The sequence below is a fragment of the Rhodnius prolixus genome, unplaced genomic scaffold (assembly GCF_049639745.1).
Source record: "Rhodnius prolixus isolate KJV_2025 unplaced genomic scaffold, Rpr scaffold_2, whole genome shotgun sequence".
NCBI lineage: Eukaryota > Metazoa > Arthropoda > Insecta > Hemiptera > Reduviidae > Rhodnius > Rhodnius prolixus.
This window is the reverse complement of record NW_027411592.1, coordinates 58,667,809-58,789,704: the sequence shown is the minus strand read 5'-3', so window position 1 is coordinate 58,789,704 and position 121,896 is coordinate 58,667,809. Positions and strand designations below refer to the sequence as shown.

At 34.3% G+C, this 121,896-nt stretch overlaps 1 protein-coding gene across 2 annotated transcripts; it reads right to left on the bottom strand.

Moving 5' to 3' along the window:
• Nucleotides 1-539: 539 nt before the first annotated feature.
• Nucleotides 540-82,079, bottom strand: LOC141450066 (LIM/homeobox protein Lhx9-like). 2 transcript variants are annotated; one of them, XM_074120103.1, is made up of 5 exons: nucleotides 81,627-82,079; nucleotides 62,916-63,169; nucleotides 41,092-41,411; nucleotides 9,392-9,618; nucleotides 540-921 (listed from the first exon to the last, which is right to left on the bottom strand). In XM_074120103.1, the coding sequence occupies exons 2-5, from the start codon at nucleotides 63,107-63,109 to the stop codon at nucleotides 886-888; spliced, it is 777 nt and encodes a 258-aa protein (XP_073976204.1). In that variant the 5' UTR covers nucleotides 63,110-63,169; nucleotides 81,627-82,079; the 3' UTR covers nucleotides 540-885. The 2 variants fall into 2 exon arrangements, with proteins under 2 accessions (XP_073976204.1, XP_073976203.1); XM_074120102.1 differs by lacking the exon at nucleotides 540-921 and adding an exon at nucleotides 4,970-5,701 and having other exon boundaries at nucleotides 81,627-82,066.
• Nucleotides 82,080-121,896: the final 39,817 nt, after the last annotated feature.

The window sequence follows — 121,896 nt, the reverse complement described above, 5'->3', positions numbered from 1 at the left end:
CACTCGACTTCCTCGATTCAAACGAATGCCAAACACAAAGAAAATGACCGATCTGGGTGAAACTTGGTGTGTGTTCTTCCAAGAGATGCTACTAACTAATCATAACCTCGATACGCGCCAGTGGTGCTCTCTCTGACTTTGCACGGACTTTTCAAACGACCCTCGTAGATACCTTTTTATTCACTTTCTCCAGGGTTTTTATTTTTGCTAGTTAACGCAGGATTGGCAGGGAGAATTTGACTGCCACAGAATGTCTCAGTGATTAGCAGGAAGTGGGTAAAAAAAAAAAAAAAAAAAAAAAGGCTTTAGGAAGTGATAACGCCAGCTCCGGCCCGTCACTCTACCTAGAATTAGGCTCTCTTCAGCGTGAGCCATAGTTTTTTAGGATATCTGGGAGGTGTAAAGGATTAGCTATGCGAATAGCGTACTGGACTCCCACGCGGAGGTCCTGGGTTTGAATACAGCTGGCTTACCCTTGAGATTTTTCTCTTTCTAGGAGCTCTGTCCGGTGATTGGACAGTGTTGTCTGTAACTAAAGTAAACACCTCTCCGGAGGCCGCCAGTGCACTGAAAAAAAAAAAAAAACTCCGGGCGCCAAAATAACCTTAGATGTTGACGCGCCTTAAATCATTAGAAAAAAAAAAAAAAAAAACAAATCAGGGAGGTGTTTTGGGGGACATAGCGTAGCGTATATTGAAAATATATCCAAAGTATTTCTAAAATTTCTATGGATAACTGCAGGAAAACTCCCAACACATCTTGATAAGTCACCTGAGGAGCTATCAATTCCTGGAGAAGGGTACACCTCTCTTCCATCTGTCTGTGACAAGATATCTTGAACTGTCAAGATGATGCAGGATTAAGCTTAGCACCATTAAAAGATGATCAATAGATTTTGTTGAAGGGCATCATTATACCCAGCTAAAAAGACAAAGAAAAATGATTTAACATGAAAATAGACCTCAATAATATTATAATTAATATTTAAATAATATCTATATAATTTATTTATAATATACACGTCTCAATAATATACAATATAATAATTAGAAACAAAAAAAAAATAATGGAAGGTAATATTTATTTATAAAGGTTATATTTTAAATTATAAAATACAACTAGCACATATAGGAACTAACACCTGTATCTATAAACAAATCATTGATTTTAAACAATAAATACAAAATTAAAAAAAAATCAACATTTAATTTCTTGTAATATGGCACATTTCTAATATTTTTATATTGGTATCATTTTTTCCCCTATATTATAAATTCGTATCGTTTCACACAAAAAAAAACTACAAAATATTGTTGGATCTTTCTTAATAATATTATTAATAATATTAATAAGTGAGTTCTGTTTAGGGAAGAAAAAAGATAAAATAGGTTTTACCAAAATTAAGTGTTTACTATTATTATTTAAAGAGGTGTCAATTCAGCTTACCTAAGAGGCGCATGCGCTCTTCCTAAAGATAGCGGCGATGTTTGAGGTTAGATTAAAATGTGGCATGTATAAATGTGGCCTCATTTATTTTGGGGGGAAAAAAAAACCAGGCAACGTTTATTGCCAAGGTAATAAGCCCTCTCCAAAGAAAAAGGGCATCAGATATGTGACCTCTTTCACCTGAAAAACCTGAAGGAGATAAATTACACAGGATGGAAATATCCTTGTGCATTGTAAGAAATAAGCTTTTTCCAACCAGGAATCAGTACAATTAGCTTAGTTTTTCTTCTTTTTTTTTAAAGACTTGCTTCATGCTTTAATCTAATCTTGTACGATAAACAGCAATGCTTATTTTTGTTCAACATCCCTGAAAGGTTTCCCATTTTTTTGCACAATCTTTAAGAGGTTAGAGCTAGTGCTGCACGAGAAACGAGACAAATCTCGGTCTCGGTCGAGACTTGAGCAACCGAGACCGAGACATGATATATATCTCGTCGAGAAATCTCGGTCTCGTCTCGGTTTTTCAAATATTAATTTTTAGCTACAAAATTATAAAATTGTGTTCTTTATTAATAAATAATCATTACGGGTATTGAATTAATTATTAAAAGATACGATTTTATTATATATGTTCAATATTACTACATCTATTTGACTTCGAATTACATAAGTAAAGTAAGCAAAGTAAAGTAATCGTCTACTTTTTCAGGCGGGGCTTTACGTCCAACTACCAATTAGGTGTCGCGGACGGAGGCGACTAGCAAACATATTTTACTATAAATTTCTCGTATTAAACATTAAATAAAATCCAAGGCCTAAGACCGAGAATCGAACCCAGTACCACAATACACATTAGCTTCGCAGGTCTCGCACCGCTCGGCTACAGTGGCGGCCCCCTTCGAATTACATAATTTTTACATAAATTCACTAAATTTCACTATTCATATCATTCATTCATTCAATTTCATAAATTTCACTATTAATAATCTAATACTTTGAACTTTGATATTATTTGAATTATATTTTAGAATTTTGGAATTAGTGAATTTGAAAAAAAAGACTATGCACCTAAAAAATATTGCCACAAATTTTCGTTTTTAAGATACACTTTGCCCAAGCATTGATACATAAAAGAGCTTTTACTGAATCAGAAGTTAGAGAAGATCTTCTATTGGTCATTATCATCGCAGCTTGCGAAAATAATCTTTCCGATGGCACTGAAGTTGCACAGATACTAAAAATATCTTTCGCCATTCTAGACAAATTTTTGTAGGAATTCTCAAGTGTTTTCCACCATTACTAAAATGGTCAACGTCTACTGGTGCTTGGTCTAATTTGGTGTAATTAATTATTTCTGTCTTCCATGCTTCGGTGATATTTGCTGATTTTTTGAGCAAATGGTGCAAAAATATTGATGCAGTCGTCGTCAAAAGGTGAATCATCAGATTCTTTATCTTCACCAACAGCCATAACTAATGGAGCGGGGAAGTTTGTTGGGAGGTGTATTTTTTATTTCACGAATCGACTTGTTATAGCAGGCAGATATGTTATTTGGGTCTTTCATTTGGCGCGTTTTTAACATCTTTTTGAGATTATATAAAGATATATAACAGTAATAGTAATATATGATGCATTGAAGTGTAAGTAGTTGTCTTCTTTTACACATATTTTCATTACCAATATATAAATTAAAATAATTACTAGTAAATAATAACATTTTTTGAAAAGATTATTAATAGCAAACCGCTTTTAATACTTAAACAAAAATTCAAAAAACCGAGACCGAGATATCTCGACCGAGACCGAGACCGAGACTGCATAAAGTCTCGCCTCGTCTCGGTCTCGTGCAGCACTAATTAGAGCATCAATTTTTATGTATTAATTATGAACTTGGGCAGTTTTTCGGTCAAAATGTCTCCTACGGCTATCTGCCTAAAAATATATATTTTGAATAATTTTTTAAGTTTTATTTCAATAGTGAGAGAAAGGAAAAGTAAATGGCCTATTTTTATTCAGGAGGGAGCTTAACGTCCAACTACCAATTAGGTGTCGCGGACGGAGAAGCACATACTTTACTATTGAACATTATTTCTAATAAATAAAAACTTCCTGCACGCAAGTACTTTAATAATATCCCTAGTTTGAATAGGATCAAAAAATAAATGCCAGTTTTCAGTCGTGATCGTACATTTATTCTGCCGAGCTTTCGACCTTTGGGACTAGGTCATCTTCAGGGCTGAGGAACAATATTTACAGATTGTTTAACAATAATTCTATTAAAATGAATATGCATAATGTAACGAAATTTACAAAAATTATTTACCTAGTTTACTAAAGTAATATTTCACATAGGGTTGGTGTGTCTTCTGTCTTGTCTGTTCATGTGACTGAGTGTGATCGGTCTGTGTGTGGTATGTGTGAGGTTGTTGAGGAAGTCAGTGTTGCCAATGAACATAATAGGGGGACCGAAAAGTAATCAAAATCTATTTTTTCTGGCGAAAAACATTTATTTATTAAAGAAATCTTAAGTGCTAATCAACAAAATAATTTCCTTCATTTTCTAACACTTTTTGCCAGCGAAAAGGCAATCGTTCGATTCCATTTTAAAAAAAGTCCTTCAGATTTTTCATTGAAGAACTTTTCCAAGTGCGTTTTCACTTTTCCAACATTGGTAAATTTTTAACAGCGCTCGATCAACGGCGTACCATCAGCGCGTCTCTTTTGTCTCGGTATGAAGCTGAACCATTTTTGCGACGAATTGTAACTGGAGATGAGAAATGGGTGCTATACAACAATCCTGCACGAAAAAGAAAATGGCTTTCTCCCGGAAAAGCACCTGTTCCGACACCTCGACCGTCACTAACGATAAAGAAGGTCCTTGTGTGTGTGTGTGTGTGGTGGGATTTTTCTGGAATCTTACACTATGAATTGCTGGAACCTGGTCAGACCGTTACAGCGACAGTGTATTGTGAACAATTCGAGCGAATGAAACAAGAGCTCATAAAAAAAATCGATCTGTTTTGGTTAATAAGAAAAAAAGGATTCTACAACAAAATAACGCGAGGCCTCACGCAGCAAAAAGGAACACAGGTAAAAATAAGGAAGCTTGAGTTAGAACTTTTACCCCCTCCACCCTATTCACCAGATCTCGCGGCGTCGGATTATCACCTTTTCAGATCGTTAGAGCATACATTAAGAGGTAAAACATTTACCAATGTTGGAAAAGTGAAAAAGCACTTGTGAAAAGTTCTTCAATGAAAAATCGAAGGACTTTTTTAAAAAGGGAATCGAACGATTGCCTTTTCGCTGGCAAAAAGTGTTAGAAAATGATAGAAATTATTTTGTTGATTAGCACTTAAGATTTATTTAATAAATAAATGTTTCTCGCCAGAAAAAATAAATTTTGATTACTTTTCGGTCCCCCTAATATTTACAGTGTGCTAACAATAATTCTATTAAAATGAATATGTATAATTTAACGAAATTTTTAACTATCTGTAAATATGTTCCACAGCCCTGAAGATATGACCTAGTCACCCTAGGTCGAAAGCTCGGCAGAATAAATGTATCACGACTGAAAACTGGCTTTTTTTTTTCACCCTATTTGAAAGTATGAATTAGTCAGCCGAAAATAATGAACAGCTATCCGTAGTTTGTTTGAGTTACTAATATATATATGCATATTTTTATTCTTATTATTATTTAAAGAGATAACGATCATTATAAATAATAGGCTATTGAAAATGTTTGGTGAAAATCAGACTTCCTAGGCCTCCCCCCCCAAAAAAAAACCTGAAGTCGCAATGAATTAGCGTACGAATTTCTGGGTAAATCCACTATCCCAGTTTGAGCTTATAAATATCCCAAAGTTATTAGATCAAGTTTAACCAAGATACTAGGATCAAACAGAAATGTTATTTTGGGGTTTTTTACTTTTTTTTTGGTTCTCTCAGTTTTTTTTTTTGTTTTTTTTTTTGAGCCACCCTCCCAAAAAATAAAATAAAATTAAATTAAACTATCTTTCAGTTAATTGTTCAATTTTGGTGGTGTTGATTGGAGCAACTGCAACAGTTGCGGCAGACGCCCGTCAATAGATGTCTGCGAACGACAGTCCCTGTTGATGGTGTAGATCCTCCAGAGAGGTGACCGTCTCCGTCACAATCAATGGAGGAGGTTGTGGACATGTTACAGTATTGCCGCCTTCTTGACGCATCAGATTTCGCCTCCATTTCGCTCGAGCATTCTGGAACCATACCTGTTTTTCAAGCAGGAAAAAATCATTTTGAAATATTTAATCTTTCCAAAAATAACACGAAACATTTATTTTTACACAGCTGATCTTACAAAAATTTAGATGAAAAGCAAATTATTAAAGAGAAGAGAGAATATTAACTTTTTATCAGAAGAGAAGAAACGGCCCCAGGGGCTTGCTTATTTTATATAACAAACAGCACTGTAAGAGTAGGTAGTACCTGTACAAGTAATAAGAGTGCAGTACAGTCTGGTATTGACGAAGAGAGAGAGAGAGAGAGAGAGGGGTTACATTCTGCCAGAGATTGTTATCTCCCACTGGCTTACATGTATGCCATAAAGCAGGAGCCATGTTCTACTCTTTTATTTATGTATGGAGCTCCTGTACTCAATATATCTATGCATCCTGTTCCTTTGTGTACCAGGATAGTTAGATTATAAGGGACGATTCATTGCTTTATTCTTAAGAGATGTGCAATGAAAAGATTTTTCACTATCATTTGTCTATTTATTTTTTGTTTTTTTTCTAATCAAATTCTCCAGCGAAAAAAATATCACAATATTACACAGGAAGTACAATTCACTTACAAGCCATTAATCGTAACCGGAACCCTCATAAATTATATTTTCATGAAAAAAAGAAAAAAAATATTTGAGCGTTTTGTATACTAAATTTGAAGTATTCATCAGGAATGATTGACAAGAAAATTGCCAAATAAACGAAGAAAAAAACTTTTACAATTTTTCTTTTTTCACCCAGATTTCTATTAATGAAGTAAATCTGCAGCAATTCCAAAGTTTCTCCTTTCGTTCACCCAAAAATTTTAGTGGTGCTATGAAGAGGTAGCAGATTGTATAGTTTTGTAATACGTACATGTGAAATCTTAAGGGCGCCACGGTTGCCGAGCGGTTAGAGGCGAGACCTGCGAAGCTAATATGTATTGTGGTACTGGGTTCGATTCCCCCGGTCTTAGGCCTTGGATTTTATTTAATGGTTAATAAGAGAAATTTATAGTAAAGTATGCTAGGCGGTTATGAGACTAGACCCGCAATGCTAAGATGTATTGTTGGTTTAGAGGGTTCGATTCCCCCGGTCTTAGGCCTTGGAATTTATTTAATGGTTAATAAGAGAAATTTATAGTAAAGTATGTTAGGCGGTTATAGGCTAGACCCGCAATGCTAAGCTGTATTGTTGGTTTAGTGGGTTCGATTCCCCCGGTCTTAGGCCTTGGATTTTATTTAATGGTTAATAAGAGAAATTTATAGTAAAGTATGCTAGGCGGTTATGAGACTAGACCCGCAATGCTAAGATGTATTGTTGGTTTAGTGGGTTCGATTCCCCCGGTCTTAGGCCTTGGAATTTATTTAATGGTTAATAAGAGAAATTTATAGTAAAGTATGCTAGGCGGTTATGAGACTAGACCCGCAATGCTAAGATGTATTGTTGGTTTAGTGGGTTCGATTCCCCCGGTCTTAGGCCTTGGAATTTATTTAATGGTTAATAAGAGAAATTTACAGTAAAGTATGTTAGGCGGTTATGAGACTAGACCCGCAATGCTAAGATGTATTGTTGGTTTAGTGGGTTCGATTCCCGCTGTCTAGGCCTTGGATTGTATTTAATGGTTAATAAAAGAAATTTACAGTAAAGTATGTTTGCTAGTCGCCTCCGTCCACGACACCTAATTGGTAGTTGGACGTTAAGCCCCGCCTGAAAAAATAGGCGAAAAAAAATGTGAACTCTATTTTAAGGAATTACTTTATTTTCTGTATTATAATATAGAAAAGTATTTTAGTTAAAATTATAGACTTTCCGTTGATTGGGCGATTGGGCAGAATGATGGAACCGTTTGTGGTTAATTCATCATGCTATTGTTGTTATGATAGGAATCAAATCTTGACAAATCAATGATACGATTTGGTGATACTAGTAAGTGTTAAGCCCATTGGTAGCAAGCGAATACAATGGCTTTAAGGGTTAATTTCAATTAACAGCTGATTCAAATGAACAGCTGATATTTCCAAAAAAAATTACACACGGTTTATTTACTGTATTAATTGTTACTCTTAATTAATGACTCCGAGTCAAGTAGGCGGTTCAAATCAAATTGAATTTGTTGATTTAACTTTTCTTCTTTTAATTCCCACTTTTCAGCGTCTTCATGATAATGATGGATTTCATTTAGGAGTAGTTAAAAATCAATTAACATTTTAAAAAACTGGGGGATGATAGGTATAATCGAATCAATAAGAGCCATTTTCGGTGAAAAGTGAGAGAGGAAAGATAATTGATAATTGTAAAGGCAGAAGGTTCTGACGGGTGTCGACGGAAGTGAAATAACAAAAGGGAAGTCCGAAAAAGTTTGAACGTACAATTATCGTAGTCACACATACACAGAGAGAGAAGGGTACATTTTCTTCAGTCACTGGTGCACCCTAAAAAAGGGCATCACCACCTGCGCCCTATATAAACACGCATCCCCTATTTAGAGGCTTAATTAGTAGCGTGCCAAGGAGCTTTGTTTTGAGGGCCCCAAAACTAACCTTCTCTTTTTTTTTTCTTTTTTAAGTGAAAAAAAATAACCTACCTTCAATCAGCTGATTGGAAAGGTAGCCATTTAAGAGAGAAACTGTTGCTGACGTAATAGAAGTAAATCAAACTTTAAAAAAATCTTACAAACAGGCATTGCATTCACTCGATGAGGATTCATTTTTACGACTCTCTTCACAACGTTACTCTACTCGTCATTCAGTTTAGGCCAATTCTTTTAGAAGGGTTAAAGCCCAGGAAGGCTTAGAACAACCACTTAAAGACGTCAGAATACCGCTCAGGACATTCAATCGCATCAGGCATTGCATACACTCGCTGAGGATTCATTCTTACACTCTCTTCACGACGTCACTCTATTCGTCATCCAGTTTAGGCCAATTCTTTTAGAAGGGTTAAAGCCCAGATAGGGCTCAGAGAACAGTAGAAGCTGCCCAAAGCCATCAGAGTATATAAGGACGCCAGAATACCGCTCGGGACACTCAACCGCATTCAGGGCATAGCATTCACTCGCTGAGGATTCATTCTTACACTCTCTTCACGACGTTTCAATTCTTTTAGAAGTGTTAAAGCCCAGGTAGAGCTCAGAGAACAGTAGAAACTGCCCAAAGCCATCAGAGTATATAAGGACGCCAGACCACCGCTCAGGACACTGAATCGCATTCAGGGCATTCACTCGCTGAGGATTCATTCTTACTTCACGACGTCACTCTACTACGTCATCCAGTTTAGACCAATTCTTTTAGAAATAGTTTACGCCTAGTTTGCCCCCCAGTTAGTTATTGCAATTTACGCTCGTTCCTAAGTTAGGGTTAATGCTAGCCATTAAACTCTTAGTCTGTGATATTACCTTTTATGCTATTTCAGCCTTTCAGCCTCCCTAATCAAATCACTAATATTCCGCTCGTGTCTATAAATTAATAGCTACTTAAATCTCCTTTTCGTGGCTGAACTCATCGACATCAACCTCATCTACGAGTACAGCTAACAACAAAAGTCGACTAGGATAGTTTCAAGTTTTTTAATATTAATTTTAGTACAAGATTTGAACGCATCTGTTAAAATCCCCCCCAATTCCTTGATTTTAGCATTAATACAAAATTCTTTTTTTTTTTTTTAATACTAATAATGATATTTATATTGTACTACCTGCAGCACCCTCTTTGACAGGCCAGTCTTCTGCGCTAATTGTTTGAGATCTTTGGCGTCCGGATTTTGATTGATGGCAAAATAGGACTTCATTGTCCTGAGCTGATGATGTTTGAAGGACGTTCTCATCCTCTTGGTCCTCTGTTGCGGCATACTGGGTGATGTAGCCGAACTGTCGTACGACAGGGATTCCATCGACGAGGTGACGTCGCCTCCGTGGATCATCTCTAGCAACAAGATTATCAGGTTATGCTCACCTTTAATTTTAAAAATCACTTAAATTAGGAATTATTCGAACTATAAAACGAAATGATTTAAAATTAAACGGTTGTTTATATTTTTCCCCCCTAAAGTTAAACTTTTCTCAGAGATTAACTTAACCTACTAATTATTGGCTTACTTAATTAATAGCTCACAAAAAGAAGGTATTTTCAAATTAAAGTGAATTGTTTTTAATTAATACTTTTTTCAATCATTAATTTTTAAGAAGGGCACTTAAAATCAATTAAAATTGATAATGGCAGACTATTTTCTCAACAGCACATTATCATTATTCCATTAATAATATGTAACTTTGTACTCACTATAGTTTAAAAGTAATTACAGTGTTGCCACCATTCAATTAAATGTAACTTTTTATGTTCGAATTATATTAAAATATTATTTTCAAAATTAATAACTGTTTGAACATGTTCAATTTCAATGAAAATTAAAACAATAAATTATTTTGTATCTTCCCACCCACCACCTTTATGGGATAGAGAATTCTTTCAAGCTACTCACAAAAACTATGTTAAAAATATAAACAAAAATCCAAGGCGCCACGATAGCCAAGCGGTTAAGAGACTAGACCCGCATTGCTAAGGCGTATTGTTGGTTTAGTGGGTTCGATTCCCCCGGTGTCTAGGCCTTGGATTTTATTTTATGGTTAATATGAGAAATTTATAGTAAAGTATGTTAGGCGGTTATGAGACTAGACCCGCAATGCTAAGATATATTGTTGGTTTAGTGGGCTCGATTCCCCAGTATCTAGGCCTTGGATTTTATTTTATGGTTAATATGAGAAATTTATAGTAAAGTATGTTAGGCGGTTATGAGACTAGACCCGCAATGATAAGATGTCTTGTTGGTTTAGTGGGTTCGATTCCCCAGTGTCTAGGCCTTGGATTTTATTTTATGGTTAATATGAGAAATTTATAGTAAAGTATGTTAGGCGGTTATGAGACTAGACCCGCAATGCTAAGATGTCTTGTTGGTTTAGTGGGTTCGATTCCCCAGTATCTAGGCCTTGGATATTATTTTATGGTTAATATGAGAAATTTATAGTAAAGTATGTTAGGCGGTTATGAGACTAGACCCGCAATGATAAGATGTATTGTTGGTTTAGTGGGTTCGATTCCCCAGTGTCTAGGCCTTGGATTTTATTTTATGGTTAATATGAGAAATTTATAGTAAAGTATGTTAGGCGGTTATGAGACTAGACCCGCAATGATAAGATGTATTGTTGGTTTAGTGGGTTCGATTCCCCAGTGTCTGGGCCTTGGATTTTATTTTATGGTTAATATGAGAAATTTGTATTAAAGTATGTTAGGCGGTTATGAGACTAGACCCGCAATGATAAGATGTATTGTTGGTTTAGTGGGTTCGATTCCCCCGGTGTCTAGCCCTTGGATTTTATTTAATAGTTAATATGAGAAATTTGTATTAAAGTATGTTAGGCGGTTATGAGACTAGACCCGCAATGATAAGATGTATTGTTGGTTTAGTGGGTTCGATTCCCCAGTGTCTAGGCCTTGGATTTTATTTTATGGTTAATATGAGAAATTTATAGTAAAGTATGTTAGGCGGTTATGAGACTAGACCCGCAATGCTAAGATGTATTGTTGGTTTAGTGGGCTCGATTCCCCAGTATCTAGACCTTGGATTTTATTTAATGGTTAATATGAGGAATTTATAGTAAAGTATGTTAAGGGGGTTAAGAGACTAGACCCGCAATGCTAAGATGTATTGTTGGTTTAGTGGGCTCGATTCCCGGTCTAGGCATGGGAGATTTTAAATAATGGTTTATATGTGAAATTCATGGTAAAGTAGCTGGTTGTTTTGCTATTCTGTGATTCTAACTTAGGAATTATCTTTAAAACGAATATATCTGGAAAAATGATAAATAAATGTATGCGCGCATCTGTGGAGTTTATGAACAATCCTAGGTACCATGAACAATTCATGGAGTAATGACGCGTCCTTGTAGTTAAGGAATTTTCATCAAACTTGGATATTTATGAACGCATTTAAGCTTCTTTTTGCTCCATAAGAGATTAACACTTAAGAGATAATCTTCTCAGAGATGGTGTCCACGTTAAATGTTTCAAATAAAAGTTATGGAGCGTCGATTACAATTTGTACTCTTACTAGAAGAAGCAAAAAAGTGAAAAGAATACTCAATAAATAGACAGACAGTCTTTCTCAAAATAAACAGAATCAAGTACACAGCTAAAACAGTGACTTAGTTTTTATAAAGGAAGTGCAGAAGTGTAATGGGTACTAACAGCTTTCTAATTGTTTGCATTTATTTATTTTTATTTTTTGCCTACAAAACACAACTAACTATGGAAGGGAAAATAGTATATACAACTAATTGATCTTTTATAAGCCTGCAAGTTCTATTATAGAACTTGTAACTAGTTCAATTAATTTAGGAGTCCAATAAAAAGGAAAGAGAAAGATAAATAATGAAAGAACCAGTGGTATTTTTACTATGAACGTTTTTAAATAGTAATGGGAGATATCTGTAACTTCCTGTTATGGTAAAAAGTAATAAAATTAATGAGAATTAGGGGTAAAAAGAAAAGTAATCGGGGAGAGTGGTTGGAAAAAAAGAAGGAAACAAAACGAGAAAAATACCAAGGAATCAAATTATTTAGAGAGAGCGGTGCGTTTTAGAAGAAGAGAATGGAGAGTGGTGAAGAAAAAAAGGTCAAAGAGTATGGACATACGGATAAAGAAGATGGAATGCGGGTGACAATAAGACAAAAGGAGAAGATTGTACAAGAAGTAGAAGAAGAGGTGGTAGCAGCAAAAACCTTTTGGAACTTCTTCGTGTAGATCTTGTTGGACTGTGACTACCTTTGGCAAACGGTAGAAACGGTGGCTGTCCGCGTCCATCCAAGAAGAAGGGAATCTCGTTCTCCTCTCCCCCCCCTGTGCAGCGTGTGTTTGTGTAAGAACCAGTTCTTGAGAGAAAAGAAGAGCTAGTTTTTCTCTCTCTTTCTCTCTCTCTCTTTGGCTCTCCTGCTCTGTGTCAGCTTTGTGAGAAATCATTTGTGAGAGAGAAAAAATGATCTTGAAAGGAGAAGAAGAAGAAGAAGAAGAAGAGAAATAAAATAGACGAAGAGAATTTAGCTTCTGGTTATGGCTGCCTGTTATCTAAAAACTTGTGAGCTCCTCTCTCTCATGAGTGAGAGAACCGTGTCTATGGGAGAGTTTAGACCAGGAGAGACAGAGAGAAAAAGAGTTATTTATATGTAATAGGAAACAAAAACTCTTAGCATGGACAGGAGCTATTTCTTTCTCTTCAAAATGCCTTCCTCTCTTTCTCTCTCGCTCTCTCTCTTTCTTCAGCTCCTTCTTGATACAAAACTCCGTTTTAAGTCAGAGCAAGACAGAGAGAGAGAGAGAGAGAGAGATAGTGAGTTTTAAAAGATAAATTACATCCAAGCATGATGTATTGACTGACAGGAAGTCCAGAGGACGAGTTTTGCTGCCTATCAAAGTGAGTCCTGTGTATGTGGTTAGCATGGTCCAAGACAAGGATATATACTGAACCTCGTAAAAGGGGAAAGAGACCAAAGAATTGACTCAAGATGGCAGTGACATATTTTTGGACACCCCAACACAGTTCATAATGGGGCTTTCTTTCATCCACACCGAGAATGGTTATGGTCAAATCTTTTTTTTTATTCCCGCAAACTTATAATTTGTTTTTTTTTTTCTAGTTTATTTATTTATTTCCAAACAAGTCAAAGCTTTAAAAATGTTTTATGCTTTGAAGTTTATCTAATTATTTGTACATTTATTTATTTTTATTACCTTTTATTTTACTTTTCACACACCTTTCAATATTATTAATGTGTTCTTATCGCAGCCAACTTTAGTAACAGCTGGTTTATTATTATTATTTGTAGTATTAGTATTTTCAACTTGTTTTATACCTACTTTGTAGGTGACTTAATTCTTTCATTTATCAAATTCAGCTTTAAAAAAAACAAAAAGATCGCAGAACTTGAGCATCAGAGTACTTATTACAGAAATAAGAGTGTATCTAAAGTGCTATTACGGTAAAGTGAACTGTATATTCCCTGTAACAATCATAAGTGGGACTTAAAAGAAAATGGGCCACTTTACTGAATGCCCGTCCTCAGTATTTTGGGATTTTTTCTCAAAAAACTACTCGTAAAATCTCGTTTTTTTGAAGTATTGAATACTTGGACATTGAATTTTTTTTTACTTATAAAAGTAAAAAATTTTTGCCAGAAAATTCGATTAAGAGTACCTTTGAGAAAAGAAAAGTGGGTAGATTTTTCTCTAAAGTATCATAAAGTTTCATAATATAATTTATGGTCTAACTCATAGGTAATATTAAGCAGAGTTTTTATTTTGAAAAAAACTTCAAGTTTAAGAAACTTTTTTTCAACCAAGAAGTAGATTGTTTAACTTTGTGGGGGTAGTTCACGTTTTTGTGATTTTTCTAAAGAAATTCGTTTTAAAAAATGTTCAGAATTTCTTGGAAAACAGCAGTAAGAGAAAAACATTTGGGAGTTCACACCAAATTTTAATGGGTAAATTAACTATTTTTTTCAGGCGAGCTTTACATCCAACTATCACAAATTAGGTGGTCGTGGACGGAGGCAAACTAGCAAACATACTTTACTATAAATTTCTCATAATTAACCATTAAACAAAATCCAAGGCCTAGACCAGGGGAATCGAACCCACTAAACCAGCAATACACCTTAGCATTGCGGGTCTAGTCTCGTAACCGCCTAACATACTTTACTATAAATTCCCCATATTAACCATTAAATAAAATCCAAGGCCTAGATCGGGGGAATCGAACCCACTAAACCAGCAATACACCTTAGCATTGCGGGTCTAGTCTCTTAACCGCCTAACATACTTTACTATAAATTTCCCATATTAACCATTAAATAAAATACAAGGCCTAGACACCGGGAATCGAACCCACTAAACGAACAATACATCTTAGCATTGAGGGTCCAGATCTCTTAACCGCTCGACTATCGTGGTGCCATTAATATGTGAATTTATTTTTGTTAAATAATTAAAATTTTTGAAATTTTATTTATTGATTTCTGATTTATTCAGGTGTGATTAAGTAAAAAAATCTATTAATCGCCATCATTTTTGAAAAATATGTTCGCCTTCAAGTCAATAGTAAAGAGACCAAAATCTGAAACACTCGTACGACCTAATTTTAAAAAACCGGATATGAATTACGCAGGCCTACGTGTTCCAAGAATGTAATACAGATATTAAAAGAAAGATTTGTTTTTTTGGCATTGAGTAAATTAAACAGAATTAACCTGTAATTTAAAGACTTTTTTTTTAATTTTACGCAAAAAGAAAGATGAAAATTCTAGAAGATAGAAAAAAAAAAAAAAAATATCTGGCCCCAGCAGCCCCGATTGATAAATCTGGGGCCGGATTGAATGGTGAGATCACGTGGTCTACTTTAGCCCCGCCTACAATGGCCACCACTCTAGTGAAGAGTACACCAACAGTGTGCGCTGTAAGAAGGAATCTACTCCCTCGCCAGGACTGGCGGAGAAAACGTCACACTAACTACTGAAGCGTTCGCATACTACTTAAACTCACAATACCTTCTTGCTTGTTCTCACTGTGTCTCTATGGTTACGGTATTTTATTTTTTTTTTTCTTCCACTGCTACTTTTTCTACTGAATAATTTTCTCATCTGATCGCATGGCCAGCCTTCTGGTCCAGTTTCTTTGCGTCCCAACACATTCCTAACTCATTTATCAACAACTTCCGCAAGTTTTTAGTTTTTTGCACCACCCTCTTTGCAGTTTACTGTTTCTCACGGTTCTTCTATTCAACTTTTCTTCCTTTTATTTATTTAATTTTAAATTAGTTTCTCTTATTGATTTTAATCTAAATTTAATAAAAAAAAAAAGAAAAGACACGTTTTGAATGCCTTACGTCAATTGCGAATCCAGAAGTCCATGTCTATCAGGAAGAAAAGATTACACTAAGTTAGTAGGTTATCTGAAAAAATGCTCTGGGCGCCAATGACTTCAGATGTTGACGCGCCAAAAATAAAACGTAATCGATATAACGTAATAAAACGAAAAAGTAATCGATAAGAGTCCAATACTCCTTATGTCTGATCAAGTACAATAGTTTCTCATCAACTCTCTTTAATAATAATACTATTTTCTCATCATCCTAAATATCATCCATCAATTAATTTTAAATCAGGCGGGACTTAACGTCCAACTACCAAATTGGGTGTCGTGGACGAAGGCGACTAGCAAACATACTTCACTGTAAATTCCTTTTATTAACCATTAAATAAAATACGAGGCCTAAACCGGGGGAATCGAACCCACTAAACCAACAATACATCTTAGCATTGCGGGTCTAGTCTCTTAACCGCTCGGCCACTGTGGAATTTTAAATCAACTCTCTTTAATAATACTATTTTCTCATTATCATCTTTAATATCATCCATCAATTAATTTTAAAAATAAATAATACAAAAAAAATAAAATAAAATAAACCAATTATAATAATTTAAATAAGTATTATTTAGAGCAAAAGAAACAAAAAGAATAAATAAACGTAATAAATAAAAATTAATGTCAGTTTATTCTATGTTTTGAGTTATTATTCTGGCTTCATTTTTACTTTATTATTTAATATTAATATTAATTTATATTTGTGTGAGGTCCTGTTACATATTCACACAGAAATGTTTATTCACATGCAACCCATGTACGAATATACTGAATTATTATTGGTTAGAATTACTTTTTATAAAATTCATTCATTTATTAATATAAAGATAAATTAAGGTAAAAAAAAAAATTATAACTGCTATTGGATTTAGACAGGTGAACTTTAAATTTGTGATTGGAAAATGTGCATGAATAAAATAAATTTGTTTAAAATTTGGTAGGCATTTTTATCTGATTATCTGCTCACAAAAAAGTCTTAAGATCAGAGATCTTTTGAAAAGACAGAGGAAGGAAACGGATATGGTAAGGGTTAGCCGACTTTTCCCGAACAAAATATAGTTTATTTTTTTCTCGATTCAAAGTACATTAGCGCTTATCTGTAGAGCAGTTTAATAAGTATGGAAAACTAGGGATGCTGCAAAAACACGAGCTTTACAAAGCTAGTTAAAAGAAAGCTGATTAGGGATTGGTTATATGTACTGTGCGATGGGTTTTTATTGGGAGCTTAATTATAAAAGCTTAGGTCAGAAATAAAAAAAACAACCTGCTTTGCCTACTCAAGCTGGAGAAGGCTCCTTGACAGCAACAACAACAACAGCCCTAAAAAGTCAGTATAAATAATGTACACAACACCAAAAAGTGCCAAACAAACTTCGGAAGTGTCCAACTTGTAACTAGATATACATGTATCACTTGATCGATACTAAGAGAATAATTACTTCCGCTAGTATCAGACGGAAGTTGAAAAGTCATGACTGCAGTTGAGAAATGCAAAATCTGCACGAACACAACTATTTACTACTACTAGAGCTAACCTAGTAGAAGAAAACAGATAAAAGATAAAAGAGGATAAAACCAATATACCTTGTAGCAAGTAGTAACAAACCCCCTACAAAACTATTAGATAAGATGTACCCATTTTAGGGTTGTGTTAGGGTTAAAACTTCTTTTTTGTGTGTTTAATATCTGAAGGGGATATGTACACAGAAGCGGGAGTCTAGCTCTTAATAGAACACCTGCTCAGAGTGGTGTTGACCCGGCTAGAACTTGTCTAGCGTGGAACACATATGTTTTAGTTGTTCTTTCCACTCGAGTATATATCGGTTGTGTATTCTTGAAGGGAATAAGAGTCACCGGGTTAATGATTGACATAGACGTCTACACCTTTACTAACCTTTCAATCGACACTAGAAAAATATTCAAGCTGCAGGCTCCTTAACAACAACAACAACAACAACAACAACATCCCTGAAGGGTCAGTATAAATAATGTGCACAACGCCAAGAAGTGCCAAGTAAACCTTTTGGAAGTACTGGCATCGTTAATGAAAGATGAACCTGATGATACCATAACCTTTTACACCATTTTAGCAAAAGACGCCTTCAGGATCCTACTCAGTATTCCCATTTATACTTCAGACATATCAACTGATCCTAATACTACTTCTTGAGAGTTAAAAAAAAAATGGGCTATTTAAAATTAAGGCTCAAAATATCCCCTTTACTTTTCGTCGCCTCACTCTTCCACCAGTCTTCTATAACCTCTACCAGTAGTGAACGTTGTCCGCTACTTTGGGCTTTACTTAGACCGAAGACTTGCTCGGAATCCCCACACTAGACTTAAAAGAAAAGAACTAAATAGGCGCTATCGACAACTTAGACTCTTAGATGATAGATCTAAACTGTATCTAGTCAACAAAAGACTAATTTACACTTCAATTCAAATAAACCCATCTGCGCGCACGGAATAGAGCTTTGGGGTTCAACCAAAAGCACAAATCTCCAAAGAATTCAATCTCTATAATCTAAAATACTTCGATCCACAGTAAACGCTCCATTTTACGTCTCTAACCGGGACTATATCGTACTGATCTTGAACACAACGTGCGTCAACATGGAATAGAGCTGTGGGGTTCAACCAAACGCACAAATCTCCAAAGAATTCAATCTCTACAATCTAAAATACTTCGATCCACAGTAAATGCTCTAATTTACGTCTCTAACCGGCCTATATCGTACTGATCTTGATTATAACGTGCGTCAACATGGAATAGAGCTGTGGGGGTTCAACCAAACGCACCAAAGAATTCAATATCTACAATCTAAAATACTTCGATCCACAGTAAATGCCCCACTTTACGTCTCTAACCCGGACTATATCACACTGATCCTGAACATAACCTGCGTCAACATGAAATAGAGCTGTGGGGGTTCAACCAAACGCACCAAAGAATTCAATATCTACAATCTAAAATACTTCGATCCACAGTAAACGCCCCACTTTACGTCTCTAACCCGGACTATATCACACTGATCCTGAACATAACCTGCGTCAACATGAAATAGAGCTGTGGGGGTTCAACCAAACGCACCAAAGAATTCAATATCTACAATCTAAAATACTTCGATCCACAGTAAACGCCCCACTTTACGTCTCTAACCCGGACTATATCACACTGATCCTGAACATAACCTGCGTCAACATGAAATAGAGCTGTGGGGGTTCAACCAAACGCACCAAAGAATTCAATCTCTACAATCTAAAATACTTCGATCCACAGTAAATGCTCTAATTTACGTCTCTAACCGGCCTATATCGTACTGATCTTGATTATAACGTGCGTCAACATGGAATAGAGCTGTGGGGGTTCAACCAAACGCACCAAAGAATTCAATATCTACAATCTAAAATACTTCGATCCACAGTAAACGCCCCACTTTACGTCTCTAACCCGGACTATATCACACTGATCTTGAACATAACCTGCGCCAACATGAAATAGAGCTGTGGGGGTTCAACCAAACGCACCAAAGAATTCAATCTCTACAATCTAAAATACTACGATCCACAGTAAACGCTTCATTTTACGTTTCAAACCGGACTATATCACACCGATCTTAACATTTCTTTTTTATCACCCAACCTGCAATCACATGCAAATCCTCGTAGCTCAAAATCTTTCTTCAAAAACCCTTCCTGATAACCCGAGGCAAGACGCCTTAAGAGATAGTGTGGCCTCGAGATCTTCTCTCTAGTGAAGAGAGTGATTAATAGTTCAGTGTTCTGGAGGGTTACCAGCGGGTAACTTGTTCACTCGTTTGTATCTAACTACTATGTTACTTATAACGCCAACACGCTGTGATTGTAGCACAAATAAACGAGAAAAAAAAATAGCTTTAAGCTGATGAAGGTACATTAAAATTATGAAACGTTCATATTTATAAACAAGGAAATATAAATACGACATTTTAACTAAAAGAGCAATTTGCAATAAAATTTGAGGGTAGATCACCTGTAATACAGAACCATAAAAAGTTAAGTCTACCAATATGAAAATAGTTTGCTTCTATTCCATTCCGATCGATATATCGAAGGCAATATATTCATGTATGTTGTGTCGTGTTAATATAGACTATTTTTATTTTTCAGGCGGAAGTTAATTAAGATATGATAAACGAGGGCTAAAGCCATAACATACGAGGGGGTACCCAAAAATAACCGGAATTGCGTTGCCGCGCATGGAGCTTATGTAGTACGCATTTCTGCCGCTAGACGTGTATAGCGCAATTCCTTGCCAGTTCAGTCCTGCCTGTGTTGTCTGCCTGGCTTGTTCTGTTCATCTGCAGTGATTGTTTTTACCAGCGCTGTTTTGTTCTTTTTTCGTTTTTTATGATGGCAAGTTTAAGTGAACAACGTGCAGCTCTGAAATTTTGTTTTCTACTCGGCAAAAATGCTGCTGAAAGTGTTTTAATGTTGAAAACAGCTTACAAAGATGACGCTATGGGAAAAACTCAAGTATACGAGTGGTTTATTCGGTTTAAAAATGGCGACATGTCGATTGATGACAAACCTCGTTCTGGACGTCCATCAACTGCCCGAATCGACGAAAATGTTGAAAAAATTCGAGAGCTGGTGTTCACAGACCGTCGACAGACAATTGATCAACTGTCAGAGAGTAGTGGGTTATCTTGGAGCTCGGTTCAGCGAATTTTAACGGAAGATTTGGGGATGAAAAGGGTTGCTGCCAAGTTTGTTCCTCGAGTTCTGACTGACAATCAAAAAGAACATCGAGTTGAAACATGTCGTGCTTTGAAACAACAGCTTGAAACTGATCCAGACTTTCTGTCAAAGGTCATTACTGGTGATGAGTCATGGTGCTATGGTTATGACCCAGAAACAAAGCAACAGTCGAGCCAATGGAAAACGTCATCTTCACCCTGACCAAAAAAATGTCGTCAAGTCAAGTCAAACATCAAAACAATGCTGATTTGCTTTTTTGATGCCAAAGGCGTAGTCCATTCAGAGTTTGTCCCCCCAGGTCAGACCGTCAATCAAACCTTGTATTTGGAAGTTTTGAAAAGATTGCGCAATAGTGTTCGCCAAAAAAGACCCGATTTGTGGCAAACAGGAGACTGGTTCTTCCACCACGACAATGCACCTGCACACACAGCCATCTCTGTTACACAGTTTTTGGCTAAAAATGGCATGGTTCCGCTGCCCCACGCACCTTACTCGCCTGACCTGGCTCCGTGCGACTTTTTCTTATTTCCACGCATGAAAAAGGGCATGAAAGTTCACCGATTTGACAACATTGAAGAGGTCAAGAAAAAAACGAAGAAGGAGCTGTCAGCCATTTCTAAAGATGACTACAAAAAATGTTTCGAACAGTGGAAGCACCGGTGGGACAAATGTATTAGTTGTAATGGAGAGTATTTTGAAGGGGATAAGGTTGTTCTGTAAAAAATTTGTAAATAAATAGCTTTTAAAAAATAATTCCGGTTTTTTTTTGGGTACCCCCTCGTACATTAAAAATAAATGACTATTAACATTTTTTTATAGCAAATAAAAAGTAGCTACGTCCGGGATTCGAACTGGTGATCTCCTGCTCACAAATTCACAATCATTTGTTCAATGTCAAATTCAAGTAGAATCGATATAGTGTTGTTTTCCAAAAATCCAACGGTAAAAGTTTACGGCATTTAACTAACGATAGAAACGTCACTAAAAAAAAGAACTACGAATTTTCAAAAAGGGACTTCTAAGATTTTCCACAGCTGATTTGATAATTTGTTTCTAAATTTCCCACAAAGCACAAGAGAAAACTCATTATATTCTGCAGCACTTTCAAGAGGAAAAAAAAAATTGCGTAGATGTTTTTCAAGATTTTTCTTCTTTTTTTTTATTTGTCTAAAGAACAATGGAAAAGAAAGAATAAAGATGAGAGCAACAACAAAAATGAAAAATACAAAAAAAAAGGTCTGCACCAAATGCACAACATAAGATCAAAAACAATAAATGAAACTAGAAGCATTACAAACTCAAGTACTTGGCTACAACTACAGAAAGCATTGTTTACTTTCGCACTCAGTATTGTTTGCTCAAATACAATGTAATGCTTACCCTAACTTTTTCACAATACAATGGAGAATTGGTTAAATATTGAATAGGAATAATGGAAACAGAACGACAAAGAAAAGAAGCACGCACGACAGTTATATAAGATGTATATTTGTTTAAGGACAAAACGCCATACCATTTGGATATAAAAGTGACATGTGGTATATGCACAAAGTTGTGTATTTCCCCTTCAAAGCAAATAAAGAGATTGTTGCAACACAACAAAGCTATGAATTAAAATTCAGAAGACGACTTTTTTTTTATGGTTGAGAATACAGGAAAAAGAATTTTATAGAAGAATGTAGTGAATTTCTTCAAGTAGGATATCTTAGTATCAGAATTGATAATAGAATCAAAACTGAAATCCAACATCGAGCAATAATCGGTTTTTAGTTAGTTTATCTTTTTCAATTCACTATCACCCACAGGGCACTTGCCATAACAGATTTGGTTTTTCTGTTTTTAAGGGACCACAATATCCGGTAATGACACAATATCAATACATCACCATGATTTGCAAGAATAAAGAAACAGCTGGATCGCCAACTACTAAATAGAATAAAATACTTAATTTGGTATTTTAGTAATGATTAAAAGAACTATTACTTTATTTAAGGTATTTTTCGTCCAAAAAAAACCATAGATTATTTGAAGAAAACCATACACAGGTATTTACAGCTACTATTCACTCCTAATACCTAAATTTACCAAACGAAAGAAGTGGAAGAGCAAGTAGTGCTACAATCACTTCCTTAAACATAGAGTCTCAGCATTTTACGAGGACTAATAAGACATATTTCTCTTTAAACTTCACTTAATTCAAATACTTCCTCAGCTACAGTACATCTTTATTTCATTCTGAACGGACATTGTTAATAAGAATTAACTTTCCTGAATTGAAATTGGATTACAATCTAACTGATTCAAAATAAAACTCACAAACACGAAATAAGAAACTAGTTTCATTAAAGAAAGATGGACGGACCTAAGCGTAAATTAGGATAAATCAAAATATCTAATAAAGTTTGCAGCCAGCTGAACTTTTAAATATATTGATGTACAATGGCTAACTAAAACCTAAAATACCTTGGAGTACAACTCGATACCACACTAGAACATGGACTTCACGAGTAAAAATTAAAAGAATCCTCACTTTAAAGCAGATCACAGACAGCTAGACCATTAAAGATTAACATTGACAAATAAGGGCTAACTGAAACCTAAAATACCTTGAAGTAAAACTCGATACCACACTAAAACATGGACTTCACAATTAAAAATTAAAAGAATCCTCACTTTAAAGCAGATCACAGACAGCTAGACAATTAAAGATTACCATTGACAAATAATGGCTAACTAAAACCTAAAATACCTTGAAGTAAAACTCGATACCACACTAAAACATGGACTTCACGAGTAAAAATTAAAAGAATCCTCACTTTAAAGCAGATCACAGACAGCTAGACCATTAAAGATTAACATTGACAAATAATGGCTAACTAAAACCTAAAATACCTTGAAGTAAAACTCGATACCACACTAGAACATGGACTTCACGAGTAAAAATTAAAAGAATCCTCACTTTAAAGCAGATCACAGACAGCTAGACCATTAAAGATTAACATTGACAAATAAGGGCTAACTGAAACCTAAAATACCTTGAAGTAAAACTCGATACCACACTAAAACATGGACTTCACGAGTAAAAATTAAAAGAATCCTCACTTTAAAGCAGATCACAGACAGCTAGACAATTAAAGATTAACATTGACAAATAAGGGCTAACTGAAACCTAAAATACCTTGAAGTAAAACTCGATACCACACTAAAACATGGACTTCACGAGTAAAAATTAAAAGAATCCTCACTTTAAAGCAGATCACAGACAGCTAGACAATTAAAGATTAACATTGACAAATAAGGGCTAACTGAAACCTAAAATACCTTGAAGTAAAACTCGATACCACACTAAAACATGGACTTCACGAGTAAAAATTAAAAGAATCCTCACTTTAAAGCAGATCACAGACAGCTAGACAATTAAAGATTAACATTGACAAATAAGGGCTAACTGAAACCTAAAATACCTTGAAGTAAAACTCGATACCACACTAGAACATGGACTTCACGAGTAAAAATTAAAAGAATCCTCACTTTAAAGCAGATCACAGACAGCTAGACCATTAAAGATTAACATTGACAAATAATGGCTAACTAAAACCTAAAATACCTTGAAGTAAAACTCGATACCACACTAGAACATGGACTTCACGAGTAAAAATTAAAAGAATCCTCACTTTAAAGCAGATCACAGACAGCTAGACCATTAAAGATTAACATTGACAAATAAGGGCTAACTGAAACCTAAAATACCTTGAAGTAAAACTCGATACCACACTAAAACATGGACTTCACGAGTAAAAATTAAAAGAATCCTCACTTTAAAGCAGATCACAGACAGCTAGACCATTAAAGATTAACATTGACAAATAATGGCTAACTAAAACCTAAAATACCTTGAAGTAAAACTCGATACCACACTAGAACATGGACTTCACGAGTAAAAATTAAAAGAATCCTCACTTTAAAGCAGATCACAGACAGCTAGACCATTAAAGATTAACATTGACAAATAATGGCTAACTAAAACCTAAAATACCTTGAAGTAAAACTCGATACCACACTAGAACATGGACTTCACGAGTAAAAATTAAAAGAATCCTCACTTTAAAGCAGATCACAGACAGCTAGACCATTAAAGATTAACATTGACAAATAATGGCTAACTAAAACCTAAAATACCTTGAAGTAAAACTCGATACCACACTAGAACATGGACTTCACGAGTAAAAATTAAAAGAATCCTCACTTTAAAGCAGATCACAGACAGCTAGACCATTAAAGATTAACATTGACAAATAAGGGCTAACTGAAACCTAAAATACCTTGAAGTAAAACTCGATACCACACTAGAACATGGACTTCACGAGTAAAAATTAAAAGAATCCTCACTTTAAAGCAGATCACAGACAGCTAGACCATTAAAGATTAACATTGACAAATAAGGGCTAACTGAAACCTAAAATACCTTGAAGTAAAACTCGATACCACACTAAAACATGGACTTCACGAGTAAAAATTAAAAGAATCCTCACTTTAAAGCAGATCACAGACAGCTAGACCATTAAAGATTAACATTGACAAATAATGGCTAACTAAAACCTAAAATACCTTGAAGTAAAACTCGATACCACACTAGAACATGGACTTCACGAGTAAAAATTAAAAGAATCCTCACTTTAAAGCAGATCACAGACAGCTAGACCATTAAAGATTAACATTGACAAATAAGGGCTAACTGAAACCTAAAATACCTTGAAGTAAAACTCGATACCACACTAAAACATGGACTTCACGAGTAAAAATTAAAAGAATCCTCACTTTAAAGCAGATCACAGACAGCTAGACAATTAAAGATTAACATTGACAAATAAGGGCTAACTGAAACCTAAAATACCTTGAAGTAAAACTCGATACCACACTAAAACATGGACTTCACGAGTAAAAATTAAAAGAATCCTCACTTTAAAGCAGATCACAGACAGCTAGACAATTAAAGATTAACATTGACAAATAAGGGCTAACTGAAACCTAAAATACCTTGAAGTAAAACTCGATACCACACTAAAACATGGACTTCACGAGTAAAAATTAAAAGAATCCTCACTTTAAAGCAGATCACAGACAGCTAGACAATTAAAGATTAACATTGACAAATAAGGGCTAACTGAAACCTAAAATACCTTGAAGTAAAACTCGATACCACACTAGAACATGGACTTCACGAGTAAAAATTAAAAGAATCCTCACTTTAAAGCAGATCACAGACAGCTAGACAATTAAAGATTAACATTGACAAATAAGGGCTAACTGAAACCTAAAATACCTTGAAGTAAAACTCGATACCACACTAGAACATGGACTTCACGAGTAAAAATTAAAAGAATCCTCACTTTAAAGCAGATCACAGACAGCTAGACAATTAAAGATTAACATTGACAAATAAGGGCTAACTGAAACCTAAAATACCTTGAAGTAAAACTCGATACCACACTAAAACATGGACTTCACAATTAAAAATTAAAAGAATCCTCACTTTAAAGCAGATCACAGACAGCTAGACAATTAAAGATTACCATTGACAAATAATGGCTAACTAAAACCTAAAATACCTTGAAGTAAAACTCGATACCACACTAAAACATGGACTTCACGAGTAAAAATTAAAAGAATCCTCACTTTAAAGCAGATCACAGACAGCTAGACCATTAAAGATTAACATTGACAAATAATGGCTAACTGAAACCTAAAATACCTTGAAGTAAAACTCGATACCACACTAAAACATGGACTTCACGAGTAAAAATTAAAAGAATCCTCACTTTAAAGCAGATCACAGACAGCTAGACCATTAAAGATTAACATTGACAAATAATGGCTAACTGAAACCTAAAATACCTTGAAGTAAAACTCGATACCACACTAAAACATGGACTTCACGAGTAAAAATTAAAAGAATCCTCACTTTAAAGCAGATCACAGACAGCTAGACCATTAAAGATTAACATTGACAAATAATGGCTAACTAAAACCTAAAATACCTTGAAGTAAAACTCGATACCACACTAGAACATGGACTTCACGAGTAAAAATTAAAAGAATCCTCACTTTAAAGCAGATCACAGACAGCTAGACAATTAAAGATTAACATTGACAAATAAGGGCTAACTGAAACCTAAAATACCTTGAAGTAAAACTCGATACCACACTAAAACATGGACTTCACGAGTAAAAATTAAAAGAATCCTCACTTTAAAGCAGATCACAGACAGCTAGACAATTAAAGATTAACATTGACAAATAAGGGCTAACTGAAACCTAAAATACCTTGAAGTAAAACTCGATACCACACTAGAACATGGACTTCACGAGTAAAAATTAAAAGAATCCTCACTTTAAAGCAGATCACAGACAGCTAGACAATTAAAGATTAACATTGACAAATAAGGGCTAACTGAAACCTAAAATACCTTGAAGTAAAACTCGATACCACACTAGAACATGGACTTCACGAGTAAAAATTAAAAGAATCCTCACTTTAAAGCAGATCACAGACAGCTAGACAATTAAAGATTAACATTGACAAATAAGGGCTAACTGAAACCTAAAATACCTTGAAGTAAAACTCGATACCACACTAAAACATGGACTTCACAATTAAAAATTAAAAGAATCCTCACTTTAAAGCAGATCACAGACAGCTAGACAATTAAAGATTACCATTGACAAATAATGGCTAACTAAAACCTAAAATACCTTGAAGTAAAACTCGATACCACACTAAAACATGGACTTCACGAGTAAAAATTAAAAGAATCCTCACTTTAAAGCAGATCACAGACAGCTAGACCATTAAAGATTAACATTGACAAATAATGGCTAACTGAAACCTAAAATACCTTGAAGTAAAACTCGATACCACACTAAAACATGGACTTCACAATTAAAAATTAAAAGAATCCTCACTTTAAAGCAGATCACAGACAGCTAGACCATTAAAGATTAACACTGACAAACAATGGCTAACTAAAACCTAAAATACCTTGGAGTACAACTCGATACCACACTAAAACATGGACTTCACAAGTAAAAATTAAAAGAATCCTCACTTTAAAGCAGATCACAGACAGCTAGACCATTAAAGATTAACACTGACAAATAATGGCTAACTAAAACCTAAAATACCTTGAAGTAAAACTCGATACCACACTAAAACATGGACTTCACAAGTAAAAATTAAAAGAATCCTCACTTTAAAGCAGATCACAGACAGCTAGACCATTAAAGATTAACATTGACAAATAATGGCTAACTGAAACCTAAAATACCTTGAAGTAAAACTCGATACCACACTAAAACATGGACTTCACAATTAAAAATTAAAAGAATCCTCACTTTAAAGCAGATCACAGACAGCTAGACCATTAAAGATTACCATTGACAAATAATGGCTAACTAAAACCTAAAATACCTTGAAGTAAAACTCGATACCACACTAAAACATGGACTTCACGAGTAAAAATTAAAAGAATCCTCACTTTAAAGCAGATCACAGACAGCTAGACCATTAAAGATTAACATTGACAAATAATGGCTAACTGAAACCTAAAATACCTTGAAGTAAAACTCGATACCACACTAAAACATGGACTTCACAATTAAAAATTAAAAGAATCCTCACTTTAAAGCAGATCACAGACAGCTAGACCATTAAAGATTACCATTGACAAATAATGGCTAACTAAAACCTAAAATACCTTGAAGTAAAACTCGATACCACACTAAAACATGGACTTCACAAGTAAAAATTAAAAGAATCCTCACTTTAAAGCAGATCACAGACAGCTAGACCATTAAAGATTAACATTGACAAATAATGGCTAACTGAAACCTAAAATACCTTGAAGTAAAACTCGATACCACACTAAAACATGGACTTCACAATTAAAAATTAAAAGAATCCTCACTTTAAAGCAGATCACAGACAGCTAGACCATTAAAGATTAACACTGACAAACAATGGCTAACTAAAACCTAAAATACCTTGGAGTACAACTCGATACCACACTAAAACATGGACTTCACAAGTAAAAATTAAAAGAATCCTCACTTTAAAGCAGATCACAGACAGCTAGACCATTAAAGATTAACATTGACAAACAATGGCTAACTAAAACCTAAAATACCTTGAAGTAAAACTCGATACCACACTAAAACATGGACTTCACGAGTAAAAATTAAAAGAATCCTCACTTTAAAGCAGATCACAGACAGCTAGACCATTAAAGATTAACATTGACAAACAATGGCTAACTAAAACCTAAAATACCTTGAAGTAAAACTCGATACCACACTAAAACATGGACTTCACGAGTAAAAATTAAAAGAATCCTCACTTTAAAGCAGATCACAGACATCTAGACCATTAAAGATTAACATTGACAAACAATGGCTAACTAAAACCTAAAATACCTTGGAGTAAAACTCGATACCACACTAAAACATGGACTTCACGAGTAAAAATTAAAAGAATCCTCACTTTAAAGCAGATCACAGACAGCTAGACCATTAAAGATTAACACTGACAAACAATGGCTAACTAAAACCTAAAATACCTTGGAGTACAACTCGATACCACACTAAAACATGGACTTCACAATTAAAAATTAAAAGAATCCTCACTTTAAAGCAGATCACAGACAGCTAGACAATTAAAGATTAACATTGACAAATAAGGGCTAACTGAAACCTAAAATACCTTGAAGTAAAACTCGATACCACACTAAAACATGGACTTCACAAGTAAAAATTAAAAGAATCCTCACTTTAAAGCAGATCACAGACAGCTAGACCATTAAAGATTAACATTGACAAATAATGGCTAACTGAAACCTAAAATACCTTGAAGTAAAACTCGATACCACACTAAAACATGGACTTCACAATTAAAAATTAAAAGAATCCTCACTTTAAAGCAGATCACAGACAGCTAGACCATTAAAGATTACCATTGACAAATAATGGCTAACTAAAACCTAAAATACCTTGAAGTAAAACTCGATACCACACTAAAACATGGACTTCACGAGTAAAAATTAAAAGAATCCTCACTTTAAAGCAGATCACAGACAGCTAGACCATTAAAGATTAACATTGACAAATAATGGCTAACTGAAACCTAAAATACCTTGAAGTAAAACTCGATACCACACTAAAACATGGACTTCACAATTAAAAATTAAAAGAATCCTCACTTTAAAGCAGATCACAGACAGCTAGACCATTAAAGATTACCATTGACAAATAATGGCTAACTAAAACCTAAAATACCTTGAAGTAAAACTCGATACCACACTAAAACATGGACTTCACAAGTAAAAATTAAAAGAATCCTCACTTTAAAGCAGATCACAGACAGCTAGACCATTAAAGATTAACATTGACAAATAATGGCTAACTGAAACCTAAAATACCTTGAAGTAAAACTCGATACCACACTAAAACATGGACTTCACAATTAAAAATTAAAAGAATCCTCACTTTAAAGCAGATCACAGACAGCTAGACCATTAAAGATTAACACTGACAAACAATGGCTAACTAAAACCTAAAATACCTTGGAGTACAACTCGATACCACACTAAAACATGGACTTCACAAGTAAAAATTAAAAGAATCCTCACTTTAAAGCAGATCACAGACAGCTAGACCATTAAAGATTAACATTGACAAACAATGGCTAACTAAAACCTAAAATACCTTGAAGTAAAACTCGATACCACACTAAAACATGGACTTCACGAGTAAAAATTAAAAGAATCCTCACTTTAAAGCAGATCACAGACAGCTAGACCATTAAAGATTAACATTGACAAACAATGGCTAACTAAAACCTAAAATACCTTGAAGTAAAACTCGATACCACACTAAAACATGGACTTCACGAGTAAAAATTAAAAGAATCCTCACTTTAAAGCAGATCACAGACATCTAGACCATTAAAGATTAACATTGACAAACAATGGCTAACTAAAACCTAAAATACCTTGGAGTAAAACTCGATACCACACTAAAACATGGACTTCACGAGTAAAAATTAAAAGAATCCTCACTTTAAAGCAGATCACAGACAGCTAGACCATTAAAGATTAACACTGACAAACAATGGCTAACTAAAACCTAAAATACCTTGGAGTACAACTCGATACCACACTAAAACATGGACTTCACAATTAAAAATTAAAAGAATCCTCACTTTAAAGCAGATCACAGACAGCTAGACAATTAAAGATTAACATTGACAAATAAGGGCTAACTGAAACCTAAAATACCTTGAAGTAAAACTCGATACCACACTAGAACATGGACTTCACGAGTAAAAATTAAAAGAATCCTCACTTTAAAGCAGATCACAGACAGCTAGACAATTAAAGATTAACATTGACAAATAAGGGCTAACTGAAACCTAAAATACCTTGAAGTAAAACTCGATACCACACTAAAACATGGACTTCACAATTAAAAATTAAAAGAATCCTCACTTTAAAGCAGATCACAGACAGCTAGACAATTAAAGATTACCATTGACAAATAATGGCTAACTAAAACCTAAAATACCTTGAAGTAAAACTCGATACCACACTAAAACATGGACTTCACGAGTAAAAATTAAAAGAATCCTCACTTTAAAGCAGATCACAGACAGCTAGACCATTAAAGATTAACATTGACAAATAATGGCTAACTGAAACCTAAAATACCTTGAAGTAAAACTCGATACCACACTAAAACATGGACTTCACAATTAAAAATTAAAAGAATCCTCACTTTAAAGCAGATCACAGACAGCTAGACCATTAAAGATTAACACTGACAAACAATGGCTAACTAAAACCTAAAATACCTTGGAGTACAACTCGATACCACACTAAAACATGGACTTCACAAGTAAAAATTAAAAGAATCCTCACTTTAAAGCAGATCACAGACAGCTAGACCATTAAAGATTAACACTGACAAATAATGGCTAACTAAAACCTAAAATACCTTGAAGTAAAACTCGATACCACACTAAAACATGGACTTCACAAGTAAAAATTAAAAGAATCCTCACTTTAAAGCAGATCACAGACAGCTAGACCATTAAAGATTAACATTGACAAATAATGGCTAACTGAAACCTAAAATACCTTGAAGTAAAACTCGATACCACACTAAAACATGGACTTCACAATTAAAAATTAAAAGAATCCTCACTTTAAAGCAGATCACAGACAGCTAGACCATTAAAGATTACCATTGACAAATAATGGCTAACTAAAACCTAAAATACCTTGAAGTAAAACTCGATACCACACTAAAACATGGACTTCACGAGTAAAAATTAAAAGAATCCTCACTTTAAAGCAGATCACAGACAGCTAGACCATTAAAGATTAACATTGACAAATAATGGCTAACTGAAACCTAAAATACCTTGAAGTAAAACTCGATACCACACTAAAACATGGACTTCACAAGTAAAAATTAAAAGAATCCTCACTTTAAAGCAGATCACAGACAGCTAGACCATTAAAGATTAACACTGACAAATAATGGCTAACTAAAACCTAAAATACCTTGAAGTAAAACTCGATACCACACTAAAACATGGACTTCACAAGTAAAAATTAAAAGAATCCTCACTTTAAAGCAGATCACAGACAGCTAGACCATTAAAGATTAACATTGACAAATAATGGCTAACTGAAACCTAAAATACCTTGAAGTAAAACTCGATACCACACTAAAACATGGACTTCACAATTAAAAATTAAAAGAATCCTCACTTTAAAGCAGATCACAGACAGCTAGACCATTAAAGATTACCATTGACAAATAATGGCTAACTAAAACCTAAAATACCTTGAAGTAAAACTCGATACCACACTAAAACATGGACTTCACGAGTAAAAATTAAAAGAATCCTCACTTTAAAGCAGATCACAGACAGCTAGACCATTAAAGATTAACATTGACAAATAATGGCTAACTGAAACCTAAAATACCTTGAAGTAAAACTCGATACCACACTAAAACATGGACTTCACAATTAAAAATTAAAAGAATCCTCACTTTAAAGCAGATCACAGACAGCTAGACCATTAAAGATTACCATTGACAAATAATGGCTAACTAAAACCTAAAATACCTTGAAGTAAAACTCGATACCACACTAAAACATGGACTTCACAAGTAAAAATTAAAAGAATCCTCACTTTAAAGCAGATCACAGACAGCTAGACCATTAAAGATTAACATTGACAAATAATGGCTAACTGAAACCTAAAATACCTTGAAGTAAAACTCGATACCACACTAAAACATGGACTTCACAATTAAAAATTAAAAGAATCCTCACTTTAAAGCAGATCACAGACAGCTAGACCATTAAAGATTAACACTGACAAACAATGGCTAACTAAAACCTAAAATACCTTGGAGTACAACTCGATACCACACTAAAACATGGACTTCACAAGTAAAAATTAAAAGAATCCTCACTTTAAAGCAGATCACAGACAGCTAGACCATTAAAGATTAACATTGACAAACAATGGCTAACTAAAACCTAAAATACCTTGAAGTAAAACTCGATACCACACTAAAACATGGACTTCACGAGTAAAAATTAAAAGAATCCTCACTTTAAAGCAGATCACAGACAGCTAGACCATTAAAGATTAACATTGACAAACAATGGCTAACTAAAACCTAAAATACCTTGAAGTAAAACTCGATACCACACTAAAACATGGACTTCACGAGTAAAAATTAAAAGAATCCTCACTTTAAAGCAGATCACAGACATCTAGACCATTAAAGATTAACATTGACAAACAATGGCTAACTAAAACCTAAAATACCTTGGAGTAAAACTCGATACCACACTAAAACATGGACTTCACGAGTAAAAATTAAAAGAATCCTCACTTTAAAGCAGATCACAGACAGCTAGACAATTAAAGATTAACATTGACAAATAAGGGCTAACTGAAACCTAAAATACCTTGAAGTAAAACTCGATACCACACTAAAACATGGACTTCACAAGTAAAAATTAAAAGAATCCTCACTTTAAAGCAGATCACAGACAGCTAGACAATTAAAGATTAACATTGACAAATAATGGCTAACTAAAACCTAAAATACCTTGAAGTAAAACTCGATACCACACTAAAACATGGACTTCACAATTAAAAATTAAAAGAATCCTCACTTTAAAGCAGATCACAGACAGCTAGACCATTAAAGATTAACATTGACAAACAATGGCTAACTAAAACCTAAAATACCTTGAAGTAAAACTCGATACCACACTAAAACATGGACTTCACGAGTAAAAATTAAAAGAATCCTCACTTTAAAGCAGATCACAGACAGCTAGACAATTAAAGATTAACATTGACAAACAATGGCTAACTAAAACCTAAAATACCTTGAAGTAAAACTCGATACCACACTAAAACATGGACTTCACGAGTAAAAATTAAAAGAATCCTCACTTTAAAGCAGATCACAGACAGCTAGACCATTAAAGATTAACATTGACAAACAATGGCTAACTAAAACCTAAAATACCTTGAAGTAAAACTCGATACCACACTAAAACATGGACTTCACAAGTAAAAATTAAAAGAATCCTCACTTTAAAGCAGATCACAGACAGCTAGACAATTAAAGATTAACATTGACAAATAATGGCTAACTAAAACCTAAAATACCTTGAAGTAAAACTCGATACCACACTAAAACATGGACTTCACGAGTAAAAATTAAAAGAATCCTCACTTTAAAGCAGATCACAGACAGCTAGACCATTAAAGATTAACATTGACAAACAATGGCTAACTAAAACCTAAAATACCTTGGAGTAAAACTCGATACCACACTAAAACATGGACTTCACGAGTAAAAATTAAAAGAATCCTCACTTTAAAGCAGATCACAGACAGCTAGACAATTAAAGATTAACATTGACAAATAAGGGCTAACTAAAACCTAAAATACCTTGAAGTAAAACTCGATACCACACTAAAACATGGACTTCACGAGTAAAAATTAAAAGAATCCTCACTTTAAAGCAGATCACAGACAGCTAGACCATTAAAGATTAACATTGACAAACAATGGCTAACTAAAACCTAAAATACCTTGAAGTAAAACTCGATACCACACTAAAACATGGACTTCACGAGTAAAAATTAAAAGAATCCTCACTTTAAAGCAGATCACAGACATCTAGACCATTAAAGATTAACATTGACAAACAATGGCTAACTAAAACCTAAAATACCTTGGAGTAAAACTCGATACCACACTAAAACATGGACTTCACGAGTAAAAATTAAAAGAATCCTCACTTTAAAGCAGATCACAGACAGCTAGACAATTAAAGATTAACATTGACAAATAAGGGCTAACTGAAACCTAAAATACCTTGAAGTAAAACTCGATACCACACTAAAACATGGACTTCACAAGTAAAAATTAAAAGAATCCTCACTTTAAAGCAGATCACAGACAGCTAGACCATTAAAGATTAACATTGACAAACAATGGCTAACTAAAACCTAAAATACCTTGGAGTACAACTCGATACCACACTAACATAAACCTCACAAATAAAATTAAAAAACATCTTTACTTACTAAACATTAATAATTTACAACACTGACGTACAATGGCAAACTAAAACCTAAAATACCTCGAAGTACAATTCGATATTTCACTAACATGGACCCATAGATTTCACAAATAAAATTAAAAAACATCTTTACTTACTACAGATCACAATCTGCTTGAACATTAATAATTTACAACACTGACCTACAATGGCTAACTAAAACCTAAAATACCTCGAAGTACAATTTGATACCACACTAACTTAAACCTTACAAGTAATATTAAAAACATTAACTTACAATAGCTAAGTGAAACCTTTAGTACTACTCTGACATGGAATTCACAGATAATATTGAAATCATCTTCATTTACTGTAGATTGTACTCTGCTTGAACATTAATAATTAAAAACATCGATATACAGTTGCTTGATGTCGGTGTAAATCTAGATAATACTTTAATAACAACTTAAATTACCACAGTGCAAACGTAAAATTGTCAACATGCATTTATTTTAAGAACATTAAATACTAAGTGAATTTTGTGTTTTATAAGGCAGAAATAATAGTTACCAGGATAATAGGGATCTTTTCCCCTTCTACAAAAAGTATATTAGTTAAAAGGAAGAAAAGATTTGGATAATTTCAGTCATAATTTTTTCACCAAGCTTTTGACCAATGTTCATCCTAAAGGCTTATACTTATTAGCTTATAATTGGTTTTAAATTGTTAACAATTAAGGTTTGGTGAATCTTCTGATTCTAAGATTCCTACAGTTTAGATACTGATCAGTAGAAGCTATACTGTTAGGACTGAAGTCACCACACCAACCTATTATGTTAACTTAGTAAAACAATACCTAAAACTGACAGAACATAAGATACACCAACCTTTTACGTCAAGAATGTACAAGTATCTAAATTGTTAGTACAGAGTCTAACTAACCTTATATGTTAAAATGTAAAAACAGTACCTGATACACACCAACTTTAAACCAATGTAAAAATCAAGAATAAAAGAGACACCTACATTTATGATAAGAATGTTAAACATTATCTAAACTGTCAGATACAGAAGATAAACCATCCTTTAATGTTAATAATATGAAACGAAAATAATAATGAATTGTTAATAAGTAAAGCCCCTAAGATAACCTAGAGGTTCCTTAAGTGATAAACTTGGCAAAAAAAGAAATACATAATTATTACTTAATTCAAATACTTCCTCAGCTACAGTACATTTTATGACATTGAACGGACATTGTTAATAAGAATTAACTTTCCTGAATTGAAATTGGATTACAATCTAACTGATTCAAAATAAAACTCACAAACACGAAATAAGAAACTAGTTTCATTAAAGAAAATCATCACTCATTTCTTCCTTTTAGATTAATGAAGCACTCACCAAAGAAGATAAAGAATACTCTCTAATATTTTAGTTAATTCAGATTAGAAATGAAAGATCATTCTGCCTTATGAAAACCTATGAATTCCATTTTGTATTTACCATTTTTAAACATATAAACAATTGTATGTTACTTACGTGATGATTTTTTTTTTTCATCTTAAATAGTTTTTTTTGTGCCCTCACCCAGTGATAATGTCATCAGAATATGAGAAGATACATCTTACACAGCACACTGCGTGTGGAATATGTAACCCACGTTGTACTTTGTTGTGGTTATAAACAGGTTAAGTACAGTGGTGGCTGGTACCAATGCCTTTTTGAATTAGTTTTTCACTATGTAGTTGTATACTTGGTTTAAGTGATTTCTTTTTTTTTTAGGTAATTAACTAAGTTAGGAGCTTAAACTTGCGCATTGTTTTTGTATGTATATTATGTCTGAGATAAATATATATATTTATATTTTAGGTTACTTTTCATTGATTGCAAGGAGTCAAGAACGAACCCAAACTCAGAGAATCACAGGAGACCGAATCCTACTAAGATGTGAATCCTTCTAAAAATCATTTTTAAACCAAAGTGAATTACAGAGTGGAATCAAAGATCAAAAATGATGATTCCCCTGATGGCTTCATAATAGCTGGCGATTTTGTGAGCTAGATATTTTTGTGGTGAAGTTCTTTTTTTGGAAGTTTATTTTTTTGTATTAGATAAATCTAAGGGTATTTCAATGAAAATATCAATATCTCTGATTTGAATGTAAAACATTAAAGAAAATATTGTTTATTTATTGTTTAATTGATTTGCAAAGATTTATTTTTTCCCTGGTGTAATCATTTATTTATGTTTTAATAAAGTGAAATAAATGAATATCAGTTCATTATGAAGTGTACATATTTCATTTATGGTAATATATTCAGGTATTATTTGAGGATAAAGAATATTTATTACTATATTAATCTGGGGAAGAGAAAAGGTAATATTTCAAAGCTGAATAAAAGAGAATAGAAATTAAATCTTGACAGAGTTAACAAAGAATTTAAGTGTTATAAAAAAAAGGGAAGAATTGAGATGGAAGAATTCACCACTTATTAACTTATACTTCATTATTTCTTGGATAGAGGGATCTGTGCAGGGAAAGCAGGGGAACAAAAAATTGGTCATCCCTCGATAATAGGATGGACAGCAAGGTTTAGGTAGGGCAGGATAGTAACCTGAACCCAATTATAAACCCAAGAATCAGGTGGATTAAAAGTTATGGTGAAACAAAAAAAAAAAAACAAAAAAAGAGGCAGAAATATACGAAACTAGAGGATAAGGGAGATAGAGTGGAGTGAAGCAGTAGGGTTGGTCAAAGGGAAGCTGGGGAAGTCAACCCCATACCGAAAATGATATTCACCCCTCAGGGTGTTTTTAGAATGGTCTACACGGCTTTTCATCATATGTTTGCAGTGAGTATGTGAAGTGGGTATAACAAATAGACAAACAAGCAAAAAAAAAAAAAAAGAATAAGGTTATAGAATATAGACGTAACGATGAGTGTATACGGAGGATTATGTCTCATACTAAACCCCCTCAACAACGTTTTACTCTTGGGTGGAGTGAAAGAGCAACAAAGCCCCCCCCCCCAAAAAAAAGGGGTAGGTACTTTGTAACAGAATCTGAATGTAAGTAAGGGCGATGCTGGAAAAGAAGCATTCTGACTCCAGTGGTAACAAAGTCATGGCAAGCTTGGGGGCGGGGGACGTTTTCTCCCCTTATTGTTTACTATCAAGGATTTTACCGGCTAAATCGTTACGCATTAGCTTATCTCCGTAGTTGGACCACCTGAGGCTGTGGATATAATTCTAGCCGAATGCAAAAAACCTAAATGGAAGGGGTTGTTAAAAGTTGTGCATGTAAAACTAGTAGCTTTATTTATATGCCTTACTTTGTTTTTGTTAGGCAAATTCATGGCACCTGGTAAAATTAAACCAGGAAAAAGAAATTAAAATCAGAAGATAGATTGTGCATACTTCATCAGGACAGGTGTAAAAAAAAAAAAAACGTTCTCAAACAGGGAGTTTTATAAACACCTGCCATAAAACAAAAAAATTCAGGTGTGAATATTCGTACAATCGCAATTTATTATTCTATCACAAATACAATTCATTTTTTATGCCATAAATGGCCGGGGTAGGAATAGCTCAGTGGGTAGCGAATACTGGTTTCCAACACGGAGATCACAGGTTCGAATCCAGCTTGGTGGCACTTGGATTTTTTTTTCTTTCTTCCTAGGAGCTTTCTACAGCTCACTGTCCGGTGATGGATAGGGTTGTCTGTAACGTTAGAAAACTGTCACCAGAGGTCAGCAGTGACTCTGAGAAAAGCTCCGGGCGCCAAAGACCTCAGATGTTGTCGCGCTTAAAAAGAAACTGAAAATATTGAATGAGGACATGGCAACTTCCCTCAAAAGTTAAAAAAAAACCTTCATTAAAGAACTAATGTTCGAATAAACAAAGTTAAAATAAATTTTACTGGGAGGCTGAACACTCAAATTAGTGGGGACAAAATATTGTCTATACATCTCCGAGATGTCCCGCTCTAGATAACTTCTTCTAGGAACGATCTCCCAGATTTCCAAAGAAAACCTGGGTGGGTAACCAGTGCTGGAGAGGTGTATATTCATCTAAGTAAGTATCTTTTGAATGCCAGAAATTGGATGCTTGGGATATACCAGCTGGAGATTATTCCAGGCTATTGGTATCCTCCCTTTTTTCTAAATTTTTTTTTGGAAAGCCTGGGTTACCCCAGATCACCCAGTTCCAGGTAAGCCATCCTCACAACTTCTTTGGGAGTGTTACAGGAAATGGTTATAGCAAACTGCTGTCTTCCACCTCTCATATTGGAATGCGAACGGAAAATTCAGTTCAAACTATTTATTTTTTGTTTTCTAAATATATTATTTTCATAGAAACTTACTCACTAACAGATAATTGGCTTCAAAACCATTTTTTCGAACTCAAAGGACTTTAAACGAAAAGATAAAAAAAAAAAATAAGAAAACCAAGAAAGCCGATAATCAATAAAAAAAAGAGAAGAGATTGTGCACAATTCAGTCAGACAGGTGTGTTCAGTCTTCAGACTGAATGACTGACTGTTAACACACCTGCTTTTTTAAAAACAAAAAAATCAATAATTTATACCATTTTACTACAAGCTGCGACATGTACAGCCAGCCACTAGTTTGTCGTTTGTCTGTTAACCAGCTTATTATCAAGAAATCGTTAAAAGAATTTCTGATATAATTAGCGAAAAATCGATGTTTTAACAATCGAAAAAAAATTGATAAAAGATACAATGCTCATTAGCACACAAGAATTTGAAATAAAATATAAGTTTAAGTTGATGAGGCTATCGAATCATCCACAAACTTTAGTTTTCAAGTTTGAATCATACTTTTGAATCATTTGACTCAGTTGAATCATACATCATTTAATCATACATTTGAATCAGTTGAATCATACATTTGAATCATTTAATCATAAATTTGAGTCATATATCGATAGACTTTTTATTTTAGCACATAATTTTATAAAAGATAACTCTTTATAAGGGCAGACATTAAATGACACCAGCATGCTTTTACAGACACCTGTTTTACAACAGTTTGACCAACAGTGCTTTAAATCTTGTTAATTTTTTTTTAACCCACCTTGATATATGATCTTGATACTTGTTCAGACATGAACCCCCCTCTCTTCAAAGACAATAAAGTGAACATTCCTGGTCGATTTTCTAAAATAATAACTTATTTTTATTTTGCCAATTTTAAATTGTGTACATCGTGTGTTAAAATTTAAATTCCATATCTCTAGAAAAAATTTCACCGCTATTCTTTGATAGAATTCAAGTTTTGGCAAAGTAATAATGAAGTTCTTTGCAGAAATTAATGATTATCCCTGCTGTAATTTCAACTACTTTACGCATCTTGATAAAACGAAGAACAGTAAAGTCTGTAAAGTAAAAGTAAAATAATTGCCGATTTCTTCAGACTGGCTTTAAGTCCAATTAGGTGTTGTGAACGGAGGCTACAAGCCAACGTACTTTTCTTTAAATTTTTCGTATTAAACGTTAAATAAAATCCAATGCCTAGAATAGGGAATCGAACCTAATATCAACAATGGTTCTTTAGTTTGCGGATCTCGCTTCTAACCGTTCAGCTACTGTGGCGCTTAAAGAAGTCACGGTGACTGGTCACCATTCAAAGATCACTGACGCTCTAGGCTAATGGAAGAGTTATCCTCTCTACAAGAGAATGCATAAAAGAAGCAGCGATGCACTCAGCCGTTCATTAACTTATCTACCACCTGTGAATCTTTAGAGTGCATTACGCTTGCAGTACGAATCAATTTAAAGATTGAATCTCCAGTATTGATTCATTCATTGATCCATTACGGATCACCGCCATGACTCTAATCTTGTTCATATTTCATACGTAGTTGTTAATCAGTGTTTATCACTTAGTACTTCACAAAAATACTCTCATACGATAATATTCATTCAAAAAAATGCTAGGCCTAACTAAAAAATAGTACATAAACAAAATTATTTAAACAGATAAGCTGTAGTTCTCAATTACCAAGAGATGTATGCGTCAATCGAAGCGGATGTTCCTGCGGTTCAGGTGAGGACAACTTCCTTTTCCTAGGTCTTCCTTTGGCTGCCCAAGCGGGTGATATCGGACGGTCCACAATATCCGGCGGTGGTAGGAGTTCGTAATGTGGTCGACAGTAGACAGAGCCAGCTCGCATGCCGAACATATCTCCTTTGGTCAACAGTACACCGCAGGTAGTACAGGCGAAACAGTGTAAATGGAAGACCTCGCCACGGGCTCGCATCACCAGTTCTGTTGAGGAGATACCCGTGCCACAACGGCTACATCTTCTTACGCCGAATAACCTTCGGATTTTAAACATAAAATAGTAACAGAATTATTAATTGTTATGGGTTTATTGTTATAGCAAAACTTATAAATCAAATAAAAGCAAACCATTGGCTTTAGCAGAAGTTATTATTACTATTATTTTTAAACTTAGAAAGTGCTTAAATATGACGTCATTGCGCCAGCAGCCTTCTTTTTTTCAGAACACTGCTAGTCTCCGGACAGTGTTCTCTCGTTACAGACAACACTTCCATCACCAGTCAGTGAGGTGAAAGAACCTTCATTGAAGAGAAAAGGGTAACTGAGTTAAAAAAAAAAAGACACGCTAAAAAAAAAAAAAATTAATAATAATCGATAATGTTTGACTTCTGAATAACCTACAAAGATAAAAATCAATTTCTATGTAATGGAGAGAAAGATGTATATGTTTAGGATCAAGTATAGCCTTGATCAAACAAGCAATAACTATGAACTTCCTTTAGTTAGAACTAACTTAGAAATACAGGTGTGATATATTCCCTGTAAACACTATTAAGGTTATGTTTACACTATTAAGGCTTGTGTGATACATCGATAAAAATATATAAGTATATGAGAATAACAAATTACTGTAAATAAAAAAAGTTTACGGAATAAATTTAAATTTTTCTCCAACTACACGTTAAGGAAAACCGTGCGAACACTGAACATTTACATAATTGAATTTCCACCAAAAATATCGATTTATCGATTTTATTATTCCTTATGTGTGATTGTGAAACAGCGGTATAACTGAAAAACGGAAAATACTGGAACCTTCAGCCAACCACAAGTGTCAGTTTACTGAAGGAATTTTTCAAAAACAACTCAAAAATTTATTTACTCAATGCACACATCTAGGACTTATTTTTTTTTCCACGAAAATGCTTCTTAAAGTAGTATTTCGGGGAAAGGAGGAGGTTAAGCTTCTCTTTTAAATTGAGTTGAAGTACTGAGGGACTTAAGAGTGTTCATGGAATTAGATTCCTTTTAGAATAGACGATTAAAATATGATTCGCATTTTGATTTCAAGATTTTAAATGGCGTTATCGTTGGTGCTCGAAAAAACTTATCTCAAACACCTCGCAGCAATTTTTAACAATCCCTCATTTTACCAGCGCATATTCAGCGAACAGAAAAAGTGGTAAAAACATGTGCTGTAGAAGATGGAACAATTTAGTGTCCAAAGAGTTGGAATTGTTTGTATCAGATAAGAAAATTAACATTTTTTTAAGAATAAGGAGGGGGGGAAAGCTTATTGTACGTTTCAATCATTTGTAACTGTGCAGTTTTTTTTTTGGCTCGAAGTATGACTGCAAGTATAAATAAATATACCAAAATATAAATAAATAAATTACAATAGGTATCTAGAGGCGCCACGGTAGCCGAGCGGTTAAGAGACTAGACCCGCAATGCTAAGATGTATTGTTGGTTTAGTGGGTTCGATTCCCCCGGTCTAGGCCTTGGATTTTATTTAATGGTTAATATGAGAAATTTATAGTAAAGTATGTTAGGCGGTTATGAGACAAGACCCGCAATGCTAAGATGTATTGTTGGTTTAGTGGGCTCGATTCCCCAGTGTCTAGGCCTTGGATTTTATTTTATGGTTAATATGAGAAATTTATAGACGCCTCCGTTCCATGACACCTAATTTCTGATAGTTGCACTTAAAGTTCGACTGAAAAAAATACATCTTACAGCGGAAGGGCCATTTTACTGGATTAAATTTTGTAGTTCTTAGCGATTTATTTCGAACATATTGTTCTAAGACAATTTTTTTTTTTTTTTGAAGGAAAATTGCGCTCTGAGAAAAATCAGGTGAGTTTCCACAACAGATCTAAAAATATTATTCATAACCAGTGGGCTCTTAACACGTATACTTCCGGCGAGAACTAGCCCATAACTTGGTGAGCAGCAAGAGAAGATAACAGTGGCATTACCTGCCAACAAAACCTGCTATCGATTTTCCCTGAGTAAATAAATGTGAGAATACAGCCGTATGTGTGATTTCCATTCCTTCTTTTTCTACCCCCCTCTTCACTGGTCGTCTACCCACCATTGGCCCAGGTCTCTGCAAAGTAAGGTGCCCCACTGGATCAATAGCGGAGGAACATGGTTAAGTCTGTCTGCCTGGTCTATGTAAGAGCGGATGGAAGACGACGCGTGTCTTATCATCTGTATATCTACTCCCCAATTTCCGCCTTTCTCAGCTCTTGTTACCTTCGTTAGCCCTTGGAACTACTACAAGGGACATCACGCATTGCCCTGCAAGAGCATAGAGGACTAGTACAAAAAATGGGATCTGGAAACTACTTCTTTATTTTATTTTAATTTCCATTTACATAATTCAAATAAAAAGCAATTATCATTACAAATTGCCAACATTATGTATTTAATTCCTGTTCCCTCTACGTTTGCTACTCCAATTAGTACTATCGTTAGGAATTATCTATTGTACATAAAACATGAGCACAACTTGTTTCTTTTTTGTCTGTATGTACACCCTGTTTCTTAAAATTATTAATATTTCTTTTTCTTTTAATTAGTTTTATTAGATAAAAATTAAAATGACAAAAAATATTATTATGACTAAAATTGTTTACCGCATTTTCGCGACCAAAAACTGTCTAAAACAGTGTTTCCCAACCTGTGGTACGCGTACCACTGGTGTTACGCGAGTTGCTGGTTGGTGGTACGCGAAAAATAATCAATAATGGCGGACATGAAAAATTTACAAAAAAAAAAATTAAATCATAAAAATATTATAGATCCGTTTTTTTCCTATAATTCATAAAAATTATTTTATTTAATAATATTATACAGTAAATTTGTTAATAATGTACAGTAATAAAGTAAGTCTGTCTCAAGATATATGAAGAAATACGAGGGTCGTTTGAAAAGTCCGTGCAAAAATAAAAACTACTTAATTTTTTGGGGTAAACCTTTTTTATTTTTCAACATAGTCTCCTTTTAGGCTTATACACTTCGTCCAACGCTGCTCTACTTTGTTGATCCCTTCCGAATAGTAGGATTTGTCCAAGTCTGAAAAATAGCCATTCGTTTCTGCAATCACCTCCTCGTTTCAATAAAATCTTTTTCCCGCCAGCCATTTCTTCATATTGGGGAACAAATAGTAGTCCGAGGGAGCCAAGTCTGGAGAATAGGGGGGATGTGAAACGAGTTGGAACCCTATTTCCATTAATTTTGCGACCACAACTGCTGAGGTGTGAGCTGGTGCGTTGTCGTGATGGAAAAGGACTTTTTTTGTGGGCCAATCGTGGGCGTTTTTCTTGCAGCTCGGTTTTCCAATAACGATGAATAATATGCACCTGTAATAGTTTTACCCTTTTCCAGATAGTCGATGAGGATTATTCCTTGCGAATCCCAAAAGACAGTCGCCATAAACTTTCCGGCCGAAGGAACGGTCTTCGCCCTTTTTTTGGCGCAGATTCCCCCTTGGTAACCCATTGTTTAGATTGTTCTTTGGTCTCAGGAGTGTAGTGATGTATCCATGTTTCATCCACAGTGACGAAACGACGCTTAAAGTCCTGCAGATTCTTCTGGAACAGCTGCAAACCGTCCTTGCCAACACTTCACACGATTTCGTTTTTGGTCAAGCGTGAGCAATCGCGGCACCCATCTTGCGGATAGCTTTGTCATGTCCAAATGTTGATGCAAAATATTATGTACCCGTTCATTTCATAAAGTAGTGTTTAATCAACACACGAAATTCTTTTTCGTCCATTTTTTGAAAATCACTCGACATCCTCGATTCAAACGAATGCTAAACACAAAGAAATAGACCGATCTGGCTGAAACTTGGTGTGTGTTCTTCCAAGAGATGCTACTAACTAAACATAACCTCGATACGCGCCAGTAGTGCTATCTCTCTGACTTTGCACGGACTTTTCAAACGACCCTCGTATAAATAGCACATTGGTATCTCTATACAAATAAAGATAATAATAGTAAAATAAACACTCGGGAATAACAAATTTGCACGAAATACTATCATTTTTACGAAGTGGTACAATTTAGCATGATGTACTACCACCAAGTGGTACGGTGAGCCAAAAAAGGTTGGGAAACGCTGGTTCTAAAGTAATTAAACTAATCTTATCTTAAAACGTTAGACTACTCTGAGAACGGAAATTACAGAGAGCTTTTCTTTAAACCTCTCGAAAGATGTTGAACGAAAACAGGAAATACGTATTTGGAAGTTCCTCTGTAGCGTGCTTTATTAATAACTGGAAAAGCGCCTCTTTAAAGAAGAAAAATACTACTTCCGGTTAACCAATTTTGACCAAAACTTTTTTTGGGGGGAGGGGAGCATTCTCTCTCAATCTCTCTCTCTCGGCTCTGGTGGTGCCTAAGCCACAAATATAGACTTTCAACTTTTTGCGATTTTTATTTTGAGTTCCAATGGTGGTTATATGCATGAGCATTCTAATTTGGAAAAATTAAAAAACATTTTTTTTTTTCAGGACATGAATATTCCCGGTAATAAGTAGAAATCGGAAATCTGGGCGATTATCTACTTGGCTGAAGTCAAAAAATGAGCTTAAGTAGCTGTTGAAAAAAAATGAAAAAGATAACATAATAAATCTACCTTAAACTCAATAAGGAAGTTAAAATTAAGAGTCTTACATAAACCAAAAAACCGAAAGAAGAAAATACCATAGCCTTCTGAATATATTAATTATAAATAATAATAATAAAAAACAGCTGTTACTAATTACTACGTTTAATAATCAGCGAGCGCACATGTATATTGATAATAATGAAGAAAGGTGGGTGGGCGGGCGGGAGGGTGTCCGGTATAAGCGCGGGTAAAATGGATGTCCGGTATGAGAATGGGGAAATTACAACAATGTTACCAACCAACTTCTGCTATGTAATTCACCTGTATAATGTAAGCGCCATCTACAGGTGAAATCTTGAATTATGTACATTAGATATTCTAAGAGCGTGAACACACCTATTAAAGATTCATTTTATTCCATTTATTATTTATTAGTGCATTTTAATTGTTTCTCAATCTGTAGCATTTTGAAATAGATAGATTAATTGTCTATTATTAGGAGTTTGGAGTCCATTTAAATTACTAGTTCAATTAGTAAGAATCTTTTAATCTGTAATGAACAAGAAAAAAGAAATAAACTTTTTAGGGGAGAAAAGGGCAAAGGTGAAGGGAACCTCAAAAGAGCCTCATAAATTTTTGGGGAATGGGCACGAAAAAATGATTACTGCATTTTTGAACTGACAAAACATACCAAGCCGATACCTAGAACTAAGTCCACTTCTCTAGTCGAAGAATACGAGTGTTGGGTGTTTGGGAGTCCGCAGATCAACGACCACCTCAGCGACCAGGATCAAAAGTTTTCATTGACATGGGTTTCCACGCACTGCAAACACATGGAAGTACTACTCAACATCCCTAGTGTAAGTGTAAAATGTGTACGTCTGAGTGAGGTTCATCTTTTTTTGGTTAGGTGTTTTTGTGTGCTGAACTGCCACTCCCTAAGAAACAGCTTATTTGCTCCCCCTGCGGTACTTTGAAACTTAATAAGTACTTCGACTTTAGAAAGTGGTTAGCTCAAAAAAGTATACACAAAATTTAAAGAAATTCGCAAGAGCTAGTTTCGAAAAAACCTCAAAAGACTAAAAAAAAAAAATTGATTTAGTTAAGTGGCACTTCCGGTAGGTTGTTTTTCTCCAAAAGTTTTTTATCGTCAGGCTCGAAACTGTTTGACTCAGAAAACAAATTTGAACACACTTCACTTACAGACAAATACATATATGTACAGATCAATTAAAGAGAACTACTTTTTTTGGAGTCAGTTATCTCAATAGATAAAGAAAGGTAATGCCTAGTTTTTCAGGACGAGCTTTAAGGCCTCAATTATCACAAATTAGGTGTCTTGGACGGAGGCGACTAGCTACTTTACTATAAATTTCTCATATTAAACCATTAAATAAAAATCCAAAGGCCTAGACACTGGGAATCGAACCCACTAAACCAACAATACATCTTAGCATTGCGGGTCTAGTCTCTTAACCGCCTAACATACTTTATTATAAATTTCTCATATTAACCATTAAATAAAATCTAAGGACTAGACACCAGGGAATCGAAACCACTAAACCAACAATACATCTTAGCATTGCGGGTCTAGTCTCTTAACCGCCTAACGTACTTTACTATAAATTTCTCATATTAACCATTAAATAAAAATCCAAAGGCTTAGACACCGGGAATCGAACCCACTAAACCAACAATACATCTTAGCATTGCGGGTCTAGCCTCTTAACCGCTCGGCTACTAAAGGGGGCCTCAATATTTAATTTGCACTTAAATCCTACCAGTAACCTAACCTCACTTTTCATAATAGTGTTAAATAAAATAATTAATAATGAACAATCGCGTGTAACAGGAGAACAGGATTATCAGGATAATAATAATAATGATGAAATAAAATTAGTTGATGTTTTGACAACAAGAGGAACACGTGTCCTACAGGATTACTTCGATCGTATTTCCATCTAGATCGAGTCTGATCTCTACTAAGTCAGGATTGTATTAGTTAAGATAGGAGCCATCAAGGAAATAGAGGTTGAAAACAAATCTTGTTCAAGCAAGTGAAGAGATTTTTTGAAGCTCATCAGATAATTGAGGGTTTAGCTATAAAAGAAGGACTTGTGCACAGTGGACAATAGAGGTCTCCCTGGTTGAGCATTGTATCCTTCTAGTCTGGTACATCCCCATCCTGACAGGAAACTAGTAAAAAAAAAAAAGGAAGAAGAGTTAATCAGCCTTGAATGAACTTGCACAGAACCAAAAGAGAAAGACGAGAAAGCCACGTGTCCACTGGTGACACGGGTGTTCCTGTTAACTGGCCTCCTGCTCCTACCCCTATTATACCAGTCACGTGTCCCTGATTAGCCTAACTAGTCTAGGATGATCAGGTTATTTGCGGGTGTATGAACATCCGTGCAACCGTATCCATATATCCCTCATCATCTATCTTACGCTTTTCATGGAAGATAAAGAAAAAAGAGAAAAAAGACACCCACATTCTGTGACCATATCGATCCATATCAGGTGTAATCGGTATACCTTTTGTTTTGTGGTCCTAGGGTACGCGACTGCATCATACTAGGGGAGGTAGTATTTTCTTTTTCATAATAATTTGAGCTGAAACCGGTTCATAAACCTACTGTCATGTATTAAATCAATTCGCAATCTCTTCCGGTACAAGGTTCACTGATCTAATCTGAGGCTAAACGCCCTCATTGGCCTGTACAGCATACAGGAAGTTGTAAAATGATTACGGGAGAGTCCATCCTTTTTAACTACTCTATTTCCTCTTACTCCAATCAGTGGAAAACGTAAAATTTTCTTTGTTCTTTGCTTTTTCTTTTCTACGAACTCGGAAATTAACAACTTATTCAATAAGGGCGTAGTAATGCCCTTAAAAGACAGATGTAAACTTTATTACACTTGTGTACATTACTCACAAAGAAATAAAGTACCAATGTATTAACGTAACATCCTTTTTAATACAGTTTAGGGGACGCTTAAGATGATGGACCAAGCATAAGATGATGGACCAAGGACTAGCAATAAAAAAGGATAGAAAAAACCTACAGCTAGAGAAATTTAGAGAAAGGCATGCTAAATTCTTTTGTTCAAAGTAGGGAATGGATTGGTTCATAGGAGGCTATTTCGTGGCAGAATGGGTTAAGGAGTTTCAGCAGACGGTTTTTTTTTGATGAAGAAGATTATTATTGATTTTATTGACCCATGGAGTGAGTCAAGTTCTAGTATGTCGAGGAGAGAATCCAGTGGTAAGTCTGAGAAGTTTGTTCAAGGCTGTCTGGATGAACCTTGATGTTACTATTTCAGGTCAGACTCCAGAAGTGCAGGCTTAGGAGTAACATCGGCCTCTGATGACCACTTTGTAGAGCAGGAGTTCGTTCTGTAGACTTCAGAGTCTCATCGGAGTAAAGTCTGTAGTTTAAGTCTAGTCAGAATTGACTTCTTGAGTAGAGAATGTCCACAGTTTGTTGGTCCAAAGTTAAGCCGAGATGCTTGACTCGATTAGATCACCAAGATCCAGAACATTGTTGGGTCTAACTTATCTGTAGAGAAAGCGTCTACGTTTTGGTGAACAGAGTATGGCGTTTGTCTTCTCACGGTTTATTTAGTGCAGTATTCAGTCAGTTAGTCTCTGTTGCTTAAGTAAGTCTCGATTGTGACGTACTACGTACTATTCTTTTATGGGTATATTCTCTAAGGCGTCTAAAGCCACGTCATCAGCGTACACAGCAAGATTGATATGCGGAGATTTAGGAAGTGTGAATTTATGGATGTGATGAGACAGAATGGGACCTAGGATGGAAACCTTGAGGAACGCCTGCTACGATTAGACAGGATTATGAAGGCAGGCAAAGTTTAGGACAGATTTCCTGTTTGCAGAGATATGAGTGTAGGAATTTTATGAGGTGCAAAGGGAAGTTAATAGTACATGCAAGGACGATTTCCTGAAAATCACTTTCCCAAAGTATCAAAGGAGTCACATTTAATCACTGAAATATTTCCCTAGAAAATTTGTATTTCCACAAAGTATTTTCTAAAGTGCGTCATAAAAAGACTAAGTTTTAAGTATTTATGAGATAATTACACTTCAAAAACAATAAATCACCAAATTTTATCAAGAATATTTCAAAATATAAACAATAATTTAGAGCGATTTCAGTAAGCTAAACATCTTCTTGAGCAGGGGCACCAATATCAATAACGTTGAGGGCTAACCACAGTCCCAGTTTGTTTTGTAAACAAACGATCAACATTTACACACCTCAACAAAACATAGGAAGGAAACTTAAACCGCTGAACAAACAAACGAACAAACACTGCAAAATCTGTAAACCAACAATTAACAAGTATAATTAACAAGTTTCTATAACCACATCAACAAAGCCAATCAATTTAATTGCTTAAAACAGTCGATTTATTTATTTATTGCTTTCTTTATTGATTTACAACTACCCAATAAGATGGTAATGATGATGATGTTAATTGAAAGGGTGCTCTTTTCTATCGTGCGATCACTCAGGTGATCGCAAGGCTATCGATGACGTTTCACTCGTCGGGAAAGATTCGAAGGAAGCCTAGTTTAAGATAAGTTGCTTATGAACGGGTTGAAGAGTTAGAAAAGTTTGGAATATAATTTTGTGTAACAAGATTCGGGTTAGGTCCAGAAGAAAGAGATTCTTAGGTCTCAGGTGTTACGTTTATCGAAGTAAAGTCCAATATATACCGCACTGAATAGGAGTCTGGTTCAGAGAGATTCGGAGGGAGTACTTTATGATTTAGGGTAAAGTTATGTAGTGTGATTTGGCCTCGTTGATCTTGATTCTCCTAAGTTTTAGTCGTCGTAGGTCATTTCTATTTGTCCAAGTCGGTTGTATTTTCTAAGTCCTGTAAATGGTGGTAGGTTGTTCAGAAAGCCGGGCATGATTAGAGAAGGATTACGTGATTTTAAATTCGGTTAAGCTATAAGGATAGCAGGAGCACAGAGTACTGATCCACCCATTAGCAGTAGTTGATGTAAATAGTTGTATACAGTAGAGGGATGAATGTGTGAAGCGAATGTATTTATAAGTAAGAATGGAGAATGAGTGATATTCTAGTGATAAGCACCTAGACCAGTGGTTCTTAACCTTTTCATAGACGCGGAACACAATTATATGTATATATTTTTCTCGCAGAACACTAACATTAAATAATCTGAAATTCGGTATTTAGCAAGAAATAAAAATTAAACTCAAATTAAAAAAAAAGGAACAATTTTTTGTTTCGTATCATTCCTAAGTTTCTAAATTTCAATACATTTAAAATTGAAATTTCGCGGAACACTTGGACCATATACGCGGAACACCGGTTAAGAACCACTGCTTTATATCTTTCAAAATTATAGATCTGTGCACCAAATAACTATAGTTTATAATTGAGAAAAACAAAGTGTATAAAAGAACAAAATTCCATACCAATACGTGGTTCACAGTGGGAGATATAGAACGGCCCAAATTTTACCGAATTTCATGACCCAAAAAATTTTCAACCCTTTATATCTTCTACATTTATAGATCTGTGCACAAAATAACTATAGTTTATAATTGAGAAAAACAAAGTGTATAATAGAAAAAAATTCCATATCAATATTTGGTTCACAGTGGGAGATATAGAAAGGCCGTAATTTTACAAAATTTCATGACCCAAAAAATTTTCAACCCTTTATATCTTCTACCTTTTTAGATCTGTGCACAAAATAACTATAGTTTATAATTGAGAAAAACAAAATGTATAAGAGAACAAAATTCCATACCAATACGTGGTTCACAGTGGGAGATATAGAACGGCGGTAATTTCATGACCCAAAAAATTTTCAACCCTTTATATCTTCTATATTTATAGATCTGTGCACAAAATAACTTAAGTTTATAATTGAGAAAAACAAAGTGTATAAGAGAACAAAATTCCATATCAATATGTGGTTTACAGTGGGAGATATAGAACGGCCGTAATTTTACAGAATTTCATGACCCAAAAAATTTTCAACCCTTTATATCTTCTACATTTATAGATCTGTGCACAAAATAACTTTAGTTTATAAATGAGAAAAACAAAGTGTATAAGAGAACAAAATTCCATATAAATACGTGGTTCACAGTAGGAGATATAGAAAGGCCTTAATTTTACAGAATTTCATGACCCAAAAAATTTTCAACCCTTTATATCTTCTACATTTATAGATCTGTGCACAAAATAACTTTAGTTTATAATTGAGAAAAACAAAGTGTATCAGAGAACAAAATTCCATATCAATACGTGGTTCACAGTGGGAGATATAGAACGGCCGTAATTTTACAAAATTTCATGACCCAAAAAATTTTCAACCCATTATATCTTCTACATTTATAGATCTGTGCACAAAATAACTTTAGTTTATAATTGAGAAAAAAAATGTGTATAAGAGAACAAAATTCCATACCAATACGTGGTTCACAGTGGGAGATATAGAACGGCGGTAATTTCATGACCCAAAAAATTTTCAACCCTTTATATCTTCTATATTTATAGATCTGTGCACAAAATAACTTAAGTTTATAATTGAGAAAAACAAAGTGTATAAGAGAACAAAATTCCATATCGATATGTGGTTCACAGTGGGAGATATAGAACGGCCGTAATTTTACAGAATTTCATGACCCAAAAAATTTTCAACCCTTTATATCTTCTACATTTATAGATCTGTGCACAAAATAACTTTAGTTTATAATTGAGAAAAACAAAGTGTATCAGAGAACAAAATTCCATATCAATACGTGGTTCACAGTGGGAGATATAGAACGGCCGTAATTTTACAGAATTTCATGACCCAAAAAATTTTCAACCCTTTATATCTTCTACATTTATAGATCTGTGCACAAAATAACTATAGTTTATAAATGAGAAAAACAAAGTGTATAAGAGAACAAAATTCCATATCAATACGTGGTTTACAGTGGGAGATATAGAACGGCCGTAATTTTACAGAATTTCATGACCCTAAAAATTTTCAACCCTTTATATCTTCTACATTTATAGATCTGTGCACAAAATAACTTTAGTTTATAATTGAGAAAAACAAAGTGTATAAGAGAAGAAAATTCCATATCAATACGTGGTTCACAGTGGGAGATATAGAACAGCCGTAATTTTACAGAATTTCATGACCCAAAAAATTTTCAACCCTTTATATCTTCTACATTTATAGATCTGTGCACAAAATAACTTTAGTTTATAATTGAGAAAAACAAAGTGTATAAGAGAACAAAATTCCATACCAATACGTGGTTCACAGTGGGAGATATAGAACGGCCGTAATTTTACAGAATTTCATGACCCAAAAAATGTTCAACCCTTTATATCTTCTACAATTATAGATCTGTGCACAAAATAACTATAGTTTATAAATGAGAAAAACAAAGTGTATAAGAGAACAAAATTCCATAACAATACGTGGTTCACAGTGGGAGATATAGAACGGCCGTAATTTTACAGAATTTCATGACCCAAAAAATTTTCAACCCTTTATATCTTCTACATTTATAGATCTGTGCACCAAATAACTATAGTTTATAATTGAGAAAAACAAAGTGTATAAAAGAACAAAATTCCATACCAATACGTGGTTCACAGTGGGAGATATAGAACGGCCCAAATTTTACCGAATTTCATGACCCAAAAAATTTTCAACCCTTTATATCTTCTACATTTATAGATCTGTGCACAAAATAACTATAGTTTATAATTGAGAAAAACAAAGTGTATAATCAAAAAAATTCCATATTAATATTTGGCTCACAGTGAGAGATATAGAACGGCCATAATTTTACAGAATTTCATGACCCAAAAAATTTTCAACCCTTTATATCTTCTACCTTTTTAGATCTCTGCACAAAATAACTATAGTTTATAATTGAGAAAAACAAAGTGTATAAGAGAACAAAATTCCATACCAATACGTGGTTCACAGTGGGAGATATAGAACGGCCATAATTTTACAGAATTTCATGACCCAAAAAATTTTCAACCCTTTATATCTTCTACCTTTTTAGATCTGTGCACAAAATAACTATAGTTTATAATTGAGAAAAACAAAGTGTATAAGAGAACAAAATTTCATACCAATACGTGGTTCACAGTGAAAGATATAGAACGGCCATAATTTTACAGAATTTCATGACCCAAAACATTTTCAACCCTTTATATCTTCTACATTTATAGATCTGTGCACAAAATAACTTTAGTTTATAATTGAGAAAAACAAAGTGTATAAGAGAACAAAATTCCATATCAATACGTGGTTCACAGTGGGAGATATAGAAAGGCCGTAATTTTACAAAATTTCATGACCCAAAAAATTTTCAACCCTTTATATCTTCTACATTTATAGATCTGTGCACAAAGTAACTTTAATTTATAAATGAAAAAAACAAAGTGTATAAGCGAACAAAATTCCATATGTGGTTCACAGTGGGAGATATAGAAAGGCCATAATTTTACAGAATTTCATGACCCAAAACATTTTCAACCCTTTATATCTTGTACATTTATAGATCTGTGCACAAAATAACTATAGTTTATAAATGAGAAAAGCAAAGTGTATAAGAGAAAAAAATTCCATATCAATACGTGGTTCACAGTGGGAGATATAGAACGGCCGTAATTTTACAGAATTTCATGACCCAAAAAATTTTCAACCCTTTATATCTTCTACATTTATAGATCTGTGCACAAAATAACTTTAGTTTATAATTGAGAAAAACAATGTGTATAAGAGAACAAAATTCCATACCAATACGTGGTTCACAGTGGGAGATATAGATCAGCGGTAATTTCATGACCCAAAAAATTTTCAACCCTTTATATCTTCTATATTTATAGATCTGTGCACAAAATAACTTAAGTTTATAATTGAGAAAAACAAAGTGTATAAGAGAACAAAATTCCATATCAATATGTGGTTCACAGTGGGAGATATAGAACGGCCGTAATTTTACAGAATTTCATGACCCAAAAAATTTTCAACCCTTTATATCTTCTACATTTATAGATCTGTGCACAAAATAACTTTAGTTTATAAATGAGAAAAACAAAGTGTATTAGAGAACAAAATTCCATATAAATACGTGGTTCACAGTGGGAGATATAGAACGGCTTTAATTTTACAGAATTTCATGACCCAAAAAATTTTCAACCTTTTATATCTTCTACATTTATAGATCTGTGCACAAAATAACTATAGTTTATATATGAGAAAAACAAAGTGTATAAGAGAACAAAATTCCATATCAATACGTGGTTCACAGTGGGAGATATAGAACGGCCGTAATTTTACAGAATTTCATGACCCAAAAAATTTTCAACCCTTTATATCTTCTACATTTATAGATCTGTGCACAAAATAACTTTAGTTTATAATTGAGAAAAGCAAAGTGTATCAGAGAACAAAATTCCATATCAATACGTGGTTCACAGTGGGAGATATAGAACGGCCGCAATTTTACAGAATTTCATGACCCAAAAATTTTTCAACCCTTTATATCTTCTACATTTATAGATCTGTGCACAAAATAACTATAGTTTATAAATGAGAAAAACAAAGTGTATAAGAGAACAAAATTCCATATCAATACGTGGTTTACAGTGGGAGATATAGAACGGCCGTAATTTTACAGAATTTCATGACCCTAAAAATTTTCAACCCTTTATATCTTCTACATTTATAGATCTGTGCACAAAATAACTTTAGTTTATAATTGAGAAAAACAAAGTGTATAAGAGAACAAAATTCCATATCAATACGTGGTTCACAGTGGGAGATATAGAACAGCCGTAATTTTACAGAATTTCATGACCCAAAAAAATTTTCAACCCTTTATATCTTCTACATTTATAGATCTGTGCACAAAATAACTATAGTTTATAAATGAGAAAAACAAAGTGTATAAGAGAACAAAATTCCATATCAATACGTGGTTTACAGTGGGAGATATAGAACGGCCGTAATTTTACAGAATTTCATGACCCAAAAAATTTTCAACCCTTTATATCTTCTACATTTATAGATCTGTGCACAAAATAACTTTAGTTTATAATTGAGAAAAACAATGTGTATAAGAGAACAAAATTCCATACCAATACGTGGTTCACAGTGGGAGATTTAGAAAGGCCATAATTTTACAGAATTTCATGACCCAAAACATTTTCAACCCTTTATATCTTCTACATTTATAGATCTGTGCACAAAATAACTATAGTTTATAAATGAGAAAAGCAAAGTGTATAAGAGAAAAAAATTCCATATCAATACGTGGTTCACAGTGGGAGATATAGAACGGCCGTAATTTTACAGAATTTCATGACCCAAAAATTTTTCAACCCTTTATATCTTCTACATTTATAGATCTGTGCACAAAATAACTTTAGTTTATAATTGAGAAAAACAATGTGTATAAGAGAACAAAATTCCATACCAATACGTGGTTCACAGTGGGAGATATAGAACGGCGGTAATTTCATGACCCAAAAAATTTTCAACCCTTTATATCTTCTATATTTATAGATCTGTGCACAAAATAACTTAAGTTTATAATTGAGAAAAACAAAGTGTATAAGAGAACAAAATTCCATATCAATATGTGGTTCACAGTGGGAGATATAGAACGGCCGTAATTTTACAGAATTTCATGACCCAAAAAATTTTCAACCCTTTATATCTTCTACATTTATAGATCTGTGCACAAAATAACTTTAGTTTATAAATGAGAAAAACAAAGTGTATAAGAGAACAAAATTCCATATAAATACGTGGTTCACAGTGGGAGATATAGAACGGCTTTAATTTTACAGAATTTCATGACCCAAAAAATTTTCAACCTTTTATATCTTCTACATTTATAGATCTGTGCACAAAATAACTATAGTTTATATATGAGAAAAACAAAGTGTATAAGAGAACAAAATTCCATATCAATACGTGGTTCACAGTGGGAGATATAGAACGGCCGTAATTTTACAGAATTTCATGACCCAAAAAATTTTCAACCCTTTATATCTTCTACATTTATAGATCTGTGCACAAAATAACTTTAGTTTATAATTGAGAAAAGCAAAGTGTATCAGAGAACAAAATTCCATATCAATACGTGGTTCACAGTGGGAGATATAGAACGGCCGCAATTTTACAGAATTTCATGACCCAAAAAATTTTCAACCCTTTATATCTTCTACATTTATAGATCTGTGCACAAAATAACTATAGTTTATAAATGAGAAAAACAAAGTGTATAAGAGAACAAAATTCCATATCAATACGTGGTTTACAGTGGGAGATATAGAACGGCCGTAATTTTACAGAATTTCATGACCCTAAAAATTTTCAACCCTTTATATCTTCTACATTTATAGATCTGTGCACAAAATAACTTTAGTTTATAATTGAGAAAAACAAAGTGTATAAGAGAACAAAATTCCATATCAATACGTGGTTCACAGTGGGAGATATAGAACAGCCGTAATTTTACAGAATTTCATGACCCAAAAAATTTTCAACCCTTTATATCTTCTACATTTATAGATCTGTGCACAAAATAACTATAGTTTATAAATGAGAAAAACAAAGTGTATAAGAGAAAAAAATTCCATATCAATACGTGGTTCACAGTGGGAGATATAGAACGGCCGTAATTTTACAGAATTTCATGACCCAAAAAATTTTCAACCCTTTATATCTTCTACATTTATAGATCTGTGCACAAAATAACTTTAGTTTATAATTGAGAAAAACAATGTGTATAAGAGAACAAAATTCCATACCAATACGTGGTTCACAGTGGGAGATATAGAACGGCGGTAATTTCATGACCCAAAAAATTTTCAACCCTTTATATCTTCTATATTTATAGATCTGTGCACAAAATAACTTAAGTTTATAATTGAGAAAAACAAAGTGTATAAGAGAACAAAATTCCATATCAATATGTGGTTCACAGTGGGAGATATAGAACGGCCGTAATTTTACAGAATTTCATGACCCAAAAAATTTTCAACCCTTTATATCTTCTACATTTATAGATCTGTGCACAAAATAACTTTAGTTTATAAATGAGAAAAACAAAGTGTATAAGAGAACAAAATTCCATATAAATACGTGGTTCACAGTGGGAGATATAGAACGGCCTTAATTTTACAGAATTTCATGACCCAAAAAATTTTCAACCCTTTATATCTTCTACATTTATAGATCTGTGCACAAAATAACTTTAGTTTATAATTGTGAAAAACAAAGTGTATCAGAGAACAAAATTCCATATCAATACGTGGTTCACAGTGGGAGATATAGAACGGCCTTAATTTTACAGAATTTCATGACCCAAAAAATTTTCAACCCTTTATATCTTCTACATTTATAGATCTGTGTACAAAATAACTATAGTTTATAAATGAGAAAAACAAAGTGTATAAGAGAACAAAATTCCATATCAATACGTGGTTTACAGTGGGAGATATAGAACGGCCGTAATTTTACAAAATTTCATGACCCTAAAAATTTTCAACCCTTTATATCTTCTACATTTATAAATCTGTGCACAAAATAACTTTAGTTTATAATTGAGAAAAACAAAGTGTATAAGAGAACAAAATTCCATATCAATACGTGGTTCACAGTGGGAGATATAGAACAGCCGTAATTTTACAGAATTTCATGACCCAAAAAATTTTCAACCCTTTATATCTTCTACATTTATAGATCTGTGCACAAAATAACTTTAGTTTATAATTGAGAAAAACAAAGTGTATAAGAGAACAAAATTCCATACCAATACGTGGTTCACAGTGGGAGATATAGAACGGCCGTAATTTTACAGAATTTCATGACCCAAAAAATGTTCAACCCTTTTATATCTTCTACATTTATAGATCTGTGCACAAAATAACTATAGTTTATAAATGAGAAAAACAAAGTGTATAAGAGAACAAAATTCCATATCAATACGTGGTTCACAGTGGGAGATATAGAACGGCCGTAATTTTACAGAATTTCATGACCCAAAAAATTTTCAACCCTTTATATCTTCTACATTTATAGATCTGTGCACAAAATAACTTTAGTTTATAATTGAGAAAAGCAAAGTGTATCAGAGAACAAAATTCCATATCAATACGTGGTTCACAGTGGGAGATATAGAACGGCCGCAATTTTACAGAATTTCATGACCCAAAAAATTTTCAACCCTTTATATCTTCTACATTTATAGATCTGTGCACAAAATAACTATAGTTTATAAATGAGAAAAACAAAGTGTATAAGAGAACAAAATTCCATATCAATACGTGGTTTACAGTGGGAGATATAGAACGGCCGTAATTTTACAGAATTTCATGACCCTAAAAATTTTCAACCCTTTATATCTTCTACATTTATAGATCTGTGCACAAAATAACTTTAGTTTATAATTGAGAAAAACAAAGTGTATAAGAGAACAAAATTCCATATCAATACGTGGTTCACAGTGGGAGATATAGAACAGCCGTAATTTTACAGAATTTCATGACCCAAAAAATTTTCAACCCTTTATATCTTCTACATTTATAGATCTGTGCACAAAATAACTATAGTTTATAAATGAGAAAAACAAAGTGTATAAGAGAAAAAAATTCCATATCAATACGTGGTTCACAGTGGGAGATATAGAACGGCCGTAATTTTACAGAATTTCATGACCCAAAAAATTTTCAACCCTTTATATCTTCTACATTTATAGATCTGTGCACAAAATAACTTTAGTTTATAATTGAGAAAAACAATGTGTATAAGAGAACAAAATTCCATACCAATACGTGGTTCACAGTGGGAGATATAGAACGGCGGTAATTTCATGACCCAAAAAATTTTCAACCCTTTATATCTTCTATATTTATAGATCTGTGCACAAAATAACTTAAGTTTATAATTGAGAAAAACAAAGTGTATAAGAGAACAAAATTCCATATCAATATGTGGTTCACAGTGGGAGATATAGAACGGCCGTAATTTTACAGAATTTCATGACCCAAAAAATTTTCAACCCTTTATATCTTCTACATTTATAGATCTGTGCACAAAATAACTTTAGTTTATAAATGAGAAAAACAAAGTGTATAAGAGAACAAAATTCCATATAAATACGTGGTTCACAGTGGGAGATATAGAACGGCCTTAATTTTACAGAATTTCATGACCCAAAAAATTTTCAACCCTTTATATCTTCTACATTTATAGATCTGTGCACAAAATAACTTTAGTTTATAATTGAGAAAAACAAAGTGTATCAGAGAACAAAATTCCATATCAATACGTGGTTCACAGTGGGAGATATAGAACGGCCTTAATTTTACAGAATTTCATGACCCAAAAAATTTTCAACCCTTTATATCTTCTACATTTATAGATCTGTGTACAAAATAACTATAGTTTATAAATGAGAAAAACAAAGTGTATAAGAGAACAAAATTCCATATCAATACGTGGTTTACAGTGGGAGATATAGAACGGCCGTAATTTTACAAAATTTCATGACCCTAAAAATTTTCAACCCTTTATATCTTCTACATTTATAAATCTGTGCACAAAATAACTTTAGTTTATAATTGAGAAAAACAAAGTGTATAAGAGAACAAAATTCCATATCAATACGTGGTTCACAGTGGGAGATATAGAACAGCCGTAATTTTACAGAATTTCATGACCCAAAAAATTTTCAACCCTTTATATCTTCTACATTTATAGATCTGTGCACAAAATAACTTTAGTTTATAATTGGGAAAAACAAAGTGTATAAGAGAACAAAATTCCATACCAATACGTGGTTCACAGTGGGAGATATAGAACGGCCGTAATTTTACAGAATTTCATGACCCAAAAAATGTTCAACCCTTTTATATCTTCTACATTTATAGATCTGTGCACAAAATAACTATAGTTTATAAATGAGAAAAACAAAGTGTATAAGAGAACAAAATTCCATATCAATACGTGGTTCACAGTGGGAGATATAGAACGGCCGTAATTTTACAGAATTTCATGACCCAAAAAATTTTCAACCCTTTATATCTTCTACATTTATAGATCTGTGCACAAAATAACTTTAGTTTATAATTGAGAAAAACAAAGTGTATAAGAGAACAAAATTCCATATCAATACGTGGTTCACAGTGGGAGATATAGAACGGCCGTAATTTTACAGAATTTCATGACCCAAAAAAATTTCAACCCTTTATATGTTCTACATTTATAGATCTGTGCACAAAATAACTTTAGTTTATAATTGAGAAAAACAAAGTGTATAAGCGTACAAAATTCCATATCAATACGTGGTTCACAGTGGGAGATATAGAACGGCCTTAATTTTACAGAATTTCATGACCCAAAAAATTTTCAACCCTTTATATCTTCTACATTTATAGATCTGTGCACAAAATAACTTTAGTTTATAATTGAGAAAAACAAAGTGTATAAGAGAACAAAATTCCATATCAATACGTGGTTCACAGTGGGAGATATAGAACGGCTGTAATTTTACAGAATTTCATGACCCAAAAAATTTTCAACCCTTTATATGTTCTACATTTATAGATCTTTGCACAAAATAACTATAGTTTATAAATGAGAAAAACAAAGTGTATAAGAGAACAAAATTCCATAACAATACGTGGTTCACTGTGGGAGATATAGAACGGCCGTAATTTTACAGAATTTCATGACCCAAAAAATTTTCAATCCTTTATATCTTCTACATTTATAGATCTGTGCACAAAATAACTTTAGTTTATAATTGAGAAAAACAAAGTGTATAAGAGAACAAAATTCCATATCAATACATGGTTCACAGTGGGAGATATAGAACAGCCGTAATTTTACAGAATTTCATGACCCAAAAAGTTTTCAACCCTTTATATCTTCTACATTTATAGATCTGTGCACAAAATAACTTTAGTTTATAATTGAGAAAAACAAAGTGTATAAGAGAACAAAATTCCATACCAATACATGGTTCACAGTGGGAGATATAGAACGGCCATAATTTTACAGAATTTCATGACCCAAAAAATTTTCAACCCTTTATATCTTCTACATTTATAGATCTGTGCACAAAATAACTATATTCTATAATTGAGAAAAACAAAGTGATTAAGAGAACAAAATTCCATACCAATACGTGGTTCACAGTGGGAGATGTAGAACGGCCATAATTTTACAGAATTTCATGACCCAAAAAATTTTCAACCCTTTATATCTTCTACATTTATAGATCTGTGCCCAAAATAACTATATTTTATAATTGAGAAAAACAAAGTGTATAAGAGAACAAAATTCCATACCAATACGTGGTTCACAATGGGAGATATAGAACGGCCTTAATTTTACAGAATTTCATGACCCAAAAAATTTTCAACCCTTTATATCAGTTGTTCTTAACACAATTATACATATGTATATATTTTTCTCGCGGAACACTAACATTAAATAATTTGAAATTCGGGATTTAGCAAGAACTTAAAATTAAATTCAAATTAAAAAAAAAGTAACAATTTTTTGTTTTCGTATCTTTCCTAAGTTTCTAAATTTCAAAACATTTAAAATTGAAATTTCGCGGAACACTTGGACCATATTTGCGGAACTCTGGTTAAGAACCACTGTCTTAGACGATGCTGGCTGTATGGCGAAAGCCAATGCCAAAAAAAAAAAGCCGGGCGTTGTCTTATCAATAAAAATTTTTAATTTATGCACACTTTGAAATTGTTGGTTTCTAAGTGAGCTTATCAATGCACCCTGAATGAGCAGAAGTTAGATTTTAATTGGAGCAAAAAAAAAAAAAAAAAACAACAACAAAAGATAAAAAAAAATTACCTGTAATAATCATGTTTGCAATAGATATTCCCATGCCTTGAATAACAGGTAACTTCCGTGTCTAGAGATAGCTTGCATTCGGAACACTGTAAACATCCGACATGCCATTGTCGATCTACGGCCAATAAATAGAATCGATCTGTAATACGGCTGTGACAGCCGGCACAATTTTCTTCGACCACTTCCTTCAGCATTCCTTCGTCTTGTTCACATTTCCCACGAGTATCTGCATCACAGTCGTCCAAATGTGGGATCTGGAAAAGAAAAAAAAAGGAATATTGTGAAGTTTTGTGGAAGAGTTTTACTAAATTTAGTTTGGATTATTGGTGAAGCGGATGCTAGTAAACCGGAGCGCTGAAGATTCTGTGTTCTATAGATTTCAATTAAAGGAAGCTGTGACTAGGTAATTGGGATCTTACATAGTTTAAATTAAGATCCATTACTGTCAATTAGTCCGGAAAATTGTTTTCTTATAATGAATAACAGTTCACTATCCGATGATAGGCAGTGTTGTCTATAACAAAAGTTCGGCCCAGAAGCGGGCGGGTGCACTACAAAAAGAAAAAGCTCCGGGCGCCTTATGTGATAAAGGTCAGATTAATAAATAAAATAATCCATAACTTATAAATGCTGTTCCGACTCAATTTTACACCTAAAAATAACAGAAGACGAGCAAATTATTAGTAGTTACTGCTTACCCCAAGAAAAAAAAAAAAAAAACCATAGATTATGTGACAAGTTTTTCTAGCTGTTATCCTGATATCATTAAAAAACGTGCTCAAAGAGCTTGCATAAGTTCTGCTTTCCTGATCCACTTTTTCTCCTTTTCAGGTGCGTGTCAATCTCTATGTTATCCTATTATTATTATTTTTTTTTTGGAGACCAAAAAAAAAAAAAAAAATTACAGTTAAGACAATTTTTGTCTTGATTATCTTTTCAGGAGGATGCATCCTTATTTCCTGCATGCTATATGTGGCTACATACGTTTCACATATGTATTATTATTATAATTGCATAATTGAGTTATATACAAAGTTTATTTCTACCGCTTTTTTTTTGTTTTATACATAATATAAAAAATTATATTTAATAATTTTGTCAAGGGATGATATCATTGTTCTCTTCTTTGTTATCTTTCTTCATTCTTTCTTTTAATTTCCTTTTTCTTTTTACTTCATGTATAATTGTTAGCGAAGACAATTACACAATAGAAATAAAGAAAACGTATTAATTTTTTTTGTTACCATTGTGCTAGATAAATATCTTCATCACATCAAGATTTGAAACATGCTTAATTCTGTGACACACGCACTTGTTTAGAGGATGTACTATTAGACATATTTAGAAAATAATTCTCCTGGTTCAAGGGATTTTCCCGAACTTTTATGAAATAAAGTTATTCTATCTATTATAATTATGAAGTTCTCTAATTTAAGTTGAATCTTCACTTGACGGGTAACCAAACATATCCTAAGTTATTCTTTAGAGACATATTTCTTGAGACATCTCCCAAGTTACTACTTTCTACTACTTACAAGCACAATTACTTGACTAACGTTCAAAATTAACGCTGCGTAAATACGTTCAGATTAACTAAAGTCATTACTGAAACCTAAGTTAGAGAGTAGTTAGAACTTATGGACTTGCCAGTCACAATGGTGAGCCAAAAAGCATTTCAATCATCACCAAAAGCTTCACATTGTGCTTTCAATAAAACAATGTATCTGAAGTTACACATTGAATAAGGACTTAATATCAACTCCCTACAAAAAAGTTTATTCTAACTACTCTCCTGTCTTCCTGATCCATGAATCCATCAGCTCTTACTGTTCTCTAATCACTCTCTGGTCATCCTAATCCATTAATCCATTAGCTCTTACTGTTCTCTAATCACTCTCTGGTCATCCTGATCCATTAATCCATCAGCTCTTACTGTTCTCTAATCACTCTCTGGTCATCCTGATCCATGAATCCATCAGCTCTTACTGTTCTCTAATCACTCTCTGGTCATCCTGATCCATGAATTTATCAGCTCTTACTGACCCTAACAATTCTATTCGAGTTTGTAGCGGCGCAAATCGTGTTTTCCTTTAATGTTTACTTTTTTATTTTCCAAATGAGAACAGATCTTTATGTTCATTCTAGTACTGGTCTACTACATCAAGGCCAAAAGGTGTACATTGTACATTCAACTATATTTTATATCTTAACCACAATGTATACTTTGTACATTTTAATAATTATTTTATTACATTGTACAAGGCACCTCGGTAGCCGAGCGGTTAAGATACTAGACCCGCAAAGCTAAGATGTATTGTTGGTTTAGTGGGTTCGATTCTCCTGGCCTAGGCCATGGATTTTATTTAATGGTTAATAACAGAAATTTACAGTAAGTGTGTTTACTAGTCGCCTCCGTCCACGTCACCTAATTTGGTAGTTGAACTTAAAGCTCGCCTAAAAAATAGGCTTTACTTTACTTTATTACATTGTACATTTAATAAAACTACAGAATAACCTGGAAGCATTTATTTGGAAAGAAAAAGTTAAGTAACAGAGGAAAAACTCAGAATTTTCTTTAAGTTAGACCAGATTTCTACTATTTATTTCTCAGTCATCTAGAAATTAGACCAGTACAATAATATACATTAAGGGTCGACCTTTTCTTTGAAAACAAAAAGTAATTAATCGTGGAAAAACTCAGAAATGTTTTCTAGTTCGATCAGATTGTAACAATTTTCGCTAGTTTTAGCTCAGTTCCAGAATGAACATATACGGTAGCCCTTTTTTGAAAAAGGAAACGTAAATAACCATGGAAAAATTCACGAGTTGTCTTATAATTGTACCAGATTGTTGCAATTATTAGCGTTGATCAAGACCAAAAGGTATACATTGTACATTTAATTATATTTTATATCTTAACACAATGTATACATTGTGCATTTAACAATTATTATATTACATTGTACATTTAATAAAACTACAGAATAACCTGGAAGCATTTATTTGGAAAGAAAAATGTTAAATAGTAGAGGAAAAACTTAGATATGTCTTTAAGTTAGACCAGATTTCTACTATTTATTTCTCAGTCATCTAGAAATTAGACCGGTACAATAATATACATTAAGGGAAAGTAACTAATCGTGGAAAAACTCTGAAATTTTTAGTTCGTCAAGATTCATGTTAAGTTTTAGTTCTACTAAGTACAATGAAAGAAATAGCGGTTATCAGGGCGATGTAGAATAGAATAGAATAGAATAGAATAGAAAAGAAATTTATTATTCTGGGACAATTGTCCCCTAAGAATAAATACAGGAACAAATAGAGGCCTTAATAGTTTGGCCTGTGATTAAACAGAAAATAAATAAATAAATAAGTATTTACAAAAAAGTGAAAATAAAAATAACAGCAGAAATTAAGGAAATAAATTAAAACAATTAGAATTTCGGAGGAAGCTGAATAGAAAGGAGATAACTGAATAGAAGGGATTTAAAGATAGATAGGGTAGGAGCATGGCGGACAGATGATGGCAAGGAGTTCCAGAGAGAGGTAGCACGTATAAGGCAGGATGAGGTACGGTGAGAGGGAATGTAGAGATCAGATGAGCGAGATCTAGTGTTACGGGAATGGATGGAGGATTTAAACTTAAGGAGTTGAAAAATATAGGAAGGCCTTTGAGACTGGATGACTTGAAAAAGGAAAGAAGCCAAAAGATATTGGCGGCGATAGACAGGAGAAAGCCACTTCAACTCATCGTAGCAACTCATGTAGTTCTTAGTTTTTTTTTCACTGTTATTTACCATTTTTATTTGCAAAAATAAATAAATACATAAGTACATACATAAATATATAGGTATGTTTATTGTGGTAGCGGGGTCTGGCTTCTATTGTGTGGACTGAGCACGTGTACTCGGCTGTGGTAACCCGTGGGGTCGCTACTCCCTAAGTACCTCTTTCGGCAGGACTAGGGTACGTTGTACTGGGATAATTAGCACTGACTTTATTCATTCGAAGCAAAGATAGTTTTTTTTCCCGCTCTAATTCTAACCTGAATATTCTTCTCCCATCAGTTTCTTGCTAGCCCTAGGTAACCGGAAGAAGTTCTTGGACGATCTTGTCCAATTTCCCAGTATTGAGTTACCGAACTGAAATATTTCCGTTTTGAGTCAAAGAAAAGTATGAAGAAATTGTCCAGGTATGTGTGAGTTGATAAGGATAAGTTAAAAAGCAAAAAAATCGCATTCGCCTGAAGGTTCATAATATTCAGTTTTTGAACCCACAGCAATAAGCAGCTGAACTGGTCCATTGTGTTAGCGATGCAAAATGTTTTAAAGGGCATCAAGCGGTCAAAGCGCAAAAGGTCATACAAATGCTGTGAGTTTACGTCAAAATTTCAGAATGAAAGAGAGAAGGGCAAAGACATAACATCTGATATAATGGTCTTTAGCAGATGTTAACAGGTCATCACCAGCGAAAGGTTTAGAAAAAGAAACGTGGATAATCATAACAAAAAAGCCGAAGCCCTCCCGAATCACCTGATCCAAAGAGGGAAAAAAACTGTTCGCGTTAACTATCAAAAAAATGCTAACATTTCCATAAAAAACCAGAAGACTAGTCAATTATTCCATAAAAATATTCCTAAAATGATAATCTATAAGCGTTTTCTGGTGCGGAAGAGGCAAAAAAAAAGGTGGCCTACCTGATCAGTCTGACAAGATATCTATTAAGAATTAAACGGCCCCCCACACTTTCTTTTTTTTCTGAGACACTCGGACAGTTAATTATTTCACCTGAAGTAGGGCTCCCCCCCCACTCGGCAAACTATTTGACGTAAAAATGGCGACACCAATTATCAGAGTTTTGCTACTGTTCTTTATCAAGATACAATTTTTTGGTTTGTTTTGTTCCGGGAACAAAAGTTACGAACACTTTTGAAGCTTAAATTGATTTATCTACTGTAATTGGTACCAATCTGTATTGATTTAGTTTTAAAAAACCAAACACAATTTTTAAATAGATACATATGGAGTTAATGATTCGTTCAATATAAAATTTAAAATTCAATCATATTCTTGTTTTGAACAGTTTTGCTACTGTTCTTTATCAAGATACAGTTTTTTGTTTTGTTTTGTTCCGGGAACAAAATTTATTTTTAAGCAAAATATGATTTATCTACTGTAATTGGTACCAATCTGTATTGATTTAGTTTTTAAAAAACCAAACACAATTTTTAAATAGATACATATGGAGTTAATGATTCGTTCAATATAAAATTTAAAATTCAATCATATTCTTGTTTTGAACAGTTTTGCTACTGTTCTTTATCAAGTTACAGTTTTTTGTTTTGTTTTGTTCCGGGAACAAAATTTATTTTTAAGCAAAATATGATTTATCTACTGTAATTGGTACCAATCTGTATTGATTTAGTTTTTAAAAAACCAAACACAATTTTTAAATAGATACATATGGAGTTAATGATTCGTTCAATATAAAATTTAAAATTCAATCATATTCTTGTTTTGAACAGTTTTGCTACTGTTCTTTATCAAGTTACAGTTTTTTGTTTTGTTTTGTTCCGGGAACAAAATTTATGAGCCCTTTTTAAGTTAAATATGATTTATCTACTGTAATTGGTACTAATCTGTATTGATTTAGTTTTAAAAACCAAACACAATTTTTAAATAGATACATATGGAGTTAATGATTCGTTCAATATAAAATTTAAAATTCAATCATATTTTTGTTTTAAATAACATTACAATCTTAGATCATCAGCGCTCGGAGCTTTTCTCAGTACACTGTCGACTCCGAATTCAAATAAAGGATCTTTGCATAAGAGATATAATACATAAAAATCTAATAATGCAAAATTAATTGGACCGTTCACTGCACAAACTTATTAACTCCAATTTTTTTTTGAAAAAATCTTAAATTTAAGCGTTCAAAACACTTGGTTCAGTCACAAGCTTTTTATATTTTTGTAATAAATTTCTCCAAATATTAAAAGGTTAACATCGTCAAACGGCCAAAAATGTTTTTGGTCATTGAATAATAAATAATTTATTTCAGAAGCCATTTTGATTCAACTTCAGTACTCTAATGTAAATCGTTGCAATAATTCAACTCAAATTTTGGAGCAGGCGCTGAATGATAACGGTAAATTAATTGGAATTTATATAATAAACTGAATATTTAAAAAAAAGTACAATATTTCATCGCATTTCTCCACTTTTTTTTTGGTTTATGGAGTTAATTGAGTTGTATAATGAACGGCTCAATTTTAAGTAGGTTTTACTTAATGAAATCAGACAGTTTAACGGTTTAACTTGATCACTGAACAACATCGATATATCGATACATAATTTAAATTAAATAAGAAAGTCGAAAAGAATATATAAATGTAGTTATTCTTTATTTTATTTTCTTAACAGCGAAAAAGGTAAAGGCACATTGAAGATCGTGATCTAAGCTCGTGATCTACTATCTGCGGACCAATTAACTGTAGTCTAAACCCCCCCGCCGCCCCGCCACGACCACCGTTTCAAAACTCGCAGGTTTACATCTTCTGGAACATCTCCTTTATATAATTTAGTTAGACGGTCTTTGCAATCTGAAATTAAGTATAACATCAAATTTATTAAGAACGTGTGGACATCTTTTTTATTTTTTTTTTTTGTAGTTGTTTAGATAGTCTTCTTTTAACCTTTTGAAGTTACCACTTTTTAAAAGTTCTGATCAACGTATAGAGAAGCAAAGTAACGTACAAATAAAATTAGAAGAGAAAAAATCGAATCAAAATCATATTGCGAACAAATAACATAATAACAAAACAAAAATAACTTGACGAACTGGAAATGAAAATCATTCAACGATGAACATCATAACCAGGAGGTCATGTGGCCTACCGGAGCTGCTTCAGCCAACGAGGAAATTTCAACAGGATAGCTGAATTAGGACAAGTTGCGGATTAAGGTATTAAGTTGTAGGGAAAGGTATGAATTGGAATTTGATAGATCATTTTGAATTTTAATCTGCAGAACACTCACACTAGTCTTAAAAGAGTAGAACTAAACTGAAGCTGTCAACAACTTTAAAAAAAACTCTTAGAGCGATAGATCTAAAATCTCTCTTGACTACAAAAGACTTGAGAGACTCTTAGAGCGGTAGATCTAAACTCTCTTTTGACTACAAAAGACTTGAGAGACTCTTAGAGCGGTAGATCTAAACTCTCTTTTGACTACAAAAGACTTGAGAGACTCTTAGAGCGATAGATCTAAAATCTCTCTTGACTACAAAAGACTTGAGAGACTCTTAGAGCGGTAGATCTAAACTCTCTTTTGACTACAAAAGACTTGAGAGACTCTTAGAGCGATAGATCTAAAATCTCTCTTGACTACAAAAGACTTGAGAGACTCTTAGAGCGGTAGATCTAAACTCTCTTTTGACTACAAAACACTAATTAACCTTCTAGTTAAATAAACCCATCTGGGTGTATGGATTAGAGCTGCGGGACATTCAACCCAAGCGCTCCAATCTCCGGAAGAATTCAATCTCTAGAATCTACTTCGATCCATAGTAAACGCTTCTTATTCTCATACTGATCTTAAGATTCCTTTGATCACTCTACCTGCTGCAATCATATGCAAATCTTCGTAGCTGAAAATCTTTCTTCTAGAACTCTTCCCTTGGCAATCGATCACCAACAAGACCCGTCTTCGAAGACTCGATGATCTTCTCAGTAGTGAAGAGATTGGTCTGTATAGTTCAATGTTTTGGAGTGTTACCACTGAGTAGCTTATCGGTAACTTTTGTATCTACTACTGTTCAGAGTAGCCATTGCTACTTATTAATAGTTTTGAGTGTTACCACTGGGTAACTTGTCGGCAACTTTTGTATCTACTACAGTGTTCAGTGTTGTCATTGCTAGTTATTAATAGTTCAATGTTTTTGGAGTGTTACCACTGGGTAGCTTGCCGGTAACTTTTTGTATCTACTACTGTTCAGTGTAGTCATTGCTACTTATAACGCCAACACGCTGATTACACACTGGAGAAAATTGATTACAACAGCATCTTAGATGCATGTAATAATACCTAATGGTGTCGTTTTCTTGCGAAGAAGACTAAGATAGAGTAAAAATGAACAAAACGAAAAAAAGAGTACATGATAATGTTAATACATAATGAAAACAAAAAGCAAACAATTCAGAGGTTAGGTTCGGTTAGGTTAAAACAGGTTGGGTTAGGTTAGGTTAGGAACTGATAAGCAATGACTCGGGCAAAGACAAAGTTCGCCCCCGCTACGAATTCTGCATAACAACTCTTCGTAAATACGGAACGTAGTAATACTAGCTGTATCCACTAATCGTCACTTAGATCCATTTTAGGAACAAATTGATTATAGCGTACAAGATTACGATTTTTCTAGAATATTAAACTCAACTTCAGTGAGTTGAGTTGATCGTCTGACAAACAAACAAACAACAATACCTATCAGTTCAACAACAACACCAAGAACCTAAATAGCCCATGTCAAACACCTTTAACGGGAGAGCGTACAAAGTGGACAAAAAAAGAAATAAAACAGAACTTGATCAAACAAGGGTGAAATTTAATTCAAGCAATAGAAGGAACGTATGACACACATTCCCCTTAAATGGTAATACAATGGGAACTTGTAATGGAGAGGACGAGACCAATGCCTCCTCTATCAGAGAGCAGTACGTGCTCCGCCTGGCGACCTCAAGTTGCATTTCAGTTTGCAACAACTGTCTTTGGTTGGCTGCCCTGTGCAACACTCTCTTCTTTTACAAAACGGGTTATCTCTTCTTGTCTTTTCCAATATTTACCTTTTTTTTTTCTTTTCTTTTTTATCGTTTGTTTACTTCTTATATATTTTCCTGTTCTGGCCGAGCAACAGATAAGGTTGGCACGCTGAGTAACTTCTTTCTTTTCTTTTGGTTTACGCGTTCTTATTATTATTATTTTTTTTTTAAAATGTCTTTCATCTTTATTTTTTGCAAACTTTTTTGTTTCCCCTTTTGTTTCAAAAGAAAAGAAGAAGAAGAAGAAGAAGAACAGAACCACATGTGCTTACCGAACACACAGCCATTGTGTCCCGCTAAAGGGGAACCGGTTTACGACGGAGAAGGATTTCAAGAGGGAAGAGAAGAGAGGTGAAGAAAGATACGATCATAATAACAATATGGTGGTGCTTGTAAAGAGATAAAAGAAAACAAATGAATTTCCTTTCGTGAAAAATTAAAAAAATTACTTGAATACAACCCTACGGATTTTTCCTTACGTCACAAAAAATTTCTTTTCTAACTTCATTATTTTTTTTTTTTTAGATACATTTAATGCTTATCAACGTCATAAAAGTTTTTATGGACCATCCAGACTGAAATGACTGAATAGTAGATCATAAGAAATGATAGCGACAACTATTGCGGAGGAAGTCGCACCCAGCTTCTCTATGAAGAGCCCAAGTTAGGGCACCTATTTTTTTCAGGCGAGCTTAATGTCCAATTACCAAATTAGGTGTCATGGACGGAGGCGATTAGCAAACGTACTTTACTGTAAATTTCTTTTATTAATCATTAAATAAAATCCAAGGCCTAGAACTGAGGAATCGAACCCAATAAACCAACAATACATCTTTGCATTGCGGGTCTAGTCTCTTAACCGCCTAACATACTTCACTATAAATTTCTCATATTAACCATTAAATAATATCCAAGACCTAGACAACGGGAATCGAACCGACTAAACCAACAATACATCTTAGCATTGCGGGTCTAGTCTCTTAACCGCCTAACATACTTTACTATAAATTTCTCATATTAACCATTAAATAATATCCAAGACCTAGACAACGGGAATCGAAGCCACTAACCAACAATACATCTAAGCATTGCGGGTCTAGTCTCTTAACCGCCTAACACACTTTACTATAAATTTCTTTTATTAACCATTAAATAAAATCCAAGACCTAGATACCGGGAATTGAACCCAGTACCACATGTGTACAGAATAGTGTGGAGGGAGGGATATGCCCAGCTTAAGACCAGGTAGAGGACAATGTTTGGGATATCTTAAAACATGAACTCTTTATTCAATTACGAGATACTTCGGGCAATTAATGAATGAATTCGGACTTTACTTATTAATAATAAAAATTAAAACGAAATTTCACAAAATCCACACCAATTTCTCATTACTTCCTTTAATTAATCTAATTAAGTCATCCAATAAATAATGAATGAAAGACATAACGTCATAATGACGTAATAACTCCAAAGGTGGTCTGAATAATTTAGACACTTCTCTCTGTCCCTTGGATTTATTAAATTTTTAACACACTAATAAGGAAACTATAAATTTCCACGAGATAGAGAGGGAAGAATAAAGTAACATGAAGAAAATTTTATTACTTCAGAAGCTTGCGCAGTCTACCAAAGTGATAATCAAAATTTATGTAACAAGTTAACCAATTTCAAAGCAACATTTAGTCTTATCTAGTTATTATAAATATATAAGAAATATGTTAAATAGATTACATACTATAAGAATATGTTTTATTGGATGCACAAATTACTGTGATACTTTTTATGTTACTAATAAAGTTTATTATTTGGCTATTAATTTTTTAATTATGATAGTTTTAGTAGTTTTTTGTTCTGTTTAATTTTGTTTTTCTCAGTTTTATGTGTTTTAATGAAAGAATATTAACTCTACTTCTATCTTACGTTAACAAACTTATACTTCCTTTAATTTACAGTTTAGCTGTGTGTGTGAGTGAAAACTGTAAGTTATAAGTGTTAGGTTAGGCCGGATGACCAGCAACGATGTTCAAAAGAGCACACTTCCGTATTCAAGAGATGTCCAATTATGAGTTCTAATTTAAGTGTTTATTTATTTTTTTTTAAATCTTATTTTGGTTATGTTGTAATTAAATGTGAATCATAAAGAATACTTTGTTAACAGTCTGATAAGTAACGCTTTAGTAAATGGGGGTTTACTTATTCAAGCGCTTGAAAGAAGCATACTTTAAATTGCAATGAATGGAATCGACCAAAGTTTGTAAAATAAAAGAAAAGATTATTAAGAAATTTACAATCTGTGTAGGACGCAAGGAGTAAATCAGATGAACAGTGAAATCTGTTTGACGTGAGAAGCAGGTGGAGAGAGAGCACTAATCGACGTGATCCCATTTTGGCTACCCATTTTGGCTTCGTATAAAGAAGAGAGTCCTTAAAATGAGTAAATCAGATGAACAGTGGAATCTAACGTGAGTAGCAGGTGGAGAGAGAGCACTAATCGACGTGATCCCATTTTGCAACTCATTTTGGCTTCGTATAAAGAAGAGAGTCTTCCAACATTGGACATAAGCCCACTCAGAGCCGAAGTCAGCTTCGCAGCTTTCTCCGAAGAGTGCCTGATCTGCTCCCAAAACGAGAGTTCAGGCACTCTTCGGATATATAATAATAATAATAATTATTATTATTATTTTTTTTCGAGGGGGAAAAATGCCACAGGCACCTTCCAGTCTAAAACTGGGTGTGCCACCCACTAAAAAAAAACCCTCCTCTTCAGGCATTACGTCCACCCCGGAACCGCCATAAGCATTACTTCAGGGTGGTGCCTCGTATTAAATGCAACTATCTTTGATTTGTCTAATTGTCTGGACCGGAGACCCTATCGACGGTCTAGCTTCCTCTTCTTACTTTTTAACACAGACCTAACGAAGTACGAAACTTCCTCCCATAGGTCTGGGCTAACCAGCATAGTATCAACTACGTTGTGCGGTGATAGCGGAACAGTCCTTTCCTGCAATCTAGCTCTTTCCTCCGCCCATCTTTCTCACTCGAAGAACGTATGATGCGCATCATCATAGGCAGAATCCCCGAATATACAATTTTGCGTGACCACTTTACCTATTTTGCCAAGATACGAGGAAAAGTATCCATGGCCGGTCAAAAACTGGGTTAGGTGGTAGTCTATCTCGCCGTGTCTTCTATCTGCCCAAGCTGCAGGATCTCCGATGAGACTAGCTGACCATCGACCCCTAGTTTCAGCCAACCATCGTTCGCGCCAAGCCTGTTTAACATACTCTCTTGCTTGCGCCTTAGCTACGCATTTTCCCAGGGCATCCTTCTGCAAATGGATCAACCTTCTGGCTTGAGCGAGCAGATCTATAGGTGTCACTCCAGCCACCACTAAAACCGTTGGTTCAGACACTGTTCTATATGCAGTAGCTACTCTAAGTGCACCACTTTTTTGCACCACAGCCAACCGCTTACGGTACTTTTCTTTGCTGAGTACATCAGCCCAGATCTCGCTACCGTACAGCAAGATGGCATTGGCAGTAGACATCAATAGGCGTCGTCTGCTAGCAATAGGTCCTCCAGTGTTCGCCATCAACCCGCTCAATGCGGAAGTGACTTTAGCGGCTTTCATTGCTGCATGTTTAAGCTGGGCACCAAACGTGAACTTTATGTCTAAACGTACACCAAGATACTTGACTTCGCTCTTCGTTTCCACGGCCAAGGCCCCTACCTGTACACGAACATTTGTGGGAATATGCCTTCTGGTTATCATTAAAACTTCAGTTTTTTCTGTAGCCAGCTCCAGTCCATGATCTTCTAGCCAGGAGTGGGTGCGCCTCATCACCTGATTCAATCTTAACTGCGCATCCTCCACATCCCTCGCAACAATAATGGCGGCAATATCGTCCGCATAGCCAACCAAGAAAGAATTCGGGGGCATCAGGTCCCAATATAGAACCCTGGGCGGCACCACCTGTAATTTCCTTCCGTCGAGGTCCCTCTGTCGTGTCATATCTCAGCTCTCTGTTACTCAGGTAGCTATCGATCACCAGCAGCAAATAACCAGGTACACGGAAAACCCTGTCTAAGGCAAACAACATATCTACCCACCTTGCCTAATTAAATGCATTTCGGATATCCAAGGTTGCGAGTAGTACAATTCTCCTTGAGAAGTGATTACCCTGCTGAGCTGCGTCAGCAGCTTTCACCACTTCATCAATTGCCCCTAGAGTGGATCTGCCACGTCTAAAGCCATATTGGCGCTCTGCCAAATCTCCCGCTTCCTGAATCGCTGTAGTTAGGCGTAGCTTAATGAGACGTTCGAGCAATTTCCCTGCAGTATCCAGCATGCAAAGTGGTCTGTAAGCCGATGCTGAATTAGGATCTCCTTTACCCTTACTGATTAATACTAATCGCTGGATCTTCCAAACATTTGGGAAGACTCCCTCTTCTAAGCAACGGTTATACATCTGAAGAAACATTTGAGGGCATATAATAATAATAATAATAATAATAATAAAGGGAAGGGATTAGCTATGAGGTTAGCATACTGGACTCCCACGCGGAGGTCCCGGGTTCGAATCCAGCAGCTGACCCTTAGATTTTCTCTTCCTAGGTGCTTCTTACAGCTCACTGTCCGGTGATGTGCAGTGTTGTCTGTAACGAGAGAACACTGTCCGGAGGCCGGCAGTGCACTGGAAAAAGCTCCGGGCGCTAATAACCTCAGCTGTTGATGCGCCAAAAAAAAAAAAAAAAAATGGGAAAGGACGCTGGAATACACCCATAATTAAGGGGCGGGTGTTGGTCTAGTGGTCAAGTGCGTTGCTTTGTATGTGGGAGATCACCAGATCGAATCCCGCGTATGACTACTTTTTATTTGTAAGAAATAATGGTTTTACCGGTTATGGTTTAGGGAAAGAATGTATGGCGAAGTGGAAGAGGAATTGAATCGGGAATGGAGGAATAGGTGGCGAGCGTCAACTAAGGGAAGAACAACCTTTAGTTTCGTCCCCGACGCTGCCGGAGGTAGGCGGCTGGTTTCCACTGAGATTCCATATGCAGTTGCACGATTGGTCACGGGACACGGTATGTTGCGCGCCAAAATGTTCGAAATGGGCTTAGCAACGGACCCATATTGCGCTTGTGGAGATCCAGAGACAGCGGAGCACATTATTATGGAATGTGATCTTTATAATGATTTGCGCTGTATTATGTGGCGGAGAGTGGGATTTCCGTTCTGCTTGGCTGGAGACGTTTTCCCCTTGTTACTGGAGAACGCGTCTGCGTATGTGGCTTTCCGCGAATTCGCGCAGGCGGCCTTTGAGAGGCGGATGACCTCGGTGGTTGGTAGATGAAGTAGATCTGGTTGGTTGGTTGAAGGGTGTTGTTGGGAGTTTGATTTGGTGCGTATTTTTCGAGTTTGTGTTGGGTGTGTGCGAGTGTGTGTGTGATTTTATTTGATTTATTTATTTGTAATTGTGTGATGGTTGTTGATGATTTGTTGTTGTTGTTGTTGTTGTTGTTGTTGTTGTTGTTGTTGTTGTTGTTGTTGTTGTTGTTGTTGTTGTTGTTGTTGTTGTGTTGTGTTGTGTTGTTGTTGTTGTTGTTGAGATTCTCTGTGCCTGTTGGCTTTGTTGCTTTGTTGGCCGGGACTTGTGAGTGTTGAGAGCTCATTTTGTGGTCGTTTGGTTGAACGGAGGAGTGTATACGTGGGGCGGGTATGAGCTAGCGCTCGGGGACCGCCCCTAAAAATAAAAATAAAAAAAAAAAAAAATAAAAAAGAAATAATGGTTTATAGCAAAGTATGAGCTAGTTGCCTCCTTCCACAACACCTAATTGGTAGTCGGACGGTTAAGCCACGCCTGAAAAAATAGGCGATTACTTTACTTTACTTTACACTCAGAATTGATGAAGCCCAAAGTGCAAATTAGCTCTTTGGAGTAGACTCCAGAAAAAAAAGAAGGATGAAAAAGAGGTAGACCAAAATTAAACTTAGGGAAAAGGTTTACCTGGAGAAGTACCTGCAGAGAGAAGGAGATTGAGGGAGATTATAAGAAGTGGATGGGGTTCCTGAAAGAGGAAATCTAAAGATTATCAGTTTGGCCATAGGAAAAATCTAGTGCAAAAAAAAAAATCAGCTGATTTAAACAAACCTGTTTTGGAGATTAAGCTATAAATAATAAAATACGCGCATATGCTTGTATAGCTATGGCGGCTGTCCTAATTGGGGGCGGTTGGTGGTTTTTTCCTTTTGTGTTTGTCATGTAGATGTTGCTCTCGGTAAGGCACAAAGAGGTGGCACGTGTCCACTACTCCAATTAGGAGCGCAGAGTTGAAGGAAAAGAATATCGCTCTATGGGATTATTTTTGCTTCCAGACAATACGAGTACGAAGGGTACAAGTATTCCCTCTTCATGTAAGTTTTTGCTTGTCGAGTTGGTGAAGAGCCTGAAAAGGAGGGGAATATCATTTTTCTTTTTATGACGTAGTCTATATTACGTCATAATACTGAAGTATTGCGAGAGAGCGTAGACATGCAGGCAGCATGTCATTTCTTTTGCTTTAATAATGTAAATTATAAAAATAAAATTGGCTATTTTTTCAGGCGGGCTTTCAATTAAGTGTCGTGGACGGAGGCGATTAGCAAACATACTTTACTGTAAATTTCTTTTATTAACCATTAAATAAAATCCAAGGCCTACAGATCGGGAGTCGAACCCACTAAACCAACAATACATCTTAGCATTGCGGGTCTAGTCTCTTAACCGCCTAACATACTTTACTATGCATTTCTCATATTAACCATTAAATAAAATCCAAGGCCTACAGATCGGGAATCGAACCCACTAAACCAACAATACATCTTAGCATTGCGGGTAGTCTCTTAACCGTTCGGTTATCGTGGCGCCTTAAATGACGCCATCGTGGCGAAATTTTTTAGAAATTAGAGCTTTAAAAAGTATTTTATTTGAATTTAGTTACTTTAAATAAAATATTTGGACAATATTTGCTCTCTTCAACTTCCTGTAAAGCGTTCACATAAAGCGAGACTTTTTTTTTATTGTAAATGGGCCAAAAAAAAAAGGCGTCACAAATCTATCATCACTTCCTACTTCTCCTGCCATCATCAAGCAGGATGATCAAGACAGGAAAGAAGTGCTAGCAATAAACCTCTTACATTCCAGATACTGTCCAATCTTTGCTTTCCAAAGTTGTCGATTTTAGAGACGTCTGGAATATCTCCAGTTTTACCATACCATACTAAGAAATGCTAATAACCAAGAAGTTGATGAGCAAAGAAGAAGAGGCACTTTTTTTTTGAGGGGGGGACTCCGAAGATCTCGGAAACGGACAGAAAATTTGGACGTAATCACAATACTTTCTCTAACGTCTTTAGAGTAAGTGAAAATAAAAGACAAGAAATAAGAGAAATAGTTTTAATTAAATTTATCTAATACTAGAATTCTTTTTTAGCCTGAAGCAGTAGAAGAATTCAGCTTTTAAGTAGCTGAATAAACTGAAAATAAAGTATAAGAAGGGGTTTTGCAGAGACGCCACTTGAAGAAAAATAAATCAGTTTAAAAAGCAATAAAATAAACATAAAACTCACATAAAAAGCACCATTAAATGGAGTGTTAAAACAAACAGACTCCAAAGCAGAAGAAGAAGAAGAAGGAGAGAGATGATAAACTGAGAGACAGACGGATGGCTGTTGAAGAACAGCAAGAACGAAAGGAATAGCAAAAAAAACGACGACGATGAGGAAGAAGTGTGTGGAGTATCATAACATTATATGGACGCGGTATTCCCTTTTTTTTATGTATATATATATATATATTTATATATAACTGTTGGCAATAAAAAGGTAGGGGTACAGGCTAGGTAGCCCCAGACATGCAACCCAATTCTGGATGTATGCAATAAACTAGAGCAGGTTGTTAAAGTGCACTAGAAGGAATGTCTTACAGTATGGGGAGTTAATTCAAGTTTTAGGAGCTAATCATTCACCGCAAGATTTCAACACCACCATTGCTTCTCCACACGCGTCTCTCTCTAATATTGCTTCAGTTCACAAGAAACAAATTAAGAAAGAAAGAAAGAAAGAAAAAAAAACTTCGAAACTAATTATCCTTTCTACGATTCTCGAGAATTCTAATTAATTACATTTTTTTTTTTAAAATACTTTTAAACCATTCTAGGGAGCTCTAGGGAAGTAAATATGTTAGGCGGTTAAGAGACTAGACCCGCAATGCTAAGATGTATTGTTGGTTTAATGGGTTCGATTCCCCGGTCTTAGGCCTTGGATTTTATTTAATGGTTAATATGAGAAATTTATAGTAAAGTATGTTAGGCGGTTAAGAGACTAGACCCGCAATGCTAAGATGTATTGTTGGTTTAATGGGTTCGATTCCCCTGTGTCTAGGCCTTGGATTCTATTTAATGGTTAATATGAGAAATTTAAAGTAAAGTATGTTAGGCGGTTAAGAGACTAGACCCGCAATGCTAAGATGTATTGTTGGTTTAATGGGTTCGATTCCTCTGTGTCTAGGCCTTGGATTTTATTTAATGGTTAATAGGAGAAATTTAAAGTAAAGTATGTTAGGCGGTTAAGAGACTAGACCCGCAATGCTAAGATGTATTGTTGGTTTAATGGGTTCGATTCCCCTGTGTCTAGGCCTTGGATTCTATTTAATGGTTAATATGAGAAATTTAAAGTAAAGTATGTTAGGCGGTTAAGAGACTAGACCCGCAATGCTAAGATGTATTGTTGGTTTAATGGGTTCGATTCCCCTGTGTCTAGGCCTTGGATTTTATTTAATGGTTAATATGAGAAATTAAAAGTAAAGTATGTTAGGCGGTTAAGAGACTAGACCCGCAATGCTAAGATGTATTGTTGGTTTAATGGGTTCGATTCCCCTGTGTCTAGGCCTTGGATTTTATTTAATGGTTAATATGAGAAATTTAAAGTAAAGTATGTTAGGCGGTTAAGAGACTAGACCCGTAATGCTAAGGTGTATTGTTGGTTTAATGGGTTCGATTCCCCTGTGTCTAGGCCTTGGATTTTATTTAATGGTTAATATGAGAAATTTAAAGTAAAGTATGTTAGGCGGTTAAGAGACTAGACCCGCAATGCTAAGATGTATTGTTGGTTTAATGGGTTCGATTCCCCTGTGTCTAGGCCTTGGATTTTATTTAATGGTTAATATGAGAAATTTAAAGTAAAGTATGTTAGGCGGTTAAGAGACTAGACCCGCAATGCTAAGATGTATTGTTGGATTAGTGGATTCGATTCCCCGGTGTCTAGGCCTTGGATTTTATTTAATGGTTAATATGAGAAATTTATAGTAAAGTAAATTTTCTAGTCGCCTCCGTCCAAGACACCTAATTTGGTAGTTTGACGTAAAGCCCGCCTGCAAAACTAGGCAATTACTTTACTTTACTTTTTTAATAGGATGAACAGAAATTTACTTTTTTACTTTACTTGAAAATATAATTTAAATTAGTTTAATCAGTAATTTATTTCGTATTAATTTGTATTTATATAAATCATAAAAAGAAAGATGAAGAAAACAACAAAAATTATACAATAAATTTATTAAAGATTCTATCACAAATTATCTTCTTAAAATAAATTAACTCTTTTTAGTCTAGTATAAAAAGAAAATACTAAGAAAAAAAAATGCGATGAAAATTCAAAACGGAAATATGAAAAATGAACTCACGATGCAATGATAAAACGAAAAACTGGAATTTACCTTGGGTAACTGCCTTATAGATAGTCCATTGACGAAATATAAGGCCTTGGTTTAATATTACTAAAATTATTAAGCAGTGAAATCAACTGGTTATTAAAAATTATAATTTGAATGTTATTAAAACTAGCGTACCTTAAAAGAAATAGTAGAAATGGACTTCCTTTAGGTGGACCAGGAGTCTTAGAAGATGGTGATGGCAGCGCGTGTGTTTTCGATTGGTTACAAATATTACGTAGATAGAAAAAAAAACTGGGAGATTGCTACAAGAAAGTCACAACTTGATGTACAAGAAGAAGAAGAAGAAAAAATTATGGACTTTGGTAAAATCAAAGTTCAACCTATGGTGGTTATACGACGTGCTGTTAACATTATTATATTCCCACTAACTAGGGGGCAGGAACTTGCCGCTGGATAATACGCTTGCGCCGCCGCCTCTCCATTACTTCTGCAGTGCCGTCTCCGCCTCCGATATAAGGCGCAAGCGCCATATTCTACACCCTCAACATGATAGAAGAAGCTGAAGATATCTCTATCCTTCCTTCTTGATCGTTTCCTCTCTTTTTCAATACACACACGAACAAATCCTGTATTCTTTTCGCTTTCAATAGTTTTCTCGAAGTATCCATGAGACTTGACTGACTGTCGGCCTGTCTGTCTGTACATGATGATTACATGAAATTTAACCAGAAGATTGTTGACAAAAATCCGATTCACCATCCGGATTACAGTTAATCGATTCCATTAATATCGAAAGCATTACAGTTAGCACACACATTTGTATACTTCCTTTAGCCTAAAAAAAAAAAAAAAACTGTTTAGATCTTTGAGCGTAAAATTGATAGAAAAATAACTGAGGCTGATCATGAAAGCAGAATAGGAACGAAGTAGCGTAAGTCAACGGAAGGAAATTCTACAGAATGCAGAAATTGTAATCATAAGGAGGGGATGCTATGAAAGTGTAGGAGGGCGAAAATCAGGTCTGAACAACACTAGCTGGTCCAGCCTTGTGTAAGGGATGATCTACAATCTACGGCCCAATCAACGCAGTTCAAGCTACCCGCAAGTTCACTCGTCTTCAAAAGATGAGCAGCTGATGAACAGTGGTGGGGCAGCTAAACTAGAGGTAAACTCTTACAGAACATACCAAAGAAATGCCTATTCTTAAAAAAAAGATGCCAGTTTATTCTATAGATTGTAGCAACCCTAATTTCAGACGATACACTTCCAGCTTTTATCGCAGACCAACAAAGCCGAGGTTAAGTAACAGCGTCTCCAGTGAAGGTCTTCCTGATTCTCTTATCTTCCTGTTCAAGATCATGGCTCCCATTTATGCATTTTTTTTTTTTTTTTTAACACCAACATTGAGAATTAGGTTTAACAAAGTTTTCATTAAGTTTTCTGGTTCAGTTGGATGGCAGAACGTTCTCTATAAGTAAGGAAGGCTTAGCAGGAAAGAGGAAGATAAGTAAGGAGCTGACCATGAATAAGGATAGAAGGAAACCTACTAAGAGAAAATGAAAATAATAAAAAAATAAGGGATTAACTCTGTGCGTAGAGTATACGGGATTCTTACGCAGAAATCCAGGGTTCAAATCCAGCTGCTGATCCTTAGACTATCTTTTCCAGGAGCATCCTACAGTTTTGGTGATGGACGGTGCTGTCGGTAACGAGAGAACACTCAACTGGAGGCTAGCAGTGCACTGGGAAACTACGCTTTTTTTTTTTGGTATAAATCTGTATGTGCATTTATGTGTTTTGTAAATAAAAGCATTTATTCACTCATAAACCTAGACTTGAAGTAAATATCGTAAATATGATAAAAATTGAAAAAATGACAATGATTGTTGAATAAGCCCTTAAAAATTTATCACTGGTTGCTCGAGATCACCCTTAAAACTCTTGATATTCAGCTGCCTTCAGGGCTGCAACACAATACCAGAAAAAAAGAGTAATTTATCATGTGAGTATACCACGAACAAATCATTTCTTTAATTATATTAAACCAAAAAAAAATTGAAAAAAAGAAAATAATGTACCGTCCGACAGTAACAGCTGGTTAACAAAAATAGAATAAAAAATAATTATCAACATTGTGTAAAGATTGTATCGTTAACTGGGTCCCAAACCCTTGAACAATTAACTAGATAATTGTCAAATAAAGGGGTGTCTCGCAGAAGACTTTTTTTTATTCTTGTCGAGCAGGTGGGACAAACCAAGATCCATAATAAAGCAGTTTGGTGCCTGTGTAGATGGATGGATTGTTATGTAGAAAAAGATTTAATTTTCATACATTGGCTAGTCTGTGTGTTCGTTATGTTGGCAACCCTCTTGTTCCATCCTGGGGTATCTCTTTAAAAAAAAAAAAAAAAAAAAACACAGAAGGGGTAGAAGGTTATACACACAGATATATAACCTAACTAGCAATAATACCCACTAACAAAGGCGATACATCTATCTGATAAAGGTAGGTTAGGTACAAGAAGATATAACTTTAGAAATAGCAAAGTTATCTTTTTGAAGTGACTTCCTATCCCTTATTTCCCCTTTTGTGCTGTCACATTTTACAAATCTATTTGTGCGTGCGTGTGTGTGTGTGTGTTAGTGTACATACAAGAGGAGGAGAGGGGGGGACCAGTAATGATTTTACCGCCTCCACTGTCAACTGAGATTGGCGCGGCAATACTAACAGCAAGGAGGTGGAACCCAGAAGGGAAGGTTGAGAGGGTTTCCAGTTGGGGGAAAACACCCTACAGTCATCCCCTGGGGAGAGGGATGTCACGCCGAGCCATCCTCATTCCCTCATCCCCCCCATTATCACAGGTTGTCATGGTTACCAGCCATCTCCTCCACAACCAAACATTCAACCACCATGACATCTGATACTACCTCTGCGCAATCATGAATGCTGTTTATACATTAATAATTTGCTAGTATGGGAATTATCAATATTCAGATCAACAAATACGTGTAGATTTGAAAACTTAATTGCGTCTTTATTTGGTATGCAATAGGGCTCTCGGCTTCTATACGGAAAATACAGCCTAATAAATAACACATCACTCAAGGCTCAAGATTCGAAACTGTCACTTCCAACCCTGTTCTGCATGAACGAGTCAAAAAATAATTCCCTCAAATGTTGAATCTTCGAGTGAGCGAATGATAATGTTGAGCTGGAGTTTTTCCCTAAGGGGTTTGCTAAAACCCAAATAGTTGCCCATATCAGCTATCTCTGTAGCCCGAAAGTGTATTAAGCGAGTGTTAAGGATGTCAATGTTAGTGTTGTCCATTTTTGTTTGACTGGGGGACACCCGCAGGGACGCCAAGATCCCCTGAAGAAGTGGCTAGTCCACTTCCTCCCTACGGTAAAGTGGTGATGAGCTATAGTTTGCCTGTGGGTTAGCTAAAACCCAAATAGTTGTCCATATATCAGCTATTACTCGGCAGGCCCTAAGTGTATTATGTTGAGTGTTAAGGATGTCAATGTTAGTGTTGTTAGACTGGGGATACCCTCAGGGACGCCAAGATCCCCTGAAGAAGTGGCTAGTCCACTTCCTCCCTACGGTAGAGTGGTGGTGAGCTGGAGTTTGCCTGTGGGTTAGCTAAAACCCAAATAGTTGCCCATATCAGCTGTCTAAAAAATAAAATAAGAAACGAAGTAGTTCTAAGAGTAAGTTTCAGTTGTCACCGGGAGTATCATTTTGTTCAGTGTCTATAAGTGGTTTTGTTTTGTTCAGTGTCTATAAGTGATTTTGTTTTATTCAGTGTCTATAAGTGATTTTGTTTTGTTCAGTGTCTATAAGTGATTTTGTTTTGTTCAGTGTCTATAAGTGATTTTGTTTTGTTCAGTGTCTATAAGTGATTTTGTTCAGCCAACCTAACTCAAAATATCGACTTTTTTTTTTAGGATTCCGGAAGTTCTTAAAGCGTTCATTTGTGGTTAAAGCTCGAAACCAAAAATTACATACTTACAAACCAAGTTACCCAGAACCAATTCCGCCTTACCCAAAAAGCAAAAAAAAAAAAAAATTAACATTTTAATAATTCAAAGAAATAGAAATGGCAATCCAAAATGGGCGACATTCTTCATTGATTAACTTGTCACAGAGTAAAACAAATAATTGTTTGCTGACGTGAAGGAGAAATTTATAATTGGCCTACAGAAGATAGCAAAAACAAAATGGAAGGAGACTGTTTGGCGCAAAAAAATAAACAATGACAACAGTAGACTGACTGACGGATGTATGTACACGTAACCACACTTTTCCACAATCTCTTTGTTTTGTTTTGTATTATCGGTAAAAGACAAAAGTTCAAAAAATACCTACACCAGCCTTTCCCTCTCACTTTACTATTTCTCACATACAAAAGAAACCGCCTTTGCACTGAGCAAAATGCCTAACCGTCAAAGAAGTGAACCGTCAAAGAAGTAAACCCAGGAGTTAGGACCAGATGTTGGAAGATTGTGGAAATGGTAGTGAATAGAGGAGGTTAGCGAAGTACAAGTGGTTCGTTCGCCTCCTCTACTTCAGGGTTTTCTCCCAAGAGTTGGTCTTGTTCGACACAGAAGAGTGGCTCGTTGTAGAAACATGTCTGGCCCATGTACTTCCACTCATACACTCACAGACGACAATGATGGTGATGATGGTGATGATGTTGATGAGAGGAAGGAAAGGGGGGTCGCAGAAGAGAGAGGTATACGATGTCTCTGTGATTCTAACTTTTAAATCTTCACTGTCACCAAGATAGAAAGTACAGCCTGTCTTTTACTCTATCCAGACATAGATTGACAATGATCTGGACAACGCATTTCAACTTTTTCTTTTTAATTTAATCTAGCAAAGTAAGCTTACAGAATGTATGAACAGTTTTAAAATATAACAAAAAGTAATTGTGAAAAATCTTAAAATTAAATTTGTTATAACCACATTGTAACTATACAAAATTTTCTCCCAACTGTGACCTCGTCTATACCCAAAAATGTAGTTGACTTTCTAGTTTTTATATGCAGCCTCTGTGTGGTCCAAATACTTGTCGCACCAACTACGAGAAATTACAAAGAATCCAAAATAAATGCTTAAGTCTAGTTAGGTCATATCCCCAGGTGGACACCCATAGATTATATACATGTAGCACTTGATGTTGCCAGCGAGTCTACATTTATCTACAATGCTATGGAAAACTTTGTAACTTCCTTTACATAATATATTATAGTCCCTCCCCTCATGCAAAGAGTATTGTAAGACTATAACTTAAGTTTTCTAAGTTATAAAAAATACAAGCACAAAAGGCTAAAGCATATCTTGCTTTAATTAACTGTATACGTATAGTAAGGTTTTTTAAAGTTTCTTTGCCTTAGTATAAGTTTGGACGATTTGCCAATGTAAATATTAAGGTGAGCAGTTAGAGGCGAGACCTGCAAAGCTAATATGTATGCATTGTGGTACTGGGTTCGATTCCCCGGTGGATTTTATTTAATGGTTAATAAAAGAAATTTACAGTAAAGTATGTTTGCTAGTCACCTCCGTCCACGACACCTAATTTGGTAGTTGGACGTTAAGCCCCGCCTAAAAAAATAGGCGATTACTTTACTTTACTTTATAAACACTACAGCCTGAAACCTCATTTTGTATGATTTGTATCTCTATTTTAAATTGTAAATAAACTTCTAATTTCAATTTAGTAAAGTATATGCTTTTCTGCTACCGCGAAAACATCTGCAGAATTGTGGACAGTGTTCTCTCTCTTGTTACAGAAAAACTCTACTCCATCACTGGATAGTGGAGCTCGAGTAAGAAGCTGTTAAGCAGAAAAAAAAAATCTAAGGACCAGCGGCTGGATTCGAACCCGTGAACTCCACGTAGAAATCCAGTTGACGCTAATTCCTTTTCCCCCTCCTAATAATGTGTTAATCCGCTACATTTTATTTTTTGTGTAAACTACACCCGCACTATAACCTAATTAAACGGTATTACCTTAGCCGTGAATGTTTACGCTATTACCAGAAGGAATTATTACGGTTTTAACCGTCTTCTAACAACCCAAGTTTATATCGACGCGAATAAAAAAATAGAACAAAACTAAAATGGAAAAACATGCAAAATTATTCTAAAGTACATCTCTCTAATAGTTCCCTCCTTCACCTAATTAGTACCATTTCAAACGTAACTACGTAATTATGACGACAAAATTAATGTTAACTCTCATTAGACATCAATTAAGCTAAAATACCCACATAGTGGGTTTTTGGCAGCTTAGAGAAACATAGACTTAGTTAGGAAGTAGATAGTTCTTAGCAATTAATACCAAAGTTAAAACTAGCGTGAAGTACATTCGTTAGGATAGTTGATGTGTGTGTGTGTGTATGTGATATAGGGGCCCTTAGACAATAAGTACCAAACAGGAAACTGAATTAAAACTGTCCGGTAGGACAGTTGTATAAGGGTTGATCGTCAAAAACTGCACGAAAAAGCGTAACGTTGAAAAACACCCAACTTTGACAATTTTTTTCTCTTTTTCTATAAAAGATAAAATTCCCAAATTTTCTTTAAAATATAGGGCAAACCCTCCTTTATAGCTGTAATTTTTTTGCAACCACCCAGATCTAATAGGTTTCGAGAAAAAAGTTGCTGAAAATGAGCAAAAACGGCTTTTTCAAAAAATGTTCTTGTTCTTGTTCTTGTTGTTGTTGTTGTTGTTGTTCTTCTTCTTCTTGTTACCTTTTTTGTAAACAACGTAGCGCCTAAACGCGTGAACCGATTTTCATGAATGAGGTGTCATTCGATTCGGAATTTTATGTAGATGTGCCTTTTGAGGGTCTCGATCCTGTACATCGAATGGGAGAGGAGTTAGCCCCCTTTATGTAAGGCCCCCTCCAAAATTATTATTACTAATTACTCTGTAAATCTTAGCCCGATTTTGATAAAATTTGGTAGGATGATAGGGTTAGGGCTCCCCTACGTAACATTAAAGCGGCAATCAGCTCTTACACTTGTTAAGGGGAAGTATAGGAATCGTTTCAAATTATCGACACGTGAACCGATTTTCATGAATGAAATGTCATTCGAATCGAAATTTTGTACAGATTTGCACTATAAAGGTCTCGACGCCGTGCCTCATAAGGAGGGGAGTTTGCCCCACCCAAATAAGGCCCTTTCTAAAACTATTATTACCAATATTTCTATAACGCTTAGTCCGATTTTGATAAAATTCAGCTCGAATAAGTGGTTAAAGCTCCTCTACATTGCTGATGCTCTTGCACCTACTAAGAGGAAGTACTGCAATCGTTTAAATTATCAATGAGTGAACCGATTTAAATCAATGAATTGTCGTTCGATTAAAAAATCTTTGCCTCTTTGCCTAGAAGTACTGCAATCGCAGTTTATTTTTCTTACTCCTCTTAAAAGGAAGTAATGAAATCGCAGTTTAATTTTGCTATTTACGCACAAATACCTTCCTATTTTATTCAAAACGCTTTTTCAAAAAAAGTTGTTACTGAGGATGGTTTGGGGGACCTTAACGATAATCATTCTTTAAAAAGATCTCTCTAGTGGTAGTTACGGTTCCGACTTACCATCTTATCAGGTTATAATGATAGAATTGCTTATTCCAAATTTAAAAAATTCTGTAAAGCAGATATGTAACTTTGTAAAATAGACAAAAAGGAAAATCTATCCAAAAGGTACAAAAATCTCTTTAACAAAAACTTACAGTTTAAAATGTTAAGTATAAGGGTTGATTAAACGCCAAAAGGTACACAAATCAGCAAGCACCCAACATTTCATTAATTCTTCATTAATATTTAAGTAATTTTACTGCATTAATTTTCATTAATATTTTTTAGAATTTATTAGATGTCACAGACCCTTATGCTGGCCACTTCATTTATATTTTTTTGTTATAATTATGATAAATCACACATATGTACATGCATGTTAAAGTAGAAAAAGACAAAGTTAGAGTAGGCTACTGTCTTGAATTCGTCTTACCGAAATATTCGTGAGCACAAATAACACACAGTTAATAACAAGTAGATTATTCAACAACAATTATTGATTTCTCAATTGTAATTTAATTTAGTCCCCCTAATTTTACTTATAGTAAAATACTGGAATAATTAGCTGTCCTAAAAATATACATATCTTATTTACTTTATATTACATATTACATTTTTTTTTATAAAAAAAAGTTTTGAATTTTTTAGCCTCATAATTTTTTTTTATTTTTTATAACGTTTTTCTTTTTAACCTGTATTTAATAGTTTGATTATTATAAATAACTAGATATTACAGTCAATCTACAGTGCTACTTGAACAAATATTTTGTAGACGAAAATGGCCAGCATAAGGGTCTGTGACATCTAATAAATTCTAAAAAATATTAATGAAAATTAATGCAGTAAAATTACTTAAATATTAATGAAGAATTAATGAAATGTTGGGTGCTTGCTGATTTGTGTACCTTTTGGCGTTTAATCAACCCTTATACTTAACATTTTAAACTGTAAGTTTTTGTTAAAGAGTACTTAAAAGAGGTACTGTTGCCAATTATCTGGGCCCTTAATGCAGCAGGTAATATAATTGTTTCGACATTAACGGCGGATAGTTATGCAAATTTTCAGTTCCTAATAATTTGATGCTGAAGACTCGTTTAGAAAATATTGTGGCATATGGGCTCAATTAAAACTATAGTACCGGTAATGTTGTTTACTTTTCTTCTGACTTTAGTTAATAAAAGATATCTGTACTTCTTTGAGACAAAAGACAGCAAGAGATATTTTCTGCAAAGTATGAAAATGCAATGGTCTTTTGTTCATTATTAAGTTATCAGTGTCTTAAGATGTGGAATTAAGGTCAAAGATATTTTATTTTTTTTTTTTTTTTTTTTTTTTTTTTTTTTTTTTTTTTTTTTTTTTTTTTTGGCATTGGCTTTCGCCATACAGCCAGCATCGTCTAGGTGCTTATCACTAGAATATCACTCACTCTCCATTCTTACTTATAGATACATTCGCTTCACACATTCATCATTCTACTATATACCGCTATTTACATAAACTACTGCTAATGGATGGAGCAGCACTCTGTGCTCCTACCATCCTTCTACGAGCTTAACCAAAATTAAAATCACGTAATCCTTCTCTAAGCATTTTCTTCCATTCATACTAATTCGGCTATCGCTTTTAAATACATTCATATTTCATTGCTAGCTCTGCTATCGACTTAAGCACATAAATGTTGGTGGAGAATATAATGTCTTCGTAGCGAAATGGTGCATCTAAATACCTGTATATATCGTCAAACATGCGTTTCCTTTCTACCACATAACGTGGACATATCATTATTACATGTTTGAAATCCTCCTCCTCATTGCAATCTACGCAAAGAGGAGAGGACCTTTTGTTGATCCTGTGTAGATACGATCCGCACACCGCGTGGTTCGCTCTCAGCCTGCTTATTGTCGTAACAACCCATTTATTAGTGACAGTTCCCTTAAACCATGGGTGTCTAGGTAACTGATCTGCCATAGTTTTATAGAATCTACCTTTATCACCATTATTGTAATCTGTCTGCCATTTTTGTAGTGCTGCTTTTGCAAGGTCAAAGATATGCGAAGGTTATATACACCAAGTCATCGTCTTAAGCTGGAAACATAGTGGAGCGGCGAGCAAAGCGGCGTAAACAAACGTATGGGTGCGCGCACAGTGGAGAGCAAAGCGAAGATAGAGCAACGCTATCTATAGAGAGAGTAGAGCAACGCGTTGTGTGACATGTTTGATTTCTTCGCTATCATCGCGCTCAATTTTCATAGGCTAAAATGGGATATTGCTGCATTTATTGGTGTAGTAGTTATTAAAGAAACCTCCTGTGGGACCAAAAGGATTTGTGTTGGATAAGAAATGGGTCAGCATTAATGGGGTTAACATTGGAAATTCGTCCTTTTTCTTGATTAACATGGCTTCAACACTGGGCTAGTATGCAATCAAATGTTGAAGTAGACATTCGAAAATACGCATGAAACTTGCCAGGATGCTTCCCCGAAGTTGTTGGTACAAGTGATGGAATTCACCAAGTTCATGTCTAGTCCTGTTTATACCATGAACACTGCAGCTCCAGCTTCTAAGCTGCTGTAAATACCAAATTTTCTAGGAAGAATTTTCGAATAGAAATAATTCCGCCATCTTGTCTCGTCGAAAGGAGAAACGCGACTAAACTCGGTCACTATGTGCTGGCGACTATTTGCTCGTTGTTCGTCGCTCTCTCTCTGATTTGAAGCAGCTATCATCGCCGCTTTGCTCGCCGCTCCACCATGTTTCCAGCCTTAGTCGGTAGTTCGAAGTTAAAGGACCTTTAAAACAACTTCTTCATTTACAAAACAATTCTTATTAGTGAAATGTCGCCGAAGATCATTTACCAACCTGAGCAACTAAACCCACCAAAAAAATAATCCTCCATAATGGAGAAAATCTCCTTGATGTTCCCAATATTTTTCTTTTTAACGATGGAATATGAGAAAGGTGAAATTGTTGAAAACGTGTGAAAAAGTTGATACTTTTAACACATTTATTCTTCTCTCTCTCTCTCTCTCTTCTTGGTCATATGGTAGGGGGGTGGAAGCAGAGCGAGGAAATGACCTGGGTGACCTTGCCCTTCCCTATGTTAACCCATATGTCAATAAAAGTGTGTGGTTTACCCTTAAATAGAAGAAAGTCCCAGGACCGCTGGCGCCTAAGATTCAAGGCACGTGGCCGGCAAGTCTATTCTGGTCAAAGAGAGAGGCTGATATTTATTCCCTTTTTTTCTTGGTCGGGTTGTCCGGGTAGCCAAAGGAGATTGGACACATGTGTGGCTCTACATGTACGTGTAGGTCATCTATCATCAAAAAAGGTTCTACTGTTTGACCGACCTGTAATCCTAGTTCAGAACGGAATGAAGAGGGAGAGACTAAAACCTAAGCTGAAAGGCCAGAAAATGTAAACAAAACATGTTTCAACATGTTGCTACTGGAAAAATTTAGTATGAATACTTACATGACTATTACCACAACACGTTTGATAATTAAATCTTCTTAATACTACTTGAACATGTCAGCGATCAAAAGATTTGATTTCACAGAAAGTACCAGTGGAAGATTGGGCTCTTAGAACAGAAAGCAGCGAGAGAACAATACATCAGAGTGACCGGAAACTCCGCCATCGACATGTTGACCAAAATAAAGAAGGTAGGACAGCAAAATATTGCTCTAAACAGGAAGAGAATGATGCCATTTAAGAATTGGACCAAGTTTAGTAAACAATCTTAGGAACCGTTTCGCGAGAAAATTTTAAAAATACTGGCCTCAAAAAAGTATAAGTAGTTCGGGAAAGTGTTGTATTTTGGTTGACCGATTTTTTTCATCAGGGTAGAATCGTCTAGTGCAGCCTTTCCCCAACCTGTGGTACGCGAAAAATAATCAGTAATGGCGGACATAAAAAATTAAATCATATAAATATAAACGTTTTTTTCCTACAATTCATAAATATTATTTTAATTTTAATAATATTATGCAGTAAAGTTGTTAATATGTTCACAGTAATAAGGTTAGTCTGTCTCAAAATGTACGAGAAAATATAATAGCACATTTAACAGGATTAAAATTGTCTTTCATGGAGTATTTTCCCCAAAACCCGAAAACACAAATGATAAATTGGATTTCAAAACCCTCCTATAAAGTAAATTTAGGTGAAGCTACATTATTATCAAATAAAAGATAATGAAAATTTAATAGAATTATCATGTGGCAGAACTTAAATGATAACTATGCACAAAAATTTGTTTAAAGAGACTGGATTGTAATGAGTAAGCTCTACCCCAAGCAACATTAAACATTAATTGATACTTACAGATAGTTGAATGCTTAAAAGAAATTAATTTAGAAGATTTGGGCACAAGTATAATAATCCTTAAAGAAGAACTTTGTAAATTAATTAATAATTTTGAAGAGAAAAATATGTACACAATTTTTAATTGTTTAAAAAAAGTTTTAAAACTAAGATCTTACACTTTACAAAGTTTATAAAGTGAACATGATCTTGGAACTCCTTTGTAACAGATACATTGGTATCTCTATACAAATAAAGATGATAATAATAATAAAGTAACACTCTCAGAATAACAAATTTCACGAAATGCAATTATTTTTACGAAGTGGTACTATTTAGCATGATTGGTACTACCACCAAGTGGTACGGTGAACCAAAAAAAGGTTGTGAAACGCTGGGTCCAGTGGAACGCTAAATGTAATATCAAATATCAACATGCTGATTTTTTTTTTAATTTTTTTGAGTTACGTAGGATAAATACAGACCCAGGGGCACACAAACATCAGTCTGGAAAAACCACTTTTCCGTACACAAGAGAAAAGAAATATGTGTGCTAATTATCTAAAATTGAGCTTTCATAAAAGCGGAAGCCATAAAATTGGTAAAATTATGTGTTTGATTTAAAAAAAATTATCAGGAGCAACTAGAGATCCTGTCTTGATGATTCCCCTTCAAACTATACAAAGAAAAGAGACAGAACTAGGATGGAGAAATCATCCTAGCTGCTCACACACACACACATATATATACAGGTAATAGGGTGTTTCAATGAATTGACTGGAAACTGCCTGAGGCTGATCTGTTTGGTAATATTTCAAACTTGTTCCGCCATAACTAATACTATACGTGCACACTAAATCATCCTTTATTTATTTAGATGGCATTGGCTAGCTAGTGAAGGAGGAAAGGATGGTGATGACTAGGGCTTTATTATGGTGGGGGGTGGGGGAGAGAGACAGATTCCAACCTTTGCGAGCTTATATATCTTCTTTCTTACACAACGTCTCACCGGAGATTGGAACTTCTTATAATGTTTTGTCAAGCAGGCATGATTACTTTTTAATACATAAATATATATGTACAGCCTTTTTTTATTTATTACAAATATTTATTAGTCTTTATCGGAAAAATGTTTTTTTATTTATTAATGTAATAGATATTTATATATATATTATATATTTATTTATAATATAATATATAATAATATAATATACATAATATATTTATGTACTAGAATAGTTCCCGTATACGTAACTAACTATGAGCAGAGTTCTTAAAACTTCTGTAATTTGAGGTTTTCATCTTAGAAGGTAATCTAAGATGGGTATTGCTACTCTCTTTTTTAGATGCGTTTGTTTTGAGCTGCTCAAAACAGAATGCTCAAATCAAAATCCAAAAAATTAATGTAGATACCACTATGCAAAGAAGGTCTACCATTATTTCCGCTCAGTCTTTCACTAGTATGTAATGTCTCACTTCCGGGTTTCGAGTATCAAAAAAAGGAGGTTGGAGGAGTAAATTCTTTCGAAAGAGATAAGTATTAATTAAAGTGATAAGTATTTCATTAAAGTGATAAGTATTTCATTAAAGTGATAAGTATTAATTAAAGTGAAATGTGTTAATTCTAGTATTTTATTCTAGTATTTATTTATTTGGGTGTATTGTGCAAGAATAAACGTTACAATACATAGAGTTGCTAGGCGCCACGGTAGCCGAGCGGCTAAAAGGCGAGACCCGCAATGCTAAGATGTATTGTTGGTTTAGTGGGTTCGATTCCCGGGTCTTAGGCCTTGAATTTTATTTAAAGGTTAATAAAAGAAAATTTACAGTAAAGTATGTTTGCTAGTCGCCTCCGTCCACGACACCTAATTTCGGTAGTTGGGCATAAAGCACGCCTGAAAAAAAATAGGCAATCACTTTACTTTACATACTTCCACAGAGTTGTATTTATACAATAAGCGATATTAATTAAAAAATTAGATAAAGAAGAAATAATTAACTTGAAAAAAGAGTAATAATTGAATATAAATCTATTAAATTAATAAGTAAATAAACTTTGTACTTTATGAACTAAAAATAACGATAATTCAAACTGAAAAATATAATACAATAAAAAAAAAAAAATGAAGTTCTGGAATTGACAACCAATAGCAAAATCTGAATGAAAACAAAAAAATAGAAATAAAATATTAATAAAAGACTGAAGTGCATTACAATTAAAGTACTATAGAACCCTGGAACTTAATACAAATATTTCTAAACTTTAAAATTGAATCTAAATACTTAAGTATATAGTTTTTGCATGTTTCACTAAATTACAGTTTGATATTACAAATTCATTTAAAATAAAATTACTGTCCAAACAGTTGAAACACAGTTTTCTAATTTGATACGTGTTAATTAAAGTGATAAGTATTAATTGAAGTGATAAGTAATAATTAAAGGGATGTTTTAATAAAAGTGATAAGTTTTAATTAAAGTCATGAGTATAAATATGATTCAAATGTTCTTTGTTAGAAGAAAATTTATGAATTAGAATCTTGTAAGTAGTAGTAAGAAAAAGTCGTGTGAGTATACAAACCAGAATTTGTTTTTGTTTCATTCATAAAAACAAAAAAATGTACCATCTGTATCACTTTGTTGATGAATGAAACTAAAAACAACGAACAGCCGTTCTGGATGGACCCCACCGTCTCTCGTTAAGATCATGGCCAAAATTAGCTCCAGTATGTTTACACGCTGTGTAATGAGAGTAATAATAATATAAAAAAACCCACAAAATTCTTCCAAAGTTCGTTGTTAGTTACTAAAAAAAAAATAAAAATAAAAAAAAAAAAAACTCCTGGCTAAAAAAAAAGGGAATCAAAAAACAGCCAGGAAGAAAGTGTAACCTCCTCATCTGGTTATACACCACTGATGAACAAAATGACAAACAGACAAAAAAAAAACAAAAACATAACGCGGTATATGTGTCCATGGTTTACTTGTAGCAAGTAAGATGTGTCACCTTTATTTGTGTTTTTTTGGTGTGTGTAGCCACTATTTATATATAAACTACTACTTAGTTAAGGATTACACATTTCCATACTATTTAGACATGTTACAACATGTTCATGTTTCCCCCTCCCCACCTCCCACACCCGTTCAACACACTCTCTGCTACAGTGCCACACTTCTCTTTACAACAAAAACATCATCCATATTATGTTGTTTACCAAAAAATATTGTCTTGTCAAAACTTGCTCTATATACCACCCACACAAGAATCGAACAGATTTCTAAATTTAGTTCTTTAGTACATGTTAGTTCCTTACATAACGAGACACACACATTCTCTTCTACCCTAACTATGTAAGTACTAGAAGATACTCCTTTAAATATATTTATCTATTGATTTTAATCGATTGTTTCACTGATTTTCACTAAATGTTAAAAGAATTTACACACTACAACTGCCAACCACTAAACTGTAACTATTTATTACTATTATTATTAAAGAAAATTTTCTTGGAGCAATCAATCTTGACACCAATCTCTGCTCACATAGATTTCAAACATATGTAGTAGAAAGGAAACGAATGTTTGACGACATATACTCGTACAGGTAAAAGGCGAGACCCGCAATGCTAAGATGTATTGTTGGTTTAGTGGGTTCGATTCCCCTGGTTTAGGCCTTGGATTTTATTTAATGGTTAATATAAGAAATTTACAGTAATGAATGTTAGGCGGTTAAGAGACTATACCCGCAATACTAAGGTGTATTGTTGGTTTAGTGGGTTCGATTCCCGGGTTTTTAGGCTTTGGATTTTACTTAATGGTTAATATGAGAAATTTATAGTAAAGTATGTTTGCTAGTCGCCTCCGCCCACGACACCTAATTTCGGTAGTTGGGCGTAAAGCATGCTTGAAAAAAAATAGGCAATTACTTTACTTTAGTCATGCGAGACTTTAATTTTATGCACTTACAGAGTAGTTCCGCTACCAGATTAGATTATAAGCGGATGCAGAACAAATTAGATCCAACGTGAAACTTCGAAATTCACCTTTAGATGCACCATTTCGCTACGAAGACATTATATTCTCCACCAATATCTATGTGCTTAAGTCTATAGCAGAGCTAGCAATGAAATATGAATGTATTTAAAAGTTATAGAATGAATGGAAGAAAATGATTAGAGAAGGATTACGTGATTTTAATTTCGGTTAAGCTATAAGGATGGCAGGAATATAGGAGTACTGATCCATCCATTAGCTGTAGTTTATGTAAATAGTTGTATATAGTAGAGGGATGAATGAGTGAATCGAATGTATTTGTAGGTAAGAATGGAGAGTGAGTGATATTCTAGAGATAAGCACCTAGACGATGCTGGCTGTATGGCGGAAGCCAATGCCAAAAAAAAAAAAAAAAAAAACATTTTTAGACATAATTATGCATATATTGTGTCGTCTTTTTTTTTTAATCTGTTCCAAGCAAAAATCATGCCGTTGCTTGTGTGTAGCACGTTAAGCATAGAACATAGAACATTTAAGACAAGAAAGGCCCCTCTGAAGATCTTTCTCTGAGATCCGGGCGCTCTTGAATGCTCGTTTACCATAAAAGAAATACAAAACGACAATTAATGAATTTAGTCGTTTACAAATACAGAATAATTGAACTTTTCTAGCTTTCAGTGACGTAAGGAAATACAGTGTACCTAAAGAAGTCGGAAAAACTGGCCGCTAACCTTATTAACCTATCACTTCTTAGGCCTAAAGGGCGGCGGTAGCATTTAGATACGGAGATAGTGTTTTGTCAAGAGCCCAGGTTTTTCGGTGGTTTAAAGCATTTTCAGAAGGAAGAGAGTCGCGATTAAAGAGGAACCACGAAGCAGAAGGCCTTCATCTTCAAGAACCGATGAAAATGTCGACAGAATCCAGGATCTTGTGCGTTCCGGGATCGCCGGTTGACAGTCACAATGATCGGGGAAGAGTTAAGTTTTGACTCACACCACCGTTCATCAAAATTTTGACCAATGAATTGGGGGGATGAGAAAAAATCTGCGCAAAAATGGTTCCAAAAAAAAAACTTCTTTTTTTTTGGAGTTTTTTGGCCAGTAAAAACATTCCTGTGGCTCCTCCTCAGCCTCCCTTATTCGCCTGACTTGAGTTCTTGTGACTTTGTTTTATCTCTTCCCGAAGTTGAAAAAATTACACCTCAAGGGAACAGTCATTTTGGGACAGTAGAAAACATTCAAACGGCTGTTTAACCGACCAGCTGAAGGCTATTCCAGTATCGGAGTATTCGAGCACTGCTATGAGGAGTGGAAGAAACGTCTCCAGCGCTGTGTGGCTTCAGAAGAAAGTTATTTTGAAGGTGACAATATAGAATTGTAATTCTTTTTGTATAAATTTTTTTAAAAAAATCAGTCTCATTACTTAATTTACAGACCTCGTATTTCAGATAGCAGGTGGTTTTGGTTTGCTTACTTTAGATTTTACGGTTATGTAGGTGAAGTCGAAATCTCAAAACTGATTAATCTACTTCTGTTGGTAGATGAACGTCTGAAACTGGTCAATGAATTACGGTGACCATTATTTTTGTATCAAAAAACAGGACAAGGAGCAAAAAAAAAAAACCTATAAAAAATATTAATACGTTTATTAACACGAGATCGGTTATTACAAAACAATGGTCATATAATAGTACAGGTTAGTTTAGTTATTAGTTTTTACATGTCGTTTAGCGATCGTTGTTTACACTAGTCGATTAGTCTACTCTATCGGTAAAACAGGTTGTGTTTTTTTACGCTAAAGGTTCGTCCAAAGTTAATGTACACAGAAATTTTTTTTCTAAACGATTATTTGTGAACTTAATTATTATACATTTATACTATATTTTTTACATTCAAACATTAAATTTGAGTATAATTTAAATTTCATTGAAAAACAGTACAAATAAATAAAAAACAGGACATTTATGCTTAAAAAAAAAGAAAAAAAAAAGGACAGCGTCTTAAAAAACAGTACTGTCCTGCCAAAAACAGTACAAACGGTCACCGTATCAATGATACAATAAACGTGCATGTTACAACAGGATTAAATCAACGATATTATACGTCACTCATTTTCAAGATTTGTCTTTGATCATGACAACTTTTTTTTTTTTTTTCTTTCTTTATAAAATAATCACCACATTGGGTTCCATGTAATTAATGTTAACGACAGTGTAAACAATGTGGTTTATACCTGTTTTCATGGTAGGTTTCAAATAAATGTAAATAAATTTACTAGTGAGTAAAAGATAGTGATACTTGCGTGCGTAGAGAGAGAGAGCGATGTTAAGAATTTGGGGTAATAAATAATGGGATGAAAAAAGAAGAAGGCGAAGAGTTGTTGAAAAACTATTTTCTTATTGGGACGACTTCAACACACTCTAGGTGTACACAGTAGAAATAGTAGAGTCGAGCGAGGTTATACAGCCTCAGGTTATAACTGTTATAATACACTAGTGTTTTGAGTATATTTATATTCTTTTTTTTCACTCCCTCTTTATCTCTCTCTCTCTCTCTATATATATATATATGTTTATATATTACTAATAATATTCATAGAATATATTTGTAAACAAATGGACAAAGGAACCAAAAATAAATAAATTTTAAAGTCTATTTCCAAGTGGGTGTTTTCATCAAGCTAATAAAGTAAGTCCTTTATTTTTTTTAAGTATAAGTATTAGAAGTGGAAGTATTTAAAATAGTGGAGAAAGAGAATTGGTATTCTCTCTTAGAGCGAGATAGAGAGGGAAATAAAATGTTAGGGCACTATCTACGAGGAAGGGCGTGTTTGAAGGCAGTATTTTTCCTTTTTACTGTTCAAAACCGTCCTAATTAGGAGGAAATTAGAAACACAGTGATATTGCGTCAAAGTGGAGACGATTAGCTAGGAGACACCGGAAATAAATGAAACCTAACTCAAGGTAAAGGGTAAAAAGCCCTAAATGAAAGATGCTAAATCTAATCTCAGGACGCACCTTCTTCATAAAATGGATGGTTGTTTTACCCCCATTGAGTTCAGGGACTCCGTAATCCTGTTCATCAAGTGAAAGATGCTCTTCCTTCTAGGCCAGAAAATGGAGTCCCGAAAGGTCCATGTAAACACCTAACAATAACTCACATTATCAGCGGCAATATCCATAAAATGCTGCAAAGTCAAGAAGCTTGGCTTTCGGCCTCCACTAGGAACAATCCGGTTCTAATCTGGAAAGAGATGCTTTCAACGCAGCCTCACTGCATCTTAAAGAGATACAAGTGAGAATGCATATGCACTTCTTCTTTTTCTTTTGACAAGGAAGATGTAAAGCCGAAAAAAAAAGGGAATTCATAATAATTAATCAAATTACTCTTGAGCGACTAGATCACTGAAATCCTGGATTTAAATCCAGCCAGGCTTTGGATTTTCAGTTCACAGTTCGGTCAACCTAGGATCGGGGCACTTCTAAAAATTTAAAAATTAAAAAAATACAATAAAACTTGAAGAAAGGGCGTAGCTAAGTAGTTAGTGTACATGAAAATGGAAAATCCATTCAGCAACCTGGGATTTCTGGATTTGGGATTTTGAACAAAGTTAGAATTTAACAACATTTGAGGAAAGTAGTTAAAAAAAAGTTACAACAATAAAGGACGCTGTCATTGACTTCACGAATACTTTTCAGTTAGATCCGTTTGAGGACTTACGAGCTAAGTCTAATTTAAGTAGCATGCAAAGTTATATACATCCACTGACAAGATCATGATTGAACGACTTCCCAAAAATGGAAAAAACTCATGATGGATTAACCATAATATTTCGTCACTTCCTTTGTCCTTAAAACTGCATAAAAAAAACTCTTTTTTTGACGAATAATTTGCCCGTATTTCACGGAGCGTCTTCCCAGTCTGCGGTGAAGGTAAAAAAAAAGAAAAGAAACTGTCAATTTTTCCCGACAGGGCGAACACGCTGGACTGGGAATAATCCGTTAATTCTTTATCAGAACTCCCCATCTTCCACCAATTCCCCCCCCCCACCAATTATGACGAATGGGCTGACATTTCTGTCCAGGTAGGATCTGTCCAGGCCATAAATATGCAAATCTTGCTCTCCTATTTTTAGTTATCTATGCATCGGTTGGCCCTGTCGAAAAATTAAGATGAGGTATGTAAATTATTTAGTTAGATTACCTACCAACTTAACCTGTGCCACTAACAAATTTGGCAGCAAGAAAATAACCTCTTAAAATTTGATAGCTGATTTCTCCGGAAATTTAGTAAAAATATATTAATTGTAATAAGAAATAATGACGCAAACAAATAATTTTCCATCATCTTATACTTAAAGTAAAGTAATTGCCTATTTTTTTCAGGCGGGCTTTACGTCCAACTACCAAATAAGGTGTCGTAGACGAAGGCGACTAGCAAACATACTTTACTATAAATTTCTTTTATTAACCATTAAATAAAATCCAAGGCCTAGACACCGGGGGAATCGAACCCACTAAACCAACAATACATCTTAGCATTGCGGGTCTAGTCTCTTAACCGCCTAACATACTTTACTATAAATTTCTTTTATTAACCATTAAATAAAATCCAAGGCCTAGACACCGGGGGAATCGAACCCACTAAACCAACAATACATCTTAGCATTGCGGGTCTAGTCTCTTAACCGCTCGGCTATCGTGGCGCCTCTCTCTTACGTAAACATGGAAAATTGGATATAAACTTATTTTATTACATGAAAACTGATTTATATAAATGGAAAAAATTAAGCAATAAACAAAGAAATAAAGCCTTGTAAATAAAAATAGAATATAATTCAAAGGTGAACAATAGTATTAACATTAGCTACACATATAATAATGTATTTATGTATTTATTTAAGGTCGTATTTTTGCGTTAGACTAAACGAATGTTGCGCCAGGGCCATAAAAATACATATATACATTTCGCTTTCTATTTTTACCACTTGGTAATGAATGTGCAATATATTTAATTGCATTATTAATTTACATAACTGTGTATGCAGCTTTAATAATATAATGCAATGAAATTTTATTCAAAAATATACTGCAAAAAAAAAAATCACTCGCAATGCTAAATTTATGAGAGTGTGCACAAATTTAAAGGTAATACTTTACTTCCGGGGGAACGATAAACGGTTGAGTTTCAGAATTCCAATGAAATATCTTGAAAAAAAGTTTTTAACAGTATTTATTTTTATCTCATAAATTCTTGGATGACCCCCAAAAAAATATTAGTTTAACTCAACGAGATGAAGTGTCAAGATGGAGTTAATTTTCCATATTTTAAGATTTTTCTCGGTAAGATTACCAACATATTATGGAAATCTATAACTTTCGTTGGAAACAATTTTTCTGAAAAATTGATTTAAGTTGGATAGATTTTTTCTAAAATGATAAGAATTAAAAATATGACTCAATGTACGAAGTTTGAAACCATTTGTGAGTTAGAAATTTGAAAGCATTTGTGAGTTAGAAATTTTGAAACCATTTGTGAGTTAGAAATTTGAAAACATTTGTGAGTTAGAAATTTTGAAAGCATTTGTGAATTAGAAATTTTGAAACCATTTGTGAGTTAGAAATTTGAAAGCATTTGTGAGTTAGAAATTTGAGTAAGAGAAAGTCGTAAGTGTGAGTATTCATAACAAATTTCTGAGCATAAATAAGAGAAATTTAAAAAAAAAAGCAAAAACAAATTTAGCACAAGTTGAATAAAATTCAAATTGAAAAAAGGAACACTTTTAAAGTTAAATTCTTAAGATGTTTTTCATTGTTGCCTTCATTAAATTCTTTCAACCATAAAAAGAAACCGCCAAAGAAATTTTTTTTTTAAAGTTATAATCTTTTTTTTTTAAGGAGTAAGTATCGGCTCCGAGCTAGAAGACATCAAAGAGAAAGAAGTGAATATAACGTTAGGAATGCTACAATAAAAATCTTGATGTCAAATAGTTTATGTTAGCTATAAGACATTAGATGATGAGTGGGGGGGAGGCTCTTGTTATCTTGAAGAGATGGAGGGGGAACAGAAAGCGGAAAGAATTATGATCATTTTTCAGCTCCGGAAACAGAAAAGTTACTTCAAAAAACAGGACAGCACTGGGACAGGTGTTTTACAATTTATTTTGTTTTTTTAAGCATTCACTGATTAGAAAATGCATTAGTAGCTAATGCAAGTGAAGCAATGAACATAAGAGAAAACAATTAGTTACTATCAGACCGGCTATTATTAATGCATAACTGGGATAAGAATTGCATTAAATGCAATCGCAAAGGTGATAAGGTACTTCTTTTTTTTACATTCACTTATAGTATTGCGAAGTAGGCTTTTTTTTTTGCTGGCTTATTGTAGATTGAATAAACAACATAGACGTTTACTTCGGGCATGACAGTGGACAGTCTGTGATGGTTCTGTCAGGAAGAAAATGTGGAGCTGCTAACACGTCTTGTGTGTGCCCGTGTGAATAAGTAAAAAGTAAAGTAATGACTATTTTTTTTTTGTAGGTGGGGGGGGCTTTACGTCCAACTACCGGGGATTTTAGCCGCCATTGTCAGAGGCGACTAACAAACATTGCTAAAAGTAATCGCCTATTTTTTTTTCAGGCAGGGCTTAACGTCCAACTACCAATTAGGTGTCGTGGACGGAGGCGACTAGTAAACATACTTTACTGTAAATTTCTTGTATTAACCATTAAATAAAATCCAAGGCCTAGACCGGGGGGAATCGAACCCACTAAACCAACAATACATCTTAGCATTGCGGGTATAGCTCTTAACCGCTTAACACGCTTTACAATAAATTTCTCATATTAATCATTAAATAAAATCCAAGGCCTAGACCAGGGGAATCGAACCCACTAAACCAACAATACATCTTAGCATTGCGGGTCTAGTCTCTTAACCGCTCTAATTTTTTGTAACAAATAAAAAGTCATACGCGGGATTCGAACTGAGGATCTCCTATTTACAAAACCACTATCTTGATCACTAGACCAACCACTATTATACAGGGTGTTCATTTTAAGACGGCTCAAATGCATTTCATGCTTAAACAGTTAATCTGAGCAAAAAATGGTAGACGAAAAATTTGTTGCCCGTCACCTCTAGTTTCAGAATATGTGACTTGATTTCAGATTCCTGCCCGCATACGCGGCTGACGCGCGGCCAAAAGTAAGGGTTTGCAGTTGACCCCCATTTTCATATACACAGTTTTAAAGAGTATAAAAAGTTATGAAAGAAACCGGAAACCACAATTTGATATCTTTAAAATTAAAGGTGCTAGGCCATTTCCAAAATCTGGTATTTATTAATCATATTTCAATTTTTTTAACTTGTTATCAAAGAGAAAGAAGAGCACGCGATAGGTCATTTTTATGTATTTTTTACATCCCCTTTCTACTGAAAATATTGCTAAGGCAGTAAAGCTAATATTTTTCTTAATATCGAGAAATAAGTCGTTTTCCGAGTGATTTCTAAGAAAAATCAAATGTTAAGAGCTTTAGATGTTCTCAAGCATACACAAAATGGCTAAAAATTAATTTTACATCTGTTACAAACAAGAAGGTTTAATAATTATTTGGTAATTTTGGGAGAGTTGCGTTTAATTACCAAAAAAATTGGAAACCTCCTGCCACATACGTAAGCGATCAATATATTTCAAGTAAAGGATCAAATTTATGCCTTAATTTACCAAATAATGCACTTTACTCTACTTGTGAAGCATGTACTGTGCCTTTAAAGGTGCCTCCTCAGATACAGAGAGCAGTTGATAACCTCCTGGCTAACCTGGCTTGCGAGTCTGAGGAGGCACCTTTCAAGACCCAGTTCATGCTGCAAAAGTGCATTATTTGATAAATTAAGGAATAAGATTGATCCTTTACATGAAAGATATTGATCACTTTATTAGCTCTTCACAACCTTCTAGTTCCATATTTGTGTTTTATTATTCACATTATTTAGCATATTTTTTTAAGTAACTAAAGAATAGCACATAGTTCTAAACTCGTTAAACGAAAATCATTTCTTTCGAAATTCGTATCTAACAATCATTTAAACTCATATACGTGTCGTGGACGGAGGCGATCGAACCCACTAAACCAACAATACATCTTAGCATTGCGGGTCTAGTCTCTTAACCGCCCAACATACTTTACTATTTCTTCTTTTTATTTTAAATTATATTTATAATGTAAATTTTATATTTTTGAATATAGCTCTTAATTAATTAATTATTAAATTACAAGGTCGCAAAAAAATGGTACAGGATTTGATGATTCTGATCAATTATATTCTTATGGTAGGTGAATTCCTTTCATAATGCCGACGCTGTTTTGACGCCTATTTTTTTTTTAGCAATTAATAAGCAATTTCTGCATCAATTTTTAAAATAACCCCTATTCATCGTATACCTTTCTTAAGGTGATTATATGTACATAGATGTTTTTCATGAGTAGTGCATGTTTTTAACATATATAATATTTTTGAGAAAAATGAAGTCGAAAGTTTTTGGAAAAAATTAGAAACTTCCTATTTCTTATGTTTGGGCCAGAAAATGAAATAGTTAATATTATTATTTTGAAATATAAATTAGCTTATTTAAAAGGAAATTTAACCTTCTTTCTAATGAGCTTATTGAAATCGCTTTATCTTCAGTAGTTTGAGAAATATAGACAACTGTTTGCTAAAAAGTAGTGATACCTTGAAAAAACATAAAATTAAAAATATCTATAAAACGGAGCCGAATCGAGCCATAGTTTATATGGAATTTTTTGTTGCAAATGATGCCCAGAATCGCCTCCCGAAGTAGCGGTAGTCTTATGTTGAACACCCTGTATGTTTACCTACATATGTAGAACTCTTAACTCTAGCTCAAAACCAAAAAATCGTATGAGGCACAAAATTTTATATTTTGTTCTGGGTACTTTGTTAACAATCGAAATCTCTAGAATGGAATTACTTCCGGTCGAATTCGATCAAGGCACTTTTGGTTGTGGGCTTTGTACTGTATGGACTTATCGTCTACTGCAAATTAGTGAAGTTTAAATATGTTATCAAATTTCCAAAGAAGCGCTATTTCAATGAATAGATATTTCCCCCATCTCCTGAAAATTAAGTATCTTTGAAGTGAACATGAAAAATACTTCCTTTTCCTATTCAAAATTCAAGAAAATTTCATGTACTTTAAAACTATGATAAAAAAAATGTCCAGTATCTGTTTTTACTTATTTATACATAGAGAGTGTTTGGTAGCATCACTTAGATCTTGATCATCCAATCTTTCTTTTACTCTCTCCGTAGACGCTCTTTCTGGAGCGACTTCTGGGTTCCTCAGGTGCACAGAGAAGGAAGGAAGGAAGGCCTGAGAGAATTGTGCATTACACACACACACACACACACACACACAAATTTACAACTACACAATTCTTACACAAAGGATGTCACGACCGTTACTCTTCGACTATCCTTCTGCTCCTGGTATTGGTACTTCTTTATCCTGTCCTATTCCCACTTCATCGCATCCATTTTGCAAGAGTATTCTTCTTTATGCTTTATGTCCGTTTGTATCATCCATTCTCTGTTTCTCTTACATTGCCTATCTTTTAATGACCAACTCATTGCCTATTCCATTTCTTACAATATACAAAGTCAATTCCCTTCTACTGACTGTTTACCTTTATCTAGTCCTCCTTTCTCACGATGGTTTGTTTTCATTCGTGCAATCCATAATACATCCAACGAGTTAAATTGATGAAATAAAGAAATAAATATAGAAAGGTTTTCTTTGATATAAGGTGATATTATTTTACCAACATTTTTCTTCCTTTAAGAAAAAACAACAAAAAAAACCTTCAAATTACTTATTACTATTTAGTAAAGTAAAGTAATTGCCTATTTTTTCAGGCGGGCTTTACGTCCAACTACCAAATTAGGTGTCGTGGACGGAGGCGAACGAACCCACTAAACCAACAATACATCTTAGCATTGCGGGTCTAGTCTCTTAACCGCCTAACATACTTTACTATAAATTTCTCACATTAACCATTAAATAAAATCCAAGGCCTAGACACCGGGAATCGAACCCACTAAACCAACAATACACCTTAGCATTGCGGGTCTAATCTCTTAACCGCTCGGCTACAGTGGCGCCTACTTATTACTGGTATTACCTTTGGTAACAATGTTCGCAAAAAATGTAAATTAAAAAAAAAAATACCAGTAACTACAAAAAATAATCAAAGGGAGAGATTACTGTTGCTGGATTTTTGAAAAATTGAAAGAAATTGTCTTTTACCATCTCTGATGAATGAATAGTCCGTCCGCTGCAGATCTTGGTGCCTACAGAACTTCAAAAACAACTTTAAGTAATGGGAAGCTGTACAGTTTGAGGAACTACACATCGGCTGACAAAATCCAGAGTGGGAGAGGAGCAAGCGAGCTTGGGGGAAGACATCCCACTTCAGCAGGCACCGATATTTTATTTTAAATTCATATGAATAATGTAACCTTCCTAATTTCTTAAAACCTTAGCTACCACATCGTTTTCTTCTTGTGTCTTTCTCTAATCGTGGTTCGTTTAGTGTAATTGTCTAAGAACCCTAACACTTTACGCACTCTATTCCTGATTCCAAATTCCCTCAAGACTATGTTCACCTCCTCAATCACCCTTCCTTGTGTCCTTAGCCCAACCAAGACTTCCAACAATTTAAATGCACCCGGCTCTCCTTTTTCCACTCGTCAAGTAGCCTATACTTCTTTAATGTTATCAGCTAATGCAATACGGAAGTCTCAACAACAATCTTGAATGTTTACATAAACGCATTACGTGATTAAATGTAAACTATGTAACAATTCAAAATAAACTACGCATTGTGATAAGCCGTATTAAGTGAATTGTTTTGATAAGTGATCTTTGGCAGATTTAAGGAATAAATCTCTCTTTAATTAATCCTCTTATTAATTGCTTAAACGCTCCACAAATATGCTTAAAGTGCAAAATCGTTACTAATTTTGCAGCGTTTAATGGCCCTACTTAGCGGTTTACTCTCTAAACAAACATGTAGCAATAAACAATGGTCTAATTCGGTAATCTCTAAGATGTTTCTATTTTTTTGTATAAGCTGCTAATCGTACTATAAAATTAATTAACAACTCAACGTAGAAATGATTAATAATTTTATGACGTAGGAAAGAGAGAAAAACATTACTGTGTTAAGCTTGAATTTACGTCATTCATAAATCTACTAACCACAGCCTGCATTCATTTATCACGAATCATTATGATTGTTTTTCTGAAAGCTAATAGAAAAAAATCGATTAATCTAAATTTGGAATTACTTATAGTTGACGAATAACTTTTTCATTAATATTGATTAAGGGCTAAGTCCACACATTACACGTAAAATTTGTTTAATTTATAGAAAAGCATGAAAGACTTATTCTTAGAATATGTTTCAAAATATTAAACTTGTACCACAATAGCCGAGCGGTTAAGATACTAGACCCGCAATGCTAAGATGTATTGTTGGTTTCGTGGGTTCGATTCCCCTGGTCTAGGCCTTGGATTTTATTTAATGGTTAATATGAGAATTTTGTAGTAAAGAATTTTGTTGGCAGTAGTCCATCCTTGAGTTGAACGTGTACAGACTTCCTGAAAAAATATTTACGATTTAACAACCGATTACACCACTATATAGAATGGGTTTACCACTTATCAAAGAGACTTTTCTTTTAAGCTGTGTGTCATATACACATGAAGATCTATAATTTTTAGTTAAAACTCAACAATTTTAGAGTGATAGGAAGTTTTGAAATCGTATACAGATAATTATAGTAAAAATATAATTTCTAAATTTTAAAAATTGCTCTATAAGTTTGAAACTTGAGAATTGTTACTATAGTTAGTCATGAGAGTGTTCTGGCCAGATTTTAGTGAATTTTATGCATAAAATTATATCCAAAGAATCCGCAGGTGTTTAAAGATTTTAAAAAGTCATAAAATTTAGTAAAAATAATACGCTATTTTAAAGAGATCTCCAATTAAATGAGTTTTTTTAGTTTTTTTTTTTAAAATCATGGTTAAAAATGTTTAAATTTAATTACATTTTGTAAATAAAAACATAAATTTAACGTTTGGGAGATAAAGAAAATTGTTTAATTAGCAAACTGAAAATTCTGGTTTGTTAATAAAAAAGAAAAATAAAGAAAAAAAAACAACTTACAGGTGGAAATACTTTGAAACAAGAGACACCTGTTAAAAATAAGGAGTCCTTAAATTGTTAAACTGTTGCATGCGCTTTAAATGCATAATTAGTAACAATCGTAACTTAATTTTAGTAATAAATACGTGAATTTTATTTTATTTTTTTGACAATTTATTATTTGTTACAGTAATCTAAATTACGTTCCCTTTTAAGAAAAATAATAAAGTGATAATAACTTAGTTATTTTTTAATTACATTTTAAATGACTGTTGCAACAAATTAAATTATGTTTCTTTTTTGGAGACCACAAATTAATTAATGCTTTATTAATTGTAAACTGGCTTTAAATAATTAATAAATAATAAATATAAATAATACATTCAAAAAAATAAATTATATTCTACAAAATATTAAATTTATTTATGTTTAATCTTTTCTCTCTCTCTTGAAAGTTAATTATTTTAGCAACACATTTAATTCTAATTAAAATGTTACAAAGGTGGTGAAAAAAAAAAAAACGTAAAATTGTAAAGAAAATCTAAAGCCCCACCACTTTTCCGGAAAACTCCTAAAAAAAAGAAGTTTAATCGAAATTTTTAAATTTGAGAAATTTAATAAGAAATTAGTCACGTGAACATTTAAATCCAATCTTTTCTTCGCTTTTTTTTTTTCTTTTTTTTTAAATTATTAACTTCCGACGGAAATTGAACGTCATTGACGCGTACGATATTAAACCAAAAGTAAGCCCCATGATTAATGGCGGTAATTTATAGAAACAGTTTAATTAACAGTTAAAAAATTTCAGTTGAACACAGATCAATTGATTAGAGAAATTAAATATATAGAAACACATTTATTTTTTTATATATATCGACTAATTATTAACACCGTCAGCTGCCATGTGGTTACATAATTTATATTGAAAAGCTTCATGTATATTATATAAGTATATATATATATTAAAAACGTGTTACTTTTATAATACCTATTAAAATATTAATTGTTTTAAATATAAAAGCTTTCTTGTATGAAAGTATGATTAAAAATATATGATTTTTTATTATATATAAATAAAGATAAAATTTATGATTAACAAGTGAGAATAATTAACCATTTTTTAACAATATTAAAAAATTAATTAATTTGTTTAATTTATTAATAAGCAAAGTAATGCCAATTTTTTCAGGCCGGCTTTACGTCCAACTATCAAATTAGGTGTCGTGAACGGAGGCGACTAGCAAACTTACTTTACTGTACATTTCTCATATTAACCATTAAATAAAATCCAAGGCCTAGAGACCGGGAATTGAACCCACTAAACCAATAATACATCTTAGCATTGTGGGTTTAGTCTCTTAACCGCCTAACATACTTTACTATAAATTTCTCATATTAACCATTAAATAAAATCCAAGGCCTGAGACCGGGAATTGAACCCACTAAACCAACAATTCATCTTAGCAGTGCTGGTCTAGTCTCTTAACCGCTCGGCTATCGTGGCGCCTTAATTTACAAATAATAAAGAGCGCTAAATTAATTATCTAATCAAAACTGGAGTGAACATTGGACTGACTTTCTCACCGCAATTACCGTGATTAAATTTTCTTTTTAATAAAAATTTATACTAAAATAGAGATTGATCAAAATTGTACTACTTAAAAAAATTAAAAATCATCTCAAGTAAAAAATAAAAAAATATTCAAATATCCTTTCAGCAAAATGGCTCTTTCGGTTGTCAAGAGACCTCAAAACATTTATTTCCGGGTGGAAACCAAAAAAATAGAAAATCTGCCCGGTCGCTAGACTTCTTTCTTAAGGTCTAAGATAAAGGAAAAATTAAATAAAATCGGTTCTAGATGAACTGAAAAGATAAGTAGGTAATTTGGAATACTGTGGCACGCTAGATCCACCAGAACAATGTCGGCAGTCAGTCAATTAGCAATTGTGCGTGCACGGGCGGAAGGTGAAATTCTAAAACGGGACAGACGCTATAAGATTATAATATAGCTTCCTGTGGCGGCCATTCAATTTACAATTAACTTATTTACACATAATTAAAAGAATGAAGAAAAAGAAAGAATTGTTTAAAAGATTGAGATGTTTCTGTAGCTACACAGTTTAATCACAATTAACAACTTCAATTTTCATTGTGTTGCTTGCAGTAATCACCATCGCGTTACAAAATTACCGTCGGGAAATCCGAAAGCGTTGCTTCTTAGTTCCATATCAAATAGGACAGATCGATTATTTGACGATTCATCTTCCTTAAAATAAAGAGATACTGATGAGAAGTTCATGCCTTCTCTTGGACAGAATCTTTAGAGGCGCCACGGTAGCCGAGGGGTTAAGAGACTAGACCCGCAATGCTAAGATGTATTGTTGCTTTAATGGGTTCGATTCTCGGTGTCTAAGCCTTGGATTTTATTTAAAGATTAATATGAGAAATTTATAGTAAAGTATGTTAGGCGGTTAAGAGATTAGACCCGCAATGCTAATATGTATTGTTGGTTTAGTGGGTTCGATGAGGCCTTGGATTTTATTTAATGGTTAATATGAGAAATTTATAGTAAAGTAAGATAGGCGATTAGAGATTAGACCCGCAATGCTAAGATGTATTGTTGGTTTAGTGGGTTCGATTCTCGGTGTCTAAGCCTTGGATTTTATATAAAGGTTAATATGAGAAATTTATAGTAAAGTATGTTAGGCGGTTAAGAGACTAGACCCGCAATAATAAGATGCATTGTTGGTTTAATGGGTTCGATTCTCGGTGTCTAAGCCTTGGATTTTATTTAAAGGTTAATATGAGAAATTTATAGTAAAGTATGTTCGGCGGTTAAGAGACTAGACCCGCAATGCTAAGGTGTATTGTTGGTTTAGTGGGTTCGATTTCTCTAGGCCTTGGATTTTATTTTAATGGTTAATATGAGAAATTTATAGTAAAGTAAGCTAGTTGCCTCCGTTCACGACACCTGATTGTTAGTTGGATGTAAAGCCCGTCTGAAAAAAATAGGCAATTACTTTACTTCACTTTAAGAAAGCTTTAGAAAGTTATTATCCCTCACCCTTCCTAGGGAGCCTGATTGGCTATTACTTACTGGGGAGGTGTCGAGAAAAAATGATTGTCGCCCTGCAAAAAACTCGACATCAAAGTTCGGCATGATCACAATGGTTCCTCTTAAAAGAAGTAAGAGAAGATGGCCCATCTTTTTTTTTTAAAAAAAAGCATGCAATAACCTTTAATTACATCAAAGGAGAACTTACGCAAAGCCTAGTTTCTGATTTTTTATTTATGGCTCAAATGTAAACACTTACTATAAGTTCGATTGGCTAGGAATGAGTGAAATATCGATTTTTTTTTTTATTTAGTTTATGTTGCTGTCTTTAGGGTGCGTCTGTCCATATGTGTATTTCAAAGTTGCTCAGCGAGAGAGCGGCGATATTGCTTCTTAAAGCTATCTCTCTTTTTTTTTTTATTAACTTTGCCTTTAGGCTAACTTCACTAAATTTGTCTATACACCAAACATTTTTTATGAATCACTTATATATATATTATATATAAATTAGTTTTATACATACGATGTATAATATATCGATGAGGAAGAACTGTTTTTTACTGCATTTGCATATTTTTTTTTTTCTTTCAACTCCCCTGAGCCACTCTTTCTCATTTCTCTTTCTGACATGCGCACTCTAGCCTTGATTCTCTTTGCCTGTACCAATATTTCTACAACTCTTCTTATAAATATTCAATCTCATTTCATTTTCAAAACCTATATTAAATCATAAATCTTATTTTTTAAAAAAACTGATCAACTCGAAAGGTATTGAAAGGTGCCCCTCAGGGTTTATTGGTACAAGTATTTTTTTTTTTTTTTTTCCATCTGTTGGGTATGTGTCACTTTTTAAAATGAATAAGAAAATTTAGGAAGGGGTTGGACGGAGGCGTCTCAACAATACAGACATACACTTTTTTTTTCACACAATTAATTTGTTTAATTTATTAATAAGCAAAGTAATGCCAATCTATTTCAGGCTGGCATTGCGTCCAACTACCAAAATAGTAACCATTAAATAAAATCCAAGGCCTAGACCTGGAGAATCGAACCCATTAAACCAATAATACATCTTAGCATTGCGGGTCTAGTCTCTTAACCGCTCGGCTACCGTGGCGCCTTAATTTACAAATAATAAGGAGCGCTAAATTAATTATCTAATCAAAACTGGAGTAAACATTCGACTGACTTTGAGCCTACTTATTAAAACTGCCCCGGTAGGACTGTTTGTATAAGGGTTGACCGTCAAAAAGTGCACGAAAAAGCGTAACATTAAAAAATACCCAACTTTGACAATTTGTTTCTCTTTTTCTATAAAAGATAAAATTCCCAAATTTTCTTTAAAATATAGGGCAAACCCTCCTTTATAACTGTAATTTTTTTTTTTTTTTTGCAACAACATAGATTAATAATGTAAAAAAAACCAACCACATACTTTGGATGTACTTCCTTTGGCCAACAGTTAATCCAAAAACGATCAAATGGTTGGGGGGGGGGAATACCGGATTCTGGACAGTGCTTTCTTTAGCTACAGACAAATACTGTCGAACAACAACCAAGCAGAAAGCTGTAAGAAAATTCTAGAAAGAGAAAAAAATCTGCAGGCCTGCAAGCTGGATTCGAACCCATGACCTTCGCAACGAAAACCAGTATTCGCTAACCACTCAGCTAATCCGTCCTCCCGTGATGATCAACTATTAAACTCATACTTATACTAAAATATCAATAAATCTGTGTTGAGATTTATTTATATTCGATAAAAAGAGTCAAAAGTCAAAGGTGATGATGAAAATAGATACAACAATCATTGTCAAACATCGTTCAATTTGTTTATCATCTTTTTTATTTATTTATTTATTCTAAGTTTTCGTTTTAAAGCGTGGGAAGCGATTGGGATCGTAATTTATGTTATTAATCGTTATTCAATATTGTGAAGTAAAAAATAAAGAAAAGAAAAATAGTAAAATAAGACGAAAAAATAAATACTGGAAACAATCTCGTTAGTATGAAAAGATGAGTAGGAAACGAACATAGATCATAAAGCGAAAAAGGAAAGAATTTGTTTTTTGTTTCTTTTTTCGCTTCTTCTCCTTCTTTTCTTTAATTTTCATGACACGTTCCTATTCTTGTTGGTACTCAAGTGCTAGATCGTGGAATCCTCGTTCTCTGCATAGAAATGAAAGAGATGTATTGACTGTAATAAACTGATGCTACATCCAATATTATAATTTAAATGTTGAGAGTAAATCATTGATTAGATTTATATTATTTCTATGAATGGCTATTAAATCACTTACTACAAACTAGGGCCCATTGACGGATATTCCTCTCCCTCCCCCTCCCACCAAAAACATGGTGGGCTATCAATTACACGACTTTCTTCAATCACAGTTTGAGTAAATAAAGTTTCATTCATAAAAGTGACAGACATGTCTACCAACAAAAGCGTTTTCAGGACTGTAAGAAAAAATAGAAAACTTATCATGCTGATTGAGAAGGACATTTATGATGGATCGGAGAGAGAAATTCTACTTCTTCTTCCTCGGCACTACAATACTGAAAGAACCAGAGGCTTCTCAATCAAGGCTCTCCACTGAGCTCTATCAAGAGCCTTCAATCGCCACCTGAAAGAGAACTTCTTCTTCCTCGGCACTACAGTACTGAAAGAACCAGAGCCTTCTCAATCAAGGCTCTCCACTGAGTTCTATCAAGAGCCTTCAATCACCACCTGAAAGAGAACTTATTCTTCTTCTTCTTCCTCGGCGCTACACTCCTGAAAGATCCAGGGCCTCCTCAATCAAGGCTCTCCACTGAGCTCTATCAAGAGCCTTCAATCTCCACCTGAAAGAGAACTTCTTCTTCCTCGGCACTACAGTACTGAAAGAACCAGAGGCTTCTCAATCAAGGCTCTCCACTGAGCTCTATCAAGAGGCTTCAATCTCCACCTGAAAGAGAACTTCTTCTTCCTCGGCACTACAGTACTGAAAGAACCAGAGGCTTCTCAATCAAGGCTCTCCACTGAGCTCTATCAAGAGGCTTCAATCGCCACCTGAAAGAGAACTTATTCTTCTTCTTCTTCCTCGGCGCTACACTCCTGAAAGATCCAGGGCCTCCTCAATCACGGCTCTTCACTGAGCTCTATCAAGAGCCTTCAATCGCCACCGGAAAGAGAATTTCATCTCTATGTAATGAAAAGCGAGGCTACAAGCTAACTGTGATGATCCGTCCCTGTAGTGAACAGCACAGAAGGAAATCGTTCGCCGTTTTACACTAATTACATACAAACTTCCTTCCGGTACAAAGCTGTACTTTGCCAACATTTTACCTTCTCAGGAATGAATGTTGAGACCAAGCATATCGCTAATTTCTTATCTGGATTCTTATTAAATTTATTAGATACATTCGTTGGCAACTTCAAAGGAAATATATTTCCAGAATAATTTATCCTGAAATTCTTTCTGAAAAAAATATATTCGTGAATAATATAATGTTAACATAATTACCGTTTTCCTTTAATTTTTCTCTTCTTTTTTTTTAATTAATTGGAAAATATGCTTTTTTTTTCCTTATCCATTTAATTTTCTATGTAATTTCTAAAAAGATAATTAAATATGCAACAAAGAATTTGATAATTAACAAAGGATGCAAAACTTTAAGTGCCAGCGCAACAAGAGATTAAAGGTAGGCAGAGGGGAATCAAAAGTAACCTTTGTCATGCTTCATGGCCCCAATTTATCATGCTGAATTATAGGTAGTTGAAAACTCTGCTGTGTTACAGTGAAAAGTGAACAGCGGAAAATCCCAGAAGAGACTGAAGAGGAAATCATTAGCGTGACACAGTACTTGGCCCCCCCCCCAAGGACTATGAGGAGGAGGGTCATGAAAGGGATCTAGGGGATCTCTGCCAAGTTTAGAGCATAATAGTTCGGCATTCATCATTCCATTTGGTGGGTTTGGCATGATGCCGTTGCAGCAGGGGTACCAACATATTCACTCAGAATTATTAGGGCAAAAAATGTGGGGGGGTTGGAAGGGAAATGGGAGGGAGGTCATGCACACTGATAACAAGATAATCTGGTCTTAGTTTTTTCTTTTAAATGCCATCTCTCATCATTTATTTCATGCTTGATTTTTGATTGATCAAGATTGGCTTAACAAAGCTGTTTTGTTGGATTATATTTATTGATTGTTGAAGAAGAACTGCGATATTATGATCATTTATGGTGGGCGGGGGTAGTTCTCCTCAGTAGGAGGGAGTTGGACTAGCCTCTTTTACTGGCCTCTTAGCGCCTTGTAGGCGAGTCCTAAACACATAAAGAACCTTCATTGTTAAACCAAAAGTGCCTCTACAATATACATCTCTCCATATACGGCTTTCCCATTTTTTATTTCCATGACCCTTAATCTCGTCATGAAGAAGTTGTAGAGATGCCAAGAGCTGATGGATCTCTAAACTGATTTGCATGTTTACTACTTTAACTTAGGGCCAATGTGCTTGGTCACTTTGGCTGGAGGTTGGTTGGATACTCCAGTTATTGGATTCGGTGGCGAAGATCTGGTGGCTGATCCGATAGACGGAACTCCTGATCTAGGAGGGAGTTATCAGGATCAGTATGTGTCCACACACAAGTTCATCCAACCAGCCACACTAGCTGGACAAGGCAAACGACATAATTTCCAGAGCTCCTTAAATGTTAACTAACTGGTCTTAGGTGTTGACCGGGCAGATTTTTAAATTTTAGAAGAGGGACGGGACCCATACCCTACGGCACCCCAGCCACAAGAGGTTTACTGTGCCTTCCCCTTTTTGAGTCTAATACTTTTAAAAAGGTAGAGTACTTTCCCTACCAGTTCCTTCTGCGCTACAATCTCCTTTAGCCTCAGAGTTCCAAAGTTATCTCATGCCGATTTTAAGCTTGCCTTATGACCATTTAAAAGAGAATATAGGCTCAAAAAAAAAAAAAAAAATCCACAGGATGTTCCTAAAAAGTTATCTAGATGTAATGAATTCAAGCAAGACTAGAATTTGGGAATAGCTTTAGCGTTTCCAAAAAAATGGAAGCGCAGAATTTTACCTCAATTCGCAGGCTCCTGTTTCTCACTAGGGCATTCATATAAGAGCCTAATATTATGACAAGCCCAAAAACATTGACGTACTACGCAAAGATTAAAAAAAAAAAATAATAATAAGAGTGCTGAGAAGTCTACAAGAAACCGGACAAATTGAAGACAGTAAAAAACCAAGAATGAAAACTTTTTTCTTCTTTTTTTTAAAAAAAACGGAAGTGGTCGAAATAAACTAGACTGCATAAACGGACAGGATATGATGTCAGAAGAGTAGACAAATTACTCCATTTTGTTTTTTTCCAGTACCTGCAAGAAATACGTCCTTAGAAGCTGAAATTAATTCAATAGTTCTTTAACTGTTGAAGATCTGTCGCGCTAATGAGTTACCCATATTACCATTGTCATAAAATGTAGTCCCACTAAATCATCAAAATGAAGATAAAGCCACTTCAAAAGGCAGTATTCCAAAAGAATAACTATCTATAAAAAACTGACCTTACCTAACCGTTGTACAATTGAATAATTTGGTAATTATTAAATCATTTAATTCATTCCAATTGCGATTCACTATTTTACCTTTTCCCCTCCATCTTTTCCATTAATGACCTGAACTTTATTCACACATGTTGCCTCACTTTAAAGTTACCTACCCCCCCCAAAAAAGGGGCTTAGTTTTTAATGGAATTAATTTTATTGAATAATAAGAATAATAAAAAGTTGAAACATTTGTTTAATTATTCTTAACACTTTATTTAATTTATTCAAGTGATTATTGCAGGAGCTTGTACTCTTAAATGTATTTTTTATTACTTCCCTCTCCTACCCCTTTGTCTTACAGTCAGAATACATTTAATTGGGGGGGGGGGGGGTTAATCAATTAGTGATCATATTAACTTAAATTAACCCTCAAAATGCGTTAGCTTTTATGCCATAAGAGAACAATCTGTTGAATATTTTTTGAACTAAACTGTGTAGCTGATGTACAAAAAAAAAAAGTGGTTATTTTCATAATATTCAAAACGTAAATAGTTATAAAACTGTCCGCTAGTACAGTTTGTATAAGGAGTTGATGGTCAAAAACTGCACGAAAAAGTGGTACGTTGAAGAACACGTAACTTTACGTCCTGCTACCAAATTAGGTGGTCGTGGACTGAGGCGACTAACAAAAGTACATTACTATAAATTTCTCATATTAAGCCATTCAAAAAAATACAAGCCCTAGATACCGGGAATCGAATCCACTAAACCAACAATACATCTTAGCATTGCGGGTCTAGTCCCTTAACCGCCTAACATACTTTACTATAAATTTCTCATATTAACCATTAAATAGAATCCAAGGCATAGACCTGGGGAATCGAACCCACTAAACCAATTTAGCTTTACTTCTTAGCTTTGCGGGTCTAGTCTTTTAACTACCGTGGCGCCCTATATAAGTCATAAGTATAGAATAGAAGCTACTCGGGACGCTTTCAATAAAATTAGATTTTCACTTCCACAACGACAATATCAGCCACAAATTGAAGTTAAGGTTTGCCAGATGTTATGTCTGTACTGTTCTATTGTATGCAGCAGAGGCTTGGGGACTCTCAAGATAATCACAATGAGAAGAACTCGAGATTTGGCTAGTTGGACGCATCTTTAGAGGATCTCTATAGTTGACAGGGGATCCATACTGAGCGAAGTTTTTGCAAAACTGGAACTGAGTAATCACCAATCACTAGCAGGAAGATCGAATAACTAGGCCATATCTTGATAGGGGTGAAAAGAGAATATAGTCTTTTCTCCAGCTGATAATGAAGGTGACTAATTGAAGGAGGTCGCGGTGTCGGGGAGGAAGCAGCACCTTTCCTGGCTGAGGAACATCAGGGGTCTGGAGTGTGGGAGAGCTCTTACTCTTGGCGTTCGTGAATAGTGAACTGGTGAAAGTTCGTGAAACCGGATATGCCACATGAAGAAGAAGATTTTTCTTACAGTAAGAGACTGTAAAATTGTTCTGTGGTGGGAATATCTCTTTGTGTGCACCGCAACTAAAAAGCGATATCTGTTATTAATTAGATTTAAATTTTGTAACACTGTAAAGCTCTGAACTTCCCCAAACTTAAGCGTGTACTCGTACTTTCGGAAAAAAAACATTAATTATTAAATTTTCAACCGTAATTAGCTCAAGATAAGAGAAAAACTTTTGATTATTTCATACTCTCTGTAGGTTCATTTTTATATGTATATACAGGGTGTCCCAAGCTATATGGATAACGACTTTTTCTCGGAAACTAAGATAGCTAGAAAAAAACTAAAAAATACGTGTTCCCTTAGTTTTTTGATAGAAATCCAAATTTAATTTGTAAATTTTTTTCGGTGCTTCCAGAAGCGAGATACAGGCACCAACTTCATTTTTTCAAATGGGAAGGTGCGGTTTTTATTTCAGAAATAGATTCCCCTATTTTTTTTAAAGAAAAATTTACTTGGACGGTTTTTTTCTGTGAGCGATATTTCAGAAGTTATGAATGAAAACATGATTCTTATAAGAAATGTCAAAATGATAATATTATAACGGTTTTTTGATAGAATAAGAAGAAAAGTACTATTTTATTATAAATTTTACTCCTCATTAATATTATAGATCATGCTCGAACTGGCCTCCACCATTAGAGATGCATAGACATGCTCTTTCCTGCCAATTTTCCCTTACTGCCAAAGAAATAGATTCGGCTTTAACCGAGTTACGGGCATCTATTGTTCTCTGCTTTAGTTCATCTACAGATGCCATCCCGACTTGATTCTGATACACCTAGATTTAGAAATGCTTTTAGATAAGCAGAAATAAGGAAAGAAAGAAAAAAGTTATGAATAATCACCTTGTTTTTCAGGTATCCCCAGAGGAAATAGTCCATAGGTGTCAAGCCCGGTGAGAGAGGTGGCTACTGAATAGCCCCCGTGTCGATATAACATGCCCATCAAATTGCCTATCGAGATATCTCTTTACATGCCTCATGGTATTATATCGACATGGGGGACGATTCAGTGGCCATCTCGTTCACCGAAAAAAATAGAGGAATCTATTTCTGAAATAAAAACCGCACCTTCCCATTTGAAAAAATAAAGTTGGTGCCTGTATCTCGCTTCTGGAAGCACCGAAAAAAATTTACAAAGTAAATTTGGATTCCTAACAAAAAACTAAGGGAACACGTATTTTTTAGTTTTTTTCTAGCTATCTTAGTTTCCGAGAAAAAGTCGTTATCCATATAGCTTGGGACACCCTGTATATGTATATATATATATATATATATATATACGCCAATACTAAAACAAAGAAGTCACACAAAGTATGAAATGAGCGGGTAAAGTTCATATCACGAACTTTGATAAATATACTTTACGCCATCAAAGCAAACAAGTATGGCACGCTTTTTGTTGCCCAAGACGGGCGTGAACTTGCCTTAAATAAGACATTACTTTTAAAGGAAAAGAAAAGAACAAAAAAATGTTTTTTTGTTCTTGTTCAACAAAAGTTCGTGAGCTTTACATCAAGTTTTAACTTCGTTTTTTTTTTCTAAACAAATATTATTTATTTGTTTCCATATGTTTAGTTTGTTTCAAGTAAATATTTATTTAAGAATACGGGTTCAGAATTTTGGGCATTCTGAATTAAGATCAACTCATAAAATTAACGCAAACAGTTGGATACGGTTTCGAGGCCCTGCAGAGCTCCAATCGTCCCGTAGTCCGTGCCATCTCTTTCCTTCTTCTCCAGTACATACCTCTTTGCTGGTAAAGCTTGTCTCAAAGCTCTTGGAAGACTTTTCCTGAAGGTAGCCACTCTTTCCTTTTTTTACTCTCTTCTTCCAGAGTGCTTTTTTTTGGGGGGGACAGATGGGCGTCCAGATGATTGAAGGTACCTGCTCTAATTCCTATCCCATTAACCTTCATCTTCAAGACAAGGAAGAAAAGGGAAGACCCTTAGCTAACACCATTTATCTTACTTTTCTCTGGATTCAACTGTAGCTTCTTCACTTTTCCTAGACCTTCCGCCAAAATTGCCAAGTAAAATATGGTCCTAACCAACCTAAAATAAGATAGTCGACGTTTTAATAAGGGGGGGGTCCAAGCTTGAAAACAATTAATCGACATATATTCATTAATTAATTTAAGATTAATTGCTTAAACAAAAACTTTTCTTTTTTGGCGTTTATTTGTG

What these genes read in the sequence shown, in the direction of transcription:
- LOC141450066 (XM_074120102.1), bottom strand. Translation starts at nt 63,109, where the DNA reads ATGCTGAAGGAAGTGGTCGAAGAAAATTGTGCCGGCTGTCACAGCCGT. An exon ending in TGCAAACATGATTATTACAG is followed by an intron (nt 41,412 to 62,915) that starts GTAATTTTTTTT and finishes TAAAATCCGAAG; the next exon opens with GTTATTCGGCGTAAGAAGAT. An exon ending in TGTCAAAGAGGGTGCTGCAG is followed by an intron (nt 5,702 to 9,391) that starts GTAGTACAATAT and finishes CTTGAAAAACAG; the next exon opens with GTATGGTTCCAGAATGCTCG.